The sequence below is a fragment of the Leptodactylus fuscus genome, chromosome 5 (assembly GCF_031893055.1).
Source record: "Leptodactylus fuscus isolate aLepFus1 chromosome 5, aLepFus1.hap2, whole genome shotgun sequence".
In the NCBI taxonomy this organism is placed as follows: domain Eukaryota; kingdom Metazoa; phylum Chordata; class Amphibia; order Anura; family Leptodactylidae; genus Leptodactylus; species Leptodactylus fuscus.
The window spans coordinates 80,940,063-81,084,241 of NC_134269.1; the positions used below are offsets into that span (position 1 = coordinate 80,940,063).

A 144,179-nucleotide genomic window follows, 5' to 3' on the forward strand; every position below is an offset into this window, starting at 1 on the left:
CCTTCTACTCAATGCACTCCTGACTTTGGCTCAAACAACTGCAGCAAAATCTGCAACAAAAAAAGCAGCTTTTTGTAATGTAGGGCCTTAGTTTAAAGAGGACCTTTCACCATATCTGGGCACATGCAGTGTTATATACTGCCGGAAAGCTGACAGTGCACTGAATTCAGCACACTGTCGGCTTTCCCGATCTGTGCCCGGTGTGAAGAGCTTACGGTCCGGTACCGTAGCTCTTCTATGGTCAGAAGGGTGTTTCTGACCATTAGCCAGAGACGTCCTTCTGCCTCGCGGCGCCTATCACGCTGTGCTGTGGAGCGGGGAGGAACGCCCCCTCCCTCTGCTCACAGCGCTCGTCCATAGACGAGCATTATCAGGAGCGGGAGGGGGCGTTCCTCCCCGCTCCACAGTACAAAGCTCAGACGTTTATTGTGTTGGGGGTCTCTCAATATCCATCCAAGCCAAGTGGTTCATTGTGAATGCAGTTGTACTGGGTCCTGCATCTCAGTCCCATTCATGGCTGGATCAACCCCACCGAACAAACATAGGCATCGGCCATTCTCGATATGCAGTGCTCTATCTCAGCCAGGGATTGGCTCTGTAGAATTTCCTGTATGTTTAGAGGAACCAGGAAGTAGAACATTGGAAGACCAGGGTAGCGAGAGAATGTGAGTGATAAAGTATTGATGTTTTTATGACATTCTGAGACATTTTAGAATTGAATGATTTTGTGGTGATCTAACTTAAGTGCTGGAAAACTGCAGAGAGTCTGATGTCATGGCTAAAAGGCAGATGTATTATGGCCTTTCCATTGAGATTCAGTTTCCATGAGATTTATCAGAAATACTGTTATTTGTGCACGGACCCATGAAGCCTAAAAGATGACAATGCGGAAATGTTTAAGGCGTTGTATATACAAAAGAAGAATTGGATTGAAAAGTAGGAATAGTACTTCCTCATTCTTTATCATTTTCCTCTCCTTAGGACACTCTTCTGCCTTTTGCTTAAAGAACTAGTAGTATTGATCACACTGCAGTATGTATAGCCAGTTTTTGCAGTGTTTTCACAAGGGAGTTCCTGCCCATTTTATCTTAAACATGAACGTGTTCATTGAAATTGTATGGTTGAATGTGACATTGTCTGCCTACTCACTGTTTTAGTTGTGGGGTTTTAAGAGTGTTAATTGGGGTCAGTTGTATTTTTTTATATAAATTATTTTTATACTTTGCAAAAATAACATAGGGATATGGATAAAAGTGGCCAAGATGGCAAATAAAATAAGGACAACAAGGAGAAATGGGGGGACATGGTGGAGGCTGAGAAAATAGAAAAAAATTGCTCATAAGTTCTCGGTAGTCCCAGGAGCTCTAAAACATTATCCAAGGAGTCCAGAAGGAGACAAAGGAGCTGTGTGTATTGCAGAGGGATGTCGTAAGATGGTAGACTTCCAAAAGGCAGGGTATAGGTTCTGGTAACATTTATAAAGTGTTTAAAGGGGTTATCCAGCTTCCAAAAAGGTATCTGCAAATACATCCACAGCAGTGCTAAGTCCTCACTGTTCCCTTGTGCACCCTTTGCTTGGCAAAATTTTATTTGTGTCTCCTTTTATGACTTTTATTTATATACAGTGAATCTACAGTCAAACTATAGTTCCCATGATTCATCTGCCTGCTTCCTCCCCATGTGCCTCAGCCAGTGTAATAGTCCAATGCAAGTGAGTTAAGATTGACCATCAGAGCTCATCCTTTTGATTGACCATCCGGCTGTCGAGTTATAAACATCAATGACACATCTTTAGGATATAAGATAGTACTGTATTTTTCGGACTATAAGACGCACTTTTTTTCCCCAAAATTTTTGGTGAAAAGAAGGGTGCGTCTTATAGTCTGAATGTGGCGCCTGGCATCCGCTGTAATAGAGAGGCGGAAGCCGGCAAGGGATAGACGCCGGGGCCTGAGACATCGCTGCGCTCCTCTGCCCTGCATGAAGCCAGCAGCGGCAGCGGCGATGCTATTCCACTCCTCCGTCTCCCCGCCGCTGGCTTCAGGCAGGGCAGAGGAGCGATGTCTCAGGCCCCGGCACCTGTGCTGGCGTCTATCCCTCGCCAGCATCCGCCTCTCTAGTACAGCGGATGCCGGGTCAGTATCGGTGGCCCCTTCTCCCCCGGGGCCGGTCCCCACCGGCCCCGTACCTGTGAAGTTGCAGGCCGGCTCCTGCGCGGCGATATCGCAGGAGCCGACCTGTTCGGGTGACAGCCGGGAGCCTAATGAGGCTCCCAGGCCTGTCACTGCTATATTAGTATTGCGGCTGGGTCTATGACCAGCCGTAATACTAATAGACAGAATGTCCCATAGACGGCAATACACTTGTATTGCCGTCTATGGGACTTGCAATCAAGTGACCGCAGGCTCAAGCCCCCGGGGGGGGAATAAAATAGTAAAAAAAAAAAAAAAAAAAAGCTTTAAAAATATATAATAAAAATATGAAATAAATAAAAGTTCTAAATCACCTCCTGTTTTTTTTTCAATACAAGGTGATCTAAGAAATAAGACATTCCCCAAAATGGTATAACTAAAAAGTACATCTGGCCCCGCAAAAAAAAAACACTCTATGCGTCCCCGTACAGCTGCAGGGTCACCTGTCAATGTGGCCTTGCAGCTGTTGCAAAACTACAACTCCCATATATTAAATATTTTACCATTTTTTGCTTCCAATTTTTTTTTTCCCTATTTTCCTCCTCTAAAACCTAGGTGCGTCTTATAGTCCGAAAAATACGGTATATTGGTTAGGATCTGACTATCAGTGCTGTCATGGATGCCAGAACTAACATTTGAATAAGTTGCAGATAACAGGCCTAGTAGCTACACAGAGAACAGAGATGTTTCAGCTAGGAGCGGTGATTGGTGGGTGCTGGTTGTTGCATTCCCACCAATCTGATTCAATGGAATACAGGTATAAGAAACAATATTACTGCCAAGACACCTACAGTCAGTGGCGTAACTATCGTAGAGGCAGCGGAGGCGGCTGCCACAGGGCCCGGGCCATTAGGGGGCCCGGTGACAGCCGCTACCGCTGCGTTTTTTTATTTTTTTTCAATAGGCCGTTATGGGCCCTATTCCCTTGCCGATCCTGGCTGGGCCGGGATCGGTAAGTGACACCGCGGGCCCCACAAACACTCTCATTATACTCGGGGGTCTCTGCAGACCCCCGAGTATAATGATCGGAGGCCCGGGAGAGGTAAGGGAACATAATAAACAGTGTTACTTACCTCTCCACGATCCTGTCAGGTCTCCGTCATTCGTGTCTGACGTCTCTTACGTCACATGACCCAGGCCTGCTTCCCGGGTCATGTGACGTCCGACGTCATTAACGCAGGACAAGAGCGGCGGCCGACAGGAACAGGTAAGCAACTGTTTCTGATGTTTTTATTCCCCCGGGTCTCCGATTATTATACTCTGGGGTCTTTTCAGACCCCAGAGTATAATTGTTTATAGGTGTCCACAGTGGGACATATGGGGACACTATGGGGGTTAATAGTGTGTGTGCAGGGGACACTATTGGGATAATACTGTGTGCATTGGACACTATAGGGGTTAATACTGTGTGTTCAGGGGACACTATTGGGGTTAATACTGTGTGCAGGGGACACTATTGGGGTTAATACTGTGTGTGCAGGGGACACTATTGGGGATAATACTGTGTGTGCAGGGGACACTATTGGGGATAATACTGTGTGTGCAGGGGACACTATTGGGGATAATACTGCGTGTGCAGGGGACACTATTGGGGATAATACTGTGTGCAGGGAACACTATTGGGGATAATACTGTGTGCAGGGGACACTATTGGGGATAATACTGTGTGTGCAGGGGCCACTATTGGGGATAATACTGTGTGTGCAGGGAACACTATTGGGGATAATACTGTGTGTGCAGGGAACACTATTGGGGATAATACTGTGTGTGCAGGGAACACTATTGGGGATAATACTGTGTGCAGGGGACACTATTAGGGATAATACTGTGTGTTCAGGGGACACTATTGGGGATAATACTGTGTGTGCAGGGAACACTATTGGGGATAATGCTGTGTGCAGGGGACACTATTGGGGATAATACTGTGTGTGCAGGGGACACTATGGGGGATAATACTGTGTGCAGGGGACACTATTGGGGATAACACTGTGTGCAAGGGACACTATTGGGGATAATACTGTGTGCAGGGGCCACTAATGGACATAATACTGTGTGCAGGGCTTACTAAGGGACATAATAGAATGCGGAGGAGGGGGTCGGTCGAGGTCTTCGGCATCGGTTTTGGGGGGGGGGGGGCCATGTCAAAAGTTCGCCACGGGGCCCCGCCATTCTTAGTTACGCCACTGCCTACAGTAAATATATAAAGTTGGGGGTCCAATGTTTTCATTCTGTATTCTCAAGTATAAGTTGTATACTGGTCTCCTAGATAGCCCTGGACTGTTTAAGGAAAGGGCTTTGGACTCATTGGCTGGATTCCTATTTCTATTTTGTAAATATTGGTGACGTTTTTGGTAATAGTCCATAAAAAGGGGGCACGTAGGCGGGTTACTCACCTTCTACCAGGACGTTTTGGTGAGAGGAACACCCGCCCACCCTGCCCTTCTGGTTTCTGGTGTATGTGGACTGGTTTTTTCTCTTTGTTGTTCGTCTTCTTTTCTTTCAGATTTCGTTGTCACAGCTGGCGGGGGTGTCCATGCCCAAGATTGAAGTAATATTAACCTACATGCTCGCTGGATCGCAGCGGAGCGTTCAGGAGGAGATGAGAAGAAAAGCCGGAGGCGGGGCATGGACGGTTTATCTATTTACATATTCCGTTTGTTTACCAGTTGTTATCAGTTTTCAAAATAAAGCTGTGGCCTACCCCACTTATACTACACTTGAGGTTTCTGCTAGTCTTTATTGATAGGCATATGCAGTTGAGTATAGTCACCAAGGGTATTGTATTTATATATATATATATATATATATATACATGGGTCCAATGAGTCTAAAGACATCCTTTGTGTCATTCTTCTCCTCCCTACAAGCAGTGATTGGCAGGACTTCCTGTATTGGAGTTGTATGCAGGAAGAGATGTCAGTCACTAGGTGGACAAGGGAAGTAGAACTCCAGCTTTCTCCTGTCCTGGCAGCATTTACTCAGCTTTTTGCATGAAAATACTGTAATATCATTGAAAACTATATTTTCCCAAGTTTAGTGTCTTCTACACTTTCCTATGTTACCCTCATATACTGTGCTATGTGGGACTGGATACCTGACGGATCTGATTTGATAAGTCTGACATTAATCCTGATATGATATCCCTAAAACAAACCTTCCTCTGTCCCCGCTCCCACATTTCCCCATATGATATGATGCCATTTCAGGCTAATTTTATATGTCCAGGCACTATCCACATGTTAAAGGACACGACTAGTGATGGCTCATAAAGATTTATGTTTGTGTAATGACAGTCACCTCTATTACAAAACTGTCTGACCACTGTATAAGCAATGCTACCTCCGATACTGCCCCTGCTGCCTCTTGTGTCACCCCCTCTACCTCATAGATTGTAAGCTCTTGTGATCAGGGCCCTCAGTCCCATTGTGTGAAGTGACTTTTCTTGGTAATGTATCTTTGTGTGTACTTGAATCATAGGAATTGTATTCTTCTTATTATATGGTTCCTGATATGCTTTTCCTCCTTTATGATCACTATTTGTAGGCTTTAATACTAACAATGGCAGTGACTATATGTGAATGATTTTTAGGACATAATCTGATCACAACGCTTTCTCCTTACACAAGGCTACACTAATCAGTATAGTCCTCCATGTATCGGTAAGGTTCTTTATCTTTACCTATAGCTGATGATTTCTATTAATAAATTGTGTGTGTATATATAATTTCTAGATGTGTCCGCACCCTCATGACACGCACTGTCACTGTCAGACAGTTGTGTACTGAGTCACAATAAACTGTCTGTTCTCTTCTCGAGGACATCTCAGACATGTAAACCATTACAACATAGTGCACTGGGTTCTGGCACATAAAGGGTTGAGCTTGGCCTGGCTGTGTCATCTATGGTGAACACTCCACCTCCTTGTGTGTGAGAGGAAGGTCTGGTAACAGGAGCTGCCTGCACTGTCAGCTGTCACTGTGGACTGTGTGTTTGTCCTTTAGTGCTGCCTGCATGCTCAGCATCCCCTGTCAACTTCTTAAAGGGTGTGGCTGTGTAACCTGAAGTGTATGAGGAAACCTGATGTGATGTTCTAAGTTCACCTGGGCGAACATCCTAAAAATAATGCTGAAAAGGTAAAACAAAAACAAGAAACTTTTAAGAGATACATTATCTGTTTTAATATATTTTTTTTTTTTATTTGAAACCAGTTTAAAACACAGCTGTCTCAGGATAGGTTCACACAAACACTTCAACTACGTTTGGGATTTTCGCAGTTAACCGCTTTTTAGGCAAAGGCCCCACGTGCCGCCCCACAGCAAAAAAAGAAAAAACTGCGGCTGCATTGCTTTTGACAGAAAGTTTCCTCTGAAGACTTTCCTCTTCCTCAGGAACTTTCCTCTGTAGACTTTCTGCTTTACATATAGAGAAACCGCTGATGTTTCTGTAGAATTCACATTCTGCGAGTTGCAAAAAACTGCAATGTTGTCGACACATGTCCGCTGAGCATATTTTGACTTAAAGTGGGGATGGGATCCATGTTGCGTGACTGTAAAACGCTGAATTTTTTTCCTGCGACGTTTCCGCCACGTGGGGCTGCGGCCTTTAATAGGTTAGCTTTTTGTTTATTGGGTTCTCAAGCGGACTCGAAGAATGGAAAGATGAAGGTTAGTGTGAACGTAGCGTCAGTATATAGATACATCCATGGTAATAGAGTAGAAACAAACATTTTAGAGATACGTGTTATTTGGCTTGTTTGCATCTTAAGGGTGCATTCACACGATGTAACGTGCAGCGTGATCTGGCACGTATACGGCGTGTCAGAGTTTGCATGCCGTAAAAGCTCCCACTCATTTCAATGGGAGTTAGGATCGTATACGTCGCGATATTTTGCGGCCGTGATTCCGCAAAATCACGGCCGCAAAATAACGCGGTGTATACAATCCTAACTCCCATTGAAATGAATGGGAGCTTTTACAGCGCGCAAACTCTGACACGCCGTATACATGCCAGATCACGCTGCACGTTACATCGTGTGAATGCACCCTAAGTGTGCAATGTTTCTGGTCAAGTGTAACAAAGAAATTGCACACTTACAGTATATGCAATTTTAATAAACGAAACGTATAATACCGCAAAAAGTGACAAAGTTAAATATAGTAAATCTGGGCGAAACTTTGGACAGTATTTGGCAGTGACAGTGTTAATAATTATGAAGGATTGACACGACAAGGCCCCACCCTCATTCGGGGAGGGTGTTGTCTCTGACTGCTACATGCGTATGTCCAGGTAAGCAGCTAATATGAATGCTGCCTGACAAGTCGAGTAGGAAACTACACGTGAGATGACCTGGAGAAAAAACAATCCGAGGGTGTTTCTTGGCAACATGACAATGGTCAGTGCAGGTGTACAGAGATCAGAGCACTAAGGCGCAGAGAAGTTGTCTGCTATGCTGGGTAAAGGGCAGACACTTGTAGGTTGAGGATTACTGGCCGCCGAGGATATCTGAAGCAGCAGGAAAGGGGTGGAGAGGAATTAACACGACTTCCACTCATCAACGTGAAAATCCTTTCTCAGACAGTCTCTGAAAGTCTTGGACATGGTTACAGATGTGAATTGTGGCTGAGCAGGCGCTGGAGTTTAACATAAGAATCAGACACTAGGGTTACTTTTTGGACTATCTGGATCTAAGCAAGATGATGCGATATAAAACCGTTTCCACTGTGACAACAGCAGAGACTCCTCAGAAATCAGTGAGTAGACATGAATACTTCTATTGAGATCCATGCTATTGACAGTCATTTCTCTGTTCTAACTTTCTATTCAAGAAACATTGTAACACTTTATCAGCAGTTACTGGTCAAGTTTTGTGTACAGAGTAGAAGTCTATATTTACTTACTGTATATAGCACCTACATATTCCACAACGCCTTGAAGATACTGTCTTATTTGCATTGATTCCTGTTTCCTATGGTTCTCTCAAACTCATTTTTCCATCTCAGACAAAAGCTAAGGCAAATTACATAGGAGGACAAATAACCAGTATGTCCTTAGAGTGTAGGAAGAAACCAGGAAACCTATAGGACATCCACAGACGCACAAACAAATGCAGATGTTGCCCTTTTAATTCATGACCTCAGCGGTACAAGGCAGCATTCCAACCACAGAGCCACAATGCTGTAGATATATATATATCTATATCTACTGTATGTACTTCCAACCATAGACACACAGAACGTACACAGCTCAGTCCACATAGTCCTGATCCCCAAGACCTCCTCAAGTATCTAGCTGTTGCAGAAGATAAAATACAAAGTTGATGCAAATTGTTGACTTGTTTCAATTAACTTTATTTGTGTAAATTGAGAGAACAAATGTAACTTTAAAGTCACATGAATGACAAAGAGGGGGTCAGCAGAGAGCCACTGGAAAGTGGGGCCCCAATAGTGGTGTATTCAATACTACCATGTATTATGTGGTCATGCATCAATGGCACTGGGTACTTGGATGTAACTATTTGGGTAGCAAGTATAGGGACTACTGAGGGGACAGAAACTAAAGGGGTTCATTTTCACTCAGATATAAGGTTAGTATTTACTTTGGAAGGGGGGGCGCTGGAAAACTGAAAGGCTCAATTCAACTTTTTTGTATTACTGAACCCAACAGTTAGCTCCGCATTGCACATTGTCACATAACTTTTTCATTACATCTGTTCTGTGACATTACATTATCCACATAAGTTGACATCGTGTATTATATATATCATTATATATAGATTTTTTCTGGTATCCTGTGAGGTTCCTGGTGAACTTGTTCCTGTGCTATGATTCCTGGTCTGCAATATCCATATACAGTGTTATATCACTGCTTGTATAATTCATGTACTGAGCAGATATTTCATGTGTATTGCATACGTTATTCTTATACTGTGACATCACTGCGTACATTATCCCTGCACGTTATTAAAGGGGTTGTTCAAGATTTGAACATCTTTGGTACATCAGTATCAGATCGCTGGAAGCCATGTACACTCACCGGCCACTTTATTAGGTACACCTGTCCAACTGCTCGTTAACACTTAATTTCTAATCAGCCAATCACATGGCGGCAACTCAGTGCATTTAGGCATGTAGACATGGTCAAGACAATCTCCTGCAGTTCAAACCGAGCATCAGTATGGGGAAGAAAGGTGATTTGAGTGCCTTTGAACGTGGCATGGTTGTTGGTGCCAGAAGGGCTGGTCTGAGTATTTCAGAAACTGCTGATCTACTGGGATTTTCACGCACAACCATCTCTAGGGTTTACAGAGAATGGTCCGAAAAAGAAAAAACATCCAGTGAGCGGCAGTTCTGTGGGCGGAAATGCGTTGTTGATGCCAGAGGTCAGAGGAGAATGGCCAGACTGGTTCGAGCTGATAGAAAGGCAACAGTGACTCAAATAGCCACCAGTTACAACCAAGGTAGCCAGAAGAGCATCTCTGAACGCACAGTACGTCGAACTTTGAGGCAGATGGGCTACAGCAGCAGAAGACCACACCGGGTGCCACTCCTTTTAGCTAAGAACAGGAAACTGAGGCTACAATTTGCACAAGCTCATCGAAATTGGACAATTGAAGATTGGAAAAACGTTGCCTGGTCTGATGAGTCTCGACTTCTGCTGCGACATTCGGATGGTAGGGTCAGAATTTGGCGTCAACAACATGAAAGCATGGATCCATCCTGCCTTGTATCAACGGTTCAGGCTGGTGGTGGTGGTGTCATGGTGTGGGGAATATTTTCTTGGCACTCTTTGGGCCCCTTGGTACCAATTGAGCATCGTTGCAACGCCAAAGCCTACCTGAGTATTGTTGCTGACCATGTCCATCCCTTTATGACCACAATGTACCCAACATCTGATGGCTACTTTCAGCAGGATAATGCGCCATGTCATAAAGCTGGAATCAGCTCAGACTGGTTTCTTGAACATGACAATGAGTTCACTGTACTCCAATGGCCTCCACAGTCACCAGATCTCAATCCAATAGAGCATCTTTGGGATGTGGTGGAACGGGAGATTCGCATCATGGATGTGCAGCCGACAAATCTGCGGCAACTGTGTGATGCCATCATGTCAATATGGACCAAAATTTCTGAGGAATGCTTCCAGCACCTTGTTGAATCTATGCCACGAAGAATTGAGGCAGTTCTGAAGGCAAAAGGGAGTCCAACCCGTTACTAGCATGGTGTACCTAATAAAGTGGCCGGTGAGTGTATATAAGTAGTAAATGGACGTCAATACTAAGTATTTGGGTAGAAGTAGCCCTGCTCCTATTAGAGTGAAGGGAAGTGGAAATGGAAGTGGGGCTGCAGATCCATGTGTCACTGCTACACTGTATGGACTAAAAGCTGTAAGGACTGATACTGATTTCCTATCCTGTGAATTGGTCATCAGTATCAAATAGCTTGAGATCCTGGACAACCCTTTCAAGGACCAAAATAATGTTATCGTGCTGTGAACTTGCTGGTCATTCCAGATTTTGTTATGAGGTCCCATGGGTACTTATTACCCCCATAAATAGGTGCCATGTTATACTACCTTTTCTTCTTTTGCAGCTACATTGAGCTTTTCCCTATGGTTACAGCTGATCACAGGAGGTTGAAGATGTTGGACTCAATATTATCAGATTAATTCTACAAATAGGTTGCCCAAATGTACTACAAACAGACTGTGTTGATATTTTGCTCATCAGTTTCATAATTTTGACATGAGATATTATATGATAATGATGGACCAGTCCAGCTATTATACAAGATAGATACTCTTAAAGATAACACATAATGTAATACTAGAGGCATAACATAAAGCTTCTAGCTCTCAAATGCAAAGTCTATTATAGGGTCCCCCATTTTCTATGTCAGCTACACTCCTCCAGTGGCACTGTCCTATTTGTAAAGTGTGTCTCTAACACATCCCTAAATGCCTTCATATTGGTTTGTGATGACTGTGCAGTCTTGAGAATGAAGCTTTTGTTTTCATTGTTACTATCATAGAATCAATGCTGTGATATGTTATTAAAATATAATAAACACAGATATAAGATTTTTATGTATCTCCCTAGAACCCTATAGTGAGCAGAGTTCAGTTCAATAGAAACGTATGTTGTAATTGTGTTTTGGTTCTTGTACGAAAGCTAAAACGCAGCTGCATTATGGTGGCCTCAAAATAAAGCATAAGTGTGAATCTAATATTTTAGAAATGTGCCCTAGTGTCAGCTCCAGAAGATCAGCTTTCTTAAAATAGCTTACAAAGATCCTGATAAACTCTTTGGCAGCATTGCCTCCACCTCTGCTATATCCTAGCACTCCATAATACCTGTCACACATACAGTACATTCATAATATAGGAATGCTGGACTGCTGCATCGCTCTCTGTATAGTCACACCAATGACACTAAAGCGTCCTCATTAGTAAATCGCACAACTGATACAATGAACTGAAATAACTAATGATAAACCATAAATCTACATGTAAATGACACACATATGTATATATTCTGTGATGTGTATGTAACAATATGTACATACGTACATTTATTATTACACATTCCAGCCAAGGCTTGCCCAGGTGTGTAATGAATTCATGTGAGATCTGTTAATTGTTCAATTATCTTTGATGGACCCAGTAGCCTGATCTGATTGGTCACCAAGATCATATCTGTGTAGATCCAACACCCAGCACCCCCATCAACCAGCTGTTTGGGGCACAGTGTACCGAACCAGCAGCAGACTAACCTTGTGCTGCACTACTGCGGCTCAACACCTATTCACCTGACAACACACCAATCTGACAATCCAAACTGATATGGCGCTCCAGGAAGTTATGTTTGAGGGAGCCACAAATGTAGAATAGGTTTTGGGCACGTTGTTTGTTTAATCTTCTACTTATTATATAAAAATAAGAATTAGATGTATTTTTTTGTCGAAGTTATTTGTATGCTTGTCTTCCCATTAAACAGTAAGATATTACATCAATCACCTATCATAATAGAAGGGCCCCAGGCTAATAAGTTTAAGAATCATTCACGGGAAGCATTACAAGGAGAATAAATATTGACCTGAAGCTTTCCAAAAGTTCAGCTTCATTGGCTTGTACTTTGTTACTTCTCTTCAGAATTCCATGGCAGTGAAATATACATTTATATTCTGCACAAGTCTACTGTATGCAAGTTTACTTTAACTTCTAAAACCCATATAGTGACTATTTTATTACTCCAGTATTAATTTTAGATCATTTCCTACCTAAAGAAAACTATTGCAGATTTTGAGCTATAGCCTTATAGAAGTTGTGTGAAAGTTTTTAGTTTTTTTTTAAATTCTAGCATGTATTGTACAGTATTTCACACCTTCTCTGTTTGCAGACACAACTCAAAGGGCCACCTTAAAGCATCACCCAAAATCGGGACAAATTCGTCACTGGACAGGCCTGAAATATCTAGTTTTCCTTAGACTCCACATGGCCACTTCATCTGTACTGTCCTTAGGATAGGTCATCAAAATCAGATTGGTGGGAATGCAACAACCAGCACCCACCGATCACCGCTCCTAGCTGAAACATCTCTGTTCTCTGTGTAGCTACTAGGCCTGTTATCTGCAACTTATTCAAATGTTAGTTCTGGCATCCATGAGAGCACTGATAGTCAGATCCTAACCAATATACCGTATTTTTCGGACTATAAGACGCACTGGACTATATATTTTTTTTATAAAAAAAAATTTTGAAGCAAAAACTGGTAAAATATTTAATATATGGGAGTTGTAGTTTTGCAACAGCTGCAAGGCCACATTGACAGGTGACCCTGCAGCTGTACGGGGACGCATAGAGTGTTTTTTTTTTTGCGGGGCCAGATGTACTTTTTAGTTATACCATTTTGGGGAATGTCTATTACTTAGATCACCTTGTATTGAAAAAAAACCAGGAGGTGATTTAGAACTTTTATTTATTTCATATTTTTATTATATATTTTTAAAGCTTTTTTTTTTTTTTTTTTTTTTTTACTATTTTATTCCCCCCCGGGGGCTTGAACCTGCGGTCACTTGATTGCAAGTCCCATAGACGGCAATACAAGTGTATTGCCGTCTATGGGACATTCTGTCTATTAGTATTACGGCTGGTCATAGACCCAGCCGCAATACTAATATAGCAGTGACAGGCCTGGGAGCCTCATTAAGCTCCCGGCTGTCACCCGAACAGGTCGGCTCCTGCGATATCGCCGCGCAGGAGCCGGCCTGCAACTTCACAGGAAGAAGGGGAGAAGGGGCCACCGATACTGACCCGGCATCCGCTGTACTAGAGAGGCGGATGCCGGCGAAGGATAGACGCCAGCACAGGTGCCGGGGCCTGAGACATCGCTCCTCTGCCCTGCCTGAAGCCAGCGGCGGGGGGACGGAGGAGTGGAATAGCATCGCCGCTGCCGCTGCTGGCTTCATGCAGGGCAGAGGAGCGCAGCAATGTCTCAGGCCCCGGCGTCTATCCCTTGCCGGCTTCCGCCTCTCTATTACAGCGGATGCCAGGCGCCACATTCAGACTATAAGACGCACCCTTCTTTTCCCCCCAAATTTTGGGGAAAAAAAGTGCGTCTTATAGTCTGAAAAATACGGTACTATCTTATATCCTAAAGATGTGTCATTGATGTTTATAACTCAGACAGCCGGATGGTCAATCAAAAGGATGAGCTCTGATGGTCAATCTTAACTCACTTGCATTGGACTATTACACTGGCTGAGGCACATGGGGAGGAAGCAGGCAGATGAATCATGGGAACTATAGTTTGACTGTAGATTCACTGTATGTAAATAAAAGTCATAAAAGGAGACACAAATAAAATTTTGCCAAGCAAAGGGTGCACAAGGGAACAGTGAGGACTTAGCACTGCTGTGGATGTATTTGCAGATACCTTTTTGGAAGCTGGATAACCCCTTTAAACACTTTATAAATGTTACCAGAACCTATACCCTGCCTTTTGGAAGTCTACCATCTTACGACATCCCTCTGGAATACACACAGCTCCTTTGTCTCCTTATGGACTCCTTGGATAATGTTTTAGAGCTCCTGGGACTACCGAGAACTTATGAGCAATTTTTTTCTATTTTCTCAGCCTCCACCATGTCCCCCCATTTCTCCTTGTTGTCCTTATTTTATTTGCCATCTTGGCCACTTTTATCCATATCCCTATGTTATTTTTGCAAAGTATAAAAATAATTTATATAAAAAAATACAACTGACCCCAATTAACACTCTTAAAACCCCACAACTAAAACAGTGAGTAGGCAGACAATGTCACATTCAACCATACAATTTCAATGAACACGTTCATGTTTAAGATAAAATGGGCAGGAACTCCCTTGTGAAAACACTGCAAAAACTGGCTATACATACTGCAGTGTGATCAATACTACTAGTTCTTTAAGCAAAAGGCAGAAGAGTGTCCTAAGGAGAGGAAAATGATAAAGAATGAGGAAGTACTATTCCTACTTTTCAATCCAATTCTTCTTTTGTATATACAACGCCTTAAACATTTCCGCATTGTCATCTTTTAGGCTTCATGGGTCCGTGCACAAATAACAGTATTTCTGATAAATCTCATGGAAACTGAATCTCAATGGAAAGGCCATAATACATCTGCCTTTTAGCCATGACATCAGACTCTCTGCAGTTTTCCAGCACTTAAGTTAGATCACCACAAAATCATTCAATTCTAAAATGTCTCAGAATGTCATAAAAACATCAATACTTTATCACTCACATTCTCTCGCTACCCTGGTCTTCCAATGTTCTACTTCCTGGTTCCTCTAAACATACAGGAAATTCTACAGAGCCAATCCCTGGCTGAGATGGAGCACTGCATATCGAGAATGGCCGCTGCCTATGTTTGTTCGGTGGGGTTGATCCAGCCATGAATGGGACTGAGATGCAGGACCCAGTACAACTACATTCACAATGAACCACTTGGCTTGGATGGATATTGAGAGACCCCCAACACAATAAACGTTTGAGCTTCTAGGGTTGGACCATCAATAATCAAACCTTGATGGCCTTCAATACGTCATAATATTGAGAGAGATATATTAAGGGACATGGGAGAAATGGTTAGACTTTACATACTGCTGTTTGAAATGAATGCATCTGAAAAGATCCAGAAAAGCAAAAATAAAATAAAAAGAAATGGGTTAGGGTCCATCCAAGTCATGTTTTGTACATCCGTTTTGTAATCTGTTCACATAGAAATCAAGGTAAGAAAAAGTCAGATCTGTTTCTGTCCATTTTTCCTTATCTCTGTGTTAACAGATGGCCATCCATTTACACTCATATTTTGCATCTGTTAAATGGATCTGCTAAATGGATGTAAAAAACATGATCTGAATGGAGTTTTAGGCTAAGGCCCCACTTTGCAGAAACGCAGCTTTTTCTGTTGCAGATTTTGTTGCTGTTTTTTAAGCCAAAGCTAAGAGTGGCTACAAAAGGAATGGGAACTATATAGGAAGTTCTTATACATCTAACTTCTGCTCAATCCACTCCTGGCTTTTGCTCAAAAAAACCGCAACAAACTCTGCAACAAAAAAAGCTGCATTTCCGCAGTTTGGGGCTTCAGCCTTATATTGTTATTGAAGACAACATTTTGAAAACCGTATCTGGGTCACATAGAAAGTTGTCAGTTCTCAGGACTTTCACTTCTTAGCATCTTTGTCCATGGCTGTAGCTAATAACTTTATTGGAAGCCATGTCTCTCAGTGGTTATCATACTTCAAAAGACGCAAATGACCAATAAACAATCCCTGTCAAATTATTTCCCCAATTACGTATGAGACATCAGAAATAAAACTTTCAGCGTTGAAATTTACAAACCATAACGGAAGATAAAAGGCGAATTGTGATTAATCCAATGATTGTACGCCAGTCAGCTGCTAGGATCATCTGCTCTCTGAAAACCCAATGTCTTGGGAGGACAGAAGCTCACTCAATGTCCTTATGACTGCTTCAATTCTCTACAATTTTTCTTGCTACTTAAGTAATGTGATTTTTGTCACAAGTTGGAGAAATCAGCATGTATTTCATGTGTCAATTAAAACAATGTAATATTAAGTTCAGCTTGCTGTGAATAACAGACCAGACTTTGAGAAAGGATACCATTATCCGAAACGCGTCAGTCTGGCGCAGTTTCTATATTTTTACATGCGTGTATTACAATTTTTCATGGATTAAATAAAGAAGAGTTTTACCTTTCCTAACGGGGCTACGCTGGTTCTATTTCTCGAACGATCTGCATGCTGTGAATAACGTCAAGATCAGATACAGGAAACATACATGCTGTACCGTGGTTTTAAGGGAGAAAATGTCAGACGACACCACAGTAAAGCTTTCACTTTTTTGTATATTTGACTGTATATTATGGGACCCCGGACGATTTTCAATGTGTCCATCTAAATATTAAAAATTGAAGATAGCAGCTGGACACAGCTAATGGGATTTCACTTCCGCTTCTATGGATAATCCTTTTGTGAAGCCATGCAGCAATTCTATTGTTTGCTTCATCCAAATAGCTGACAGTATGGCCATGTGGCCTATCAATATATCTGGATATCATAAAGTGGGTAGCATGTTCAGGACTTCTCTTTATGAGCTGAAATGGAGAGTAGCTGAAAACAGAGGAGCTATCTTTCTGGTCTTTCTGGACAATATGGATGGCCAACTGTGAGAGTATCTGTTCTGTAAGGGAGCGTTCACACTACCGTCGGTGTCCGACAGGTAGTGTCTGCTCAAAATCTGTCACGGACACTAGGAGCGGACACTAGATGTGTCCGTGACACCTGTCATTCACTTGAATGGGCATCGGGTGCGTTCTTTTGCACTCCGTGCCTGTCCTTTCCTGTCCGCAAGTGAAGATGTCCGACTTCTCAAGCGGACAGAGGAACCCTGCATGTCGGGTTTTTCTGTCCGCTTGAGAAGTCGGACATCTTCACTTGCGGACAGGAAAGGACGGTCACGGAGTGCAAAAGAACGCACCCGATGCCCATTGAAATAAATGACAGGTGTCACGGACACAGCTAGTGTCCGCTCCTAGTGTCCGTGACAGATTTTGAGCGGACACTAGGAGCGGACACTACCTGTCGGACACCGACGGTAGTGTGAACGCCCCCTAACACTACCTGCATTGGAACAGTATTGATTCATTGAGTTTCTGAAGCTAGAACTGTGGATTTAGCCAATTGCTGGCCAGCTTCAATAAAAGGATGTTGTCATATCCAGCAACAACTTTATCATACTAGATTGTGAGTCCACAAAAAGTGACATAAGGACGACATGTATGGCTATGAACATAGTAGGTAAAACTACAGTAGTTTGGTGAGCGCATAAGGCGAAGTTCAAGTTCCTAAGTTAAATCTATACATATCTGAAATGGTAACTGTGTTTTCATGACACGTCTGAAATGGTATGGCCGTATGGTGGAGTCCTGATATTCACTATATGAACCAGTTTCTAGGAGCGATATATTGAGTGGTCAGTAAGTGTCAGCTCTGCTAGAGTAATACCTTCAGGTCATATTCATTCTTGATGCAGTTTCTTCTGTCTGAACCAAACATTTTGAAGAAAGCCAAAAAAATGTTATCAAGACACCAAAAATGAGAAACATGCAAGACCATAATCCAAAAAAAAATAATTTTCTTTACTTTCCCAATAAATATATATTTTTTTAATTATATATGTGCTAAAATAAGAAAAAAATAAGACTGAATCCTCGCTTTAAATCTGAAACGAAAACATGCAGCTGAAGTCCCCACCTTTCTGGATAATAACTTTGCTACGTTTTGTGCCTATACAATGTATACATATGTATATGGTAATATCTGCAGCACTACAATTTTTTCCAGTTCTTTGCCACACTGTTATGTGTGACGATGAGTGAACAGCTTCAAGTCCAATCTTCAGAGTAAACCTTTGTCCAAATCTTAATTATTTTGGAAACTACAAAAGGTTTTCCTCTAGGATTTCTCCGTATTTTCTTGTATGTATTCTATCCTGTAGTTTCACAAGCCAAAGGATGGAATTCAGGGTCTGCTATGGAGGAGGAGGGTAAAGTCTAGTAATATATTTGACTCAATATCCCATGTCCCAAAATAAGCCTTTGGAACTTCGGGGTTTTCCATGATTTCCTTGCTAATAGTGGTTCTATGAGAAAAGTGCACTCTTATCCATGGGTTATGTCTTGTATTGAGATTCATTCTATAATGCTAAATACAGCCTGTGGACAAGGAAAAGCGGAACCATTTATTTATGATCACATATGACCATTGTAAAGGTGTCAAGAAATGGCTATATTGTAACATTAAAGAAAACATGAAAACATCTAATTTTTTCTTTATTCTCCACCTCCTACTTTGAGTCTCACTATGTGTCCCAAAAGATGAGCAATGCCCTCTCGTGTAGGCGCAAGTGAACTGGCTGAAGCAGGAGCCTACCCTTTTGTAACATGCAGAAAATTCCTTATACTAAGGCTAAGGCCCCACGTTGCGGAAACAGCTTTTTTTTGTTGCAAATTTTGTTGCATTTTTTTTTTTTACCTAAAGCCAAGAATGCCTACAAAAGTAATGGGAAACATATAGGAAATTCTTATACTTATTCTTATACCTTTTACTCAATCCACCCCTGGCTTTGGCTCAAGTAACCACAGCAAAATCTGCAACAAAAAAATGGGGCTTTAGCGTCAAGCTACATTCACACAATCGATTGACAAAACAACCATGAAAAGGTGTATTTTTCATGGACATTTTGTATCTGAGGCGCACCCATTTTCATAGATTCTTCATAGATCGGAGTCTTTTAGAAGGATCTGTGAAAATATCCTGAAATAGGACATGATCATTTTTTGATTGTCCTTCGAAACAGACCATATATAACTGTGATGCGAATAGCCCTATTTACATGTATTGAATTTAACGCAGCTGTGTGACAGATGTTAATATTGGTTGTGTGAATAGGTCTTAACTGTGTGACTGTTTACTTGTATTTCTGTGTTTAAAAACAAACAAACATCTATGTAGTATGTAGAAGGTATGGAGTCCTTAGAACTGTTCCAGATTGGAAGATTTTACAGCATGTCACTGCACTTGTCACTCCTGTGTATTCTATTTGTGGAAGTATGGAAGGGAAGTGGGCACGGGGATTTCCTGTATATAAACAGTCAGGATCAAAGTGTCTGATTTGTTCAGTCTGATAAAGAATACAGCTGTCCAGCTATGATAACCTGTGTTTGTTCCTATAAGAATATGTCTCAGTCAGAAAATGAAATCTGTGTTTTGTTCCACTATCAATAAATGAAATTATCATACAGAACTCCTCATGTCCTGATCCTATGCCAAGAAATAAAGATTCTGTAATTCATGTATGATGGGGCAGAGTACAGTAAGGTGATTTTAGTGCTGGTACAATCCTAATAATGTTTTAGTGCCATGTATGGTTTGATAGCTTACACGCTGCAGGGTTTCCACATTTAATGATTGCCGAGTGTTATTACAGGCACTGTAAAGAGTTAGCAAATGGCGTCCAGTAAACTGAGCTCTGGATTGTTAGAAACTTTGTAACTGTGCTTCAAATTGTAAACAATTCATATGTTCTGTTCTTTTAACTCTACTTGATCTAATTTGTATTAAAGGGGATTCGGGTTTGGGCTGAGGCAGAAATGTTTGTGGTTCATTATCCAAGAAACACTGTTATACTCTGGGGTCTCTTCAGACCCCAGAGTGTAATATGGAGGTGCAGGGGAAGTGAGTAAAATAAGTTTTATACTCCCCTTGCCTCACCTATCCTCCTTGCAGTGTCTGATGGTGTCTCAGTGTCCTCTTCTGGCCTCTGCTTTGACCCAGAGGATGGATAAGGACACCAGGGGACTGTCGGATGCTCTCCAGCCTACATTTATATTCTGTGGTCTGAGGAGGCTTCCAGTTCAGAGGGCCCGAGGGCTTAACCTTATGAATATTCGTTGATACAAAATTTGTGAGGTTCATCCATCTCTCTTCAGGAAGTAATCTGCTTCCAACTCTGTGCAGTATTGGGATTGGAAATATCCTGAAAAGCTGGTCTGTGTCGGTCCTGGCTATTGGCCCCTACTGATCAGATATTTGGCCTATTCCAAGGATAGGTTGTAAAAAGAAATCCAGTAAAACCACTTTAAGATGAATTGGTGCATCATCTCCCACTACACACACACAATGGTTAGTGACGTTACCTGCCCAGTCTTGGGCCCAGGGTTAAAGTGACCACTTCTGAATGGGATTTGTACATTCTCCTAACTGTCCCCAGTATAATATGAGATAAGGAAGTTAGATTTTCAGCTCCTAGAACATTTAACACTTGTCAAAGTTATTAAAGCTTCATGGAACAATTACATATGTAACCCATCATATTGGTAGACCGCATCACTGCCATGTAAATGCATTTCATATACAGAGGCTTTTGGGCCTTTTCTGGAATATATATTGACAGCTGCAGGTGCAGACGCGCATTGTCAGCATATTTAGGCTTTAACATATACTGTATAATCCTTAAGGCAAAATTGCAAACATTCATCAAAGCATTTCAGCAGAATTGTGTATGGAATCCACATAAATGTACAAGGTTACAAGTCAGACCCTTTGTAACTTTGGCCACATAAAGCTGTAAAGTTGGCCATACACTAGACATTTTGAGCGGTCAATAAATGCTATTCTAGGCTGGTGCTCCACGTGGAGTAAACGCCACAATTTGGCAATGGCAGAAACTCTGTGGCGTTTTTCAGTCCCTGCAGTGACTGGGATTATAGCAAATCCCATCCACACATTGCGTTAAAAATATATGCATCACGGTTTTAGAAATCACAACGTCAATTGTAATTATGGAAACGTTGGTGATCTCCCTATATGTATAGCTGAAAGTCTTTCTGTAAAGGCAGTTTTTGTTGTAGCGCTTTTTTGCTGCGGCCTACTACGTGGGGCCTTAGCATTAGAGCATCTTGTGTCACCTTTAGGCAGCTCTTTGTGAAATAACCTGGAATTACAGACACCGATAAACTGTAAATATCTGTGTAAAAGTAGATTGGCTGTAACATTTGTTTTTGGAGTGGGTGGAAAGCCAGTCATGTCAAATGTTATCCCATTAAAGAAAACTAGTCGGTTACAGATCAGACAAGGATTTATTGTTGACTTGACATTTTATCTATGGCATTTGGGTTTAAAATAGTAAATTTACCTATTAGTCATGAATGACAAGTGTCTGATATTACTAATGTATTGCTAAATTTAGAAATATTTAGTATAATAAGGTTCTATGCACAGGGAAAAAAATATATAAATGCAGGAAACTGAGATTTTATTGTCCATTTTCCATCAGTGTATTACTTATTTTTCATTGAGCATCTGGCAGTCTTTCCATTTGTAATGTTTACATTGGTTAGTCATCCATTATTACCTGTCAATTAAAAGACGCATGAACTTCATTGGTGTATTACTTGTTTGTTTGTTTTTTTCACCCGACCCGCTCATCCTTTTTTAACAGTTGTAAAATGAATGCAAACCCATTTTAATGGATATCTAATGGACTCCCATTGTTCTAAAAATAAACATTAAGTGTACATGGGTCTTAAGGGAATTCAATTGTGGCCCCCTTTGGGAAAGGGTCTGATGTGAGTTTCTAGATAGTGCTGTACAGTATATAATAGTATATAAGCACCGGTGAATAAAGCTTTGTGAATGAGATGGTTTTCATCTCGAATTTTCAATTTGATTTAAAAACCATGGCGTACAGTGTGCTGCAAATCAGAATGTGCCTTCTCTTCTACTGCTTGTACATGGTGCAGGCAAAACAAAATACCTTGCACACATACATTGAAAAAAATTGCCATATAATATGTGTAGACTGTGAGGGGGCATATGGTACTGACCATAGTAAGAGAGACCATTTCCCAAAAAGCAGGAGCATAACTGTAGATGGTTCCCTTGGATCTGAGGGTCTTCCTTTTGGGCTTTTGAACCTGAAGGGCCCCAAAGGTTGCTCTACCACAGAAACATACCACTATTCCATCTAAATGGAACTTGGTAGGTAGGGGCCCCATTGCAGATTTTTCATTACGGCTAGTGGTTCCAGTGGTGATTCCTAGAAACTTGAACTGTCATACCAAGTTGGCACATATCAACCATTTTTATTAATCATTTACCATTTACAAACAAAACAGTCAAGACATTTGATATGAATGTGACGAAACCAGAAGAAACTACACCCAATATTAAAATATGATATACATTAAACCTAAATAGGCTTAAAGTTCTTGTTACATACTTTTTTAATGGAGAACATAGAAAAATGTAAGTAACTATAAGTGCCTGCTTCTGAAGGTAAAATGACTGTGACCATTGAACTATGTGTCATCTCTGGGAGATTTGCAAGTCAAAGTGCAGGGCTGGGATCTATTTGTTACTGGAACATTACAAATATAGAAACCGTGTTCTGCTAACCATGCCTTAATGTGATAAAGACAAGTGTGTGCAAAGGAGTATTCCAGGAGTTTTCAATTTGGAATCTTCCTATAGGAGAAATACTCTCTTATTTCCTTCTGAGCATTACACATTACTTGACAAATCTTCCTTAAGCTCCTTAGTAATGTTTTTGGAGTGGCAGCCTGGGAATGAGCAGCCCTGGGTGTTTATTTCTATTGTTAAATAATTCTGAACTTTACTAACAGGAAATATATGGATTTTTATGGACTGAAAAATAATTATATTGCATAATTACAAAGAAATACCTCCGTATAAGGTTATTTGTATCACTTAGATTTTAAGGGAGCTTTCACACTGCACTTTTTGTTGCAGAAATTTCTGAAATTCAGAATCTGCTTTATTTATCTGAATGGGGTTGTTCTAGTAGAAGTCACGTGGATTTTACATCCTGCTTATAACACATTGCTCACTAAGTACTTAATTTTGTTAAGCGCACTTGATTAATACAAGAATATCATCTGCCAGTCCTACAGCGATGCAACTAAAAGCAAAAAAGCATAATAAGGGCTAGTTCACACGTAAAAACCTCCTGGCTTATTTTGGTCCTGAAAAAAACCGCTTCCTAATTAGGAAGCTTTTTTTTGACATTGCCAGGCTTTTTTTGGAGCTTTTTTTTGTAAAAACCGCTTCCAAAAAAAGCCAGGCTGTTTTCCCCTCCCATAGAAGTGAATGGGCTAAAAAAAAACGCTAGCGGTTTTTTCCGCGCGGTTTTTTGCAAAAAACAGCTAGCTTTTTTTTGCAAAAAACCGCGCTGAAAAAAACCTGCGTTGTTTTTGCCTCCCATTCACTTCTATTGCTTTCTTCAGGCGGAAAACGCCTGAAGAAAGGTCATGTCGCTTCTTTTTTCTGCTAGCTGAAAAATAACTAGCAGAAAAAAAAAGCTAGTGGAAAAAAAAGCTAGCGGAAAAAAAAAGCTAGCTGTTCACATAGGGCTCCATTGTAAAGGGGCTGATTTTGAAGCGAAATCCGCTGTCAAAAAACTCCCCTTTGCCCACGTGTGAACTAGCCCTAACACTTGGCCAAAAGCTATGGATCATGGATTGGCTGGATGCCACCTGACAGGCAGGGGGTAACTAGTAATAATGGGGCCTCATAGCAAAATAGCTAATGGGGTCTCACTCTATCATGACTACCAAATACGTCATGCACATGACCAAGTGTGCAGCCCGAGGGCGTTCAGATGCTAGCTTCCGATACTTTTTAGGACCTTGTCTATAAATATCAGAACACTATGAAGCATTAGGCTGAGGCCCCGTGTTGCATTAACACAACTTCTTTTGTTGCAGATTTTGTTGCAGTTTTTTGAACCAAAGCCAAGAATGGCTATAGAGGGAATGAGAAATACAGAGGAAGTTCACATATTTCTCCCTTCTGCTCAATGCATTCTTGGCTTTGTCAAAAAAAAAACTGCAACAAAATCTGCAACAAAAGAAGCTGCATTTATGCAATGTGGGGCCTCAGCCAATGGCCTCGTTCACATCTGCATCAGTAATCTGTTCGGGGAAACCCCCCCCAATAGACTACCGAATGCATTGGCAAGCAGTGTGCAGTGAAAGCACACGGACCCTATAGACTATAATGGGGTTGTGTGCTTTCCGCATGGTGTCCACACGAGTCATGCGGACAGGAAAGTAGATTGTGAACTACTTTTCTGTCCGCATGTTCCGTGTGGAGATTGTGCGGAAAGCACACAGACCCCATTATAGTCTATAGGGTCTGTGTGCTTTCACTGCACAGCGCTTTCCAATGTGTTCGGTAGTCTGTTCACGGGAGTAGGCCCCATGTGGATTCCCCGAACGGATTACTGACGCAGATGTGAACGAGGCCTAAAGCAGCAAGTTCAGAACCTGAAAAATGTCTAAAGTTATTTTAGTCCCCATTTACATAGACAGGAATAAAAGTAATTTTACAGTACCATGATAAAGCACACGTTGATGTCACTATACCGGGATGATAAATAGTGATATCACAGTACTAGGTTAATGCATCCATTGATAGGATCAGGATAAGACCACAAAGTATAATAGGTGGAAGCCCAGGGGAGGTGAAAAAAATTAAAAACATTCATACTCCCATGGGAATTATGTAGCCCAATGACCAGCATAGTAACAGATGTTAATCTAATAGAAAACATCGAGATATAATGAAATAACTGTATTTATAACTTTCCCTAGAGGAGCTTACGTAATGTAATATATGTGTTTTGGATTTAGTTCTTTGCGGTTTATTAAAGGTTGAGTAAAGTCCATCTTCTATTTGAGCATATCTGTATAGTTTTATACAATCTATTTTCTCCTGTCCTCAGTAAGTAGAAGAAAAGCTTAAGGGACTTTGGTTATGATCTCTGGGGCTGCACCATCCTGGAAAACAATTATATATTGTACTAATTATTGAATAATGTTATGGATTCTTTAAGCTTTATACCATAACAGTTCCCAAATCGAATAACCTTTTAGGCTAAATCCCCACATAGCGGGCCGCAGCCAAAAAGCGCTGCAGGAAAAACCGTGGCGTAAATGCACTGCGGTTTTATCAGCAGTGTTTTTCACAGCCCACAGTTTTCCTCTGTGGACTTCCTGCTTCAATGATACATATAGGGAAATTGCCAGTGTTTCCGTAGGTATAATTGACATGCTGCGATTTCAAAAAATGCAATATTTCTGCTGTGGGTATTTTTCTACAATGTGTGGATGGGATTCTCTAGAATCCCATCCACTTGGCATGGACTTTAAAACACTATGGCAAAACTGTGAGGCTTTAGTTTTAAAGTTCAAGGGAACTTATCAGAGATTTTTGGGACACTTAACCACTTAGAGGTCCATATGGAAATGAGGTTTTGTGTCCCGAATAGCCCCATAATAATGCTGTCCTTGACTGAAGTAAAAAAAAATAAATCTTTAACTTGCCTATGAACCCCTACAATTGTCATATCCAAAATCATATATAGGCCGGGGCCCCACATTGCAAATACACAGTATTTTGTCTGCAGCTGAAACATTGCGGCAAAAAATGCTGTGTATTACAGTATCTGCAAAGTTTATCAGATTCTGGCTAATCCCGTTCACACATTGCTGAAAAAATGCTGCGATTTAAAAAACCCTTGTATTTTTGTAAATTGCAGCTTATCAATTATAACTGTGGCATTTTCTAAATAGGTATAATAGAAGCAAAAAATCTGCAAAGGAAATCTCTGTGGAGTTTTTGTGAAAAATGCGGCGGAAAAAAAACGTGATACGTTTCCGTTAAAAACCCACAGTTTTGCATAAAATGGAGTCAACTAACCCTACATTCCCATGACTGAGTTTGAACCATGAAATTGGATCCATGTGTTGGCCAGATTTACCACCATGGGCTTGCCAATGGCTAACCCATTGCACTGTACAGTAGAAGAAAATCACATCCACACACTGCACAAAAAAATCTGAAGCACAAAGTGATCTGTGGTACAAGTCTCCGCATCAGTTTTTCACCACATCATAGCAATGTAAAGGATGAAAGCAACAACATTCCCACAAAGAGTAACCTTAGAATTGCTCTAAAAAAAAATAAAAAAATTTTGGACTGTTTTTTTAGGACACGATTCACATGAAAGTATCCGAAGGCTGAGGCCACACATTATAGAAAAGCTGTGTTTTGTTTTTTTGTTGAAGATTTTGCCACCCCACTTAAATCAAAGCCAAAAGTGGCTTCCAAACGAGTAAGAAATACAATACTTCTACCTTCTGCTAAATCCACTCCTGGCCTTAGCTCAAAAAAACAAAAAAACTCGCCAAAATCTCCAACAAACAATGCAGTTTTTCCACAACATGTGGCTTCAGCCCAAGGCTAAGATCCTACATAGAGCAATACAGATAAAAACACTGTGGGAAAAAAAAAAAAAAATCAACCAAAACTTTTTTTTTTTTGCTTTGTTTTTATTCGCAGTGGTTTCTTTTGAAATTTTGCTGCGATTTTCAAAAACACAAGTGTTTTTGAAATTGCAACATTTCCAATGAAGATTTTTTTTCTGCGATGTGTTGATGGGATTAACCATTAAAAACTTGTAGAATGATGTAAATGGAATTAACCAAAATTCTGTGGGTTACAACGTGAAATGCTTCCAGTATGTTGAATCTACGCTGTAATAATAAAGTGATGTTATACTGTGTCCAGATGAATATCCTTCAGCTTGCTTTTGACCGTTATATAGTATATCTATTTGTGCTTCAACAGTGCATTACAGTACAGTTAAGTGAATGCAAGTCTAAGCAGCTTTCTTCTGTGTGAACATGCCTTGTTTGTGATTAGACCAAAGTCTATGGTCCGGCAATGTCGCCGTTCTGCTTTAAGACACAGTGCACTGTTTTACTGAAACCCTGGTGCGAGACATGAATAAGAAGAGTGTCCGGCCATGATTCAATTGACTATTGAAGTACAAAGTCCTCCAGTCATCCATGTACAACCAAGTGCTTTTGATTTTCAGTGCTCACATTTACAACTACAACAGTAAATTCCAGTTTCAGATGAGAGATGGGGCAGTAAAATATTGTTGTTACCTAAAAATTGAAGTACTTGGTTCAGATATATATCAGAAGTGAAACAGAGTTGGAGTCCCTGTGCCGTAACACTCTAATCTTGAATTGGCACCATGGTGACTAGTAAAGGCAATTTACCGCCAACAAGAATGAGGAGAAGAGACACAATAATGGGATGTCCAGACTAGAGATGCTCTAACTGGATTCTCTGTATACAAATTCTGTTGGGTATCCAGACACCTTATTCTCCACACAAACAAATTTGGCCCTGGATATGATCTTAAAAAGGAAAATTTACTTCTGCACTCCCTTCCAACAATCCTATGATACTAGGCAACACAGGAGTGCAGCGGCCTTCAACAATCACACATCCACACAACTAGCTGCCATCACCTGCCACTTTAGGGTAAACGATACACCAATAAGCCCAAACCACTCACAATAATTGCAAACAAGAGGTTAACAAGCCTAAGCGATATTTACTTTCTTCAGCTATGGGGGATCTTTAAAGCAAGTACAACCTTATTACACTTTATATTTAATAAGCAAAAAAAAAATACAGTGCTTATCGAAAAAATGGAACAATATACATACAAATAATGTCAAACAAAAAAGGAATACATTATACAGGCCTGTTTGTAATCCTTGCTGGGAGTACGTCAGGAAGTAGCTGGGCAGATGTACAGTTGAGGCTGTAGCTCTAATATCTGACCGAGAGTTCATGGACCTCATCCCAATTTAAAAGGACTCCCAAGCAACCCACTTCTTGGACCCTCGTATCAGTGCCTGGATGAGCTTATGACATGCGCCATCTTTGGAGAGGTATGACATATTTTTGGAATATGCCTTGGCTCTCAGTGGGTACTACATAGGTATAATAAGCCAAACATTGCTACAAGTCCAGGTATATCAAACATGCAGATTGAATTATACTCCATTCCCCAGACACCCTACTTAACTAGGATCCCTGGCCATCTTTTGGTACATGGATCGACATAAAACATAAATGTGGCAGACATGTCTTTGATATCCTCCTTTTTTTTTCTTTGTTTAAAATCCAGTTTTTTGGGCTGCCATGCTTTTAGGTGGTGTGAGAAGGTGACAGGCAGACTGCTGGAGTCCAGTTATATCAGCCCCAGGTTTCTGACATCTGTGTGGTCCAGGGTGGATCTGGAGTAGGCCTCAGTGCAGGTGTAGATCCTTGTCTCTTTACTGGGCCAGAAAAGGCTGTAGATCAGGGGTAGGGAACGTACAGCTCTCCAGCTGTTGCAAAACTACAACTCCCAGCATGCATACTTGCTCTGCTTTTCTTGGAACTCCCATGGAAGTGAATGGAGCATGTTGGGAGTTGTAGTTTCACAGCAGCTGGAGAGCCAAAGGTTCCCTACCCCTGATGTAGATCCTACATTCCAGTGCAGTTCCATGAGGTGTAAGGAGGTGTATGGTTCTGTCCTGTAATTCTGAGTCCGGTGAAACAGTATTGCACTTGTTTTGTTCGTGTAGCTGGAAGTAAATCACATGTATAGTTAGGTTATCAGTTCTGTTTAGCTAGTGGCTCAGACGAGCAGGTATTTATTTTGTTTTTGCCTGAAGTTAAGGCTGTATTTTGTTTTATTTATTTTATGCCTGAAGTGAAGGTTTATTTATTTTCCCATTTTTTTCTAAATAAACCAGTTTGCTGCATATTTTGTGTCACTGTCTTGACTATTTGGTCCCGCACCACTGCTTCTACCGAGCTAACTTCCCTACAAAGGATACCTGGAGTCCTGACCTCTAGATAAAATCTACACTCAATGACATGCAGTTTAGTATCTGTCTGCTCTGATTTCACATCCTGAGACTTTGTTAACCATCTGTATCCTGGTTAAGGGGATATTGTCACTCCTTAGTGAGAGACCACCATATAGGTGTGTGGAAACTTATTAAGCCATTTGCGCTCCACTGTGAGGGATCATGGGAAGAATATACAAATCTGTCTCCCATGATGTTAATATAGGGAGACATTGGAGTGCAAATGGCTTAATAAGTCTCCACACACCTATATGATGGTCTCTCCCAAAGGAGTGACAATATCCCCTTAACCTGGTCTAGAAGCCCCTCACCTCTGCCAAGTTAGTTTTCTCTGCGCCAGTCTGAAGAGATCCAAACAGATCGAAACAGCTGTCCTCGGCTGAGAGACTGACTTGGTAAAATCCCACATCATTGCAGCAAAGGCCTCTGGGAAGGTCAGGCATGATGTTAAAGGGAGTGCCCCCTAGTGGGCTGCATGACCGAGGCACTGTCTCCCTATATTAACATCATGGGAGACAGATTTGCATATTCTTCCCATCTGTATCCTGGCTTGTGGATTTACAAATTACACAGGAGCCATACTGACACATTGAAGTGAAATCCTACTACAACTTTAGACTCAAAAGTTAAAAAATAACTAGACACATAACAAATGGACAATTCTTCACAGTGTTTAACCTACCTTGTGTTTTTGGTGGAATCATTGTATATTGCTATAATTATTATATCAGATTCTGTAGCTCTAAATAACTTTTTTCTTAAATATATACTGCAAATTCAGTGTGCAAACATGCACTGGATCTAAAACAAGCAAGGTTCTGAAACAGCAAAGCATGTCTATGCAGGTCAAGAAGACTGTGTCTTAACAGGTGGTGTCTATTGCTATAGGCATCTTGCATTAAACCTAAAATGGGACTGAGTCCAGAGGTATGAAGAGTGCAGCATAATCCAATAAAAGGACTACGAGAGACATAAAGGTCCTGATCTACATAGGGTTCCATGGATTAGAAATATTTTTTTTTTTACATTTGTGGTACTTTGTTAAAAAATAGCAGAGGGGCTGGTACAATATTGGCCTGTGTAGTCTACATTCCAGAATAACATAAGGCATAGGTAGGATTGGATCTATCACATTGATGCTGGAGGATAATGTATCGTAATATATATACCATAAGCTTGTTATGTTATTTAGAAAGAAATCGCACAGTTACTGAATCTTCAGATTCAATCTAGGTAAACACATTGCATAGTTGTGAGCTATTTCAGCAAATGCGATGTCTGCACAATTATTGCTGTGTTATACTTATGGGCGCCTCTGCCATGAGGGAAATTAGGGGCAGCACTTGTGCCTTCATCTTTCCTGGCAGTGCCAACAAGGATATACCCTGCATGAGGTTGCTTGGTGACAAAACGTAGTTAATTGATTTGAATAATGAGAGTGGGTCCCTATTACATAGGTGTGACCGTTTCAGATCACCACCTGCTGCCGTCCAAAACTTAAAGCTTGGATGGCAGAGTAGGGGAGCAGGATCTGAAGCTGCTGTTCCTGTGTGAGTGAATTGGCAGAGCGCCAATCCCCTGCTCTGCTGGCAAAATATAACAGGTTTGTAAAAGAAAATTGAAAACAAATTAATCTAAATATAATAAATAAAAATGTAATAGTAAAGGTCAGAAAACAATGACCCCAAGGAAATCATTTACTTTTGCAAATTGGTGTTTTATTTAGTAAAAGTGGTAAAACATAATACATTTGATATAAATATAATATTCTTGTAATCCTATGATCTGTCCATGTCACTTTTAATGCAGAGTGAAAAATATTACATAGTCTCTGAGCCCTTGTGAGCAGACTACACTGCATCCTTCAAGTGTTAAACAAGATCTTAACTACTTGTATTTGTAGCCCTAGTAAAAGAACCAGATACTTATCCTTCCATAATCACATCTCAGAGTTCATTTGCATTACACCGAGCTCATGAGAGTAGTGCTGTCCTCCAACTAGAACTTTGTATCAAGGGTGACGCTGCATTAGGTAACAGATTAAGAAAAGCGTCACTTTGGAGAAGTTATGACTTGCTGGTAATTAGCCATTGGGTGCATGTACTATGATATTAAGATTTGTCTTTGTATGATTTTCTTGCTATTTTCATATAAAAATTTTAAACAGAGTTATTAAATCTGTGCAATGGAATCTGTATTAAATCCGTACAGTGGAAGAATACTGTTTCCTATGACAACAAATCAGGGGGGATATTATCATTTTTAAAAAAATCATGGATTGAATAGTGGGTGCGTATGGTTGTTACTCTCTCCATTCACTACAGTATGAGTTATGGAAACAGTGTGTTATTCTAGAGATTGGTGTGGATCCCAGAGGTTGGACCAGAGGAGTAACTTGAGTCTCAATGCAAAATCTGTAATTTCGCCTCTACCTACCTTTTGCCATTTAGAATATTGGTATATTTTGTGTGGCAGAGGCACCTCAGCGTCCAGGATCCAGTAGAGACTGCTATTGTTACACACCCTATAGCTGTGCCCTGGGTGGGATACACATCCATCACACATTTATAACATATCCTATGGATATGTCATACATGTCTATGATGAGAATACCCCTTTAACACATTTGAGTAGTCAATAAGTCAGCATGTTGTAGTACTGATAATGTCACATTCCATTATGCATTTTATCTATTAAACTCACCTTGCCAGACCTGTCCTATGCTATAATAAACTTGTATGGCATGTGGCTCCTGGAACTCGGAGCACACCCTGGAATGTCCCTCTTACATAACTGTACTTGCAGCAGACTTTACCTTCCTTCTTTTGATAAATCCCTGCCGTATTTCAGCTTTGGGTCTTTGCAAACTGTACAATGTTGACAGAGGGGTCAGTGTAATTCACCCGCAGTAAGCTGGACAAGAAGATTATATTCTTAGAAACGATGTTTGCTTGAGGAGTTTCTGTAATAAGTTGTGCCCTGTCTCAAATGTGTATGTAAACTATGTATATGATTTTTTTTTTACACATAGGTAGGACATATAGCCAGTGCAAAAAATCTACTAGCAATACCATGAAAATGTCTTATATAATCTATTCATAGCAAATGTCACCAAATGTTAAATAACACATATCTTCATGCCATTTCTTCAGTGCTGGCTATTGTTCACTTCCAGTTACTGCAACAATACAAATCAAATAGTTTAATGTAAAAATTGTATTAAATTCACTAAATGTAATATAAGATTAGTCATGGTAAAGTATTCTCAAATCACCATGGAACTATTCATGATTTACTTGTGCAATCCAGCAAATAGTTGTCCTGGCCAAGTCCTGCTAAAGCGTACCTAGTTTATGACGTGAATAAATATAAAACCTTAATATCTCTTCTCCAGGAGGACTAGATTTTCTGCTTCTCACACACTCCTCTTCCTCCTCCTTACTTCCAATCCATAGACCTCTATGAACAGCACCTTCAGGGAGGACAGGACTGAGCAGTGCAGATTAGACTAGCAGGCAGGAAAGGTGATGCTAAGAGGAGAAAGGAGCATTTTTCTCTAATAAAAGTTTACAGTGATTTTTACATTCACATGAACTACTGATTTGAAAAAAAAAAATTATATTGAAACAACAGTTACTCTTTAAATATTTCTGTATGAAGCCTGTGCCTATCAGGATTAAAAAAAAAAAACAAACAAAAAAACAAAAACAAAACTTCATACTTGCCTAGAGATGAGTCCCATGGGTCTCATCGGATACACCTTAGCCTGTGCATGTGATGGATGTCTGAAGCATGTACAGTGAATCCAAGATGTGCTGACTTCATCCTGACTTCATTGTAGTGCTATACATGATTTCGGGATTGTATACATGCATTAGGTAAGTATAAAGGTTTTTTTTCCCTTGGCACAGATATGTATGATAAAGGGACACTGGAGACACTAAAACACTGAACTATTCTGATCTATAAGTAGATACCATAATAACCAATATATTGCTTATTCTATCATTTGTATTAAATACATGTACAGACTGCATAGGAAAGTAATGTAATAATTATGAATAACAATATGTGTGGCTATATAATGTATGTTATCATTCTGTAATCCACAGGGGAACATTTGCCGGTTACGTCTCACATTACCTGTCGATGCGTCTTCAAAAACAGAACAGAAAGATTTGAACAAGGAAAAACAATCACATGTAAGTAAATGGGCAGCATAGTGTTAATTATTAACTGTTTAATGCCCCTGGCAGATGTGTGCGACAGACCATATAATGTTACTAAATTAATTTTGAGCTTAAAGGGAGTTTATCACCAGTAAAATTGTCTCTAAACCATATGCTATTGTAGGGTCAGTTCGTGGCACAGTGAACATATCTTTCTTGTGTCAAAGGTCAACCTTGTACTGACCAAATCAATTTTTAGCTTTAGGCAAATGGGGTGTTTTGTGCACTTGATTGAGGCACCATCAACCTTATGCAACCCCATCTTCTTTTGTGATCACTGCAGATCTCTGACCACGGGGTATGTCACTCTTTCGGACATGGAGGAGATACTGGGTGGTGACCACAAAATAAAATGGGTGCACTAGCAGGTGTGGTACCTGCCTTGAATGTGCCAAACAGCTCATTGGCATATGACTATAAAAGCTGATTTTCTCAGAAGATTGCACTTTCTTACAAGAATATATCACTATATCACTAACTAGCCCTACAACGATATATACATGATTTAGAGGTGATTTTAGGGGTGGGGTATTTAAACATATTTATGTTTTTACTGCTACTAGAATAAAAAAAAAATTAGGGGAAAAATAACAATGTAAAGACTGAAGTAGCTAGATAATAGGTAAGTGAGAATTTTCAAACAGCCTTTGTAGGTAGAGAGCTGTTTGTTTGCTATTTGCATCTGCCATACTCCAGTGGTTTCAATCTATCCGATATTATATGTGAAAGGTTTATAAGGGACCGTGTCTCTATGGAGTGAACCCAGAAAAGAATCTTATCCAAAACAATTTGTTGATCATCTCGAGTCTCTAGATGTGGATCCTCCAGATCAAAGTGTTTGTATTTCCTTGAATCAGTGACAAACCACATCGACTAGCTCAGAGTCATTTGTGTCAACTCAACGTATAAAAAGTTTACAAGCCCAAAACACATTCCTGCGCTATGTTTGCTGCTCTTTAATCATTTGTGGTCGTCCAATGTTGTCTAATGAGTCATATTTACTAGTATTACTTGTTCTAAACAGAATATAAGTACTACAGTTCAATTCTCTTTACCCTACACTATACACCACAAGCTGAAAGCTATGATAGGCTGCTCCTGGGCACAGACTCCTCTATCTCATGTTCCAGGGTGTCCAACAGGCCCTGAGCCAATGGTACTCCCAGGAGAGGTGCAAAGATGTTTCTAGAGGTGACCATTCACTAAAGATTTGTCGAATTCACGACTTGAAATTTGTGGACATGTACTAAATACTATTAACGCTTTAACAGTTCCAGCAAATAGCATGCAAGCAACTCACAATGCATTGAAAGGTGCAGATATGGTCAGTTCTTGTTAATACCTAAAATCAGAGCATAGGAAGAAATGTGATGTCTGTGAATGGAGAATTGTTGTTTCTGACAGGCCAATTTTAGTATCTATTAAACTGTTGATGTTCTTGGATATTCATACACAATGGTAGAATTTACAGAGAATAAAAAATAACTGACCACTAAAAAAAGGAAACTGGGTCTTCAGTGGATATAGACTCGGCATATATGGACATTTGCCTTAAACCACATGAATTCTGATATACAGATATACACTCTCCCTTGTGGTATTGGTAATATTGGTAGTATAATGATGACGGAAATGTTTGATTGGAACTTTTTTGGCCCTTTATGGGGGTTGTCCCATAGTAGTACTCACATTATACAGTAATGCTCATATGATACATAGTGATAGCCATTGAGTTTATGCTTCTGCTCCTGCATGTGCACAGGATCCATTCAGATGTAAGTCACACAGCCATTGTACTTTGTGGTCCTTGCTCATGCAGCCATCACATGATTGCATTATCTGTGCATGGACACAAAGCATAAGAGCCACTAATGCCGTCAGGTTATTGGTTATCACATCATATGGCTGCATGGACATAAGGTGCCAAAGACCATATAGCTGAGGACATAGTAAGCTGTCACATAGGGGATTTATATTGCCTTCCTCATTTAAGAAGGACTTTGTACTTTTCTGACATTTATGTAGCTAATAATAGTTCATTGGGACCAAAAGGTCACCTATTTTTCCTGTGACTACTGGGCAATACCATCAGTGTTTCCACTTATTAATATTAGTTATTGTAACAGTTTACTCCATAAGGCAACTCCTGGACACAATAACATGTGGTATCTGGATTATCAGCATTGGCATTGTGTAACCTAGAACTTTGTTATGTATAGCACGACACATACAAGTAGCTCTTTGTTTCATTATTGGCAACCTGCTACTGTTTGCTTTTCTGCACAGTTTTCTTCCTGTATAATATTTATGTGTCCTTGCCATTCTCTTTGTTTTTTTTGGCATTTATACTCCACAACATACTACTACGAAGACAATAGGATAAAAGAAATTTCCCTAAACAAGTAGTAAGGCTTCATGCAGAGTACCAATGTTACTATTATTTTTTATATCTCACTGTAGTTGAACGTATAAATTACATGTTCATTCAAGTTCCCTCTCCACACCAATTTCCTAACACCATATAATGTATAATAAACAAATATGCACACTAGCCCTGTGAAGTGGATCCTACGAAAATCTCTGGAGGTAAGTCAGAGATATTGGTTATACCTTATGGATCATATGGGCGCTGACAATCCCTGATAGCATTATAACACTGGTCTGTATATAGGTACACAGTAGTCTGGGAGTTAAAGAAAAATTCTCAAAGTGCAAAACGTGCTAGAATCAAATAAAACCTGGAATCATCTCTTCAATCCCCCACAACCCTGCAGTGATGATGACACAGCCAATTGCTAGCTTCAGATCAGATATGTACTTTTTCTAAGTTTTTATTTCATCACCAGTCTTGCACTTTGACACATTTATAAATCCCAGAAAACACCTCTTAAATTTGGTAATAAGCAGTATACAGTTTGCTCCTGAGCTCCCTCTAGAGGTGGCTGCAGTGTTGCACTTCAAATCTAGATCTATGCATGAGATTTGACGCTCTGCATCACAACTGTGCTTTGATTAGTAAATAGATATATTAAGAAATTAAGCAGCATAAGTTTGGACCTTAAAGGGGTTGTCCCATCACAAGGATCCTATCTATACTGCTTGTTAATGTGGATGTAAGACTTTTCCTAAATACATTGCTTCAGCAAAACTGCTTTGTTTGTCCACTATCTTACTTTATTCAATTCTTTGTGGCCACAGCCCTGACTTATCTGCTCATGAGTCAAGTGACGTATCTGCTGCTCTCAGGGGGGAGGGGCTAAGTGCACGGGAGCGAGCCTTGTATCTAGCTATTCCTGTGTCTACACCATGTGACCTAGCTTCCTGCTATCAGATAGGGGAGAGGAGCTGCTTTCATTTCTTCTGCTCTCCCAGTTATCAGGCTAGCGAATTCATTTGTGTTCATTATGGCAGAGACAGGCAGTCTCTGTATGTAACACAGAATGGAGTTGCTGCTGCCTGTACTTCATAGTCCAATATGGGTGGGCGGAGCTACACACAAATTTAGGGGCGGAGCTAAACGGCAGGTTGCATGTGAAACCCCGCCCACCAAATGATGCAAGAAACCAGGAAGAAAGAAGATTTTACAGCAGTAAAGACTGATGAGTATGTGACGTGGGAATACCCCTTTAAGGCTAAGGCCCCACATTGCAGAAATACAGTGTTTTTTGGTGCAGATTTTGCTGCGTTTTTTTGAGACAAAGTTAAGAGTGGATTAAACAGAAATGAAATGTCTAAGAGCATCCTTTATATTTCCCATTCCTTTCAAGACACTCCTGAGTTTGGCTCAAAAAATGGAGCAAAATCTGCAATATAGAATGCAGTGTTTCATCATCATCATGGGGGGCCTTAGCTTAAATGGGTTTTCTGGCCCCAAGTGCATGTTTCATACTGAAAACCTATCCACAGGTCTCAGTAATTGGCCCAAGTGGTCAAGCGTTTAGTTGCCATGTAAACAGATGCTTAGGCCTAAACTGAGACTGGTGGGGACTGTGCAAGGGGCAGTACTGGCTTAAATGGTAGTAAGTATAGTGTTATTTTAATTACTCCCTTTATAAAGTAATAATATATTAAACAATCACTTTAAAGGGAACCTATCAGGTTGATTTTTTTTTTTACACTAAACTGTGTACAGGTCCTGATAGATCTGGGGTTTAGTCTTCTAAATTGTCCAGTTTTAAATTAAATCAATCCCTTCCCATTGGGTGTCATCGGACTTCTCTTTGGTGCTCCCAGCACCTGCGGGCTTGTTCAGTGAAGTCAATGACGCACACCCTGGCTTCACTGTGTAAGTGCCGAAGATATGGGACATGAGCACTAAAGCCAAGGCATACTCCACTGGCCACAGTCAAGAACTGCACTGGCGCAAGGATTACAGCGGCAAGGTAAGTATAAAACTTTTTTTATTTTATTGCAGGCACAGAAGGCTTTATAACAGGGCGATCTGAGACCCCAAACCATTGCTCCATACAGATCTATGGTCCCAATTAGTGTCCCAAATTACCCTGACAGATTCCCTTTAAGGCTACACAAACACATTAGACCAATGTGGGTAGATCTGATAGATTCCGCTAACCATATAAAGTGATGTTGGGTGAAATGACAATCAGGTATGTGGGATTTTAATGTACTTTTGTCATGGAAACAAACCTTGAACCTTAGCTTAGAAGGTGATATCAGAGAGGAAAAGAATGACAGTTCTATTACAACAGATAGCGAGAGAACACGAGCTAGGAAACATGAAAATGAAGGGGAGCTACTATGAATACAAGGATCCGATAATATTAAAGTCCAGTGAGAATCTGAACTTGTGCGACAAGAATGAGCTGAAGAATATACAGTCCTATGAAAAAGTTTGGGCACCCCTATTAATCTTAATCATTTTTAGTTCTAAATATTTTGGTGTTTATAACAGCCATTTCAGTTTGATATATCTAATAACTGATGGACACAGTAATATTTCAGGATTGAAATGAGGTTTATTGTACTAACAGAAAATGTGCAATATGCATTAAACCAAAATTTGACCGGTGCAAAAGTATGGGCACCTCAACAGAAAAGTGACATTAATATTTAGTAGATCCTCCTTTTGCAAAGATAACAGCCTCTAGTCGCTTCCTGTAGCTTTTAATCAGTTCCTGGATCCTGGATAAAGGTATTTTGGACAAACAATTCAAGTTCAGTTAAGTTAGATGGTCGCCGAGCATGGACAGCCCGCTTCAAATCATCCCACAGATGTTCAATGATATTCAGGTCTGGGGACTGGGATGGCCATTCCAGAACATTGTAATTGTTCCTCTGCATGAATGCCTGAGGATTTGGAGCGGTGTTTTGGATCATTGTCTTGCTGAAATATCCATCCCCGGCGTAACTTCAACTTCGTCACTGATTCTTGAACATTGTTCTCAAGAATCTGCTGATACTGAGTGGAATCCATGCGACTCTCAACTTTAACAAGATTCCCGATGCCGGCATTGGCCACACAGCCCCAAAGCATGATGGAACCTCCACCAAATTTTACAGTGGGTAGCATGTGTTTTTCTTGGAATGCTGTTTCTTTTTGGACGCCATGCATAACGCCTTTTTTTATAACCAAACAACTCAATTTTTGTTTCCAAAATGAAGCTGCCTTATCCAAATGTGCTTTTTCATACCTCAGGCAACTCTATTTGTGGCGTACGTGCAGAAACGGCTTCTTTCTCATCACTCTCCCATACAGCTTCTATTTGTGCAAAGTGCGCTGTATAGTTGACCGATGCACAGTGACACCATCTGCAGCAAGATGATGCTGTAGCTCTTTGGAGGTGGTCTGTGGATTGTCCTTGACTGTTCTCACCATTCTTCTTCTCTGCCTTTCTGATATTTTTCTTGGCCTGCCACTTCTGGGCTTAACAAGAACTGTCCCTGTAGTCTTCCATTTCCTTACTATGTTCCTCACAGCGGAAACTGACAGGTTAAATCTCTGAGACAACTTTTTGTATCCTTCCCCTGAACAACTATGTTGAACAATCTTTGTTTTCAGATCATTTGAGAGTTGTTTTGAGCAGCCCATGATGCCACTCTTCAGAGGAGATTCAAATAGGAGATCAACTTGCAATTGGCCACCTTAAATACCTTTTCTTATGATTGGATACATCTGGCTATGAAGTTCAAAGCTCACTGAGGTTACATAACCAATTTTGTGCTTCAGTAAGTCAGTAAAAAGTAGTTAGGGGAATTCAAATCAATAAAATGATAAGGGTGCCCATACTTTTGCACCGGTCAAATTTTGGTTTAATGCATATTGCACATTTTCTGTTAGTACAATAAACCTCATTTCAATCCTGAAATATTACTGTGTCCATCAGTTATTAGATATATCAAACTGAAATGGCTGTTGCAAACACCAAAATATTTAGAACAAAAAATGATTAAGATTAATAGGGGTGCCCAAACTTTTTCATAGGACTGTATATGTTACCTTTTCATAGTACATAGCATCACAAAATTGATGTCACTAAATGGCATTTAGTTACTTGTTTTGTATATATCGTTGTATCAGAGCTCATGTTCCCAGGGGAAGCAGGCAAAACACGTCACCAGAAACCTCTTATCAGCATAGCTGCCTCTAGCTGCTAGCTGAAGGCTAAATATATGGGAATTTATCAAATGTTTATCAGAAAGCTAAAGATCTTTTCAGTGTGGGAACCAAATCAAGCCATGACTTGGTGTGAATGGAAAATCTATACATGCAGAATGCTATTACTTCTGCAGATGCCACTTCCTCAGACCTGTAGTTTGTTACCAGCATTCACATAAACAGTATTATTCCAGGAAATGTCTCGGATATTTGTCTTCCAAGAGAGTGCAATACATAACTAAAGTGTAAAATCAGATCCACATCTTATACAATACTCATACATTGTGAAATATATTATGTGATTTATATAGAGATTTATAAATAGAGCTAAAACTCTAAATGTAGTAAATATAGCCAGTATCAAAAATACTGAATTTATTGTATTTTATTGGCAAAAAAATTCTTAGATCAGATTATTAGAGATGAGCGAGTACTGTTCGGATCAGCCGATCCGAACAGCACGCTCGCATAGAAATGAATGGACGTAGCCGGCACGCGGGGGGGGGGGGGGGGGGGTTAAGCGGCCAGCCGCCGTCAAAGCGGAAGTGCCAGGTGCATCCATTCATTTCTATGGAGCGTGCTGTTCAGATCGGCTGATCCGAACAGTACTCACTCATCTCTAGTAACAATACATGTACAATAAAAATCAGTTTGGTATTATTGTATTCTTTACTATGGAGAGATTCTTCCGCCATCATAATAGTTAGACCCTTACAGGACATTTGGGAGGTGAAGGCCCAGGGAGCGAGCACCACTTTAATGAAAAATAAAGCAACTACATATTTTTCGTGCAACAGGCTGACAATGTTCAACTGACTTCTAGTTAAGTAGGTTAGAAGTTATACATGAAGCAATGAGTGGAATGTTAAGTGATGCTGAGGTCTAGGCAAGGAATCTTACAAGTGGTTATCATACAGTCAAATAAGGAAGAGAGATGTATTCTAAGGACTAAAACACTCCAGCCCATGTGTAAGACAGATTGAAGCAGGTAAAATTTGCTTTCCTCTAGACCTTACAGCACTAAAAATACCTAGAACCTTTATTATGGATCTTCTGACGTGCTGAAAAATCAGGTCACCTTTTATAGCGAGTGACACAAGAGGAGGTACCCCTATGAAAATTGCTAAAACATAGCTTTTAATAGTCCAATTAAAATCTACAAAAGTCGTTCCCCCCACAAATAAAATAAAAGAAAAGACAATATAGAGGGTGGGGGTCGTGTGAACACACAACCTCCCAACCCTATGTTTAAGACAGGATAGCAACTGAGGGGAGGGTGAGAGTATCTCTAGTTCTTTCTGTGTTATTTGCCTGTAAATTCACACTGGCGATGTCCTAACATCAGAACTCATATGAGACCCCCACTCCGTTTCCCCTCTGACACTCAATACAGAAACTATGCAGTCATAGCCTGTATGGCAATGGTCGGTCAAGTGGGTCAGATACTTAATAGAGATGGCAGGGATACATTGTAATCCCAATCATAGTTAATGGGTAGTATCCAACAAGATAATGTGCCACCTCTAATCTTTTAAACCCCCACTGTGAGCTTCTATTGTAAACCCTTCAAACAATTTAAGGAAGCTCACTATTGCTGGGATGGTTATAATCAGGCTGCATAGATTCAGTAAAGCAAGCCCCGGCACTGCTCACAGCCAGGGCTTAACACTAGATTTTAGATATAACGGTCTATCCCTCGTTATAATCAGGCTGCATAGATTCAGTAAAGCAAGCCCCGGCACTGCTCACAGCCAGGGCTTAACACTAGATTTTAGATATAACGGTCTATCCCTCTACGCGTTTCATCTATGATTCCTCAGGAGAGTGATATTTATATTTCAATAGAGCGTCAAAAATAATAAATTGCGGTTAAAACCACAAAGACTGCAGCCCTGATGGTGGGCTGCAGCATGCAAGCGAGTCCGACGCTGACTGCTGTTTTAGCTGTGTTTATAAAGCCCACGATCCGGTTGTGGCTCCTCCCCCTCAGGACCCGCCCACCACAGGCCGACCATCAGGAATCATGCTGGTCGGGCAGCGTCATAGTGGGCGTGGTTCGGGCGGAGTCTCGTCATTCGCACAATCGCCGTACCAGTCTATGAAGAAAACCAGCATAGTAGATTGCTGAACAAGTCGGTGTAACAGAAGGTAAGTGTCTCCTCAATAAACTTTCCGGATATGTGAGACAACACTCAAGGGGACTTATATTTACAATTATAATGTATCCACATGCACCTGAATGGTCAATAAAGAGTACATAATTGGATGATCGTCCCGGACATGTGAAACAATATTGAAGGGGGCTTACATATACAATGTATCCACATGCATCTAGATGGTCAAGAAAGAGTAGATAATTGGATACATAGACAAAATCGTGTCCGTTTATATTGTATGGATCTAGACCCAATCACATTCCATATCTCTTCATGATACAGAGGTCATGGACATAACGGACCTGCCGTATCACAAAATGAGCGTGCTGTACAGCATCATTGCTACTTTACTCATGACCGCGGATAAGTATCCCTGCTACTAAGATGTAAGTACCAGATGTATTAGTCACTTCAGGTTCATTAGAACCTATTCATATTCATGCAGGGATATACCCCCATTCCAGATCTATTAACAGCACTGTCGGACCGTTTAGATCCGTTCCCATGTATCTGGGGCCCTATTCATGTCTGCAACCCATGGACTGTAACCCTTAGCAACGGTCAACTCTCAACAACCAGTAGCGATGTAGGTCAGTTGATAGTGTCGCCCTCAGACAGTAATCCAACTGCCCATAATGTATGCTGCATCCCTACATCCGGTAAATGTAATATATATTTATTACTCGCTCTACTATTGATGGTATAGATGCGCAAGCGGCATTCTGTCCCCCAGCACCATCACCCCAATGGGATCACATATAAGGTGACCGGTTTGGGTATCATTCCATACATTATTCCGTATGTATGGCAAATGGATGTACAGTTTCCTAACCGTTGGAAACAACAATCGGTTGCTGATATCGCCATCACACCCTTCTTACTGATGTCCATAGATCTCTCCATTATAGAATGATACATTGTACATGTTTTAAATTCCCCTATGTCTTCACTGATCCCTATCCATACTATGGGGTGAACTTTTGAGATAGTAATAGTCATACACATAGGGGCACATATAAGAGTCGAACATTAATATAATTGGGGGTGTATGTCTATTACTATCTCAAAAGTTCACCCCATAGTATGGATAGGGATCAGTGAAGACATAGGGGAATTTAAAACATGTACAATGTATCATTCTATAATGGAGAGATCTATGGACATCAGTAAGAAGGGTGTGATGGCGATATCAGCAACCGATTGTTGTTTCCAACGGTTAGGAAACTGTACATCCATTTGCCATACATACGGAATAATGTATGGAATGATACCCAAACCGGTCACCTTATATGTGATCCCATTGGGGTGATGGTGCTGGGGGACAGAATGCCGCTTGCGCATCTATACCATCAATAGTAGAGCGAGTAATAAATATATATTACATTTACCGGATGTAGGGATGCAGCATACATTATGGGCAGTTGGATTACTGTCTGAGGGCGACACTATCAACTGACCTACATCGCTACTGGTTGTTGAGAGTTGACCGTTGCTAAGGGTTACAGTCCATGGGTTGCAGACATGAATAGGGCCCCAGATACATGGGAACGGATCTAAACGGTCCGACAGTGCTGTTAATAGATCTGGAATGGGGGTATATCCCTGCATGAATATGAATAGGTTCTAATGAACCTGAAGTGACTAATACATCTGGTACTTACATCTTAGTAGCAGGGATACTTATCCGCGGTCATGAGTAAAGTAGCAATGATGCTGTACAGCACGCTCATTTTGTGATACGGCAGGTCCGTTATGTCCATGACCTCTGTATCATGAAGAGATATGGAATGTGATTGGGTCTAGATCCATACAATATAAACGGACACGATTTTGTCTATGTATCCAATTATCTACTCTTTCTTGACCATCTAGATGCATGTGGATACATTGTATATGTAAGCCCCCTTCAATATTGTTTCACATGTCCGGGACGATCATCCAATTATGTACTCTTTATTGACCATTCAGGTGCATGTGGATACATTATAATTGTAAATATAAGTCCCCTTGAGTGTTGTCTCACATATCCGGAAAGTTTATTGAGGAGACACTTACCTTCTGTTACACCGACTTGTTCAGCAATCTACTATGCTGGTTTTCTTCATAGACTGGTACGGCGATTGTGCGAATGACGAGACTCCGCCCGAACCACGCCCACTATGACGCTGCCCGACCAGCATGATTCCTGATGGTCGGCCTGTGGTGGGCGGGTCCTGAGGGGGAGGAGCCACAACCGGATCGTGGGCTTTATAAACACAGCTAAAACAGCAGTCAGCGTCGGACTCGCTTGCATGCTGCAGCCCACCATCAGGGCTGCAGTCTTTGTGGTTTTAACCGCAATTTATTATTTTTGACGCTCTATTGAAATATAAATATCACTCTCCTGAGGAATCATAGATGAAACGCGTAGAGGGATAGACCGTTATATCTAAAATCTAGTGTTAAGCCCTGGCTGTGAGCAGTGCCGGGGCTTGCTTTACTGAATCTATGCAGCCTGATTATAACGAGGGATAGACCGTTATATCTAAAATCTAGTGTTAAGCCCTGGCTGTGAGCAGTGCCGGGGCTTGCTTTACTGAATCTATGCAGCCTGATTATAACCATCCCAGCAATAGTGAGCTTCCTTAAATTGTTTGAAGGGTTTACAATAGAAGCTCACAGTGGGGGTTTAAAAGATTAGAGGTGGCACATTATCTTGTTGGATACTACCCATTAACTATGATTGGGATTACAATGTATCCCTGCCATCTCTATTAAGTATCTGACCCACTTGACCGACCATTGCCATACAGGCTATGACTGCATAGTTTCTGTATTGAGTGTCAGAGGGGAAACGGAGTGGGGGTCTCATATGAGTTCTGATGTTAGGACATCGCCAGTGTGAATTTACAGGCAAATAACACAGAAAGAACTAGAGATACTCTCACCCTCCCCTCAGTTGCTATCCTGTCTTAAACATAGGGTTGGGAGGTTGTGTGTTCACACGACCCCCACCCTCTATATTGTCTTTTCTTTTATTTTATTTGTGGGGGGAACGACTTTTGTAGATTTTAATTGGACTATTAAAAGCTATGTTTTAGCAATTTTCATAGGGGTACCTCCTCTTGTGTCACTAGTTAATTAGTTTGGTACTACCAACCCAGTGTGTGCACCTTTTATAGCGGCCAAATAATTATTTTTACCTTTTTTGTTGCACAGTAGGATCTCCAGTAAGAACCATCTCCACCTTGGGGAAAACATGTTTGACTTTTAATAATCACAAAAATTGTGACATGTCCATAGCTATCAATTATTATAGGGGTCCAGTAAGCATATTTGCCACTATATTTTACTAGTTGATGAAGGTTCTGCTAATCATACACATTATATAGCTATCCAGTGGCGTAACTAGGAATGGCTGGGCCCCATGGCAAACAATTGACATGGTCCCCCCCCCAACCAATGCCGAAGACCCCGACCGACCCCTTTCAACTCCCACTGTATTCTTGTGCTTTCTATTATGCCCCATAGTGGCCCCTGCAAACACTATTATGCCACGTGGTGGCCCCTGCACATATTATGCCCCATTGTGAACACCCATGAACAATTATTATACTCTGGGGTCTTTTCAGACTCCAGAGTATAATAATCAGAGACCGAGAGGGGATACCAACATAAAAAACACTGTTACTAACCTATCCCTGGCTCGGCTGCACTCCTTGGTGGTGTCAGGTATCTTCAATGATGTCCGGGACGTCACATGACCCAGGATGCAGGCCCCGGTCATGTGCCATCAGGGACGTCACAGAAGTAGGCCCGAAGCCTGTCTGGAATCCACAGAGGTAAGTAACACTTTTTTTTAATGTTCCCTTACCTCTCCCGGGCCTCCGATCATTATATTCGGTTGTCTGAAAAGACCCCCCCCCCGAGTATAATAATAGTGTTTGTGGGGCCCACGGAGTCACTTACTGATCCCGGCCCCTGCCAGGATCGGTAAGTAAATAGGGCCCGTTACCGGCTGGAGTGACTACAAACGGTAATGGCCTATTGAGAAAAAAAAACGCAGCAGTAGCAGATGTCGCTGGGCCCCTAATGTCCCGGGCTCGGTGGGAGCTGCTACCCCAGTAGTTACGCCACTGTATCTAGCCTTTAAATAAAAAAATATCTGCAAATTAGATAGAGAGACAGAGATAGTGAGTGAGTGAGGCCTGCTTCACATCTGTGTTCAGTATTGTCCAGTCTGCTTTCGGACTCCCCGAATGGAATATTGAACGCATTAAAAAGCAGTGAGAAATGAAACCACACGGACCCCGTAGACTATAATCGAGTCCATGTGTTTTCCGCACGGTGTCTGTACGAATCATGCAGAGAGAAAAATACTGCAAGCACCACGTGATCCACACAAATCATGTGGAGAGGAAAGTAGTTCATCAAGTACTTTTGTCTCTGCATGATTCGTAAAATACACGGACACCATTATAGTCTATGGGATCTGTGTGCTTTCATAAGCTCAACGCTTTTTAATCCGTTTGGTGAGTTCCCAAGCAAACTCCCTGAATGGAATACTGAACGCAGATGTGAACCAGGCCTTAGTGTGAAAGAGATGCAGTAAAAATAAATATTTTACCTAAATGTGGAATCATTAGTTATCTGTGTGCATATAAGGAGAACTTGACTGATATAGTTTGGTGATTGCAGCAGCATCAGCAGTGATTTGAATAGGAACTCTGTCAGAGAGAGTAAGGGGTAAGGAGTAAGGACTAGAGATGAGCGAACAGTGAAGTATTCGAGATTCGATATTCGTTTCGAGTAGAGCCTCAATATTCGGCTACTCGATCGAATATCGAGTCCCATTGTAGTCTATGGGGAAAAAAATGCTCATTTCAGGGGAAACCACTATTCGACTAAAGGAGAGTCACCAAGTCCACGAATAGCAGGAGGAGAGTGTTTAGGAGGAGTGCTGTACAGTTAAAGCGCACGGACCCCATTATAGTCTATGGGGTGCATGCGCTTTAACTGCACAGCGCTTGCAGTTGCGCTGATAAAAAGTAAGCTCCCTCGTAACAGCAACCTGCCAGCTCTCCCGGCTAGCAAAGATGAGCCTGCGGCAAATCAACGCTGGTTCTGCAGCAGGCTCGTCCTTGCTAGTCAGGAGAGCTGGCAGCTTGCTGTTACAAGGGAGCGGACTTTTTCTCATAGGAATGAATTGACCAGCGTTGATTGGCCAGTGTACAGCATTCAGCCATTCAACGCTGGTTCTGCTGGAGGCTCGTCTGTGAGGAGGTGGAGTCTAAAATCGGACCACAATGGAGACTGCTGTGGTCTGACCTTAGACTCTGCCTCCTCACAGACGAGCCTCCGGCAGAACCAGCGTTGATTGACTGAATGCTGTACACTGGCCAATCAACGCTAGTCAATTCATTCCTATGAGAAAAAGTAAGCTCCCTCGTAACAGCAAGCTGCCAACTCTCCTGACTAGCAAGGACGAGCCTGCTGCAGAACCAGCGTGATTTGCCGAATGCTATACACTGTATATTTACTGCGAATAGCTAGTAGTATTCGATCGAGTATGAATATTTTGAATACCGTAGTATTCGATCAAATACCTACTCGATCAAATACTACTCGCTCATCTCTAGTAAGGACACAAATAATGCTTGAAATCTACGCCAGCCATGAGCTGGCATAGCCTTTAGTGTAGGTGCACGGCCCAGCAGAGGGTGCGCCTGATTAATGATAAGATAAGCGCCCCTTCATAAATGAGGTGCATCCTCTGACAATGAAGTCTGGAGTTGAGAACACTATAAATCTGCCCCAGTGTGTCTGACATCCAGGAGATGCCTATCTGTGTGATGATGAGATTGCATTGTTTGGATGAGCACTGATGCCTCCTCATCGAAATCCATGCAGGGCACCTCACATTGTACAGTGACTGTGCTTAGTATTGCAGTTCAGCTCCTCTCACTTGAATGTGACTGAGCTGCAAACAATACAATCATTACACACATGCCTTTATTTTAGAACCCGCAGTAAAGATTAGTGTTATATGTATTGTAAGTGACAGATGAGTGACATGTACCATTATTAGGGGTGTTACTGTACTTTTGGTTAGATAGTATGTAACATACCAGACCAATGTAAAATAGCACAAGCATAAACAAATTCTAATCGGGTCAGTGCTCACTTTCACCAGTCCTATATTGTGTTTGCCAATGGCTGGTATGCTGTTTCATATCTTATCAATATGCAAGCAAAGAAGTTCCTTATATGGCAGAAGACAAGAGAAACTGCCCAGATCTTGGCAATGTAACAAGTCAGTATGATTTTACAGTTCCATTAATTTTTTATATCATTGGACAATGGGTGGTGTCTTGGAAAATAAAATGACAAAACTTACATGATCCATTTGTGTCTATATATTCATATTGATGGTAGAAGAAAAAAAAACCCTAAGACTCCATTTTATTTGAACTACCCATTACAGTCCTGCATACTTAGCTCTACATAATCTAGTTGTCATTTTACCTGTCAGATAGAATACGGTTGTCTTACCCTGCACAGAAGAGTTAGGCTGGGGACCCAACTTGCCGAAACACATTTTTTGTTGTTGCAGATTTTGCTGCTTTTTTTTTTCTAAGCCAAAGCCAGGAGTGGATTGGGCAGAAGGGAGAAGTATAAGGACTTCCTATATATTTCCCACTCCCTTTGTAGGCGTTCTTGGCTTTGGCTCAAAAAAACACAGTAAAAAAATGCAACAAAAAAACCTGCGTTTCCGCAAAGTGGGGCCTCAGCCTTATATGTCACTTTGAAGGGCAGTGTTTAAGAGGACAAATTCTACTCAAATATTTTGAACTCCTCATGAACTCCTTATCTATCTCATCTGTAATGTTTATTTTCTTAGCAAGATATATAAAGTAAGATGTTCAGGTGGCGGGATAGTAATCTGAAATATCTCACCATACTTGCTGTTTCTGTAGCCATGACCCCTTCCATCTCTATACTAGTTTTTGCCAGTTTACATTCAGGAGGTTACCAAGAAGTAGGGAACAGATGAGGACCGATCACAGTCTGTTTCCATGGAGATACATAGCTCCGAATAGCTGGGATATTTTTGCGAACATTATCTGCTGTGAATATGCTGTGTATATATATATATATAGGCTCAAGCCTTTTAGGAGGATCAGACTGGGGTTGAACAAAGATATTAAGACTTTTATGTGTTTTTGATATTCCAGAATGTTGAATATCTGCTGGGACACAAACTAGAGAGTTTAGACTGCCAATAGACCCATTTAGACCACTTTCTGCTTACTGTTGGCACCTTTCCATGACATAAGGTCACAGATTAATGGAAAATAAGAGTTTTTTTGTGTTCTTTTACTAAAAAGTTACTCATACTGAACAACAGACGTGTACTACAGGGCATGCTTAAATTGGGTGTATGATTGTGATATCATCCATAGAAGCTCAGGTCACTGAGATTGGTGACCTACCAGAGACTGACTTGTCAATTGACTGTGATTTATCAACTTTCCTCCAGTTCACATCTGCATTTAGGATTCCATTCAAGGAGTCCGCTTAGGGACCACCCCAAATGGAAACCTATACGCCTTAAAAAGCAGTTAGCTAAGAAACCACATGGACACCATAGACTATAATGGGGTTTGTGTGGTTTCTGCTCAGTGTCCACACGAATCATGTGGAGAGAAAAGTACAGCAAGCAGCACTTTTCTCTCCGCATGTTTAGTCTAGAAAATACACGGACCCCATTATAGTCTAGGCAGTCCGCATGGTTACTTAGTTAATTTCTTTTTAATGCATATAGGATTCTGTTTGGAGAGGTCCCCCAGTGGGCTCTCCAAACAGAATACCCATCGCAGATGTGAACTGGGCCTAAACCTATGGAAATTTATAACCGAACAACCATGAACTCGTGGTTCAGAAAGCAGTTGTATAAAATCTCCTGTGTATGGCCAGTGTAAGAAATGATGTAATAGAATGAACTATAGTCAAGCAGGTATTGTTCCTCTAAATTGGAGACAATATAGGGAGTATCATAAACTGCACCTCTGTCTGACACTCTATTACAAAGAGCACAGCAATGGTGGAGGATTATATAAGGATAACACACTGATCCCGTATACTTCCTCCCTCCTAATTATAGCAATGCTATCAGGACACAGGTTTAGCTTGTTTTCAGAATTAGATGCACTGAGAGGGAAATCTGGAATTATGTCTATAAATAGCGCATAGATGACTATAATCTCGCATTACATAATATCTTACATTAGGTTATGGTAATTTTGTTATTGTGTAGGCTGAACTATTTGCTTACATCATAGAGTTCCTGTTCATGGTATTTATATACTATGAGTCAAGAGCATTATGAGGATCGTTGCAGAGGAAACTGTAATAATTGTGGTTGCCATTTGTTCTGTACAATTATTTTTATTCCTAAATGATGGCTGCTTTGGTACACCTTGTAAAATTCCTTTTGTATGATAAACTGTATCTGACTGTCAGTTCAGAGTATTATCTGCATTATCATTGGCAGTGTATCATCACTGTATACTGTAATGGATGCAGTGTAGTGTGGCGTTACAACAAAGTGTGCATTGTTACATAGTAGAGAATTGCTAGGGATCACTGGAGATTTAAAGATCATGCCTCGAAGGACATCAGTCATAAAGCAGGAGGATATGAAGAGAAAACTCCACCAAACAGTAAGTTAGAAAAGGTTCACACGGTTTCTAAGATCAGAAAAAGCATTATCTCTTTCTCCAGAAACAGTGCCCCTATTATTCATGGACTGTGTCTGGTATTGCAGTTGATTCGATTTAATGGGGACTGTACTGCAATGTCAAACACAGTCTATGAACAAGAATCACATTGTTTCTGAGTGGTTGACTCAAAGAGGATTTCACTGGTTCACAGGTTCATCTAAGCTCTCACTTTGCCTGACTCCTGAGATGCTGCAAAGTAAACTATTATAAGGATATGTTTCTGGAGGCAAAAAAATTAAAATCTGCAAGGGTCAAATCAGCTTTGTATGTATGAAATCCGCAGCAGCAAAAACCTGCAAGAAATCCTCAGAATATACAGTAGTGCATTAAGTGAGCAACCCTAAAAGTCATGCAGATTTATTCTACCATTTGCATCCATTTTTGTAGATTTTCAGTGAAAATCCACAGCAAATCCACCAGATCTGGAAGGAGTCTAATTTAATGTTGTATTATTCTTAAACATTATAATGAAAATAACATAATATACTAAATGTAATGTGCGGACTACTGTATATTATAAGGGGATGGGAAGTCTCCAAGTATAGAGATATAAGGACTTATACTCATTCGGTATGATTTATTTCACTATACCGACTATATCAAAACCACCATCCTTCTTAGTTTGTAGCTCTAGCACACAAAGGTCTATCTTCTTGTATCCAAGCGAAGGTTTCAGTCTTGTGTCTCGCCATGAAATGTCTGCGGTATTAATTATTTGTATGTACATTGTTGTTCCATATTATGAAGGGATGCAGATTAAGTATTACCCTTTATATATTTTGAAAAATCAAAAATAGGATATGTACAAAAATACAAACATATTAATATAAGTCAATAATATATATAAAATAAGTCAATGATGCTACAGACACTATTTATTAATTTAGTATGTTATTCCATAATTAAATGGCAAAATTACACGTAAATGTGATACAAAAGTAAAAGCTTTGCTGGTCCAGAAAAAAATGTCTAAGCAGGACTATTATTGCTATTTAGATATCACAATAAATCAGGTAAAACTGTAATATGTGTCTTAGTAGATAACCAGTATAATATAGTGATTTGGTTACTATATTAGGTTTTGTACAATTTATTTCAGGAATTAAAGTCGATGGAATAGAGCAGGCACCTGATCCATGTCAGTATGTTGTGACCAGCAGGTGCACAGTCCTATCGGTTGCACTTAATGCAGAACGCTATGACACTTGATATGTTCAGTATTCAGAAGATACCTGTACATTGAAAGGCAATAGATGTGGATTGTTATAGTACAAGTAAAATACAAACTTAGCATTCAAAATAGCTTTGAAAGTTAAAGGACCAGGATTTTTTTTATTGCCTATCCTTAGGATAGACAGAAATATCTGATCGGGGAGGGAGGGGGTTGGATTTGGGGATTGTCAGCAATGTTTACATGCAAATCTAAAAAGTAATTGTACAGTATAATAAATAAAGTACAGCCTTGATGTATGTGCAATGTTCTATATTACCTCTGTTACATACTCTAGTAGATGCTAATAGAGGTGAATCATAGGAACTTAAAGGGGTATTCCCTTGTGTGTACGTTATCACCTAGCCATAGGATAGGGTACAAATTGCAGATGGTTTGGTGTTCGCCTCTGAGACCCCCTACCGATTAGGGGAAGGGGGTGTTTTGTCTTGTGTTCTTAATGGTGCAATGGCCAGCAGTGTATTACAGTACAATAGTTACAGTACGCGTACAATGCTCGCCTATCTTCGGCACTCCTATTGAAATGAATGAAGTGATGTGATTTGCTCGTTGCCCAACCACCGTTCTGTTCAGAATGGTGAACAAAATTCTGCCACTCTCCTGACCAGTAAGGGTCTCAGCAGTTAGGCCCCCACCAATCTGATGTTATTCCCCATCTTATGGACAGGGAATAACTTGGTCACATGGGAATGCTCCTTTACGTGGTCACCAACTAAAATGAGATTTATATAAATCAGATTGCATTATTCTTTTCCATAAAAAATTGGAAACCAGACTGTAAGTAAACTAGAAAGTCACTGTGTGTATCCATTAATAGGGCAACATTTTCTGCCTGTTTTTCTGATTCCCCAAAAGGTCGGAGCTACTGACTTTCATTAGTAGTGTGAACATAGCCTAATATGAGTCTTTTTCTGCCCCCCCCCCATACACTGATGTTTGTGCTTTAGTAAGATGGGACAGCAACTCATACTATAAGAGAGTGATAGCAGAGCGAGAGAAGACAGATGGACAGACAGGCTTCTTAAGCTAAATTTCTATTTCACTCCAAGTGCTTTATTCACACCTATACAGGCCAGCGCTTCTCTCTAATATCCTTTTTGATTCTACAGATACTCATGAGAATATTCTTCACTACTTTAGTATGAGGAAAATATTTGTTTTGGTACCGTGTTAGCCAGTGATTATGAAATATAAAAAAAAAAAAAAAAAACTTTGCAAGTCTTCAGTAGGTGATACCTTTTTTAATGGCTAACTCATAATGATGACAGAATATGACGTTTCGAAACGTCATATTCTGTCATCATTATGAGTTAGCCATTAAAAAAGGTATTACCTACTGAAGACTTGCAAAGTTTTTTAGTTTTTTTTTTTATACTTTAGTATGTGCAGTGTATGGGAGACGGCATAGCAGCTAGTGTCTACCCACCAGTTCAATGAACTGTAAAAATGCAAGATGTAGAGGGGAAAACTACTAAAAAAAAATGCATTTAATGGCTAGAAATAGGATTATTCCTCATGTACACATACTACACAATTGACTTATGCAAAGTGTGTTGAAAGGTTGGGTACATTGTAAGGACAATGTTTTTCCAGCCTTACAACCATGCTTCTGGACAATAAAAACCCAGCACATTATCCATTACACAATAAACTGTTTAGTAAATGTTAAAGATGATAACATGGCACTCCCTCACTTTTCACATCAATGTGTTGCACCTTTCACATGGCATCAGTCCTATCCTTCATATTAATATCATTCTTTGTTCTCTGTTCAGCTTTATTTTATGTCAACTTGGAGAGGTTTTCAGTTTTATTTTTATTTTTATTTAGTACTCTTTTCTTCTGACTTTTGAGGGGTTTATTCAGTTTTTAGTATTGATGGCCTATACCTAGGTGTTGGACCCCTGAAGATCTAATAATACTAGAAACTAGATAACACCTTTAAAATTGAGAATGCAAAGCAAAAAGGTTATTGGGGAAGATGGCCCAAGAAAGTAAGTCCTATAGTATAAGATCTTTGGTTCCAGATACCTTTATAAACAAAGGAGGACATTGTTATTCTTAGGATCCAGCTATGAGGTGTATTACATAATGTGCAGTGTGATATATCTTATAGAAAACCTGATGACATTGTATCCGTTTTCTCTATTGCATGGTCATTTATGCTAACTATTTTTATATAGGTCCTTGTGTATACAAAATATATGGAAGTTGCATATTGCTTTTATTGTATACATATTGCAAACATTTATACACAGTTCCTATAACATATGTAACTCAAATTGTAAGGCCAAGTGTTTCTGACATATTTATTGCAAAGTTCAGGGTCTGAACCAAAAATTAGCAACAAAGTATACTACAATGCATCTTAAGGCCATGGCCCCACGTTGAGAAAGCACAGCATTTTTGCCTGCTGCAGAAACACAGGAGAAAGCACTGCATTTTACAGTAAAGTGAATGAGCTTCTCATCCATACATTGCCGACAAAAAGAGCCACGGAAAAGCTGTGTTTTCAAAAACATGTTTTTGAGAAATGCAGCGTGTTAATTTTAGCTGCTGAATTTCTGTACATTCTATGTTGCAGAAATGCAGCTTTTTTGTTGCAGATTTTGCTGTGTTTTTTGCGCCAAGCCTAGGAGTGAACACAAACGGAATGGGAAGTATATAGGAAACCCCTATGCTTCTCCCTTCTGCTCAGTGCACTCCTGACTTTGGCAACAAAATCTGCAACAAAAAAAGCTGCGTTTCCACAGCGTGGGGCCTTAGCCTAAAAAATGCTGTGGAAAAAACTAAATTTGTTATTGCTGTATTTTTTATGCAGTTTTTTTTTTTGATAGGTAGGGCCTTAGTCTAAAGGATTTTTACAATATAAAAATATGAAATCCTATTTAAATCTCAAACCTAATAGTTCAATCTGGTTTGGTTGTAAAGACAAATGTATGTTACCTATAAAAATAAGTTGTACCACACTTACGGTATGTATTAATCGCATTTTATCTCATTTATTCAGCATACATATATAGCACAATACATAGGTAAAAGCAGACCAAGGCTAGGTTTATATCTACGATGCAGTCTGTAGGAGACACTGCTGCAAAAGTCCTGCTGGGAGGACTTTTCTCTACTGACAGAATCCCAACAGTCACACAGCGGACCCGTTTATGGTCTAGGGTCTGCAGGTAGCCAATGTCTATGGAAACAATGGCATCCATTTACGTCTGTTTTTTGCATTCATTTTTTGATCCGTTAATTGAATATAATAAACATGATCTGAATAGAAGCTATTTCAGATAAAAGCAGAAAGTAGAGCACAGTGGAGGGAATATGTAAAATATAATGGATGAAGCAAGTTCTAACCGGTTAATTAGATATCAATGCTTGAGCTAAGGCCTGGTTCACATCTGCATTCATTATTCCATTAGGAGAGTCCACTTGGGGACCCCTTGAACGTAACACCAAATGCATTGACAAGTGGTGAGCTTATGAAAGCACACGGACCCCATAGACTATAAGGGGGTCCGTGTGTTTTCCACACAAATCATGTGGAGAGGAAAGTAGTTCATGAAGTGCGGACACCGTGCAGAAAACACACGGACCTCATTAGTCTACGGGCTTCGTGTGTTTTCATAAGCTCACCACTTGTCAACGGGTTCGGTATTACGTTTGAGGGGTGCCCAAGTGGACTCTTCCAACAGAATACTGAACGAAGATGTGGACAATGCCTAAGAAGTACATAAAATGCAATTGGAATGCTTTTTTTTTTTCATTATTTTTGCTGTTTGTTACTTTCACAATTTTATTTTTGTTTACTTAAATTGGCTATTACTATTGTAATTTTTACAGGATGGGGATTTAGGCGCAGGATCCTCATTAGATTATTTAGATATGATATCTATTTCACTTGCATCTTCATGAACTTATTGGCTCAAGTATTGTTATTTTCCATCCATTATATTTGCCTTACTTGATATTCCTCAATTATGCTGCTATTATTAATGTAATTTAGAATTAAATTTAATATTTTGGTATAATACTATTGATTTCTGTGGGTAACATTCTTTTTATTTCTTGCATTTTATCTACTATTACTAGAAACAGCCCAAGATTAATCAAAACTAGTGCAAATAAAAGTATAGGAATTGCCCATGGCCACTGTAGGATTGATAGTTGCCCTCATTTTACCTTAACAAAATTAAGAGCTGGAATCTGATTGGTTGTCTGTGCGCTAATAGTAATACATCTTTTCCAGATATTGAAGGACCACTATAATAACTATTATATTTATGAAATCTAACACCAATAAAAGATTAGATCTACTTAGAATTGTTAAGGGTAGACTATCAGAACAAAGAGTCACAAGAGGATATTTATAATGATCCAATGGGAACCATGAACTATGTATTTATACCTCAGTTACACATTCCTGTATATATGTGATATAGTACGTTGTCCATTCCTAAACCGCCTTACATTGAACATATAACGTCTAATGTCAGTCATTAATTTGCTGTACCTTTAACAATCCCTCACTTTCTTTTTTAAGGCGGACTCCACACATACATCTGAGCGAAGAAAACGAAATGGCTTCATTTCTGAGAGGAATACATCAGAGCCGCCAACACTTGTGAGACATTTTCACTTCTATATTGGTGTTTTTGTGTAATGTACATGAAGTTCATTCTTGTAAGGAATAACCAGGAATGTTTCTGTATAAAACCTCTTCTATTGTGGTTTAATAAGTTAGTGAGCTACATAATGGATACTTCAGTGGTTGAAGTTACAAATATAAAAAAATATACAAAGCCATTATTATTATTTATTATTATTATTATTATTATTATTATTGTTTATTTATATAGCACCATTAATTCCATGGTGCTTTAAATTTGGGGGTTACATACAGTACACAAAATATACAGGTAGATATAATACTAACAATGACCGACTGGCACAGTGGGGTAGAGGGCCCTGCCCGCGAGGGCTTACAATCTATAATCTCACTATGATAACCAGAGGAAGGAACCATAAGGAAGGAACTTACCGTGTTCCGAAATGTGTAGCCCTACTATGCCGTTACATCTGTATCAACTCCCCCTGGTTACTATGTAACTAATTTATGGATAAAGAATAAAAATTATATTTTAATCTACACATCGCCTGGTTGACGCTGGATTCCTCCTTTCTTCGTTCCTAGAATATTATCATATCTTGAGGAACTATATATAGAGGCCTTTTGCTAGGAGGAGGCCTTGACTACAATCCCTACAGTAATCTTTTGACACAAGAACAACATAAAATACATTTTCATGTTTCTAAAGTATATAACCATGATCTTATATGTTATGAGAACAGCTTAGCAGAAAATAATGGAAATAATTTAAGGCCTACGTATATACACTAAGCCTGAGCTCTAGTGATTTGTTAAGGTCAGAGAAGTCCTTTGATGATAGTTGATATCTGTAATATGCCCACTCTTTGGGCACTGTCATTTATATGCGGGTTTTCAAGGCTCCATTTTATATTGGATAATGCTAGAACATTTTTTCTCTACTAAATCATCCCCAACACGGTATCAATAAAAATTCTTGCCACACAAAAAAAGTCACTTTACACACTTCCGTACACAGAAACTTAAAGAAGTTATGGATGTCACAATATGGCAACGCTAACAAATTTTTGTTCCTAAAAGTTCACTTTTTAAAAAATGCCGTAAAACATAAGAAAACTATATAAATTTGGCATGTACAGGATCATACTGACCAGCAGAAAATGGAGAATTGTGAACCTTTTACCGCACAGTGAACTTATAAACAAAACCCATAAGAAAATTTCACAATTGTAGGTTTTTTCCCAGTCCCCACAAAACATAGGCCTCATATGGCTCTGTAAATGGAAAAATAAAAAAAATGATGGCATATGAAAGGGAGAGATAAAATAAAAATTTTAAAAATGGCTACAGTGGGAAGGGGTTAACAATCTACTACATGGTCAACAATAAGGTAACACTGATATGTAGCAGACAGAGAGAGAAGATGCATCTAGTTACATGAGAATGCTGTAACACATGGCATGTATGACACATCATGATGGGAACTAAGGATTCGCTGTAATTCAATTAACTCAAGCAGTCCAAGTTTCAAGTAACATTTCAATCTACAACCGAATGTATCAAATCCATAAGACTAGGCCAGCAGCTGTCAAGAGGAAATAGAGAGTAGATCTATGAGAAAGATAAGATGATGGCTATTTAACATTCAATGTTTTTCATAAACATTTCGGTCTTGCAAAACAATTTTAACTGCTATAAATTTATATGCAAGGGGGCGTTCACACTACGGTTAGTGACCATCAGCAGTGTCCGTAGCTATTGTCCGTTACAAGATTTTAATAACATACACTAGCTGAACCATCAGAAATCTGTTAAAATTTCCATTAATTTCAAAGGGATTTTATATTGTGTCCATATACACACAATCCGTCAGAAGTCCGTTTTTTTCCAGCAGACAAAAAAATCCTACATGCAGGACTTTTGTGTCCATTAGAAAAAACAGACAGCAAGTGTCCATTATTTTTTTAACATTGAAATCTATGGGCAATGGACTTATAATGGACAGTAACTGATAGCCATGGTGGGACTGTTAAAGGATTATCTGATCTTATTTTTGAAGCCATTCTTACTAGAGATGAGCGAACAGTGTTCTATCGAACTCATGTTCGATCGGATATTAGGCTGTTCGGCATGTTCGAATCGAATCGAACACCGCGTGGTAAAGTGCGCCATTACTCGATTCCCCTCCCACCTTCCCTGGCGCCTTTTTTGCTCCAATAACAGCGCAGGGTAGGTGGGACAGGAACTACGACACCGGTGACGTTGAGAAAAGTAGGCAAAACCCATTGGCTGCCGAAAACATGTGACCTCTAATTTAAAAGAACAGCGCCGCCCAGGTTCGCGTCATTCTGAGCTTGCAATTCACCGAGGACGGAGGTTTCCGTCCAGCTAGCTAGGGCTTAGATTCTGGGTAGGCAGGGACAGGCTAGGATAGGAAGGAGAAGACAACCACAACAGCTCTTGTAAGAGCTAAATTCCAGGGAGAAGCTTGTCAGTGTAACGTGGCACTGACGGGCTCAATCGCCGCAACCCAGCTTTCCCAGGATCCTGAATGGAATACACTGTCAGTGTATTCCCGTATACCCGATATATACCCCCGATACCCGTTCCAACGGTGTGCCCCCCCACCTTCACCCCAGAAATACCCTGCAAGTCCCCTAGCAATAGAATTGGGGCTATATACACCCACAATTTTTACTACTGGTATACAGTGCCATTGTCTGACTGGGAATTCAAAGAATATATTGGGGTTATAAATACCCTCATTTCTTGCTACTGCCATATAGTGCCAGTTTCTGACTGGTAATTCAAAGAATATATTGGGGTTACGTGCACCCACAATTTTTACTACTGGTATACAATGCCATTGTCTGACTGGGAATTCAAAGAATATATTGGGAATACAAATACCCTCATTTCTTGCTACTGCCATATAGTGCCAGTTTCTGACTGGTAATTCAAAGAATATATTGGGGTTACGTGCACCCACAATTTTTACTACTGGTATACAGTGCCATTGTCTGACTGGGAATTCAAAGAATATATTGGGAATACAAATACCCTCATTTCTTGCTACTGCCATATAGTGCCAGTTTCTGACTGGTAATTCAAAGAATATATTGGGGTTACGTGCACCCACAATTTTTACTACTGGTATACAGTGCCATTGTCTGACTGGGAATTCAAAGAATATATTGGGGTTATAAATACCCTCATTTCTTGCTACTGCCATATAGTGCCAGTTTCTGACTGGTAATTCAAAGAATATATTGGGGTTACGTGCACCCACAATTTTTACTACTGGTATACAGTGCCATTGTCTGACTGGGAATTCAAAGAATATATTGGGAATACAAATACCCTCATTTCTTGCTACTGCCATATAGTGCCAGTTTCTGACTGGTAATTCAAAGAATATATTGGGGTTACGTGCACCCACAATTTTTACTACTGGTATACAATGCCATTGTCTGACTGGGAATTCAAAGAATATATTGGGGTTATAAATACCCTCATTTCTTGCTACTGCCATATAGTGCCAGTTTCTGACTGGTAATTCAAAGAATATATTGGGGTTACGTGCACCCACAATTTTTACTACTGGTATACAGTGCCATTGTCTGACTGGGAATTCAAAGAATATATTGGGAATACAAATACCCTCATTTCTTGCTACTGCCATATAGTGCCAGTTTCTGACTGGTAATTCAAAGAATATATTGGGGTTACGTGCACCCACAATTTTTACTACTGGTATACAGTGCCATTGTCTGACTGGGAATTCAAAGAATATATTGGGGTTATAAATACCCTCATTTCTTGCTACTGCCATATAGTGCCAGTTTCTGACTGGTAATTCAAAGAATATATTGGGGTTACGTGCACCCACAATTTTTACTACTGGTATACAGTGCCATTGTCTGACTGGGAATTCAAAGAATATATTGGGAATGCAAATACCCTCATTTCTTGCTACTGCCATATAGTGCCAGTTTCTGACTGGTAATTCAAAGAATATATTGGGGTTACGTGCACCCACAATTTTTACTACTGGTATACAGTGCCATTGTCTGACTGGGAATTCAAAGAATATATTGGGGTTATAAATACCCTCATTTCTTGCTACTGCCATATAGTGCCAGTTTCTGACTGGTAATTCAAAGAATATATTGGGGTTACGTGCACCCACAATTTTTACTACTGGTATACAGTGCCATTGTCTGACTGGGAATTCAAAGAATATATTGGGAATACAAATACCCTCATTTCTTGCTACTGCCATATAGTGCCAGTTTCTGACTGGTAATTCAAAGAATATATTGGGGTTACGTGCACCCACAATTTTTACTACTGGTATACAGTGCCATTGTCTGACTGGGAATTCAAAGAATATATTGGGGTTATAAATACCCTCATTTCTTGCTACTGCCATATAGTGCCAGTTTCTGACTGGTAATTCAAAGAATATATTGGGGTTACGTGCACCCACAATTTTTACTACTGGTATACAGTGCCATTGTCTGACTGGGAATTCAAAGAATATATTGGGAATGCAAATACCCTCATTTCTTGCTACTGCCATATAGTGCCAGTTTCTGACTGGTAATTCAAAGAATATATTGGGGTTACGTGCACCCACAATTTTTACTACTGGTATACAGTGCCATTGTCTGACTGGGAATTCAAAGAATATATTGGGGTTATAAATACCCTCATTTCTTGCTACTGCCATATAGTGCCAGTTTCTGACTGGTAATTCAAAGAATATATTGGGGTTACGTGCACCCACAATTTTTACTACTGGTATACAGTGCCATTGTCTGACTGGGAATTCAAAGAATATATTGGGAATACAAATACCCTCATTTCTTGCTACTGCCATATAGTGCCAGTTTCTGACTGGTAATTCAAAGAATATATTGGGGTTACGTGCACCCACAATTTTTACTACTGGTATACAGTGCCATTGTCTGACTGGGAATTCAAAGAATATATTGGGGTTATAAATACCCTCATTTCTTGCTACTGCCATATAGTGCCAGTTTCTGACTGGTAATTCAAAGAATATATTGGGGTTACGTGCACCCACAATTTTTACTACTGGTATACAGTGCCATTGTCTGACTGGGAATTCAAAGAATATATTGGGAATACAAATACCCTCATTTCTTGCTACTGCCATATAGTGCCAGTTTCTGACTGGTAATTCAAAGAATATATTGGGGTTACGTGCACCCACAATTTTTACTACTGGTATACAGTGCCATTGTCTGACTGGGAATTCAATGAATATATTGGGAATACAAATACCCTCATTTCTTGCTACTGCCATATAGTGCCAGTTTCTGACTGGTAATTCAAAGAATATATTGGGGTTACGTGCACCCACAATCTTTACTACTGGTATACAGTGCCATTGTCTGACTGGGAATTCAAAGAATATATTGGGAATACAAATACCCTCATTTCTTGCTACTGCCATATAGTGCCAGTTTCTGACTGGTAATTCAAAGAATATATTGGGGTTACGTGCACCCACAATTTTTACTACTGGTATACAGTGCCATTGTCTGACTGGGAATTCAAAGAATATATTGGGGTTATAAATACCCTCATTTCTTGCTACTGCCATATAGTGCCAGTTTCTGACTGGTAATTCAAAGAATATATTGGGGTTACGTGCACCCACAATTTTTACTACTGGTATACAGTGCCATTGTCTGACTGGGAATTCAAAGAATATATTGGGAATACAAATACCCTCATTTCTTGCTACTGCCATATAGTGCCAGTTTCTGACTGGTAATTCAAAGAATATATTGGGGTTACGTGCACCCACAATTTTTACTACTGGTATACAGTGCCATTGTCTGACTGGGAATTCAAAGAATATATTGGGGTTATAAATACCCTCATTTCTTGCTACTGCCATATAGTGCCAGTTTCTGACTGGTAATTCAAAGAATATATTGGGGTTACGTGCACCCACAATTTTTACTACTGGTATACAGTGCCATTGTCTGACTGGGAATTCAAAGAATATATTGGGAATGCAAATACCCTCATTTCTTGCTACTGCCATATAGTGCCAGTTTCTGACTGGTAATTCAAAGAATATATTGGGGTTACGTGCACCCACAATTTTTACTACTGGTATACAGTGCCATTGTCTGACTGGGAATTCAAAGAATATATTGGGGTTATAAATACCCTCATTTCTTGCTACTGCCATATAGTGCCAGTTTCTGACTGGTAATTCAAAGAATATATTGGGGTTACGTGCACCCACAATTTTTACTACTGGTATACAGTGCCATTGTCTGACTGGGAATTCAAAGAATATATTGGGAATACAAATACCCTCATTTCTTGCTACTGCCATATAGTGCCAGTTTCTGACTGGTAATTCAAAGAATATATTGGGGTTACGTGCACCCACAATTTTTACTACTGGTATACAGTGCCATTGTCTGACTGGGAATTCAAAGAATATATTGGGGTTATAAATACCCTCATTTCTTGCTACTGCCATATAGTGCCAGTTTCTGACTGGTAATTCAAAGAATATATTGGGGTTACGTGCACCCACAATTTTTACTACTGGTATACAGTGCCATTGTCTGACTGGGAATTCAAAGAATATATTGGGAATGCAAATACCCTCATTTCTTGCTACTGCCATATAGTGCCAGTGTCTGACTGGGAATTCAAAGAATATATTGGGGTTACGTGCACCCACAATTTTTACTACTGGTATACAGTGCCATTGTCTGACTGGGAATTCAAAGAATATATTGGGAATACAAATACCCTCATTTCTTGCTACTGCCATATAGTGCCAGTTTCTGACTGGTAATTCAAAGAATATATTGGGGTTACGTGCACCCACAATTTTTACTACTGGTATACAGTGCCATTGTCTGACTGGGAATTCAAAGAATATATTGGGGTTATAAATACCCTCATTTCTTGCTACTGCCATATAGTGCCAGTTTCTGACTGGTAATTCAAAGAATATATTGGGGTTACGTGCACCCACAATTTTTACTACTGGTATACAGTGCCATTGTCTGACTGGGAATTCAAAGAATATATTGGGAATGCAAATACCCTCATTTCTTGCTACTGCCATATAGTGCCAGTTTCTGACTGGTAATTCAAAGAATATATTGGGGTTACGTGCACCCACAATTTTTACTACTGGTATACAGTGCCATTGTCTGACTGGGAATTCAAAGAATATATTGGGGTTATAAATACCCTCATTTCTTGCTACTGCCATATAGTGCCAGTTTCTGACTGGTAATTCAAAGAATATATTGGGGTTACGTGCACCCACAATTTTTACTACTGGTATACAGTGCCATTGTCTGACTGGGAATTCAAAGAATATATTGGGAATACAAATACCCTCATTTCTTGCTACTGCCATATAGTGCCAGTTTCTGACTGGTAATTCAAAGAATATATTGGGGTTACGTGCACCCACAATTTTTACTACTGGTATACAGTGCCATTGTCTGACTGGGAATTCAAAGAATATATTGGGGTTATAAATACCCTCATTTCTTGCTACTGCCATATAGTGCCAGTTTCTGACTGGTAATTCAAAGAATATATTGGGGTTACGTGCACCCACAATTTTTACTACTGGTATACAGTGCCATTGTCTGACTGGGAATTCAAAGAATATATTGGGAATGCAAATACCCTCATTTCTTGCTACTGCCATATAGTGCCAGTTTCTGACTGGTAATTCAAAGAATATATTGGGGTTACGTGCACCCACAATTTTTACTACTGGTATACAGTGCCATTGTCTGACTGGGAATTCAAAGAATATATTGGGAATACAAATACCCTCATTTCTTGCTACTGCCATATAGTGCCAGTTTCTGACTGGTAATTCAAAGAATATATTGGGGTTACGTGCACCCACAATTTTTACTACTGGTATACAGTGCCATTGTCTGACTGGGAATTCAAAGAATATATTGGGAATACAAATACCCTCATTTCTTGCTACTGCCATATAGTGCCAGTTTCTGACTGGTAATTCAAAGAATATATTGGGGTTACGTGCACCCACAATTTTTACTACTGGTATACAGTGCCATTGTCTGACTGGGAATTCAAAGAATATATTGGGGTTATAAATACCCTCATTTCTTGCTACTGCCATATAGTGCCAGTTTCTGACTGGTAATTCAAAGAATATATTGGGGTTACGTGCACCCACAATTTTTACTACTGGTATACAGTGCCATTGTCTGACTGGGAATTCAAAGAATATATTGGGGTTATAAATACCCTCATTTCTTGCTACTGCCATATAGTGCCAGTTTCTGACTGGTAATTCAAAGAATATATTGGGGTTACGTGCACCCACAATTTTTACTACTGGTATACAGTGCCATTGTCTGACTGGGAATTCAAAGAATATATTGGGAATGCAAATACCCTCATTTCTTGCTACTGCCATATAGTGCCAGTTTCTGACTGGTAATTCAAAGAATATATTGGGGTTACGTGCACCCACAATTTTTACTACTGGTATACAGTGCCATTGTCTGACTGGGAATTCAAAGAATATATTGGGGTTATAAATACCCTCATTTCTTGCTACTGCCATATAGTGCCAGTTTCTGACTGGTAATTCAAAGAATATATTGGGGTTACGTGCACCCACAATTTTTACTACTGGTATACAGTGCCATTGTCTGACTGGGAATTCAAAGAATATATTGGGAATACAAATACCCTCATTTCTTGCTACTGCCATATAGTGCCAGTTTCTGACTGGTAATTCAAAGAATATATTGGGGTTACGTGCACCCACAATTTTTACTACTGGTATACAGTGCCATTGTCTGACTGGGAATTCAAAGAATATATTGGGGTTATAAATACCCTCATTTCTTGCTACTGCCATATAGTGGCAGTTTCTGACTGGTAATTCAAAGAATATATTGGGGTTACGTGCACCCACAATTTTTACTACTGGTATACAGTGCCATTGTCTGACTGGGAATTCAAAGAATATATTGGGAATGCAAATACCCTCATTTCTTGCTACTGCCATATAGTGCCAGTTTCTGACTGGTAATTCAAAGAATATATTGGGGTTACGTGCACCCACAATTTTTACTACTGGTATACAGTGCCATTGTCTGACTGGGAATTCAAAGAATATATTGGGAATACAAATACCCTCATTTCTTGCTACTGCCATATAGTGCCAGTTTCTGACTGGTAATTCAAAGAATATATTGGGGTTACGTGCACCCACAATTTTTACTACTGGTATACAGTGCCATTGTCTGACTGGGAATTCAAAGAATATATTGGGAATACAAATACCCTCATTTCTTGCTACTGCCATATAGTGCCAGTTTCTGACTGGTAATTCAAAGAATATATTGGGGTTACGTGCACCCACAATTTTTACTACTGGTATACAGTGCCATTGTCTGACTGGGAATTCAAAGAATATATTGGGGTTATAAATACCCTCATTTCTTGCTACTGCCATATAGTGCCAGTTTCTGACTGGTAATTCAAAGAATATATTGGGGTTACGTGCACCCACAATTTTTACTACTGGTATACAGTGCCATTGTCTGACTGGGAATTCAAAGAATATATTGGGGTTATAAATACCCTCATTTCTTGCTACTGCCATATAGTGCCAGTTTCTGACTGGTAATTCAAAGAATATATTGGGGTTACGTGCACCCACAATTTTTACTACTGGTATACAGTGCCATTGTCTGACTGGGAATTCAAAGAATATATTGGGAATGCAAATACCCTCATTTCTTGCTACTGCCATATAGTGCCAGTTTCTGACTGGTAATTCAAAGAATATATTGGGGTTACGTGCACCCACAATTTTTACTACTGGTATACAGTGCCATTGTCTGACTGGGAATTCAAAGAATATATTGGGAATACAAATACCCTCATTTCTTGCTACTGCCATATAGTGCCAGTTTCTGACTGGTAATTCAAAGAATATATTGGGGTTACGTGCACCCACAATTTTTACTACTGGTATACAGTGCCATTGTCTGACTGGGAATTCAAAGAATATATTGGGGTTATAAATACCCTCATTTCTTGCTACTGCCATATAGTGCCAGTTTCTGACTGGTAATTCAAAGAATATATTGGGGTTACGTGCACCCACAATTTTTACTACTGGTATACAGTGCCATTGTCTGACTGGGAATTCAAAGAATATATTGGGAATACAAATACCCTCATTTCTTGCTACTGCCATATAGTGCCAGTTTCTGACTGGTAATTCAAAGAATATATTGGGGTTACGTGCACCCACAATTTTTACTACTGGTATACAGTGCCATTGTCTGACTGGGAATTCAAAGAATATATTGGGGTTATAAATACCCTCATTTCTTGCTACTGCCATATAGTGCCAGTTTCTGACTGGTAATTCAAAGAATATATTGGGGTTACGTGCACCCACAATTTTTACTACTGGTATACAGTGCCATTGTCTGACTGGGAATTCAAAGAATATATTGGGAATACAAATACCCTCATTTCTTGCTACTGCCATATAGTGCCAGTTTCTGACTGGTAATTCAAAGAATATATTGGGGTTACGTGCACCCACAATTTTTACTACTGGTATACAGTGCCATTGTCTGACTGGGAATTCAAAGAATATATTGGGAATACAAATACCCTCATTTCTTGCTACTGCCATATAGTGCCAGTTTCTGACTGGTAATTCAAAGAATATATTGGGGTTACGTGCACCCACAATTTTTACTACTGGTATACAGTGCCATTGTCTGACTGGGAATTCAAAGAATATATTGGAGTTATAAATACCCTCATTTCTTGCTACTGCCATATAGTGCCAGTTTCTGACTGGTAATTCAAAGAATATATTGGGGTTACGTGCACCCACAATTTTTACTACTGGTATACAGTGCCATTGTCTGACTGGGAATTCAAAGAATATATTGGGGTTATAAATACCCTCATTTCTTGCTACTGCCATATAGTGCCAGTATCTGACTGGTAATTCAAAGAATATATTGGGGTTACGTGCACCCACAATTTTTACTACTGGTATACAGTGCCAATTTCTAACTAGGAATTCAAAATGCGCAAGGCTCCCGGAAAGGGACGTGGACGAGGCCGTGGGCGAGGTCGGGGGAATGGTTCTGGGGAGCAAGGTAGCAGTGAAGCCACAGGGCGTCCCGTGCCTACTCCTGTGGGGCAGCAAGCATTGCGCCACTCCACAGTGCCAGGGTTGCTTGCCACATTAACTAAACTGCAGGGTACAAACCTTAGTAGGCCCGAAAACCAGGAACAGGTCTTGCAATGGCTGTCAGAGAACGCTTACAGCACATTGTCCAGCAGCCAGTCAGACTCTGCCTCCTCTCCTCCTATTACCCAACAGTCTTGTCTTCCTTCCTCCCAAAATTCCGAAGCTTTACAGAACAATAACCCAAACTGTCCCTGCTCCCCAGAGCTGTTCTCCGCTCCTTTCATTGTCCCTCAACCTGCCTCTCCACGTCACGATTCCACGAACCTAACAGAGGAGCATCTGTGTCCAGATGCTCAAACACTAGAGTCTCCTCCATCTCCGTTCGATTTGGTGGTGGATGACCAGTAACCCACCCTCATCGACGATGATGTGACGCAGTTGCCGTCAGGGCATCCAGTTGACCGGCGCATTGTGCGGGAGGAGGAGATGAGACAGGAGTTGGAAGAGGAAGTGGTGGATGATGAGGACACTGACCCGACCTGGACAGGGGGGATGTCAAGCGGGGAAAGTAGTGTGGATGTTGAGGCAGGTGCAGCACCAAAAAGGGTAGCTAGAGGCAGAGGCAGAGGTCAGCAGCTTAGGCGAAGCCAGGCCACACCCGGAATCTCCCAAGATGTTCCAGTTCGTACCCAGCCCCGAAAAACTCCCACCTCGAGGGCACGTTTCTCGAAGGTGTGGAGTTTTTTCAAGGAATGCGCCGAGGACAGATATAGTGTTGTCTGCACAATTTGCCTCTCGAAATTGATTAGGGGCTCTGAGAAGAGCAACCTGTCCACCACTTCAATGCGCCGTCATTTGGAATCCAAGCACTGGAATCAGTGGCAGGCAGCAACGGCAGGACAAAGGCCGCCTGCCGTTCACGCCACTGCCACTGCCTCTGCCTCTGCCTCTGCCACTGCCACTGCCACTGCTGACTGTGCTGGCGATGCACTCCAGAGGACGAGCCAGGACACCACTTCATCTGCCTCCGCCACTTTGTTGACTTCTACCTCATCCTCCCTGGTCCTGTCTTATCTCCTTCTCCTGCACCATCAAAGGCACCATCAGGCGCTTCTTTACAACAACCCACCATCTCTCAGACATTGGAGCGGCGGCAGAAATACACTGCTAACCACCCACACGCGCAAGCCTTGAACGCCAACATCGCTAAACTGCTGGCCCAGGAGATGTTGGCGTTCCGGCTTGTTGAAACTCCCGCCTTCCTGGACCTGATGGCAACTGTGGCACCTCGCTATGCCGTCCCTAGCCGTCACTACTTCTCCCGGTGTGCCGTCCCCGCCTTGCACCAGCACGTGTCACTCAACATCAGGCGGGCCCTTAGTTCCGCGCTTTGCACAAAGGTCCACTTGACCACCGACGCGTGGACAAGTGCATGCGGACAGGGACACTACATTTCACTGACGGCACACTGGGTGAATGTAGTTGAGGCTGGGACTGCTTCCCAAACTGGCCCGGTGTACCTCGTCTCCCCGCCTAACATTCCTGGCAGGGACATGAGAAGAACACCCCCCTCCTCCTCCTCCTCTACCGCCTCCTCCTCCGCCACCGCCTCCTCCTCCGCCACCGCCTCCTCCTCCGCTGTTAGATTGACCCCAGCTACGAGTTGGAAACGTTGCAGCACTGGCGTTGGTAGACGTCAGCAGGCTGTGCTGAAGCTGATCAGCTTGGGGGACAGACAGCACACTGCCTCCGAGGTGAGGGATGCCCTCCTCGATGAGACGGCAATATGGTTTGAGCCGCTGCACCTGGGCCCAGGCATGGTCGTTTGTGATAACGGCCGGAACCTGGTAGCAGCTCTGGAGCTTGCCGGACTCCAACATGTTCCATGCCTGGCCCACGTCTTCAACCTAGTGGTGCAACGTTTCCTAAAGAGCTACCCCAATGTTCCAGAGCTACTGGTGAAAGTGCGGCGCATGTGCGCCCACTTTCGCAAGTCGACAGTAGCCGCTGCTAGCTTAAAATCTCTCCAGCAACGCCTGCATGTGCCACAACACCGGCTTTTGTGCGACGTCCCCACACGCTGGAACTCAACGTTTCAGATGTTGAATAGAGTGGTTGAGCAGCAGAGACCTTTGATGGAATACCAGCTACAAAACCCTAGGGTGCCACAAAGTCAGCTGCCTCAGTTTCACATCCATGAGTGGCCATGGATGAGAGACCTTTGTGACATCCTACGGGTCTTTGAGGAGTCCACAAGGAGGGTGAGCTCTGAGAATGCGATGGTGAGCCTTACAATCCCGCTCTTGTGTGTTCTGAGAGAATCCCTGATTGACATCAGGGATAACTCAGATCACACAGAGGAGTTAGGGATAGCATCCGATCCGTCACAGCTGGAGAGTAGGTCCACACATCTGTCCGCTTCACTGCGTTTAATGGAGGAGGAGGAGGAGGAGGAGGAGGAGGAAGAAGAGTTGTCCGATGATGTGATGGTGATACAGGAGGCTTCCGGGCAACTTCGAATCGTCCCATTGTTGCAGCGCGGATGGGTAGACATGGAGGATGAGGAGGAAATGGAGATTGAACTTTCCGGTGGGGCCAGAGGAGTCATGCCAACTAACACTGTGGCAGACATGGCTGAGTTCATGTTGGGGTGCTTTACAACCGACAAGCGTATTGTCAAAATCATGGAGGACAACCAGTACTGGATCATTGCTATCCTTGACCCCCGGTATAAAAACAACATCTCGTCTTTTATTCCGGTAGAGGGGAGGGCCAATCGCATCAATGCTTGCCACAGGCAATTGGTGCAGAATATGATGGAGATGTTTCCAGCATGTGACGTTGGCGGCAGGGAGGGCAGTTCCTCCAGTAGGCAACCAAGTTCTCACCGGTCCACACAAACGAGGGGCACACTGTCTAAGGTCTGGGACACCTTGATGGCACCCCCTCGCCAAAGTGCCGCCACGGAGGGTCCTAGTGTCACCAGGCGTGAGAAGTATAGGCGCATGTTGCGGGAATACCTTTCCGACCACAGCCCTGTCCTCTCCGACCCCTCTGCGCCCTACACGTATTGGGTGTCGAAGTTGGACCTGTGGCTTGAACTTGCCCTATATGCCTTGGAGGTGCTGTCCTGTCCTGCCGCCAGCGTCCTATCTGAGAGGGTGTTCAGTGCAGCCGGTGGCATCATCACTGACAAGCGCACCCGTCTGTCAGCTGAGAGTGCCGACCGGCTCACTTTGATAAAAATGAACCACCACTGGGTAGAGCCGTCATTTTTGTGCCCACCTGTGTAAAGCACCCCAACATGAAACTCCATGTCTGTACTCAACCTCTCCAATTCCTCCGCATCCTCATACTCATCCACCATAAGCGTTGCACAATTCTGCTAATACTAGGCTCCCTCCACCCTGATTTCCCCCAACTCTGCTGGTTAGAGGCTCCCTCCACCCTGATTTCCACCAACTCTGCTGGTTAGAGGCTCCCTCCACCATGAATTGGTCCAAACTGGGCTGTTTAGCGGCTCCCTCCACCATTAATTGGTCCAAACTGGGCTGGTTAGAGGCTCCCTCCACCATGAATTGGTCCAAACTGGGTTTTTTAGAGGCTCCCTCCACCATGAATTGGTCCAAACTGGGCTGGTTAGAGGCTCCCTCCACCATGAATTGGTCCAAACTGGGCTGGTTAGAGGCTCCCTCCACCATGAATTTCCCAAAACTTGGCTGTTTAGAGGCTCCCTCCACCATTAATTGGTCCAAACTGGGCTGGTTAGAGGCTCCCTCCACCATGAATTGGTCCAAACTGGGCTGGTTAGAGGCTCCCTCCACCATGAATTTCCCAAAACTTGGCTGTTTAGAGGCTCCCTCCACCATTAATTGGTCCAAACTGGGCTGGTTAGAGGCTCCCTCCACCATGAATTTGCCCAAACTGGGCTGTTTAGAGGCTCCCTCCACCATGAATTTGCCCAAACTGGGCTGGTTAGAGGCTCCCTCCACCATGAATTGGTCCAAACTGGGGTTTTTAGAGGCTCCCTCCACCATGAATTGGTCCAAACTTGGCTGTTTAGAGGCTCCCTCCACCATTAATTGGTCCAAACTGGGCTGGTTAGAGGCTCCCTCCACCATGAATTGGTCCAAACTGGGCTGGTTAGAGGCTCCCTCCACCATGAATTGGTCCAAACTGGGGTTTTTAGGGGCTCCCTCCACCATGAATTTCCCAAAACTTGGCTGTTTAGAGGCTCCCTCCACCATTAATTGGTCCAAACTGGGCTGGTTAGAGGCTCCCTCCACCATGAATTTGCCCAAACTGGGCTGTTTAGAGGCTCCCTCCACCATGAATTGGTCCAAACTGGGTTTTTTAGAGGCTCCCTCCACCATGAATTGGTCCAAACTTGGCTGTTTAGAGGCTCCCTCCACCATTAATTGGTCCAAACTGGGCTGGTTAGAGGCTCCCTCCACCATGAATTGGTCCAAACTGGGTTTTTTAGAGGCTCCCTCCACCATGAATTTGCCCAAACTGGGCTGTTTAGAGGCTCCCTCCACCATGAATTGGTCCAAACTGGGGTTTTTAGGGGCTCCCTCCACCATGAATTTCCCAAAACTTGGCTGTTTAGAGGCTCCCTCCACCATGAATTGGTCCAAACTGGGTTTTTTAGAGGCTCCCTCCACCATGAATTGGTCCAAACTGGGCTGTTTAGAGGCTCCCTCCACCATGAATTTGCCCAAACTGGGCTGTTTAGAGGCTCCCTCCACCATGAATTTGCCCAAACTGGGCTGGTTAGAGGCTCCCTCCACCATGAATTTGCCCAAACTGGGCTGTTTAGAGGCTCCCTCCACCATGAATTTGCCCAAACTGGGCTGGTTAGAGGCTCCCTCCACCATGAATTGGTCCAAGCTGGGTTTTTTAGAGGCTCCCTCCACCATGAATTTGCCCAAACTGGGCTGGTTAGAGGCTCCCTCCACCATTAATTGGTCCAAACTGGGCTGGTTAGAGGCTCCCTCCACCATGAATTGGTCCAAACTGGGTTTTTTAGAGGCTCCCTCCACCATGAATTGGTCCAAACTGGGCTGGTTAGAGGCTCCCTCCACCATGAATTGGTCCAAACTGGGCTGGTTAGAGGCTCCCTCCACCATGAATTGGTCCAAACTGGGCTGGTTAGAGGCTCCCTCCACCATGAATTTCCCAAAACTTGGCTGTTTAGAGGCTCCCTCCACCATGAATTTCCCAAAACTTGGCTGTTTAGAGGCTCCCTCCACCATTAATTGGTCCAAACTGGGCTGGTTAGAGGCTCCCTCCACCATGAATTGGTCCAAACTGGGTTTTTTAGAGGCTCCCTCCACCATTAATTGGTCCAAACTGGGCTGGTTAGAGGCTCCCTCCACCATGAATTGGTCCAAACTGGGTTTTTTAGAGGCTCCCTCCACCATGAATTTGCCCAAACTGGGCTGTTTAGAGGCTCCCTCCACCATGAATTGGTCCAAACTGGGGTTTTTAGGGGCTCCCTCCACCATGAATTTCCCAAAACTTGGCTGTTTAGAGGCTCCCTCCACCATGAATTGGTCCAAACTGGGTTTTTTAGAGGCTCCCTCCACCATGAATTGGTCCAAACTGGGCTGTTTAGAGGCTCCCTCCACCATGAATTTGCCCAAACTGGGCTGTTTAGAGGCTCCCTCCACCATGAATTTGCCCAAACTGGGCTGGTTAGAGGCTCCCTCCACCATGAATTTGCCCAAACTGGGCTGTTTAGAGGCTCCCTCCACCATGAATTTGCCCAAACTGGGCTGGTTAGAGGCTCCCTCCACCATGAATTGGTCCAAGCTGGGTTTTTTAGAGGCTCCCTCCACCATGAATTTGCCCAAACTGGGCTGGTTAGAGGCTCCCTCCACCATGAATTGGTCCAAACTGGGCTGGTTAGAGGCTCCCTCCACCATTAATTGGTCCAAACTGGGCTTTTTAGAGGCTCCCTCCACCATTAATTGGTCCAAACTGGGCTGGTTAGAGGCTCCCTCCACCATGAATTTGCCCAAACTGGGCTGTTTAGAGGCTCCCTCCACCATGAATTGGTCCAAACTGGGCTGGTTAGAGGCTCCCTCCACCATGAATTGGTCCAAACTTGGCTGTTTAGAGGCTCCCTCCACCATAAATTGGTCCAAACTGGGCTGGTTAGAGGCTCCCTCCACCATGAATTGGTCCAAACTGGGTTTTTTAGAGGCTCCCTCCACCATGAATTTGCCCAAACTGGGCTGTTTAGAGGCTCCCTCCACCATGAATTGGTCCAAACTGGGGTTTTTAGGGGCTCCCTCCACCATGAATTTCCCAAAACTTGGCTGTTTAGAGGCTCCCTCCACCATTTATTGGTCCAAACTGGGCTGGTTAGAGGCTCCCTCCACCATGAATTTGCCCAAACTGGGCTGTTTAGAGGCTCCCTCCACCATGAATTGGTCCAAACTGGGTTTTTTAGAGGCTCCCTCCACCATGAATTGGTCCAAACTGGGCTGTTTAGAGGCTCCCTCCACCATGAATTTGCCCAAACTGGGCTGTTTAGAGGCTCCCTCCACCATGAATTTGCCCAAACTGGGCTGGTTAGAGGCTCCCTCCACCATGAATTTGCCCAAACTGGGCTGGTTAGAGGCTCCCTCCACCATGAATTGGTCCAAACTGGGCTGGTTAGAGGCTCCCTCCACCATTAATTGGTCCAAACTGGGCTGGTTAGAGGCTCCCTCCACCATTAATTGGTCCAAACTGGGCTGGTTAGAGGCTCCCTCCACCATGAATTTGCCCAAACTGGGCTGTTTAGAGGCTCCCTCCACCATGAATTGGTCCAAACTGGGTTTTTTAGAGGCTCCCTCCACCATGAATTTGCCCAAACTGGGCTGGTTAGAGGCTCCCTCCACCATGAATTGGTCCAAACTGGGGTTTTTAGAGGCTCCCTCCACCATGAATTTGCCCAAACTGGGGTGTTTAGAGGCTCCCTCCACCATGAATTTGCCCAAACTCTGCTGGTTAGAGGCTCAATCCACCCTGATTTTCAAAACAAATGTTGGTGCCAACCTCAACTTACTACAAGGGCCAAATTCACTGCTGGTGACAAGCTCTCCTCACTGCAAGTGCCAAATACACATGTTTCAAGGTGTTTTCCTACTGTCAGAGAGGTGGTATTGAGTGTGTAAAGTGTGTAGTTGTTAGGCTGTGATGTTGGGGTAATAGAGGGTCTTTGGTGTGTTAGATGCCCCCAGACATGCTTCCACTGCTGTCCCAGTGTCATTCCAGAGGTGTTGGCATCATTTCCTGGGGTGTCATAGTGGACTTGGTGACCCTCCAGACACGGATTTGGGTTTCCCCCTTAACGAGTATCTGTTCCCCATAGACTATAATGGGGTTCGAAACCCATTCGAACACACGAACATTGAGCGGCTGTTCGAATCGAATTTCGAACCTCGAACATTTTAGTGTTCGCTCATCTCTAATTCTTACAAGCATTTTGTACAGTACTGTATATTACATAATAACAAGAATGAGATTTTATTAGTCAGTCATATTTTAATATGACAAATGATATATGAATCATAAATAATAATAATAATAATAATAATAATAATAATAATAATAATAATAATTTACACATAAACATTACTGTTTTATATCTGGGAAGACTACTACTACAACCTCTGAAACATTACTGACTCTTGTCAATCTAATTAGGTTACATGACTAATAAAGTTGCTTAGATTTGCCGTGTTTTACCCACACACATTGTAGTTATTTGGTTTGCCATTCTAATTTTTTTTTCCTGATTTCTTTCACAGCACCTCTATTCTGTACCTAAAGGCAATCCACCGCCTGGAACACCCTCTCATGGAGTTGTTTATGGGGTGGTACAAAGGACTGAAAACAACCATCAAAATGAGGTTGTTGTTTACGAATGGTCCTCCCATCAACTGAAAGAAGAAATGAATTATATTAAAGATGTAAGTATAGTATAGTTGTTAGGGTTGAGCCGATCTTGAAATTTCAGGATCATTTTTAAAATCCGATTTCCGATCATTTTCCATTCGAACCCAATCCCGATCCCAATTCCGATCCCAATGCAAATGGGATTTTTTAAATAATCGGAGATCGGATTTTGGACCCCACGCTGTGTAGTGATTAAAACATCGGGATTGGAATTCCGATCACGATCGTAAAATTTTCTCGATCGTCGATCGGAATCCGATCTTTTCCGATCCTGATCACTCAACCCTAATAGTTGTCCATGTCAGTATGCTGTATTCTATATCAGAATATTCCTTTTCTTATGGAACTGATACAAAATATATTGTCAGAAACAGACAAACGCAATAATACAGGAAGTCTGTGAAGATGAATATAGGAGATGTAATAATTAAGGTAGACAATGGTTCCAAACTATGACATTCCATCTGCTGTGCAAGTACAACTCCCAGCATATCCCATGGATGTCAGAAAATACTAAGATTTGACTACAACAGCTAGATAGCTACAGGTTGAAAACCACTGGGTTAATGCAATGGAAGCTAATTTGTAAACTATATGATGGATAAGAGATAGTAGGCAGTCTTTGTTCCTGAGCTTAGCTGACTCATTTTCCAGTTCTTTAAGTGCATAAAACCAATTTGCTTTTCTTGCCCTAATGCATATATAATCCTTATTGCACTGCAGGTAAGAGTGACCTTGGAAAAGATAAGAGAGAGAATGTTTGGAGAATATGATGATATGAAAGAGAAAATTAAACATCTAACTCAAGAAATGAAGGTAAATTCTAGAACTCCACATGGTACAATAAGAGTTTAGGGTTCTTAAAGGGGTTTCCAGTTTCCAGGCGAAAATAAATAAATAAATGATGACCTATCTTTAGGTCCTCAGGACAGGTCATCCTTCAATAGTTGTTGGTCAAATGCTTGTTCGGTCAGTTTTTATTTATGACTCCCCTATACACATACACACTTGGTTCGCCAAAGCACACATGCGTTTTCAATGTGGAAAATAGAGAAAACTGGTAGACATCTCAGGTTATGGTTTATCTACAGGGAGAACCAAAGGAGCAGGTGTTGAAATTTAACATGCCCAATCCATGTTTCTCTGAGCAATATCTGTTGGGGCACAACTAGAAGGTTAAGTACCAGCAGTAGGGAAAGGATTCCTATAAAACTTAATGTTTAATCTTAATTTATTTAAAAAAAACAACTAAAAATGCTCTTTAAAAATAAGTGTAATCCACAAACTAGCCAGCAAGACAATTCATTAATATTGAAAAAATAGAAATATTGTACCAGTATATATTGGGACAGTCAATATTTAAAAAATAGGGAACTGGGGTGTTTACCCGATAAGGTATATTAAGATAAGAATTGGAGACCACCCTTGTAAGGGTGGGAGATATACTTTAAGAGTGAACATTTTGAGTGGAGGACACCCATCATCTCCTGGAGAAACCATTCGGGAGCTGAAACCCATAGTTCCCTATTTCAGATATATTTATTGTCCCAATACATGCCAATAAGGTCTTTTCAGTATAATAATCGGAGACCCAGGGGGGGGGGGGGGGGACTTTGCATGACCCAGGACGCAGGGCCCGGTCATGTGACATCAGGAACGTCACACAACTAGGCCCGAAGCCTGCCCGGAGCGTGGAAAGGTAAGTAACACGTTTATTATGTTCCTTTATCTTTCCGGGGCCTTCGATCATTATACTCAGGGGTCTGAAAAGACCTCAGAGTATAATGATAGTGTTTTTGGGGCCCGCGATGTCACTTACCGATCCCAGCTACTGCCAGTATCGGTAAGTAAATAGGGTCCGTTACCGGCTGGCGTAAATCCAGCCGGTAACGGCCTATTAAAAAAAGAAAAAAAACGCAGGGGTAGCGGCTGTCGTCGGGCCCCTAATGTCCAGGGTCCTGTGGCAGCTGCTACCCCTGCTAACCCGGTAGTTACACCACTGACAAAGCCCTATTCAATGGTTATATATACAAAATCCCTATAGAATATACTTCTGTTTCAGGTCTCATCAGCACAGCAAGAACTATTGGAGAGCCACAACCAGGCACAAGCTTCTGCCATTGACAGTCTTGGAGACGTCAACAGTTCCTTGAATGCTTCATCAATAGACATACAGGTACTTTAAAGTGTAACTGTAATTTCATTTTTTGTTGCTGTTTTGTAGGGGGGGTTTTGTTGAACATTTTTCTTATATACGGTACGTTATTAACCTATTGTACTTTCTTCTGGCAGACACATACTTCTGGTGGTGTTTGTAAAATGAGTCAGTTACAACCCATATTGCGCTCTAGCTAGAAACAAAATATTAATAACCATTTAATAAATACCATAGGGGTGTCCTGAATTTCTTAATAGCCATGAAAAAAAACCTATGACTAATGTTAAAATACTATTACATGTCAGTTGTGCTGTAGCTCACACTCATTGTCTATTATGTAAAGATATATGTCTCCTATAAATTATACATAACTGAAATTCATCTAGCCAATCCTGGTGACACAGAATGTGGATTGTATCATCAGGCTTGTAAATTTCATTAAAGAAAGTAGGTTTTTCCATGACCATAATGATATTTAATTCAGAGAGTATTAAAAGTTTTGTAAATTTAAATAATTAAACATTTTGCAGAGTTTTAAATATTTCCTCTACTCATCTTATTGCTGACAGATCTGTTGTCTTGATGGATTGACAGCAGATATAAGCATGCATGCAGGAACTTTCCGTGGTCTTGGACTTGTCAAAAACCCAGCAATGATTTCTTTAATGTGGTCAGGTTATCTTCTCATGCGTGCACAGTCCCTCCCAAACAACGTGGCCATTATAGACAGATCAACAGATCATTGATAGTTCTTATATTCATGGTCCTAGCCACTGGCAACTGATCAGGACAATAGACTGTAAAATAGAGAAAATCTTTAAAACACTGTAAAGTTTTTCATTATTTTTATTTACAAAATTGTTTAACTTTTGTCTACAAATTTATATATAGTTATGTTCATGAAAGAAAAACTTCTTTCTTTTAAAGAAATTTACAAGCATGATGATACAATTGCTAGATGATTTTCAAGTATGTATAATTTATAGGAGACATATATCTTTACATAATAGACAATGCGTGTGAGCTACAGCACAACTGACATTTAATAGTATTTTAATACTAGTCCTAGTCATAGGATGCGTCACACTATCAAAGAGGTCGGGAACCAGCGCATGAGATTAATTGGTTTTCTCTCCTTTAAATGACACTTCCAGTTGCGTTATGGTTCATCTTCACCTTTGTTTCAGAAAACTCTTGTAGATATGACTCTGGAAAACTGCAACATTAAAGATGAAGTGAAGAATCTGAAACATTCTTACAATGAATCCTTAGATAAATTGAAAGAAAAACAGCGCTTGTTGGAAGCAGCACAAGCTGAAAACCAGTTGTTAAAAGTTAAGGTAAATACATTCCCTAACCACCGTCATACTGTGCATAGCTACTAATATGATTTAGGTTTGAGGAGTGCTAAACATAACATAGTATGAAACTCCTGATGTTTTCTACTTGGTTTGCTGAATGCGGTTTTCATTGCTATGCAGTTCTATGTAGATAACATGATGTGCACTAGTGATTTATTGGCCCAAAGGTGAACAGTACGTGACTTCAAGGAGGTAGCAATTTGTCATATATTTTGACAGCCCTTGCTATGAAGGAAATGTGTTCCCACAAAATGACCTTTTTTATTTATGGGAAGAATATGCAAATCTGTCTTCCATGATGTAATTAGGAAGTCAGGTGCCTCAGTATTGCAAACCAATAGAGGGCGCTCACTGGAATGTGCAAGCCTGTTAGGAAGACAGAATCTCAGTGATATGGCCCAATAAAGGCTGCTTGCAACACTGAGGCACCTGACTTCCTAATTACATCATGGAAGACAGATTTACATATTCTTCCCATGGTCCCTTGCAAAGTGGAGTGCTAAAGGCTTAATAAGTCTCCACACACCTATATGGTGGTCTCTCTCTAAGGAGTGGTGATATCCCTGTAACCCTTTTTTATTTATGTCAAACAAACTTTTTTAATTTTTGGTGTGTATAATTATATATGTATATACTGTATACATGTCACTATAATTTAAAGGGGCTCTATCAGCAAAATCATGCTGATCGAGGCTATTCAGGCACCTTAAATGTTATATTAAACTACCCCCCCCCCCCCCGTTTTAAAATAAAACCCTGAAAAAGAATGTGCTCTACTTACCGAACGTGCACCCTGGGCGGGCATTCAGGGTGCGCCGTCTTCTTCATCCACACCTCTTTTTCCTCCGATGTCCTCCGGTCCAGTCCTCCTCCGGCGCTTGCGAGCGGACACTGATGGAAAAAATGGCCTGGGCGCCTGCGCAGTAGCTGTAGTAGAAGCCGCATGCTACTGCGCATGCGCCCAGGCCATTTTTTTTTATATCAGTGTCCGCTTACGAGTGCTGGAGGAGGACGGGACCGGAGGACATCAGAGGAAGAAGAGGCGTGGATGAAGAAGAAGACACACCCTGAATGCCCACCCAATGTGTACGTTCGGTAAGTAGAGCACATTCTTTTTTAGGGTTTTATTTTAAAACGGGGGGGGGGGGGTAGTTTAATATAACATTTACGGTGCCTGAATAGCCTTTTTAAAGGCTATTCACGCATATGTGGGGCTCTATCAGCATGATTTTGCTGATAGAGCCCCTTTAAAAAAAAGAAACCAAAACAGAATACTGTAATTTTCACTCTGACCATTTCCGCTAAGGCTGATTGCAGATAACTATGGCCGAGATCAGTGTCCTATCTGTGTTTTTCCCGGATAGCACACTGACTCCTTCATTACCATGGGCCCGTACATATGACCATGTATTGCACAGTCGCGTGTGCGGTCTGACAGTCCAGGCCACAAAATATGGAACAGATCCTATTCCTGTCCAATTTTGTGTCCCTGCTTCCTTAACTCCTATTTATTTAATGAAAGAGGCTGCAGAAGCATGTCGGGAGCACGAGTGACATCCGAGTTGTCCCCCCTGCGCCTGTGTCTTTAATTCAAGGCCGGTCTGAAGCACATGGTCACCTGCAATCGGCCTTAATCCTACAATTTTCACCCTGACAATTCTGTAGGGGTTTACCTTGCAGCAATCACCTCATTTACACTCATTTACATCACAGACAGAATTACAATACAAGGTAACACCTCAATAGCTAAAAGCATGTATCTACTTCTGAGAATAGATGTCGCTTATCTATTTTCCCATAAACTGGACTGTTTTAGCTTCAGTATATTGCTGTCTATGGCCATGAAACTGCAATAGAGCATATCCCTAAATTGCTGTTAAAGCAGAGGAGCTCAGGCAAGCTCCTATAGTTGTGCAAAGAAAATACACTAAAAACTGATTAGAAACCGTGTATATTTCACTCATTTTAATCAATAAAAAAGGTGATACACTGCCCCTAAGAATTGTGTGATCCCAGCCAAAGTGATCTAAGTCTAATTAATAAGATCAGCAAAGTAGAAGGACTTACCTGGACCAGTGGTTGATATATAGTACTGTTCACATCTAGCTTTCTACTGGCTTGGAAAGATTGTTGTGCTTTGCTATGAGTACGGCTATACAATTAATCTTGCCCGGTAGGAGCTAATATGTGGTTAGCATATTCTGAGGCCAGTATTAAGGACAGAGTTACAAGACTGACCTTCTAAGCACTATTAAAAGTATTCTTTCTATTGCCTTTAGGACATGAACAGGAGTAATTTACAAGGGTGTGACAGAATTATTTAAAGGTCATGTTTATGTCTCACAACCAATATCATGCCACCCAGGGTATATGTAGATACTAGATCCAATTTAGGGAAGTAAGGGAACTCATTTTAGAGCAGTTAGGAATTTGTATTAAATGTGGTTTTCCCATGAATGGCATTTATACTGGATATGCCAAAAAATGGATGATAGATGAGGGTCCCACATCTGGACCCGCACCTATTCCTAAACTGAACCCCTCCGCCTCTGTGCTGCAATCTTGCTATGAAGACTGTCCTCTGGTCGGGCTTACACAATCAATGTAGTTCTCTCTGTTAGGCTCCACTAACAAAGGACAGTGTGTTAGGGGGTGTTCAGGGGTGTTTGGATTCCCATTCTCAGAAAGAAGTGGCAATAAGTTCCATGCCAACAACTTCTACCAAGAGAATGTTAAACTGGCCATAGACATTACATAGAACCTGACCAAAGACTAAGCTAATAATATAAAGTGTATGGGGCCTTTCCAGTTCTCCATCAGAGGCAAATGTCAGGGGCAAACAAGGATTTGGCTTCTTCCAACATACTCAAATCTTATTTTCTTTTGGAACATCTCCCTGTTGAAAAGACATGCAAGCTAGGCCAAACTGAGCAAGCATAAATATGGTAGAAGAATGAGAAATAGCTGTATGAGGAAAGCTATGATTATCTTGTATGTATGGCCATCAATACACAAACACAAAAGACAAAAAGGTGCTACATAATGAATGAATATGATAGAATGAATGAATAGAAAACAGTATATAAGTATCAAAAAAGCTCAATTTCCTTCTTTAAGGTTAATGCAGATTACTGTTTGGTCATATCTGTATATTGTGTATATTGTGTGTGGATCTAGACCTGCATTTGCATTAAAAATCCCCAACATAAATTTCACAAAAGTTTTTATTCTGCTGTACATCCTCAGTAGAAATTTGCCTTTAGTGTTCAGCTAGTGATTTCTGTATCTGGATGTTTTCCACTGTTCTCCTCCCCACTCCTAGTTACTCTCCCCAGTGATATATCAAAATATTATTCTACATTTAGTCTATTCACAAAGAGAACATTCCAGTATAAAACTAAAAAATTATACGAGAGTAAAACATTGCTCTCATTTGTGAATACTTTGTAACCTGTCTTCGGAATTTTACAGATATCAGATGGATGGTTCTTATTTTTGTCTTAAATATTTACCAAGATAACTCAAGTTCTGTAAGATCAGTTTTTTAACCCTTGTTTATATTCTTTGAAAACAGGTAGAATCCTCTCAAGAAGCTAATGCTAATGTCATGAGAGAGATGACACGAAAGCTATACAGCCAATATGAGCAGAAAATACGAGAGGAGGAAGCGAAGTATGCTGCAGATAAAGAAGCCATGATTGTATGTGTTTTAAGAATCCATTATGTGTTCCCATTTTTTTTTAAAATCTTATAAGGCTAGGTCCATATTAGCGCTATTATAGGATCAGAACAAAGGACCTAAAAATAATGATATAAGGGATGCAGATGCAGCGCACACTCTGTTTGCATCCATCAAATGGAGGAGATAGCATTTGTTCCAGTGGAAAAAACAGTGCTTTCCCTCTTAACTACATGGTAAGGTCTACGTCACAAGAATGTACAAACAAGACTCACAAGAGTATTTCATTAGTATTACAGATTCATAATATGGATGTAATACTGATGAGCTGTCTTCTGGGAAGGAAATGGATTTATGTATTGTCAAAATATTCTGCAGCTCTGCACTGGGGCTCACAATGTAAATTCCAAATCAGTATATGGAGCATTGGATTGGAATCCAGGGAGAACATGAACACTCTGTTCAGATGTTGCTCTTGGTTGGATTTGAAATCAAGACCCCAATGCTACAATATTCCTCAATATAATAAAATATACAGTATATGCATTGCACCTTAAGTTCCTAAAATACGCAGATGCATCCCATCCATATTTTGAATACTCTCCCTAGACTTTTTAATAGATGTTTTCATCATCATAATGCATAGAATTATGACATGCTGCATTTGAAAAATATTTGTATATTTTTTGGATATTTTTACGTCTATGTGAATAGACCCAAAACTTGCTTTGTTGCATTAGTACCATATTTTGGAAGTAAAAAATATAATAAGGAATGCACAGTTGCCCCAGAGCACCTTGCTACTGTATATTAAATTGCATATAAATAATATGTTGTTAGACACATAAGGGTGGTTCTCCATGATAAAATATGAAATAACAAGAGGACCATGTTTTTTTTTTCAGGTCCAAACAAAGCAGTACCTTAAGGCCATTGACGATGCTAGTGAAAAAGTTAAAGTAGCAGAAGCAAAGATTGAAGAGCGAGATGTGAAAATTGCAGAACTTGACAAACTAATTCAGAGAATGCATCAGGTAGCAGCATTGATATTCAGAAACCTTTTTCTGTGGTCTCATTCATGTCTACAGTATACTTCTTTTTTGTAGCATTTTGCTGTACTTTATCTTACCATGTCATTGTCTAGATGTCTGTAGATATATAAACAGCAAATGTTCTTCTTAGGAACGGGAACAACTTCAGGTACAGCTAACAAGGCATGAGGAAAGGATTCACAGACTTGATCAAAAGATGGAGATAACAACATCAGAAAGGGAAAGGTAAATACTTGTCATTCTAGTTTATTTTATATTGCCATACAGTTGTAACTGGCCCTTATTCCATCAAGCAGCTTTATTCATAGCTTCTCAAACATACATGAACACTAAACTGCATCAATGTTTTGATTGCATACTACAATATGGCTTCTCTGTGACAAGACCAGGGTGTAGTCTAAGGGATGCTCTGGTTTATAGCCACTGCAAAGAAGCAAGGTGTTTACTTCAGGAAGATTCCCAGGTCATAGTCCCCAGAACAGATATAAATTTGCAGCAATAACATTCATGCAACACTAAAAAGCCAGAGCAAAGGATCGTCAGAAACATGGCTGAGGTCAGGATCAGGAGTATTCCCTGGAATAAATGCAGTTAAAGAAGGATAGGGAAAAACAGGGCAGGAGAAATTGCAGGCAAGGTATGGCAATATGGCTCACTTTAAGCAGGCTGCCATTTCAGACATCATGTTTGGGGCTTAGCAACATTACACAACAGTGCCTTTAAAGCAGCAGAGCTGGGGTCCAACCCAGCACTAATATAGTGAACACTGGGAGCTGAAGCAGAGGTGAAAAAGTATCTAGTTGCCTGTCAACCAGATGGAGCCACTGGCAGGAGCCATGGCTGCCCAAGGGAACATTGGAGCTGGGTGAAATAAGTAGCAATAAGGAATGCTATGTGCCCAGACTAGTGAGAACACAAAGAGAACAACATTATATAATAACCCAATAGCAATACTGTGTTGGCCAAGGATTTCATCTATTTTTTTAATTGCGGTAACATGTCTTTGCACATTCACTTAATAACAGCAATCGCATATTAGGAATTTGCCAACTCAGCAAAAGAGGGCACATCCTATTTAAAGGGAATGTATCACCCTTTTAATTTATTAAGATATACATTTTTATAATCTATTTTTAATTTCTGATTTATTTTTATTCTGTTTTCTGTACATGATTATGAAGGCTGCCATCTTGCATGAGCTTCTCCTCTGCTTTGTTAGCAGCAATGTATTGATACACTTTACAGCAGTCTCAAGGTCAAAGGTAGAAATAGACTGGAACCAACTCATTAAAGTCTACAGGAGAGTTTTCTTGAGATGCTCTGTGCAGGCTGGGAAAGTAGATAATCTGTGGCATCATCTATTGTCAGTTATGGATGCCATGATGTGTCAGTGATGGGATCTCCTGTTGTAATTCTGCCTTGCTTTTAAATTAGGTGACTACTGCAAAGAATATGCAAATCTATTCTCCAGAATGTAATTAGGAGAACAGTGCCTCTGTATGCTGCCCTCTAGGGACAGCCCCCTTAACATCATGCATGACTCAGTTAAAAAGCCTACTGACATGATGCGGAGTTTATTGCCAAATTAGTATTTCTATTCCAAAAGGAACAGATTCCCAGCTATGGACAGCGCTGATTCGGTCTTTTGGACCTCCTCAGCATAACGCAGGGATACTGATTTGGCAGAGTGAGAGACTATAGACCAGGGTCAGGGGATAATCATACACACTAGGGACAATCCAACATGTAGGTTTTTGCTGTCCGATTGAAAAGTCGGACATCCTTGGGAACGGACAGTTAAGCACAGTCACGAACAGTAAAAGAACGCACCCGATGTCCATTTAAATGAATGCAAAATGTCACGGACACAGCTAGTGTCCGATGCGAATGTCTGCACGAGATTTTGAATGGACATTAGCAGCGGACACTAACTGTCAGACACCGACGGTAGTGTGAACGCTCCCTTACAGACCTGACAAGTGTCAGTAAATTATTAACCAAAGTGCAAATTGCAGAATTTAGTACCTTAGTACTCCTAGATGGTAAATGGAAAATTATGAAATAAATCAACAAAAATTCTTGTAAAAATTTTTTGACATAAAAAACCTAGTTTAAAATTTTTTCTGGTGTCACATTCTCTTTAACCTTGTCTTTGGAGAATATATTACTGTTTGAAGTCATGATGTGCTGTTAGAGGCATGATATAATCTAAAGATGATTTGTATATTTCTTAAGGCTGCATATTTAGGACAAATAAGTCAGTGGAACATCTTCTCATCTTCAGTCTGATCTTTGAACATGGATATAAATTTATTTCAGTCTTCACAAAAACTCTTTATCTTATCCTATAAGCCACAATTCTGTATATGGTCAGAGTTATACAAGTAGCCTTTATGCGGTAATATTGGTAATATTACTCTTGCACACACTTGACTTATTACACATGTTGTCATTATCAATGAACCTAAATACAGTACAAATAATAGACAAATATCCTGTTCAGGCAAACTGATTCTTTAGAATTTTACCATTTATTTAATAATTTTGTTTCTTCAGGACCCATAACTTAGAGGAAGCTGCAACCAGTTTACGGGAGCGCATTAAACACCTAGATGACATGGTTCACTGCCAACAGAAGAAAGTAAAGCATATGATTGAAGAGGTGAGGAATAGGAGGATATAAATACAGCTTGGCAAAGTTTGGAGAATATATACCTTTATTTTGGCAACAGTAATATTGAACTGGTGGTTTCCTGACTGCATATACTGTAGTACCAACCCGAATGGGTATGTGGTAAAGAAATAAGATCCAGGTATTGTGTAATGCCAAGCATAATAATACTGAAAGAATAAAAAATAGGAAAGGGATACATGGTACTAAAAGTGCTAAATGGTACGCATCATATTTATAAAACAGGTGAGACTTTTTGAAGACTTTTTCCATTTAGCTGTCATTAGTGGTGGAGGGAACTTGGCATAGGTCACTTAAAGACATTCGGCTTTAAAAATTCAACCTGAGGTATTTGGATGTACAGCATGGGCCTACAGAAATGACTGCAATTTAATACAATCATAAAAGACTTTCAATAAAAGTTTAGATTTTCTACTTAGTGTTCTTGTAATGGGTCAGATATCTAGTGTATATTCCATTTATAAGAAGGAGGTGTTTCATGTCTGCCCAAATTCTGCTGAATATCTTCTGTGAAAACCTTATTATTGAACCAAAATACAAACAAATCTTCTTTCACATAACCCTCCATGAATAGAGGTTAGTAATGACTAATAGAGGTCCCCAAAATTCATCAAATCATATTTTTCTTCTATTTCAGATTGAGCTTTTAAGGAAAAAAGTCCACTACAAGGATTTACTTATTCAACAGCTTTTAGAAAGAATAGCAATGTTGGAAGGAGAGGTAAGAACAAAATATTATTTGTACTACTACGTGAGGTGGTTCGGCCATAAATACACTTTTATTCTGAATTACACTCATATTTCAGGACCATCGATTTAATACCATATATATTATTATTCAGCACGATTTCTCCTGTATTCACTGCATTCTACCTGCTTAGTAATCCACACTGTATGACCTGCCAAGAGAGGTGAAGTGAAAAGAAATGACAATTGCTGTAAGCACATGCTTGGTTCACAATATAGAATATCATGTTACAAGCAGGTTCAGATATTAACATGATAAACTAAACACATGTTCACCTACTAACACCAACTGCTTTACTGTAACCTGACTGTTATGTGTGTGTGTGTGTGTGTGTGTGTGTGTGTGTGTAAAAGTAAAAACAGGCAATAACATTCTATAAATTTAACTTAAATTATCCTTTATTACCTATAAAGATCTTCTGACTATTGAAGTAGCCAGTTAGTGAGTCCATTGCTCTCATTGTTATCTTAAGGGGGCATTCACACAGAGTAAAGTGGCGCTGATTCTGTCACGATAATTTGCATAAAAATCAGCGCTGATAAAAAGACTCCCATTGACATCAATGGATTTCGTTTAACATGGGAGGCTTTTTAACCCATTTATTTCAATGTGTTACGCGTGTTAAACCAAACCCATCGAAGTCAATGGGAGTCTTTTTTTATCAGCGCTGATTCTACCGCGAGTTATCGTGCCAGAATCAGTGCCGCGTTACTCCATGTGAATGCCCCCTAACAGTAGGAAGAAAAAGTCTTGTATGCTGCGGTCATATTTTTTTTTTAACATTGGCGTGAATGCAGATGGTGGGGTTCCCTCGGTATCACTCATTCCATCCCAGCTGAAGTCCATTGTTCTCATTCTATGATGGATGAAAGCAATGGACATTATAATCAGAAATCTGAACTTGGACTAAAGGTCCATTAATTTTGCTCTTATCCCGACTGCCAACCTCTGATGGTCCTTCAGTCAAGTGAACGCCCTTCCTTATCCATAATGACATGACTTAGTATATGGAAGGGTTTGGCTCATCAACAGCATGTCAATCCAATGGCTTGTAAATGCAGGAGGGGGATCCAATGATGGATCATGAAGAATTTTGGTAGTTATTTGACCATCTTTTTGTCACTGGTGGTATATTAATCTGTATTTTGTAATAAATCTGTGCTTTCTGTCCAGCTCTTCATATACGGACTTCCTGCCTAGTATGATAACGTAGTATCCAATATGAAGAGGCAGCGATGCTAGGGAAAGATAGAGTAGAACACTTAACAGAGGGTGGATTCCAGACTACCTCAGACTGTCTATAAACAATATAACTAAAGTGTAGTCACAGATCATAGCTCTGTTCTATAGGAGCTGAGCTAAAATACAACTCAGGAGCAATACCTAAGGAAAAGAATAGCAGGTAATCCTCCTCTATTGTTGCCAACTTGCCTTTCATTTTTGAAGTCATCACTACTTGGTTCATCATTTTCAATAGACTTCATCCCCATTACACTGGATTCCCATTAGAATAGAGCCGTCCCTTGAATGGAATTATAAAGTTTTGCTGAAAAAGACTTTAACTGATCAATGAAACTTCTACACCTCTGTGACAGACTTTCATTAAAAATTCAGCCCCTGATCTGGTATCTCCGGGTCTGCAGCTAAGCAGACATGTCCTAAGATCTCTCATTAATCACTGTATGCCGCACCCTGAAACGGTAATAAATCTTATTCCTATCGTGGACAATGCTCTTCTAGTTTTACTAAGCCAAGTGTATAGTTATTGTATTAGTTCAATACTTTTATGTTAAAAATATATGTTCTTGTGAAGTTAATGTAGAATGATACAGAATATGATACCAATGACAATTATAATGTACACATGCACGTCCATACATCAGTTACTGCTTCCATGCAATGGCAAAACCCTCACTCCAGCTTCCTCAACCCTCATCCATGTTGGACTGGAGTTCCTTAAAAATGGCCTCTAAATAGTGTTCCCTACCATCTGTATCATTGTTACATAGCTCCACTTGTTCTAGATTTTTATATAGTATGAAGCACTGTTACGTCTCCACAAAATTCAGTCAGGCAGCACTAAGGTAATGGATCATGAAAGGGTGCACATTTTATGTGGTCCTGACCACCTCCCCACTTAATTTAGCACTATGAACACAGATGAACCACACGCATGTATATATTGAGCTTTTGATATTGCTACAGCCTGACGATAGGTGTCTAACGCAAAAAGCTGTAATTATTATAACCCAATTAAAACATTAAGAAGCATAGCCCTCTTTGGAGTGTGATTCAACGGTGTTCATAGTATGTAGCCCTGTTGACTGCGTTTAATCTCTCTTTGCTAAAATATATTGATAATGGCATGGAGGCATCATCCTTAATAACTTATTCTATATTACATATTCTATTTTAGAATAATGAATTACAAGACAAGATGGAATACCTGTTGGCAAACCAACCAAAGGAAGCCCCAGAAACCAAAGATGCTTCAACTTCTTGTGAAACTCTACAAACTCCACAAATGTAAGTTACATGCACAAAGAAATGACATTTAATTCAGAAAATAACTAATTGACTCCTATGGAAAGTGATATGAGGAAGTGACCTGTCGCCAGCTTCTGTTGTCAGTAGTGTTGTCCTCCATTTTCTCCCTCCATCTTTAGAATTGAGGTGTTCCCCTTTTACGGTATTGTAATTCTGCTTTGTGATAATGAGATTTGACCCTTTCCCAACATACACAGTATCAGCTATAAGTGACAGAGACTGCACAATGTGGCTCATGTCAAAACTACAATATTTCAGGATTTTTTAAATGCCTAGCTAAATAAAAACTGCAAAAACACATTTTCTTACACCTGATGTACAATGAGTTTTTATGTTTGGTTTTAAGAAGTCACCAAGGGAATTGGTCACTACAAAATGAGTACTTTTATTGCTGAGAAAGTGCTGCCGGTCAAACAAAAAGGAAACACATGAATTGTCCACACTTGGGGCCACAAAGGACTCAATGGTTTCTCACATCCTCTCCAAATTAATAACAAGAAGGAAGTACTTGTGGTTAGACATAGCAGATCTCTTCAGAATTTGGCTTTTCAGCTATTAAACCTACAACTCTTATCAACCTTGACAGTTAGAGAACTGCTGGTTGGAGACCTCTGAACACACTGATCGGCCTTAATGCTAAAGCCTAATATTTTGTTCCCCTTATGCCATCAAAAGAACTCTGACCCATCAAGACATGGCCTTTATAAGAAGTTTTTAGATGTCACCTGGCACTTCACACTAAGACATTTGTAACAGTTCCTTTAAGCACTGTAGTGCTCCTCATGTGCATTAGTGACCTTTCAGTACTCTAAGACTTGGTCACGGGTTCACCACTGTGTACAAGGAACACCCCACAAGGACTGCCTTTCTGACCCAGTCATCACAATTTGGACTTTGTCATAATTGATCATATCCTTATGTTTGTCAGTTTTTTTTCCCTGTGTTTAATATATCTGTTTGAAGAAAGAAACAATATATCTCACCCATTTAGTGGTTTTAATGTTATGACCGATCATTGTCTCTAAAGCATGACAAAACCTAGTGCTGGGTCATAACATTCACCTTAAGGCCTAATTCACACTGTAAATTTTGAAAAAACAACAGCTAGCACACGGACCCATTCATTTCCATGTTCGTATACACATGATGACCTTGATGTTTATGGATTCCTGTGAGGTGCATAGGGCTGGGCTGCACAAACACAGGACATTATGGTTTGTTTTTAAGTCCAGCCTCATTCATTAACATGTATAGATCTGCGAAAAGCATGGACAGGACACAGATCCCAAAGGGGCCACACGGTGGCTCAGTGGTTAGCACTGCAGCCTTGCAGTGCTGGAGTCCTGGTGTTCAAATCCTGCCAAGGGCAAAAAACCATCTGCAAGGAGTTTGTATGTTCTCCCTGTGTTTGCATGGATTTCCATCCCATATTCCAAAGACATACTGATAAGGAAAAATGTACATTGTGAGCTCTATGTGGGGTCCACAATCTACATAAAAAAAACAAAACAAAAAAACAACAGATCCCGGCCCTATACATGCACATGGTTCTGTACATTTAGCCTTAGGGTGGGTTCACACGAGCAATGGACATTAAGTGACTGATGCCTGTCTCCATTTACTGCCATGTATTTTTATTTTTTTTCCGACATGCAAAACTTTTTATTCTGTTACAAAATAAACAAGTCTGACTGAAGAAATCTTCCTGCATGTTTTTTATATTAACATCAATGGGAATGGATGCAGATGGAGACCCTTCAGACTGTGTTTAACACTGTACTACCTTAATGTCCATTTCTCTCATCCTATGATGGATGAGAGCAACGGAAATTTATATTAGTAGTACGAATGTCACCTTAGATGCAGTTTTAGCCTTTTTTTTTGTGTGTGTGTAGATGACATTTTTGCCAAAACATGACATGCAATATAAGAGCCGTAAAAGAAGAATGAGAACAGCAAGAGCATCATAAACTGGATGTACTGGCTTTTACCTAGAACTGTGAAATGTTTATTCTATTTTTATTGCATTCCTTCCCATAAACTTGTGTCTTGCTTATTACAATCAATATTATGCTAGTAAACATTTAGAGATGCCGCTCCTTGTTTCAGCATATATTTATGTTATCACCGCTTGTGGAACAGAACAGAATTGGGAAAGCATGCATAACAAAGATCTGACTTGTACCAATATCAAACCAGAGACTTGTAACAGCAGCATACCTACTGTATAGTTTGGGTATAGACCATGACTAAAACAGTACTGCTACTATTCTACCTGGTAACTCATAGCACTTCTTATAGGCTTTCTTAACAACTTTATTATATATACTTCTTGGGCATTTATCTTTTACCTGTCCCTGGAGCTCGATTTTACAAATGTTGCAACTGATCTGACCATCTTTCCCCTTGTTACTCAGGGAAAAAGTGCAGCCCCAACAACCACGGATAGTACTGGCAATAACCCAGTCCAGTAAGAAACTGTATAACTACGATCCAGAGGTAGGCAGGTAAGGACTACTAACCTAAAGCACGCTATACCAGGAAACCGTGAGCAAACATTTAAAGGGAACTTGTTACATGGGAAACGCGGTCTAATCTGCAGGTAGCATGTTATAGAACAAGAGGAGCTGAACAGATTTAGGTTTGTGAGAAAAGATTCAGTATAGCTTGTTTTTCATCCATTGAGATATCTGCTCTTTACAATAATGAAATGAAGGAAGTGGTCCTATCTGCGATTGGCAGCTATCTCTGTATGTACAGTCATAGAGGAGAGGGTGTCAGTCACTGATAGGACCGCAGTATATGTATCCCAATTTTCTCAGCTCCTCCTGGTCTAGAACATGTTGCCTGTAGATTAGTAGTGTCACGTTTTCCATAAGGTAGGTATCCAATTGTTATGGCTACATATATACTTCTAACTATCCTGTTAAAGGGTTTATGCAGGATTAAAAAAAAAAAAAAAAAAACGTGGCTGATTTCTCTATGCAACAGCACCATAAAGGGGCTCTATCATTGGAAAAGTCATTTCTAACTAAGCACATACTTGCATAGCCTTTAGAAAGGCTATTCTATACATATCTTTTGTGTGTAAGTTGCCTCAGTAGTTTTTGAATGAGCCCATTTTTATTCATATGCTAATTAGCCTCCAGTGAGCACCAGAAGTCTCAGTGAGCACTGTGTGGTGTGTGTGAGAGCAGGGAGATGAGTCATAATCATCATCATCATCAGCAGACTGTGCTGTACACACAGTAGAGAGGGTGCACGATGAGACTTCCAGTGCTCGCTGGAGGCTAATTAGCATATGAATATGAATATGCAAGCATGTGCTTAGGTAAAAATGACTTTTCCCATTGATAGAACCCCTTTAAAGTGTATTTCCATTGAAGTGAATGGGGATGATCTGCACTACCACACACAACCAGAGGTCAAGCGTGATGCTATTTTTAGAAGAAAGAAACCATGTTTCTCCAATTCTTCCGAACGCTCTTAACTTATAAAATGTCCAATGCTAGCTCAAAAATCTATATATTCTAATATGTGTTTGTACATTTTGTGTTCTTTACTACCATTCCTACAGTTTTTCTTGTGAGTAGCAGTACTGTTTCAGTTATAGTCAGATGCCATAGTATAATTCTACATGTCCATAAAAAGAGTGAATTGCATTGTGCTACACCTTTGTGCATTCCAGTTAAACTCTAGTGAGCATCTGGTAACCTTTTGTTCTAAGGACCCCTGGGTATTGTATAGTAAGAACAACATCCTGTTCTCTACACTGTAGTAAGCAACATTGAAAAAGTTCTCACTGGTCCCACCCAGAACTGCTTTACATGTGTTGCTTTACTCAGATTGACTGAGCCCAATGTTCTCGCAGTCCACAGTAATGGAAAAACAGCATGTGGAAAAATCAGATCATGTCATGTATTTTCTTTTTACAGTTTTCCATCAGATTCACCTGCAAGCATAAACACTACAGAGTAAGTTTCATCATTTGTAATGAAGATTATATGCAATATATCAGCACTGATGTACAATATTGTGGCCCCTTCTTGTGCTATCTACAGTAGTTAAAGATTTGTCCAGGGTGAAACATCCCACTATTATACAGTACAAGGGATAGAATTGGTCATTTCCTATAAAAGGCTAGGCATCTATTTATTTTCTATAGTCTATGACCAGCATGTCCACAATATGCCTTATGCGGCTTTGTAGGTTACTTTCATGAATAAATCAATAATAATTTATGCTATGACTGAGGCATATAAATTCTGGCTGGCCAAAAAACCCATGTCTTATATCAAGCTTTAGCCTCCAGGACATGGAAATTATTCCTTCTATATAGCTGTATGGGGAAGGGGCATAATTAGCAAAGGCTAGGCCCCATATCAAACTTTTGACTCAGGGGGAGGGGGGCTCCCCCCATGTCATAGTGCTTTTTTTGGAGGCTGATTTTGAGGCGGATTCAGTGTCAAAATCAGCACCAAAAAGCTATGTGCACTGATCCTTACTGATCCCTGTTCCTGCTCCCGGCCACCTCTGCTTTCCCTTCTTCCCTCCAAGGGACCCCAGCGACGTGCCCTTGGAGGGCAGAAGGCGAAGTGGAGGTGTCTGTGAGCAGGAACAAAGGGTGGATCGGTAGTAAATAGGTTACTCCAGGAGCTAATGGCTGATTTTAGAAAAAAAAAAACTATCAGGGGCCCGCTGGGTCCCCTAAGGTCCCTGGCCCTGTGGCAGCGACTGCGGCTGCTACCATGGTACTTACAGCACTGATATGGGGACTTGATTTTTGCAAGACAAGTTATATTTTTCAATGGTATCGTTTTGTGGTGCTTATAACTATAAGATCATTCATGAATTTACAGGCAAGCAAAATTGTGGTAGACTTATTTATTTTTCCATAAATCTATAGTGTAGATGAAGGGAAAATAACATTGAAATATACTTTGTTAATGAAGAGTGTTTGTGTGTTGAGGTATTGCTTCTGATTTTACTTCTTATGTGAGTGATTTGTCCCATACTCCGTACTAAGCAAATAAGTTTACCATTAAATCTATGGAGAGGGGAGAAGGGGGTAGGGCGAAGATAAAAAGATAGGCAGATATATGTGTCAGTCTACAGAATTAACAGAGTCATTTCTGTCAGAAGGAGGCATAGTAACCCAGCTGTCTTATGAAAGTAAACTTTTTCTCTACAATGCAAATGTCGGCCTGCTTTGAGAAGTTCTCTTCCTTCTCTCCTCTCCATAGACTTCTATTGTACATATTTTACCTGTGACAGAAATACGCAGATGAGTGAAGAAATGGGTGCTTTTATTTAATAAAATGTATCTTCATCTACATTATGGATTTCTGAAAAAAATAAGTGTAGTTACGCTTTAAAGATTATTTTGTGGTTTTTATACTCTATTATATTCTATAACAAGAGTTTCCCCCATCTTTTTAACAGGACTGATGATAGTCAAGCAAATGTCATAGAATCTATCTCCAAAGGACCGCGTCAAAGATCATACACCCCTTACATGAGGGTCCTAGAGTTAAGTATGAAGAATAAAGTGCCCTAAATTCAAGATCACTGAAGAAGTGAAAAAACATTCCATCAAAATTCTCTTTCCTCCGGCTTTCAGACCCAAGTGTTTTACTGCAAATAACTCAATATTGCACATGCAGGCAATTGGAAATAAGACCATTTTACAGTATCATAGGCTGCAAGATTTTGCATCAGGTGCCAAAATGATCTGAAAAACATCAACATGGGATTGGAAGGCTGCCTGTATTTTTAGATCCTAGCTGATGACTTTCCAAAGTATATATGGATCAGCAACAAGAAACAGCTTTTTGTAACACTCTACTTTGGGATCTAGAAGATATGCTTCAGTCAGCGCTATATTTATCTGTTATATAAATGAAATGCACTTCATTGTGAGAAGACATTCCCGTAAACACTCTCTATTGCTGCACTGTATACTTTTTACTTCACTTATCATATTATTCATGCTTTACAAATTCTCCTGATCAAAATTGGCAGAACGGCTCAACCCTTTAAGAAACAGGGAATTCTCAGCCTTGCTTTCCATGCAAAATTATTGGTAGAATGGATACACGAGATATGGCTGGAGCTCATTGCATCAATAAGGTACAGATCTAATTAAAGGGGTCTCATAAAGGCAACCCCTATTTTTCAACAGTAAAGCTTCCATGGACATGAGCGATTAGCTATGGGTCTGACTTCTGACCCAGATTAGATGTTATCCAAAGCATCATCACAGATATTAAAGGGATTTACATGAAAAAACACATTCCCTCTTCACAGGCTAGGGGATATGTGACTGATCACTGATGTCTCACCAGTTAGACCCTACGAAGAAGCATGACAATGGAACTAGCAAAGATAACACTTGGGGACCCTATTCTCAGGAGTGGGACCCCAGTCAGATGTTTTTTTCCCTATCTTGTGGATAAGATCTATCTATCTAGACCCCGGCCTAGATCTAGTATGTAGTATATAGCACCAAACAGTCTGTTGCAGCTACTTCCTTCATTCTCCTAGATATACGGCGAGCCCCTTACGCCAAAAATAATTGAATCTAACTTATTCTAGAACATAAGTGGCTAATTTATTTTTATGGGACTGAAGTGCCTTATTAACGCTAGGTTTACACTAGTGTTCGGGTTTCCATCCTTTGGGTCTGCTTGGGGACCTGAAAATTGGAAACCTTATCCATTTAAAAAGCAGTTACACACTACAGACTATAATGGGGTTTACCAGTATAAAATCGGCAGAGAGAAAACTCCTTGCAGGCCTAGTCTCTCAACCGATTTTAAGTGGAATTTCGGACAGAGGGCCCGAATGCAGCCTGAACGCTAGTGTGAACTTAGTGTAACACTGTATTATATGCAATTAAACTTCAGGTCAAAAGCTTTTCTAATAAGCCATATATACTGTATTTATGAATCACTGCCTGGGATCCTATAGATCAGAATAACATTGCTATATTGATGAACTATGCAGAGATTCAGGGTAGATTTGTCTTAAACCATGGAAATGAGAAGATCATGGACTCAGTTATCTCACAGCATGTAACATTCTCTATTATGGGTGGATTTACACATAACAGATTTGTCCCAGGGCTAGTTTCAGCAGAAGTCCTTGCCGCATGGCTTAAGGAAAGGACTTGGACCTCACAGGTGACATATGGAAGTGATGGCAGGGTACACCAGAGTGCCATGGACAGGTGAGTATGTTTGGATTTTGTTCTGCCTTTACCAGCCTTCAGGAAAAAAAACTGTATTTCCTAGACAACCCTTTTAGGCTGAGACTGCACATTGCATAAACGCAGCGTTTTATGTTGAAGATTTTGGCTACAAAAGGAATAGGAAATATATATAAATCACCTATACTTCTCTCTTCTTCTCAGTCCACTACAGGCTTTGGGTAAAAACACTGCTGCAAAATCTACAATAAAATTTTTTTTGTGTTTCTGCAACGAGGAGCCTCAGCCTTAATACCAAGGAATTGAAGATTATTGGTGTTCAGTTATGTTGCATTTAAGTATGACTTTTTGAATGGCGTTGGTATGTCCTTATTATGTTTGTGTGCTAGAAAGTAAAGATTAGATTGTGAGCTCCTTTAAGAGCAAGGGCACATTTTTTTTCTGTAAAAGCACTGCAAAATGTTGTATACTAAGATTCATAAGTAATGTAATAATACAATGTACAACTTCCGTTATTACCCCATATACTGTATGACCAACAATAGGAGAATCTCAACCAAATACTTAACACATACAATAGCAAATATTTATTCTCTTTGTTAAAGGGGATTGATGTTTAAGGGGTTCACCACTTTATAGAACAACATTTTGATAAGTTAATAATCTGTTAAGTCATGATGTTAAAAGCTATACTATCTGTATATCACCAATGTGTAAAGAAAGGGTCCAACATAACACACTTACAAGACATCCTATTCTATATTCATAGCCATTAAAACAATGCTTCTCCCTCCTTTGTGGCTAAAACAGTTTCCACCCTTTTGGGAAAGATTTCTACAAGATTTTGGAGTATATCTGTGGGAATTTTGGCCATTCATCCAGAAGAGCACTTGTGAGGCCAGACACTTACATTTGTTGTAGGTCATCCCAAAAGTATTCAGTTGGGGTTGAAATCTGTGCTCTGTGCGGGCCAGTCAAATTCTTTCACCCAAACATACCTTTTATGACCCTTGATTTGTGCAATGGGGCACCGTAGTCCTGGAACAGAAGATGGCCTTCCCCAAACTGTTAGGACAAAGTTGGAAGTATACTATTAGATTTCTCTTCACTGGAAATAAGAGACCTAGGTCAACCCCAACAATCTCACAGCATTATTTCTCCCTTTACACACAATGTTACACAGGTAACATGTTTCTGCCATTCGCCAAACCCACATTTGTCCATCAGACTGCCAGATAAAGAAATGTAATTGTTCACTGCACAGAACATGTTTCCACTACCCCAGAGTCCAATGGCGGTGGTTTTACATCACTCTATTCAATGCTTGGCATTGTACAGTACATTGTGATGGAAGGCTTGCATGCAACTGCTTGTAAAGCCATGCCATGAAGCTCCTGCACAGTTTTGTGTTCACGTTAATGCCAGAAGTGGTCTGGATCTCTGCAGACATCTGATGACTTTAATGCACTATGCACCTCAGCACCTTGCTCTGTAATGTTATGTGGCCTGTCATTTTATGGCTAAATTGCTATGGTTTCTAAAGACCTCCGCTATATAATACCAATCACAATTGATCATGTAATATCTTTTAGGGAAGAAATTGAATGAAGTAGCTTCCTATTACTTGTAGGGTATTATAATATAGCTTTTTTGGGAGGTCACCCAGGACTGGTCACCTGAGACTCTGCAGGGTTCATGGCCCCCCAAATCTCTCAACAACTTTCACAAGTATATGCCAGGCAGCAGTGGTGGTAGAATTTTTAATAGCCTATTCTAAGTACTGCTATTCACCACCAGAACACTGAGAACTGCCGTTTTTACTGCTTTTCATTCATCCTATTTACTAATGTGTCTCCTGATATACCCCTATATATTACCTGGGGTAAACACGTTGAGAACATCATTCTGAGAACTATATTCTAATCTGGTCACACCAGGCAATATTTATATAAGGAACCACTAATGTCTGTGTTGGGCTCAGTGGGTAAAATAACTATACTGCCATCCTTCCTCCATATAACCTATTGACCATATAAACCTGTGGGAGGCTCGGTCCTGGGGCGACTTGTATACATTCATATACATTGTAACTTTATTAAGTCGATTGTACTTTGAACATATGATTTTTTAGATTTCCCACTTTGCATTATTTTTTATCTTTTTAACTTTGATTATTATTCCACACTGGGAATACTGGCGGCCCTTTTTCATATTACTGTGTGGAAGCATTTGTAGAAACTATCTATTCTGCCTGTAGGGAATCATATATACAATACATACAGTCTCAGTATGGACATAAGATGGGCCAGACAGCTATTTTAGCTCATTAGTTCAATTTATAAAGTTACAAATGTCCACAAATATCATATACGAGTTTACAAACTAACAGAGTAGCAGGTAGCACAATAACACTGTTGGCAGCTGCAATTCACTGACTGTATTGTTGGTAATAATGCTTGGAAAAATGTGCAGAGACAATACAAACTATTAAAACCTATTATTAAATGAAGCTACTATGCATATATACTTAGGATCAGCATGTAGTTATCTTTGTCCGAGGTTGAATACCAGATTCAGCATTGTCATATCAGATACAAACAAAATCATGAATAGATTTGTCAGTCAAGAATGACTGGTATATTGAGCCTTTGCAATATGGAGCCATACATTCAGTGACTGGAGCTCAGTTCATGAGAGATGGTTTTATCAAGTGAATTCTTAATTTGAACATGTTTAATATGCTTATGAGGTATGGTAAAAGCACAATATAAGAAAGAACATTGGTCCCTACGTTGTTTGCTCATATACTGCCTACTATGTCACTTTGCAGCTTTCATTAAGGGAGTATTCCAAACTAAGATACTGATCACCTATTCTTAAGATATGTCATTAATATCAGATTGGTAGGGAGAAGGAGATACCCAGCACCCTACCAATTTAGATGTTGAACATTCACATGCATGAATGTGATGTCACAAGCCAATAAAGGGGAAGATCCGCTCACCGTGACTGCCAATGCTCCTTTGGTCACCTAATCTGTGGGGGTCCTGTTTATTGGACGCACACGGAGCCCCTATATACTACAGATCTTTGTGTGCTATGGTTCTTCGTGCTGCACTTTATTTAGATACATTTAATCATAGAAAAGTATGGCGAATACTAGAAATAGTAACTTTGTAGCACATACCATGAAAAACTTAAGCAATAAGGACCCATTTTACAGCTCTCAGGCTCTGTGCTACTTATATGGAATAGGAATACCAATATGTACCTTAGTTTTTTCTTTCCTAATACAATTTTTGACTGTGAAAAATACTTAAAGGAGTTTTCCCATCTTAGCAATACTGTGCAGCATGCAGAACCATAAGTTGGAGATCAGTGGGACCCCTACGGATCACAAGAATGGGGGTGTCTTGTGGTCTGCTCCATTCATTCCAATGAGAGAGATGTATTTCAGCTAACTATAGTAGACCCACTGCAATGAATGTAGTGCCTTTCTAACCATTGTTCCATTCAGTATCGGAAGTAAAACCCCCGACTTGAGATTGGCGAGGGCCCCAGCAGTCAGACCCACACTGATCTACAACTTTTTACCTATCATAAAGATTGGAGAGAAGTTATAAAAATGTGAAAACCCCTTTAAGAAAGCCTCTCTTGACAATAAATATAATCCGGAATATATTGGATTTTGTTTAGGTACATTATCTTGTGCGGTTTCTCAATTTATGTGTGTAATTATTAATATATATCTTCAACAGGTGTTAACAGATCTTTTATATTGGTCAGCTTGCAGTATATCAGATATTCCAATGTACAAGATTTATTTATAACCATATTATAACGAGCGTTTTCACAGCTAAATAAATAAATACTGCCATGTGCCTTAAATGAAACTTTCTTGGTATTTTCATGTTTTTATTTTGTATCTTTTGATGTTTTGCAGTGTTATATTACATTATATAAATTCCAAACCATAAATGTAACCTCAATTGAAACCTGCTGTATTTGTATAAAGTTCTTGCCTACATTAATTTGGCTTACAAACCTACTGCAAAAAATATTCAAGTAACTTGTAAATGAAATGGGGATTTTGTAAGAAATGACTGTATATAAAATACAATACATAAGATTTCAAAAGTATTTTTTGAACTTTTATTTAACAAAGTTTCCTGGATATTCCTATTCACTTGGCACAATATGATATAAAAGCATATGGCTTAATATGTCACAAGGTCTTTTTATGTGTTCATTCTCATAGAAACTGCTAATCCATTGTTTGTCTATAGAATCTCTACCACGTTGTAACGGAGAGACGATCATGGACCGTCTGTGCTCCAAACCAGTTTGGCTTGGAGTCACCTCTAAGGTGTATTGTCTAAGAAGACTCCCATTTTCATCCTTAAAACCCCATATGGGGATCTGGACTTTGCTGTGGAAAGACTGCCAAGTTCCCATCTCCGAAGGTGGTGTCAGTGTTTGCAGCAGCTGACCAAACAGGTCAAGATTATAGCGGCATGCACCACAGAATCAGGCAAAAAAAAAAGCATAGTGTGAATACAGGCTACAATCAGAACTAACAGAATATATGTCTGGAAACTAAAACTGGACATGTACTCAAGGCTGGTAAGAGAGGTACTAAATCACTAACTGGGAAGAACATCCAGAAAACAGAAACTGGGTCTAGGACAGGAATTAAGGCAGTAAAACAGGGGATATAGCAAACTTACAAATATAACAGAAGCCTGAAGAGCACAGATAGAGTTATAACAGATGTCTGAAGGTGGCATGTAGTAGAGGTATAACAAAAGTCCACAGCCACGAGTAGGAGAGGTACTGTATAACAGAAGTGTGAAGGCAGGGGCCACATGGTGGCTCAGTGGTTAGAACTGCAGCCTTGCAGTGCTGGAGTCTTGGTGTTCAAATCCCGCCAAGGGCAAAAAACCATCTGCAAGGAGTTTGTATGTTCTCCCTGTGTTTGCATGGATTTCCATCCCATATTCCAAAGACATACTGATAGGGAAAAAAATGTACATTGTGAGCTCTGTGTGGGGCTCACAATCTACATAAAAAAAAAAAAAGAAAAGTGTGAAGGCGACACGAGGTAGATGTATAACAGAAGCCCAAAGGTCACACATAGTAGAGGTATAACAGAAGCTTGAAGGCTACACAAAGCAGAAGAATAACAGAAGCCTGAATGCTACAGGTGGCAAAGGAATAACTGAAACCCAAAGACCACAGGTAGCAGAGATGCAAATAGGACAATACACAGAAATAATCAACAAGAGGACAATGTGTACATATGGTTATAGATATACAGGTATACATGACAGAAGTTCAAATGCCAATAATACAGAATGGAAGGACAGGCGTTCAACCAGGCATGGACTAGAACATGGGTCACACCAGATTGGATGACTAGCATTGAAAAAGGGCCGACAGAATGACTAGTATCTAAACATCCAAGACAATCTAGGACATAGTACAGAAATAGCAGATGGAAGGACAGTCCAAGCAGAGAACATTGTCCAAGCATAGCAGCCGGAAGGAGTAGCATCCCTTAAATCACAGGCACGGACACTCACATAACTCGGATATACAGCCAGAAGGATAGCATGCATGCATCCTACCAGATCAAGGACAGATAATTGGAATATTACAAAGCCTGGTGTGGCTAACAATACAGACTTTTATATATACAGGCAGATGGGGCTTGGCAGAAGGAAGTTTAGTAGGTGAACTAACTTATCCTTAAAGAAAAAGAAGCACTCTTACAGAAATAACCAGGTAGCACATTGACAAGTGCTTAACTCTGACACTACACACATATACTTAAGTGATGCATAAAATAACCTGCCTGGAAGCCTAGCCATAAGAATGATGGACTTGCTGAAAGATTTGGCTTCCTGTAGATGTCATTGGTTTATATTGGCTAGCTGAAACCCAACTGGAATAGAACATAGTTCCTGCTAGAAAAAAAATATTCTCTGTAATCCGGTATTGTTTGCTTACTACACATAATATTGCTTATGTCAAAAATGTAACATAATAGCAGAGAACCCAGTACAAGGCCTGCTTTTAGAAGAACAGCAGAACTGCGCAAGAAACTTGGTAACAGTCAGACTGTGAATGTACAAATGTAAATATTAAAAGCAGTACATCTCTGCGCAACAATCTGTCCCCAAGGCTTAGTTACTGACAAAGTGTGTTGTGCCACTAGGGAGACAGACATCTTTAAGGGCCCATTGATTATTCTATGAAGCTTGTCTACCAGGCAAGAGTCCCCCGAGGGCATTCTTACTAGTGGTGTTCACAGCGTTCCCCAAGATGGAGAATTAAGTTTTATAGTTTCTATAAAATTGGGAAACTGCTTCATAGCACTTGAAGCTGAGGCCAGATTATGTGACTCCCCAAGTGCCAATGTTGTGAATACTACAGTGACCCAGCATTAGCTGCCATTCACTTGAATGAGTGCTAACAATGTATAACTAGCTTATACTTCTGTCAGCAACTGTAGGAAGAATGAACTGTATAGCATTAGCGTTATAATGCTTGTGACTAAATAGTTATCACATAAATGTGCACAAAGCGTTTGCATGAAAAGAAAGAGACTAAGAGCAATGAAATTTCCATGCGTGCCTTAACTGGATAACAGAACAATAGTACATGCAGTCTTTATTTCTCTTTGTGTATTTTTCACTGTACATGACACCTTCCCATTGTATAGCATATGCTAAGTCACAAAAAAGCCCTTCAAATGTTTAACATAAAACTTGATTTTTTTTTTTTTTTTCAAATATCACATTCTCTTTAAGTTCATGCTGAGAATGCTATGGCAGTGCAATAGAACATAAAAAACTCCCTATAAAGTGAAATTCACCAAAATGAAAATTAACTGCCTCTTTTGCTCCCTACTACTACACCGACATTCACTCTAATATCTCTGTTCAATCCATCTTGGGAATCTATAGAGAGGGGAGGGGGAGGAGGTGGAGCTAAGAAAGAGACAAAGAAAGACACAAAAAAAGAGGCTGATACTGCTACGTAGTAAGTTTTCTATCTTAGGGGGCGTTCACACTACCGTCGGTGTCCAACAGGTAGTGTCCGCTCAAAATCTGTCACGGTCATTAGGAGCGGACACTAGCTGTGTCCGTGACATTTGTCATTTATTTCAATGGGCATCGGGTGCGTTCTTTTGCACTCAGTGCCCGTCCTTCCCTGTCCGCAAGTGAAGATGTCCGACTTCTCAAGCGGACAGAAAAACCCGACATGCAGGGTTCTTCTGTCTGCTTGAGAAGTCGGACATCTTCACTTGCGGACAGGGAAGGACGGGCACGGAGTGCAAAAGAACGCACCCGATGCCCATTGAAATAAATGACAAGTGTCACGGACACAGCTAGTGTCCGCTCCTAATGTCCGTAACAGATTTTGAGCGGACATTAGGAGCGGACACTACCTGTCGGACACCGACGGTAGTGTGAACGCTCCCTTACCCCAAGTGCTTTATTTGTATCAGTACTGTTTAGTACATCTCTGTTATGTCCTCCAAAATATTTCTGAGTGAGTGTGTGTGAGAGAGTGGAGTAAAAAGCAGATTTTCTTCTACTTTCTGTGTGCAGTATATGGAAGACATCATAGCAGTTAGTCTCCACCCTCTAACTCTGGGACACCAGACTAAAAACACAAGTCATATAATGAGCAAAAATAGAGTTAGTCATTGTCCACCCACATCAGCTTGTGCTAAAAAGTCATCTGAAAGGTTAAGTACGCCTTCCGTTACAAATATGATGTGTGAACATACAAATTAAAACTATTTTAAGTGTTTCCTGTACAGAGAGGGAAATAAAATTGAGATTTCCAATGTAGGTCACTTTATTAAAGTACAACATGATTCTAAAAGAGGATTATGAGAAATGTTCAACCTGTTTAAGAACTGGCCATTTCCTAGCTCATGACCAGATACATTATTGGGTTTTGAAAGCAATAACCTGTTTTTTGTCTACTTATTTTAATCAATTGCTGGCATGTGCCATAATATTGTGGTCATAAGAATATAACTACTGAGGACTGCCTGTAGCAAGTCTCAATAGATATAGAGCAATTTCCCCATAGACTGCAGTATAGCAGTATTGTAGTGTATGGCACAAGCAATCTCATAATGGCAGATTAAAGCACGTCTGGTGGAAGGGGTTAAAGATAAATATAAAAAAAGATTAACAATATTTTTTTAAAAAAATATAAAAATTAAATCACCCCCTATTCCTCAGATTCCAAATATAATTACACAAACATAAACAAATTGGGTATGTCTGAAAATGCCCAAACTACACATACCGTATAAAAATATTTTTCCCATACAACAAACGGAGTGGGGAAAAAGTGGCCGGGCAACCATGTTTTCACTTCTTTGGTACCCCTGAAAAAATTGAATAAGAAGTTACTAAAATGACAGACATTCCCCAAAATGGTTAATATAAAAAGTACATCTGGCCCTACAAAAAAGGCACCTTAAGCAGCTCTTTATGGAAATATATATTTAAAAAATTACATGTCAGGATATGATGAATCCAAAAATTTATTTATTTGGATTTTTGTTAAGGTGTTAAAACATAACAAAAACTATAAAACTTTGGTATTGTCATAATCATAAAGTGCCATTTTGGCTGCACATTCAAAACTAAGTCACAAAGAAAATGGCACAAATGCAGTTTTTTTCTTTAAATCTTCCCTCATTCTGATTTTTTTTTGCAGATTCCCAGTACATCGTAAAATGGTGACACAAGTTCAATTTGTCCCACAAAAATAAGATACATTTGATTTTTGATTATTTTTAGAGCTCTCAGCACAAATCTGGACACATGTGAGACTAAAGCTCCTACTGTAACTCATAGATTGTCATTTCTTAAAGGGATCGGTCAGTTTTTGGCACAAGAGAAGAAACTTCTTCTATAAGTATATTCTAGCAATGCGTGCATAAAACTTGTGCTTTGCTTTTTTTTATCATTATGAAGTTCTGACATGACAATGTAATTTTTATACAATTATTATGTACAGATGCATCATTGAAAGATTCCACTGATGTCTATTATATTTTTTATATAAATATATTCACACAATCTACATACCTAGCCATTACAGGCAGCTTATCATATTCTATGATGTAACAGCACCCCCTAGTGATATTTATAAGTAAGACACACTAACCTCTTACATTTATTTGGATTGGATTGAAGCTTTTTATGTACAGCATTGGATGTTGCCAGAGATTACAGTAGTTTATTTTTCCCTCTCAGCTGCATAAAATGCATTGGACAAGTCAAACAAATGTATATGAACAGGACTGGCATAGAGGGAATGGGGTAACGTGGACAATTGCTGTCCAGGACCCACATCCTACAAAAGGTTCCCTGCTTTAGAACTTCTGTTCAGCTGCCTGTCAGTCGAATTATTCTTTTTTTTTTCCTGGTTGGAATTTTGATATATATATATTATAATTTTTTTTGCTGTTGTTGGTTTTGGATGTTTTTTTTTATTTTGTCTGGTCTGGTGTCTGACTAGGTTGGTGCAATATTTCTGGATTTCTGGAACCCCGTTGCAGAAACGCCGCAGGAAAAACACTGTGATTTACAGTACTTGCAACGTGAATGAGATACTGGCTAATCCCATCCACATATTGCAGAATACAAATGCCACATTAAATCAGTGTTTTTAAAAATGCCTGCATTTTAGAAAATTGCAGCATATGATACCTGTTGTGGGGAACTGCTCAAGTAGATGCCTGGTAGCAGTGCAGGAAACAGGGACACAGACTGAGTTGCACACAAGTTCATCGTTTATTTCACTTGTAGTGCATTAACTGCCTTTGCAAAGGCACAAACAAACAAAACAAAAGCCTTCTCGGCTGAGAACTAACTATAACAGAAACTGTTCCCTGGCTATACAGGAGTCTGGCTGCCAGACTCTCGCTCTGGTAACATCAAACGGGTGGCACAGTACCTGGTTTGTAGGTTTTTTAGTTCACACAAGACCTCTCAGCTTTGTCAGTGTGGTGCCACACCTCCTAGTCCTTACACACAGTCTAATATCAGGCCTTGATTAGTCAGCTGACCTCCCTGGTGTGGGTCTTTACCAAACTCCCTTTAGCTGTCTGGCTGGGACATACCTGTCTTCCCACACCACACCCTTCACTTTCTCACACTGTGGAAACACTTGTATTTCCCCTATAGAATTAAGGCTAAGGCCAAACATAGCAGGCCGTAACAAAAAAAAAGCACTGTGCGACAAACCGCAGTGGTAACGCATCACGGTTTTTCCTACAGCACTTTTCACAGAGGACTTTCTGTTTCCATTATACCTAGCCGGAATCCACTGGCGAGTCCATAGGTATAATTGACATACTGCGATTTCCAAAACCTCAGTGATTTTGGAAATAGCAGTGTGTACACTGTGCGTATTTTTCTGCAATGTGTGGATGAGATTCACTAAATTTCTGCCTGAAACCAGTCTCCATTCATTTTAAAGGGATCCTATCATTAGAATCCATTATTTCACTACTAACACGTAGGAATAGCCTTTAAGAAGGCTATTCTTCTCCTACCTTTAGAAGTGTTCTCCACTTTGCCATTCCGTAGATATTCCCGGTTATCATCATTATGCTAAGAAGTTTTCTCGCAGCACTGGTAGCATCCCCAGTGCTGCTAGAAAACTCTCCACTGCCGACTCATCTTCTTCTGGAACACCTTTCCACCTTGTCCTCTGCAATTTTTTCTTCCGGCACTGGTCTCTTTGGGATATAAATCCCAGGCATGTACTGTCCGCTCTGCCATCAGGCTTTGAGCAGAGCTGACTGCACATGTCTGCAGCCATTTTCTTGTGGCCGCTTACATGAGCGTACTGTGCATGCAGTACGCTCGTGAAAGCGGCCACAAGAAAATGGCTGCACAGAAGCATGTGTCCTGGGTCAACAAAACATTCTAACTTACCCTGGTTAAAGGGATACGATAACAATTCGGCAGAAGTCCAGTACACAGGCCCCTGGTCGATCAACTGTGTGTAAAGGCTGAAGCATTCCTGTGAGTGCTGCACCTCTTCAGTACTTGTCAAGTACAGCGCTGTATATTTGTTCAGTAGCTGTGCTTCGTATTGCAGCTCAGCCTATTAACTTGAATGGGAATAAGCTGTACACAGGTCATGTGACTGATGAGTTTGATGTCATATGGCCTGTGAAGCAGAAGTCACACAAAATGTATGTTCGCACAGAGTTTTTTGGACCGGATTTTGACTCGGAATCCGCCTCAAAATCCAGCTCCAAAAACGGCTCCCATTGATTTCATTCTTCAGGCTTAATCCGGAGTGGAATGCCGTGACGGGATGCCGGTGCACTGCATCCATCACTGCTAGCCAAGTGGAAATGTTCACATGTGGAATGCAAATTCCACTGTGTGAACATACACTTAAAGGGATTCTACCATTAAAACTCTTTTTTTTTTCTAGGTTACACGTCGGAATAGCCTTTAGAAAGGCTATTCGTCTCCTACCTTTGGAAGTGATCTCTGCCGCGCCGTTTGTTCGAAATACCGGTTTATACCGGTATGCTAATTAGTTCTCTCGCAGCAATGGGGGCGTCCCCCAGCACAGGAGATGCGATGGGGGCGTCCCCATTGCTGCTTGAAAACCGACTCCAGCGCCGCCTCTGTCTTCTTCTGCATCCTCCCCTTCCTTCTTCGGCTTGAAGTTGGACGCCTGCGCAGTACGCTCTGTTCGGCGAACTTTGCCAAACATACTGCGCATGCCTGCGGCCATAGTGCCGACACCGCAAGTTCGCCGAACAGAGCGTACTGTGCAGGCGTCCGACGTCCGGCCGAAGAAGGAAGGGGAGGATGCAGAAGAAGACAGAGGCGCCCCCATCGCTGCGAGAGAACTAATTAGCATACCGGTACAAACCGGTATTTCGAACGAACGGCGCGGCGGAAAGGAGACGAATAGCCTTTCTAAAGGCTATTCCGACGTTTTACGTAGAAAAAAAAGAGTCTTAATGGTAGAATCCCTTTAAAGAGCATCATTGATGCTTGATATGGACGATCTACAGGGGTATTGGGTGTTCTATTGGGAGGCTTTTTTTGGAGGCTGATTTTGAGGTGGACTCAGCATCAAAATCAATGCCAAAAAACTCTGTGTGCACTGACCTTTAGTGGTCCAGCTCTTCATCATTTGGGTCTCCACGACAGACCGAAATGACGGAGACCACAACACTACTATGAACCTAGTGTAAACTGTGCTTTCCTAAAACTTCTAAGTCTTTTGCTATGTACCATATTGCTTTCAGTGTTTGGAACATGACTGACTATGAAGTGCATCATTGGTAGAAGGAATAAGTTTTTGCACTGTGATGTAAACATCTTGTACATGACATAATGATGCGTATAAATAATGATACATCGAAAAAACAATTTGATAGGTGAAATAAACTTTTGTCTTTTTCAGACTAGTTTTACTGTGGGGTATATTTATGATATAGACGCACCTCCTTGTTAAATGTTGGGGAAAAAACTATATAGATTTGGTATACCTACCCATAGAAAACAGGTGACATGTCATGGCTGGACAGTGAACGCTGTAAAAACAACGCCTGTAAGAAAGTCACCCAAATGCAGTTTTCCAATTCCTCCCCATTGTGAATTCTTTTCCAGCTTCACAGTACGTTGTACAGAATATAAATAGTACCAGTATAAAGTACAATCCATCCTGATACAGATATGTGAACTTAAAAATAAAAAAGTTATGGGGTTTGGCAGGTGGAGGAGGGTCCAACACGAAAGGGGTTAAAAAAACAACACACATGGGTTCCATATATAGGTGCTGTTGTTCTGATCCTCCAATAGAGATCACTCCAGGGTGAACCTAGTGTAACATGTCCAAATCTAAGGCATTGCCATCTACTGGAGCCACAGTATACTTGGGACAACCTACTTGTAACCCACTATTGAAGCATCAACCTAGACTTCACATAAGCACTAGGAGCATGGTACGTGTGCACGTTCATAATAATGCATTTATTTCATACATGCTAATAAAAACCAATCCCAATATATAGCGTGTAGCAGGTCAGAGGTAGTGATGAGGTCTCCACAAAGATGGCGTCACCGCTACTCATAGTTGCGGATAGTCACGTGACGGCGTGAAGTCAGAATCACGTGACTATGATGTCACCGAGGTCCTACTCCAGTATGGGAAGCTGTGTACCGGCGGTGAGAGCTACACCTCGGTGACTGGAGCACAGCATGTCTTCCCCGGTGGACAGGCAGAAGCAGGCGCCCGCGGGTGAGCTGTGCGGGAAAACATTAGGGGAGCTCACCGAGATCCTGGAGCGACAGGAGAAGCTGCTGAGTAATAAGTATGAGGTCTCCATAGCCGGCTGCTTGTACATGGCGGGCACAGTCACATTGTGGGCACAGTAATGTATAATGGCAGGATCATACATAATAGCGAGTCATAGGACGTGTGAGGCTGACCTGTCTAGTCACACTATAGGAGGTAATGCGGCAGTCTAGGCTGTACAGCTGACAGTATCACAATCTATAATGCTCCTAGTGCCTGAAACCTTAGGGGGCGCTGTCAGTGACCCCACTATTCACACTGCCACACTGCTGTATTTCATACATTTGAATTGATTTTTCAACCTGTTTTCATGGGTCACACAATAGACACACACACATATATCTATCTATCTATCTATCTATCTATCTATCTATCGGGAAACTCCTATAATTAGGCTGGGAGAGGTGACAAAAAAAAATAAAACCTGTTCTCCTGCCCCCAGTGTTTTGGTGTCTCCCTGTGCGGTTGGGTCCTGCTTCCCCAATGTTTTTGTCTGGTGGAAGTTCCTGTGACGTCTCCGGGTTTTTTCCTTAGGCGCTGAGGCCAATCAGCCACCTAAGGAAAGAGACCTGGAATGCCCTAGCCAACATGGACGTCCACCGCAAAAAACCCCACTGGAACAGCAGGATCATTCTGTGCAGGGAGGCTACGGGGACAGGTGAATGGTATTTTTTTTTTTTTTTTTTAATCTTCTCTGGCCAAATCAAAAATCATCCTGCGTAACCATGAGGAATCCGTGAGAACAGGTGCCCCGTGGATGCAACCTGTCTGTGAAAAATGTCCCCTCTCATGGCTGGTTTGTCCATTGGCCATCTGAATAGAGCTTTAGGCTACATTCTGAAATTTCCCCATTGTGGGACTATTAAAGGATTATCTTATCTTACATGCACACAACGACTTCAATGACGGATTCTGTTCCGATATCATGGAGCAAGATAGGACCTGCTCTATATTCATCAGAATGGAGCATAAGAACTTTGGCAAGCCCACTCTGTTTCAAAACTGCTAGTGCATACATTGACTCGCAGCAAAGGCATCCAGTAAAAAAAAAAGTATATTTACTTTATTTGTTTTTGTGGATCCCAGTAGGTGACTGATGCCACTGTTATGTGCTCAGGGGGAGGTGCAATGTCAGAGTTGTCCTAATATAACATCCATGATGGCCCTGTGCTATGCGGTGCTCCGAACACTGAGCTATAAGTGATATTATCACTTATAGGTTGGTGCGGTTAAATCGTGGAATACATCTGTTACGTTTTAACATCTGAAGACTCCCTGCTTCTACTACTTCACAAACCAGTGACGACATGTTACAAATCCTGGAAAACTACATTTAAATATAAGACATTCTGCGTTAGAACATGGTCTTATTGTAGGTGGGTTTTTTTTTTTTGTTTTTTTCCTCTGGCTTTTTTCCCCCACAGGATTTTCTATTGGACTTAAAATACATCAGATAAAGCACATTAAAATAAATGCATACATTGTGTTTTTTAAACTCCTTTAAAAAGGTTGTAAAAAATCTACATGTTGTAGCCCCGTTATTTTCACTTGACAGATAATCCTAGCTATAACGCAGAGGGCTAATGGAGAGTAGCCTAGAAAGGTGGGGAATATTTAGGCTCTAGTCTACAAATATTGGTATATGTTATGTACCTAATTATTATATAGTCATACACCGGATTGGTTATACAACTGTGTAAACTATTCCTTTTGTCTTTTCTGTTACTGTTGCAGCATTTGCTTTACTGTTCAGGAATAATGCAGGTGGGGCAGTGCAGCATGCAGGGCGGTATATATTTCACTGCAATATACTATACTAAAGGCAGTATAGATCAGTATTCAGTATACACTGCACTGAAATTCTCCATGGGCTATTTTCACACTCATATTGACAAACTTGCTTTAGTTATGGCCATGCACAGTTACTCATATAATTAGTAAAAATCTTTTTGCAGATGCCCTGTTTACAGCAGGTTTAATGGCAACTAAAAGATGTAAGCTAGCAGTCTGACCCACACTAGTGTTACATAATAGTCAGGGTTACACTCTGCATGGTGGCATAATATTGGCATGTGCAAAGAGCTGTATACATACAGTACGTGGGTGGAAGCAACTGGCTTACATGTTTCGACAAAACCTTAGTATAAACTTCAGCCAAAACACAGAAGCTAGCTGTTTTTCTCCGTGTATATGATCAGCACGTTTTAACATTTATCATACAGTTGACAGGACCCAGTGAGGTACCTGAAGGATAAGGTGTCTAATTTTTTTGTCCATACTTGATAGAAGGAGTCTATCCTCTTGCATATCCCTATTGAGATGGATGGAAAGCTTGACCTTAGAAAATCTTGGGATACTGGAGGACACAAGGCTCCACACTGGGACCTCCAACACAGTTTAGGGGCTCAATGTTATTTTACGGATTCCCCCTGGCAGGCATAGAACAGTGCTGATCTCAGCTGGCAGCATGGGGCACTTTCTACTGTGTCAGAGAGCAGCGGGTGTTTGAGAGAAGATTTGTTTCTTGATACAACAGATAGCCTGCACAGAAGCAGACATTTCTTTTGGAACATAGGAGAATCTTTCCCAAAGTGCATACAAAATGTAAACAAAAGCGTGATGCGAACAATCCTTAAGACTTTCTGGTATTAGTGGTACTGCATTACACTTGATTCCTTGGCCTTTTGGAGAAATGTTCTGGTTGTTTCAGGTAAAGATTCTGTCATGCTGCTTTCACATTTGTGTATGTTTTTACTCTTCTTTTATAGGAAATTTATTGCTAAGCTTCCAGACAGAGGTAACAAGATTTTGGATTACACTGAAAAAGTACGAGCAGCTATTGCCCAACATAATAGACAAAAGGAAACAACAGCTCTTCTTTCTGCATTCAAGTTACAATTTCAAGAACAGCGGCGTAATATAAAAGAGAATGCTGAAACCTCAGAAGTACTTGTAGATAAGGTGACACAAGTGTCCCTAAGTCTGACAGAGGGAAAAGCGAACTCTTCTGATCATGCTAGTGCCTACAACACACAGGCTTCACATAACCTGGATGCTGCTGGCTCCTCTGCCTCTGTGGAAATAAATGAAGAGCCCTGTAGACATGAGAATCCAGCCGATGCACTAGCCAATAGTCTGAAGATGATCAATATTAAAGAAAGTGGAGACGAGGCAAGCAAAGGCTCCTTAGAGTCTGGTCTGGGGACGAGTGGACTTAAGAAGCCACATTATATTGAGGTTATAGAGAGAAGGTCAATGAGCCCAGTCCGGAGGAAGGAAACCTTCAGAACTAACAGGTATTCAGATACTGGGGAAATGATGCTTTGCATTTCCGCACTTAAAGTGAATGGCCGTTCATGTAACACTTGGAAACACCGTTTATGCTCTTTTTGATCTCTGCATCACCTAATAGAACTAATGACCACATATGTTACTGTACATGTTCACACACATAGACATTCCAAATACATATTCCAAGGCATGCTCGCACAACAGTAGAGTATAGGACTGTTTTTGTGAATTACCAGAATATAATTTCCATATCATATCAGGTTAAATATTTTTTGTATGTCGTAGAGCAGTGTTCTGTATACTACTTGAAACCGTTGAGGCTTTAGTAACCAGTCCCAATTTATTTTCTTCTTTTAGATTGCCAGACTCGGACAGCTCAACTCCAGATCAGTCACCAGGAGATAAAGCGCTTCTCATGTCTGCAGAACAGAGAAAATTACATGACAGGAAACATCTGGATGACATCACCGCTGCGAGACTTCCACCACTTCATCACTCTCCAGCCCAATTACTACCTATAGAGGAATCTCTATCACTTCAGATGGCACAGAAGAAAATTTATGAGGTATTTTTATTTCCTTTTCATGATCATCTGAACGCCAAACTCAGCAAGCCTTCTATAAGTGGAGGAGATGATCACAGTATGTGGCCAACGTATTTGAGTGTAGGAAATCGTAAAGTAGAAATTGGCTTTTCTTTGCAGGGTGTCACATGCTGAAAACAGTGGGTCGTTTAGGCCTTCAATGTCACATCTAGTTCTAGGCCGTTTTTGTTCAGTAGCCCGACAAGGGCACATGGCTTAAAATTTTTAGCATAAAATTCTGGCACAAAGTAAACCAAGTATAAAATTAGACTCAACAGATTTAGATGCATCAGCCCTTGTGATAAATCTGGGGCATATTCGTAGCCAGTCTGTGTTATAATAGTAAGCAAATATGGCCCACCATGTTTTTAGTATGTACTGGAGTTTATTTTTTTAAATTTCCAAAATGTGGAAGAAGAGAGACTGGTTGTCATCGTTTCCACGTATTGACTGTTTGAGTCTTGTGAAGTTTTTCCTTGCAATATCTGACCAAATTAAGCCATGCATATACTGGCAGCTCAGTTTACAATTATGAGATCAAAACAGAGGGAACGGCTTCCCATTGCCATCATCCCCACTAACATTAATGACCTAAAGTTAAAGATTAGGCTTGTGTCTATTGTGTGATAAATCGGAGAGAACATTGTGGCTTCAAGAGGCACATGCGGTATAATACACCGTTACAAAGCCAACAGTGCGCTGAATTCAGCGCATTATCAGCTTTCCTGTTATGTTCCCCTGCTGAAGAGCTGTCAGTTACCATTGCTTTTCAGTGTCAGAAGGGCGTCTCTCTTGGCAGTACTCGTCCATAGACTACTATTGGGTAGGATGTTCCTCACCAATGACTACAGGCTCCTCATTCTGAAATAACTGGTTACATTGCTATTTTTTTTTTTTTTTTAATCCTTTTGGTGCTGATTTTATCAGTAGGAAAAGAAAAGAGATTACCTGCACTTCTACAGACTTAAAGTAGTTGTCCAGTGTAAGGCCTGTCCTTTATGCTCATTTTAATCTGTTGAATATATTAAGATAATGGATAATTTTTATCTGTGGAAGTGGTTGTCATCCCTCTTGTTGTTTTACTGATTTTACTTGTAGACTTAGAACTATGTTTTATTAGGGATATATAACGCATAGAACTTTGGTATATTATCACTGCCCTTTAAAGGGATCCTATCATTAAAACACAATTTTTTTGTGACTAACACGTAGGAATATCCTTAAGAAAGGCTATTCTTCTCCTACCTTTTAGATGTCTTCTCCGCGCCGCCGTTCAGTGTGAATCCCGGTTTTTGTAATTATGCAAATGAGTTCTTTCACAGCACTGGAGACAGGCCCCAGTGCTCAAACAGGAACAGCCTCTTCACGTGTCTTCTTCCGGCGGTGGGGATGAAACTTCTAGGCCTCAGGCAAAGTAGACTGCGCAGTATACAGTGGGCATGTGCAGTTCTCTCGCAGCATTGGGGACACCCCCAGTGCTACGAAATAACTCATTTGCATGCTGCCGAAAACCAGGATTTATACCGAACGGCGGCGCGGAGAAGACATCTAAAGGTAGCAGTAGAATAGCCTTTCATAAGGCTATTCCGACATGTTAGTCACAAAAAATTGTGTTTTAATGATAGGATCCCTTTAATACAAACTGAGACCGAATGACAGGTATGTGTTCTTTTCACAAATACTTGATGATATCTGATGTTTCTGGGTTTTTGAACAACAATTCTTCAACATGTCTTTCTTTTTATATGTATATTTCTATAGGAAAAAGAAGCTATGCTTTCAGCGCAAAAACTTTTTGAGAAGTTGAACATTAAAATGGGGCCTTTTAATCCTGAAGGAGATTCGTACATGAAATACAGAGATCACGAAGATGATGACAAATTTGGAGCTGATCAGTAAAGCAGCCGATAGATTTGTGGCGTGATAACCACAATGCAGACTTGGACTGTGTAGATTGTCACCCTGGCTGGCCTTCTCTATATAAAAATAACAGAAATGCAGTGTACAAAGAGTACAGTGTTTGAGTTATGACTAAGCAAATGGCATCTAATGCTTATTCATATAGATTTTCTTAATGTGTTACTCTGTTAGAGATTGCATCTTAAAGAAATCCATGGTGAAACCACTGTTTTACATAGGACATGGGTTTTTTGGGCAAAATGATCACTTCTCAACATCTGAACATGTCTGCCTTTTCCAGTATAACCATGTTACTCCTGACAATGCTGCATAACAGGTTTACATTCAGGTGTGCTTGCAGTCCATGCCAGTGTTATTTTGCAGTTATTGGGGTGCAGGCTGCTGAGCTGTAGGGAGCTGTTTACACTGATTTTATCTATCACTCTGCTTGGTTTCGATCACCAGATATCAGAGGATCCACCATTGACAATAGCAGACTAAGTATGATGTCTACACTCTGATTATGTACAGAAATAAAAAGAATGATCATTATCTGGTTTTAGTGAAAATGTGTTACTTTCCCTTTAAAGCAACTACCGTACACTAACAGTGTACATTTAACGGATATCTGTGGTCAGACCTGACTTCTTAGGTTGAAGGGAATGAGGTGTTAAATACATTTAATTATTTGCATATTTAATAAGTTATATGCTGTGCTGAAATATACTAGGGAAATATGGAAAAACTAAACTATTTAAATATATTATGGCAGCACTACAGTATATAGTGTTATTCTAGAAGTTTATGGGCTGGCCGATTTTAGACATTTCCTGAGTACTCATGGTGGCGCCTGGGACTGCGCAAGTGGCAAATGTTAAATGTGTAAAGTAGAGTGCTACCTAATGGAGAATAGGTGAAATAGCAACAATAGTATGAGAGGACAAGATAAGCTTCCTGAAAATTCACTGCTTCATGTCAGAAGCATGGTGTTTACTAGTGTTGAGCGAGTAGTATTCGATCGAAGACCTCACTCCCATAGGAATGTGTGTAAGCGGCCGAACACCAAGGGGTTAAGCGCATCAAATATTCACTGCACTTAACCCCTTGGTGTTCGACCGCTTACACGCATTCCTATGGGAGCAAGGTATTTGAATACGATTCGCTCATCTCTAGTGTTTACAAGTTGTACAACAAGATGGAAAAATCTGTGCAGGATCACATTGAATATTACAAATCAGTATTGTTCACCTTAAAATGAAAATCGTTTCGTCTAGCATTTCAGCCTCCTATATCATTCATATGTGGCTCAGTAATTGTTTACCTGCTGACAAAATGCAGATGAAGATGAATTTCTCATGAGCATAAAGAAATATTTCAGTAATACATGTACAGAATTGTTAACTTTCTGTGTGTAAAGGAAATCTACCACCTTCTACCTTTACAGTATTGAACATACCGCAGTTGTGTGTCACATTTGTTGTTTTTTTTCCCCAAATCTACATTGAAATCATTGCATTCAATTATGCCCTCATATGCACTTTCAGCTCTGAGAGCACTGCTCTTACTACTCAAGTAGGCTGGGTTATGTCTTAGCAGTGGGAATATCATCTGTAAGGTGGCACAGACAGGAGATGGTAATGGTCTGAGCGGTAAGAGCAGTGTTCCCAGGAGCTGAAGGCCTGCCCCAGTGCACCAACAGCCTCAATTGCATAAGAATTTTTTCCCCCCAAAATTCACAAAAGTGACATGCATAATAAATGTATGCTGTTTATCACTGTAATATGCTCAGTAACAAACTGGTCGCAGTTGGATATGGCTGGGGGGTGATAGACTAACTCTAATATCTCATATCTTGTAAGTTTCACATCTTACAATGAACTGCCTAAATATTGCAGTCAATGCCTTTTTGTACGTTTTGGTAATATATCACTATATACCATGTTACAAACATCACATGAGTTGCTCAGTAATTCTAGTTGCTCCAATTTTCATTCATTTGGAAAATATCTGCCCTTTTAGGTTTTTTTTTTCTATTTATTAAGATTTCTTGCAGAAAGTGCTAGATTTTTCTAATTGTTACTATTCACAAGATCCACTTTCATTATGCCTAGTATTTTGGATTTGCTTATTTTAACTTTGGGTTATAAAATATATATATTCAGATATAAAATATCTGAAAATAATTTTTACAGACTGTATATTTCAATAAAAATATTTTTCTACATTGTGTAAAGTTTCATTTTTTTTTCTCCTGTAAGAATGCATAGAAAAGATTTGTTTGCCTGTGGAGTTTAACTTTCTTGAAGTTAAAGTTGTCTAACATGGCTGCATGTGCTGGACTGGAGGGTGAACAGAGATGTGTGTACCATTTGCTTTTTGACTCGGCATCACTGGTCTGACTCATCTTATGGCATCACTAATTCTGAGGAGGGGTTTCGGCTTTACAGTAACGGCTGACTGGCTGCCTATCAATGCATATATCCAGTATTTAGTGATTTTACTAAACATGCCCGATTGGTAGTCGCTTCATGGCCAACTACCAGTTTTTTATAGAGTTCCTGTTAAAAGTTTCGTTTTGAGCTTCCAACGTTTGGCCTGGAATGAATTAATATAGTAACTTTGGGCCCGTTGTACTTGCATCTATTGCATTTTCTGTACTGCCATTTAAAGTTCAAAGACAAACTTAGTTGCCTACTAAATTCAGAAAAGTAGTGTAGGCCGGAACGGCAAATACAACTGGGCAACCATTTTGTTCCTTGCCATCAATAACTGTAATGTTGCTGTACATTTAGTTCATACTCGAACTGTTCTCCATTGTCCACTACACACAACTAACTACAACCTTACTCTTACTCAACCTTACAAACTTGACCACAACTGCATTCACGATAAACCTTTGTGCTAGTCAGGGCTGTAATAGTCGAGTTATATTTGGGAGCAGTTTGCAGTGGAGTTAGATTTGGAAAAATGTGACAGACTCCGGCTTCAAAGTAAAATGATTAATTTTATTTTATATAATTATTACCGTAATATTGTATAATTTTGATGCATAACTTGTTTCATATTTGCTTTCATAGGAATTCAATCACTAGTGTTTTTTTTTTGTTTTGTTTTTTTAATTTTATTATGGTTTAGAGGAGTTTTACTGCTGCTGGTCTTCAGCCATGTATGAAGGTGTTAGAGCAGAAGTCAGTCAGTGGTTTGGCCTACCGACTCCATAGCCCTAGTGCTGGCTCTGGTTGTCAAGTAACACATTTGTGTGTGCTGTACAGGAACTGTTTTTTTTATTAATTTAATTTTTTTTATTTGTGCATTTTATGTACAGTGAGCGCCTGTTAAAGGGGTTATCTATTTTCTTGCATTGATAGTCTATCCTTAAGATCGGCCATTAATATTAGACACTATTGGAGTCTGACACTCGGGACCTCTGCAGATCACCAGTAGCTCACTTGCTGTAGGAACTGCATTGCTGTCCCAGCAAAGTCTATATGAATACATTCCCAAGAGTAATACGGCTGATCAGTGGGGGATCTGGACACTAGACCCTTCATATATAATATACACTCACCGGCCACTTTATTAGGTACACCTGTCTAACTGCTCGTTAACTTAATTTCTAATCAGCCAATCACATGGCGGCAACTCAGTGCATTTAGACATGTAGACATGGTCAAGACAATCTCCTGCAGTTCAAACCGAGCATCAGTATGGGGAAGAAAGGTGATTTGAGTGCCTTTGAACGTGGCATGGTTGTTGGTGCCAGAAGGGCTGGTCTGAGTATTTCAGAAACTGCTGATCTACTGGGATTTTCACGCACAACCATCTCTAGGGTTTACAGAGAATGGTCCGAAAAAGAAAAAACATCCAGTGAGCGGCAGTTCTGTGGGCGGAAATGCGTTGTTGATGCCAGAGGTCAGAGGAGAATGGCCAGACTGGTTCGAGCTGATAGAAAGGCAACAGTGACTCAAATAGCCACCCGTTACAACCAAGGTAGCCAGAAGAGCATCTCTGAACGCACAGTACGTCAAACTTTGAGGCAGATGGGCTACAGCAGCAGAACACCACACCGGGTGCCACTCCTTTCAGCTAAGAACAGGAAACTGAGGCTACAATTTGCACAAGCTCATCGAAATTGGACAATTGAAGATTGGAAAAACGTTGCCTGGTCTGATGAGTCTCGATTTCTGCTGCGACATTCGGATGGTAGGGTCAGAATTTGGCGTTAACAACATGAAAGCATGGTTCCATCCTGCTTTGTATCAACGGTTCAGGCTGGTGGTGGTGGTGTCATGGTGTGGGGAATATTTTCTTGGCACTCTTTGGGCCCCTTGGTACCAATTGAGCATCGTTGCAACGCCAAAGCCTACCTGAGTATTGTTGCTGACCATGTCCATCCCTTTATGACCACAATGTACCCAACATCTGATGGCTACTTTCAGCAGGATAATGCGCCATGTCATAAAGCTGGAATCATCTCAGACTGGTTTCTTGAACATGACAATGAGTTCACTGTACTCCAATGGCCTCCACAGTCACCAGATCTCAATCCAATAGAGCATCTTTGGGATGTGGTGGAACGGGAGATTCGCATCATGGATGTGCAGCCGACAAATCTGCGGCAACTGTGTGATGCCATCATGTCAATATGGACCAAAATCTCTGAGGAATGCTTCCAGCACCTTGTTGAATCTATGCCACGAAGAATGGAGGCAGTTCTGAAGGCAAAAGGGGGTCCAACCCGTTACTAGCATGGTGTACCTAATAAAGTGGCCGGTGAGTGTAGATGGCCTATAATTGCTAGAAACTGGATAAACCCCTTTTAATCTGGAATCCAGTGGTCTGAAATTCGTTGTCTAGCTTCGGAGGAAGAAAAGCCCAAAACCTTAAAGTACTAGCATATCGTCTTACAGCCAAGCACTGGTTTTAGCTGGAGGGTTGGTGGGAAAGTTAGCGTTTCATATTTTCCTTAATCGTGCCATTTTATAAGTGACAGGTTAACCTTATTCTGTGAGCTGCTAAAATTGTGCTAAACCTAATGTTTATGACAGGCAGTCATCTCGAACAATAATCGGATGTTCTAAGAACCAATATATAAATGAATGGGTAGAGCCCAGTGCCTCATAAGTTTCTTAAACATACTTGGTTAAATTATATTATTTCGCTGTCAACCTAATACATTTCCCTTTTTTTACCATTCTAATTAGAAAATACCTTTCAGATTGCAATGTCACTTGTAAAAGCTACAACAGAAATCTCTTTTTGTCCCATGAGATACCTTTTCAGTTGTTTAGTTGACATATAATAATAAAGTTGCCGTCAGTTGCTTAACTACAACAATGTGTCCACTATCACGTGCGGGATCAAGTGGAGATAAGAAACTTCACTCTTTTGTATTTCTTTCTTTCTACCTGGGCATTGGTTTTACGAGGTCACTTATCCCATATTAAATTAGAAGAATAACTGACTTCTCAAATTAATGTAATATTTTTTTTGTACTATGGAAATAAAAATTGACGCTGCGGGCATTTTATCTGGTGTGTAAAAACAAGCCACAAAAACTGTACAGATTGTGGCTTGTTTTTACACATCATGCCCGCAACATGATGTGTAAAAACAACATCACAACATGCCCGCAGCGTCAATTTTTATTTCCATAGTACAAAAAAAATATTACATTAATGTTTCAGTTTCCAATATTTCAAGGGACCTGAGTTAAATTGTCCACTTCTTTTGATATTCAGACGTGATATCCTATATTTGTTGCAGAAAGCTATATTACACAGTATATTACGTATACTACAATATATACTACATGTGTATATTTTCGTTCAACTAGTAACTATTTGAAAGTTACTATTATACGTGTAGTATATATTGTAGTATACGTAATATTATTATTGAAGGAATTTTATAATTTTTGTTTCGAGTATGATATCCAAATACACGGTGGCGGAATGTATTAAAGTTTAGAGCATGATGATATGCAACAACTGTAAAAAATTTTGCCTTTTTATGCAAAAAATAGAAAGTGGTCAAGGCCATCACAACTTGGCATTTTTTTTTTTTTAATTTACAACTAAAAACTAATTTACACTTAAGTTCTGGCACACACACAGGCCTGCGCAAAGGCAACACAATTGTTAAGGGGCTCACATGTTCTCATGATCGGTGAGGCTTTGTGGTCGGTCAACCACAAATCGGACATTTATCAGCTATGGTTTAGAAAGGGTTTAAATTGCACCCCTTTAATCTGCACTGTATATTCAGTGGCATATCTTGGTTTCAGTTACCAACTGCTTCAGGTTCTACCTTCAAAGATTGGATGACAGGACTTCTGAAATGGTTGCAAACCTAGATCTCTCTGCCTTGAATTACAGTATATGTCTTCAAGAATATAGAGACAGCACAAAACAGGTTCATCTGCTTATTACGTAAGCTACAATGAGGTCAATGTTGACATGTGGGCAGATTGACCTATTTGTGGTAGGCTGTTATAAATGTGTTTCCTCTAATGCTATACTCGCTGCCACAAGATAATGCAGAAATTCAGATGACTACGTCCCTCAGCCAATGAGTGAATGTTGTAGATCAGGGGTAGGCAACCTTTTATGTACTGCGTATAAGTTATAATGGGACTTGTAGCTGTAATAGAGAGAGTGCCTAACTCCGTATTACAGGTATGTGAATCTATCTGAAGAAATGCTAACAAAATAGTGCAGCAGAATGCTCCTTATTGCCCTCTATGCACAGTGTAATGCTCCTTATTGCCCCCTATACACAGTGTAATGCTCCTTATTGCCCTCTATGCACAGTATAATGCTCCATATTGGTCTCCTACACACAGTATATACACATCAAATTGCTCCCCAGTGTAGGTTCCCCACACAGTATGTTGCCCATTTGTGTCCCCCGAGTATTAAGCCCGTTAGTGTCTCAACATAGTTTAGTGCCCTACAAGGTATTTCTTACCTACCTTGCGCTTTATTCCTGATGACCGCTCAGCATCTATTTTCTCAGCCTCCAGTAACTGCATGTGGCGATTCTGTTTTTATAGTTTGGCAGTGAGTAGAGGGCGATGTGACAGTACATGTCACTGATGTACATGAGATTAAATGCACCTTTTTTAAAAACTTGCAACAAATGTTGCAATCTCACTCGAGCATGAAAGGAAGTGGCAGAAAATCTCAGATTAGAATGGTTTGGCTTAAAGCGTGCCAAATTTCTCAAGCATTGTGCAGCATTACGTAAATCTTGTGCGAATTACACAATCCCCCCTCAATGCTTAAAAATGTATCCAATTCTCAATAAATTAATTCGCTGATACACTGTGAGACTAGAAGGACTTTTGTATATGGGGCAGAACTTTTAATTATATGGTAATTATGTTGCATCTAAATAAAAGCAGAAAACAGGTTAATTGATGTTTTTTTAAAGATTTTTTTATGTAGCAAGTTCAGATTCATCTTCATCCTATTAATATTATAAATGTGAAAGTTTGTGAGTTTGGATGTTTGTGTGTTTGGATGTTTGGATGTTTGTTCCTCAATCACGCAAAACCCGCTCGACCGATTTGGCTGAAAGTTTCCACAAACATAGTTAATACACCCGATTGCGCAATAGGCTACTTTTCATCACAATAGCGCACATACGTTTCTGGCAGGACCCCCACAAAACCCAAATTCACACCACCATCTCTGCAATCTCACACACTTTGGACCATAGCAAGTCACAAAATTCATATTGCCCTCTACAGCCTAGCCCCTAACCCCACACAATCACATATACATATACTTTACCACTTTGCCCCTCACCTTAACGATACTCCAGAAGGCTCTCTTTAACGCTCTGGAGCAGCCATGTTTGCCGACCCCCACCGCTCTGACAATCCGCGACACCGCCCACCCATGTCAATACCCCTAGGCGGTCTAATAAATGCAAAAAAAAAAAGTTTAAAAAAAAAGTAAAAAAAATATAAAAAAAAAAAAGGATAAAAATTCAAATCACCCCTCTTTCCCTAGAACACATATAAAAGTAGTTAAAAACTGTGAAATACATACATAATAGGTATCCCTGCGTCCGAAATCGCCCGCTCTACAAAGCTATACAAATATTTTTCCTGTTCGGTAAACGCCGTAGCGGGAAAAATGGTCAAAAGTGCCAAACCGCCGTTTTTTCACTGTTTTGATTCTGATAAAAATGTGAATAAAAAGTGATCAAAGCAATAACATTTCCCGAAAATGGTAGAACTACAAAGTACACCCGGTCCCGCAAAAAAAGACGCCCTATACATCCCCGTACACGCACGTATAAAACAGTTACGGCTGTTGGAATATGGCGACTTTTCAAAAAAAAATTTTTTAACACAGTTTGCCTTTTTTTAAGGGGTCAAAATGTAAATAAAACCATATAAATTTGGTATCCCCAGCATCGTAATGAAACACAGAATATAGGGGACATGTTATTTTGGTTGCACAGTGAACGCTGTAAAACCAAAGCCCGTAAGAAAGTCGCAGAACTGCATTTTTACTTCAAATCCACCCCATTCCGAATTTTTCCCCTGCTTCCCAGTACATTATATAGAATAAATAATGGCGGCATCATGAAGAAAAATTAGTCCCAGCAAAAATTAAGACCTCATATGACTCTGGGAGCAGAGAAACTTATACACACTACGAAAACCTTACCCACGCCTGTATATACCCAATTCTACAATCACCGCAGACGAAGTCGCGGGTACCAGCTAGTTGTAAATAAACGCGATTAGCTAAGATAAGAACTCTTCATTAGTATTTTCACAACACATTTCTATCAGCTGAAGACTAATATCTTGTGACTTTTAGCCTCCCAATTTAATGGGAAACATCTTCAAAGTTTCAGAACCAATCAGAATATTATCAGAGGATGATACACGGTGATGCTCCCTGATAACCTCTGTTAATTGACATTGGAACTATGTGGGGGCAATTTAAACAAACATCTGGACACTGAGTTTAGACATTCTCATTGAGAAACACCAGACAAATCTGCAGGACTTGCAATAATAAATATTTCAGCACAATCTAAATGAACTGATCTCCAATCCTGTTTTCAATTACTTGAGTTTTTAAGAATACATCACGGTTAATCATATGCGCCAAGAATTTCTTTTGAAGATATTTTGACTTTTGCTGCTTATTCCTGCTTTAAATGACTTCATTTTCTATATGTAATGAGGGAATCCTTTTGGCTGCAAGACCGAACAGGCTGGTGTAGAAATAGTATTTTTAAGCACAATTTGTTTTGATTTATTTCTCTACGTAATCATAACATTTTTCTAAAACTGATTATTTTTTTGATAAAGTAAGTTTTAATGTGACATGGGACATTTTTGTGCCAATCTGGACATGATGCAACTAAATTCCATATATGTTTATTTGATCAGGTTTCAATTACTGTGAGATTGTATAATATTTTACATTACTGTATACCAGTTATAACACAGAACTGTGCTTTCATATATTGGCGGGTATATTCACCACAGCATTAAAATGATTTTATCTGCTCTATTTTTATGAAAGTGTTTGTGTAGGTTTCCTCTGGGTACTCCGCTCTCCACCCACACTCCAAAGACATACTGATTGGGAATATAAAAAGCAATGTGAAATATTTTAGCCGTACAAGAGCAATAGATAAAAAAAATAATAATTATGAAAAAAAAGATGACTGCACTTTAGTCTGGCTATACACATAACACTATGTCAGTCAGGGACACTGACCGCTAAAACCATGGACCCCATTGACTATAATGACGTCTGTCAGGTGTCTGCTGTATTAAACTGAGACAACTGGAAGAAAAAGTTGGACTTTTTCGTCCAGCAATCTTTGGCTGTCACTGCGATTATGTTTCCAAATGGAGACTGTGACATAGATGTGATTCCAGCCATCTATCCACAAGATTTCTTTGGTACATGATGTCACATGTTAAATCATTCCCCTTTTCATATTAGTCAAAAAAGTGTCTAAGGTGGTGTTCACACCCGTTTCCACCCACCGGGTCTCCGTCCTATTTCCCAGAGAAACTGGATAGGAGACGGCTTCCTGGCGGTCAGTTTTAAAACCCATTCAATTGAATTTCAGACATGCAGGACTTTGTGTCTGGCCAAAAAACAAAACAAAAAATGTTTTCCCTGTGGAGAGGCTGCATACGGACACCAACGGTTACCTGAATGAATGGGTTTCAAACTGACCGCCAGGAAGCTGCAGTTTCTCTGGAGAATAGGACGGAGACCCGGTGGGCGGACCCGAGTGCAAGTGTGAAGACCCACTTAAAAGTATTTTAAGATGCTTCACAAATGTGGTGCACAGTATGTTAGACAGTTTTTAGTGGCGCAAATTGCACCTGAATTCTGACACATTGTGCTAAATCTTCAACAATTACTTTGTCAAACCAATGCTAACTACACAGTCCAGTCACATTAATGTAACCACCTGTCAAAATCCAGAATAACCATCTTTGGTAGAGCGGACCGCTGCGAGATGTGCAGGAAGAGAGGGGATGTTGTGATGTTATTCACTGGGATGTTGAGCCATGCCGACTCCAGTGCCGTGGCCAGCTGTGCTAGGTTAGGTAGTTGAGCATCCATGGCGCGAACAACCCGATCTAGGTGGTCCCACAGATTCTCGATTGGGTTCAAGTCTGGGGAATTTGCTGGCCAAGGAAGTACGGTAAACTCTTCCTGGTGCTCCTCGACCCACACACGTACACTGCGAGCTTTATGACACGTCGCATTGTCCTGCTGGTAGATGCCATCATCCTGAGGAATAACAATTCACATGTAGGGGTGAACATGGTCCACAAGGATAGATGCATACTTGTGTTGATCCATCGTGCCTTCCACAATGATGAGTGCACCCAGATGACTGATGACACGTGCCTTCTGCGATTGGTAACGTTGACGTCAAAAGTAGGCGGTGGTCACATTAATATGACTGGACTGTGTATATGCAGCTGTATAAGATTAATAGGTCTGAGGGTTATGAAGTAAGCTTTGCTGTCTGGGTGTAGGACTGATTTTCTCCTGAAGAAAAAAAAAGTTAGTTTTAGATGGCTGATGTGTGCGTATGAGTGTACAGTAGATAAGGTACAAGATTTTTAGTCATTGATTGATATTTACTCTTTGTTTGCCTGTTCCATAAAAATCAATTACAATAAATATTGATTTAAGTAAGAAAGCTGTTCTAGTTAACAGAACTAGAAGATAAAGACATCTGTGAGTGAGTATCTATCTATCTATCTATCTATCTATCTATCTATCTATCTATCTATCTATCTTCTATTGTCAGACTGACACACCAGGGTAGAAGAGGAGAGCTACAACTTTCCCCGCAAAATCAGAGGCTTTACACAACTCTGTGGACTGAGATATTAAAAAGTTCTAGGTGTCAAAATATGGTGATGTAAAGTTATAAAGTTTTTCATTTAAAACATAACATTATATAACATTCCTATGGCTGTAAATGTACTGGCTTGTAGAATAAAGTGTTATGTTTACCGTGTAGTGAATGACGTAAATGCAAAACTCCTAAGAAAATGAGAAACCTCTGTTGTTTTCCAGTACAGATATGATCCGTGTGCCACCCGTGCTTCCGCGGTCCCATTCATTCAATGAATAGGTAATTTACGGTCATTTGCGTGGGCCCACAAAAATGAATGGGTCAGTATTCTCTCTGGGATAAAACCTGGATAGCACACTGATCTAGCATACCATCATGTTCAAGGGGCTTAAGATAGCTGAGAACTGGCCACTATGGCATCCCATTGGCTCCGTAACAGGCGCCATGTTTAAAGTCCTGACATCCACAATAAAGGATTAAAGGGGTATTCCCACCTCACATACTCATCAGTCTTTACTGCTGTAAAATCTTCTTCCTTCCTGGTTTCTTGCATCATTTGGTGGGCGGGGTTTCACATGCAACCTGCCGTTTAGCTCCGCCCCCAAATTCATGTGTAGCTCCGCCCACCCATATTGGACTATGAAGTACAGGCAGCAGCAACTCCATTCTGTGTTACATACAGAGACTGCCTGTCTCTGCCATAATGAACACAATTGAATTAGCTAGCACAGAGAACAGAAGAAATGAAAGCAGCTCCTCTCCTCTATCTGATAGCAGGAAGCTAGGTCACGTGGTGTAGACACAGGAATAGCTAGATACACAGGCTGGCTCCCTGCACTTAGCCCCTCCTCCCTCCCCCCTGAGAGCAGCAGATACATCACTTGACTCATGAGCAGATAAGTCAGGGCTGTGGCCACAATGAATTGAATAAAGTAAGATAGTGGACAAACAAAGCAGTTTTGCTGAAGCAGTGTATTTAGGAAAAGTTTTACATCCACATTAACAAGCAGTATAAATAGGATCCTTGTGATGGGACAACAGCTTTAAGTATAGAAAATGATATAAAACATTTAACAGTTTTGGTTTCAGACCATTTTAATAAATATTCCTCGTTGGAACTCACTGACAAGACCTCCATGAATACCAATTATATGGCAATGCTGGTGCTGGACATCAATGGACCTGCTTGGGATTAGTGGGGCCAGTGCAGATACATTTTTTTATCAATTCTTTATTTATAACAGAGCAGTTACAGAATACAGTGACAATATGGAAAATGGAAAGAGTAATAAAATAACTGCAGGGATGAGGGTGTGTACCACATCCCATCACAAACATTTTACACATTTTTTATACATATAAACAAAATGGAGGGGAGGAGGAGAGGGGAGTGGGATAATACAGGAGTGTGTGTGTGTGTGTGTGTGTGGGGCATGTATACAATAGTAGCATAGTCTCAAGGACAGTGTATTTGTGGAATAAGGCAAGAGACTACTCTTCTAGTGAGTGCAGATACATGTATAACATGGCTAAATCACATCTAATAAAAGTCATTTTTCAGACGACTCAAATGATCAATTCATGGCAGTTGTAAAGCAATTACTGTGCTTCCTGGTGTCAGGACGGCACACTATCAAGATATGCTGTAGTAGTTGTGTACCCAGGAGGAAGTCCAATGTAGCATTCCTGCGACAGAGTGTCTTCAGTGTTTCTTCAGCACCAGTGCCATATGTCCGCAAAAACGGACAGAGTGCCATTAGTGTGACATCAGTGTGTGATCCTAGTTTGAGGATCCACAAAAAAAAACAAAAAAAAAAAACACAGGAGACATCTAATGATATCCTTAGCTTGTCTGCAAGAACGGATGGCACACTGATGACACACTGAGTATATCAGTGTACCGTAGTAAGTTTTCAGTCTCCCTTCGGCTTCTGTTTTCAAACATTAAACAGAATAGGACCTGGTCTACATTTTGTGGCATGGTCTGTTGGCCCGCACACTGATCAGTGGAAATCATGGTCGTGTGCGTGAGCTCATAGACATGTATAGGTCAGTGTGCTATCTGGGAAAATAATGGACAGCACACTGATCTTGCCCATGGTCTGCAAGAGGCCTAAGGTCGGTTGCATACGACCATGTGCTTCCGGCCGGCCGTGAATTAAAGGCACTGGCCAGTGCATGAGACATGCAGATATCACCTGTATCTTGCCATAGCACTGGCTGTGCATTCGTGGCCCCTCTCATTAAATTAATAGGAGCCAAGGAAGCGCGGGCCATGAAAATAGGAGAGGAATAGGACATGTTCTATATTTTTTGGCCTGCACTGTCGGCCCACGTACATGACCGTGTAATTCATGGTGCTGTGTACGGGCCCCTAGTAATGCATGGGTTAGTGTGCTCTCCATAAAATACACAGATAGCACATTGATCACGGCCATGGTCTTCTATAAGGGGCCTAAATCGTTAGGTATTAATGTTGAGTTGCTCCGCCTTTGAAGTTAATATAGTTTCCACTCTCTTAGGAAGGCTTTCTACAAGATTTTGGAGTTGCCTGTGGGAATTTTTGTTTATTCGTCTAAATGAGCATTTGTGAGATCAGACACCGATGTTAGACGAGAGGGTCTGGTAAACAATCTCCATTCTAGTCTACTGCTAAGGTGTTTGATTAGAGCTATATTCAGGTCTGTCAAGTTCTTTCATCTTAAAGGGGCTCTATCAGCAAAATTTTGTTGATAGAGCCCCACATATGCGTGAATAGCCTTTAAAAAGGCTATTCAGGCACCGCTAATCTTATTTTAAACCCTCGACCTGAACGCGCACGGTGGGTGGTGATTCACGATCTGACGTCATCTTCTGGCACGTCTACCTCTTCTTTCTTCTTGCAGCGACCTCCTCTGGTCCTGGCTCTTCCATGCCTTCAGAGTTCTCTTCTTACAGCGTGATGGCTTCAAATCTCGTGCCTGCGTAGCAGTGCTTCCCTATGGAGCACTACTGCACAGGCTTCGGTGCCATTTTTAGAAATGCACATACGCATGCACAGTACGCTCGTGAAGTTGTAAGGGGAACTGAGCATCTTGAGCGCTGAAGCCTGCGCATTAGCGCTCCGGAAGGAAGCGCTACTATGCAGGCGCGGGATTTGAAGCCATCACGCAGGAAGAAGAGGACGCTGAAGGCGCGGAAGAGCCAGGACCAGTGGGCGTCGCTGCAAGAAGAAAGAAGAGGTAGACGTGCCACCCCTCTCCACCAAACTACAGTTGGCACAATCCAATCATGCAGATTTTCACTTCTCCATTGGCTCATTGTGCTTTACACTGATCCAGCCGGCAGTTGCTAATGTTATAGCACTTGCCTACGGCTGCTCGGCCATGGAAGTCCAGCACATAGTTTTTGTACTGATAGGAATGACAGAATAGGTTTGGAACCTTGAGTCAGTTTTTAAGTCAGCAAAACAGTGGTGACTTTCATGCACCATTTGCCTCGGCACTCGGTAACCCTCTGTAACTTTACATGGTTTGCCACTTTGGGAATGAGTTGCTGTGATTCCTTAACACTTTCACTTGCCAATAATAACACTCTCAGTTGATCTTGGAATATCTTGATGGGGGATCCATTGCACCTCACAAGCTGGCTTTCAAAAGTATAAAAACAAAAGTAATTGTAAATGATCCATGCTTGCATAGGACATGTGGAAGAAAAAGAAAAGGTTAAAATGGCTATAAATTTGGCTTTTTTAAAATAACAGGTTTACAACAAGACATCTCTTTCCATTTGCGTCCTTGCTTTCTGTGTCTAAAGCTTTTGATAAATGCAGCATGCGATATTTAAGTCTACGACGTCAATCTAGAAAGTAGGCCCCATGATATAATGATGTTTTTTCCTCTCTCATCTCTTCACCTCATAAATTATCTGCAGGCAGAACAATTCATCATTTTAACGAAGCACGGCTGTGTCCTTCTTCAAATAATTTATTTGCTAGTTATAAACGTATAATTATTAACATATTTCTTTCTCCGTGTTTTTCTCTTCAGAAATTCACTTTATCATCTCTTAATGGTTGGCCACTCCTGTTACAGAGGAATTTGCTACAATGAAACAAAATATCGTGCTGTTGCCAATTAGGACTGTACACAGAACGATCCGATCTGAATGATTAACATCTTTATAGTGCTGTTCTAATTATAGAAGAGATTACTACACAAGCCATGGCAAGGTAATATTTTCAATATGCCAACAATGTGATAGACATTAGCCAAACAATCCGATTTTAGGAGGGCAGTGTAAAAATGTGCAGTGCACAGGAATGATAAATAGGTGCATTTATATGGAATGACATTTTCAGATGTAAAAAATGCCCATTTTATATTTAGATGCTGTACGTGTTGTAATATATTGTAGCACAGATATTGCACAAGTGATGGAACTCACACATAACCGAAATGAATAAAGGGTCACATTCATGTTCTGAGTGATTGGGATATGAGAGCTTAGACTATAATATTTTGTAAGGTTGGGTTTGGACTTCTGTGTTTGGTGGTGGTTTCACTTCCTGGACTGACCACTGCTCGGCTGGACTGCACTCACTTCTTCATAGTGATCTAAGATGCTGTAAGTTCCACCCTGAACGTGGGTCTTTTTTCCTCTACTCTTAGTATGATATCAATATGGGACAGTGAACCAATATTTGGGCTGGAACTCATAGCATCATAGATCATTACCAGCAGTACAGACCTGTTACTGTAATATGGTTCCCTCACATAGGGTGGCATATTAAGCTGACAAACTCCCATAAATACAGGCAACTCATGTCAATAAATACCTACGACTCTACCCTTTATAGGATTACTCAGCACCGCTGACTATAGAAGAGTCACTGACTAACCTGTCCCTCCTTAGGCACCAGGCACACATCATTTTCATATGACACCACCCCCCCATCACTGATCTGCTGCCTGCACCATTGGGATGGAGTTCAATTTATGGGTAGAAAAAATACTTCCTTTATATTCCTTTTAACAAATAATTGACATGGTACTGGAGCATCCAATAGTGTGATAGGTGTCTGGGTGCAGTGAGTGCTTGCATTTAGTTAATTGGTGTGGGAATGACAGGAATAGACTTTTGTTGTGTGACAAATGCCCTCTACAACCATTCATTTGGTAGGACATAAGGTAATTGATAAGAGCGGGTATTGGTAGAAATATACAGTGACCAACTGGCCTTGCATAAAGAATTGGGAAGGATTTGAGCAAAAAGAAATGGGGAATATCCATTATTAATAATAACAATAAGGATTGGACATTAAGGGAATTAGGTGTTATTTGTGAATGAATATCTATATGACAGCTATCATACTGAATCTTTAAAGGGGTATTCCCATGACGCTTTTTTACTAACCTGCAGGCTGTTGTGCTCTCTTCACTTCCTACTTTTCTTGGCACATAGGTGGGCGGGGTTTCACTTGCATGGGATTGGTTGTAAATGAATTACCACAGTGTGAAGCTGATGTAGCAGAGCTGCATTTGAGTCAGCTTGCATTACATACAGAGGTAACGGACTCCCTATCCCAGCCCTTATCAGCCAAATTCAATTAAACCAACTGATAAGAGCTCAGAAATCCTGGAGCTCTCTGAGAAGCTCTGCTACTTAAAAGACACAAACAGCTCAGAGCTGCTCCCAGCCCCTCCCTCCCCTCCTGGGAGCAGGCAGCTACATCACTTAACAAATGAGCAGATAATCCCAAGGGCCATAGAAACGTAGTGTAAACAATGAAATGAATAAATTAAGATAGCGGCCAAACAAAGCAGTTTTGATAAAACAATGCACATAGGAAAAGTCTTAAATCCACACAAATTAGCAGTATAGCTAGGGTCCTTGTGATTGGACAACCCCTTTAAGACTCAGGGTCGGTGTAGTCTGAAACCTTGGGTACTAAGTACTGTAAGAGTATCCCATCGCTTCTTCCACAAGATCCAGGCTGGGTTCACATATGCATAGGATTCTCCTTTCGGAGACTCAATCACAGTTTCTATCGAAAAACGGTGGAGTAAGAACTCCTGCAAGCCTGAATTTTTTAGTTTGATGGTTTCATTCTAAAAGACTGACACCTGACGGACCCCATTATAGTCAATGTGATCCCTCAGGCTCCATTGGTGTCCATCATAGAACAAATCCTACGGACCTGAAGAACAGAAACACATGCAGTAATAATATAATTGTCTTACGTGGAAAAAAATTAAATGATATTTATTCAGACAGATAACATACATGTTGTTCGGCATTCTGAAAGCAATGTAACATGTTCATAGATATATCTGCTAGCCAGCAAGGGGTCAAAAAATACCTGAATCTGTAAATTCCCCAAATGTAACCATTTGCTCTCTTTTGTAGGATCTAATAGGCTTTCCCTTTTAATGTTTTCCTTTCATTTGATCCTATGCTATCCAATATCACAATTAAAAAAACAATAACCACAATACATTAAGCTATGCCCCCTCCTCCTCATCACTGCCCTGTCACTGGTCATAAAACAATTGTTTGGAACTGGTCTCTCTCCATTTTCTGTCTTCATAGGACTAAAATATTTTTAAGAGGGTTGTTCCGGATTTTTAGAAACCATTGTGGAGGTGGGGGAAGTGTAAATAAATAAATAAATAAATAAATAAAGCATACTCACTTGTCCCCATCACTCTGTTCACCGATGGTTGGTGCCAGTGCATTGATTCCAGAATCTGTCAGTCTCAAGTGACCATTGAAACCAATCAACAGCCTCAGTAGTCACTGTGAAAGAACTGGTGACATCTGTGAGTGTCTCTGTTCAGCAACCACTGAGGCTGTCCACGGCGGTCACGTGATGCTGGACTTCCGGCCTGCACATGGGTCACTGCGGTTACTGGGCAACCCCTTTAAGTCCCATCTGTTGAAATGGAACAGATAAGCAGCAGTTTAACCCCTATATAGGATTTTTACAAGATCGTTTGTTTGAGGAGCATGCATAAAATGTCACAGACCAGCAGTGTAGGCATATTTATTTACTGATTAACTTTATCATTTGTTTCTAGGTTTAGAATTCCTTTAAGACTGAACAAATTATGGTATAGTTATATTATAATATACTATATTATTGTATAGTGTTCTTTCCTATATTAAAATGGTTTACTGTATATACTCATCCCCTGTCCACAGAATATAGGTGTCTGTTGGGTGTTCAACTGCTGTGACCCCCAGCGATCAGCAGTACATTGACCTGCAACTTCCCTTGAGTGCCGTATCACAATGGAGTAGTGGTGTGCATGTGTGTCCACTTCTGCATTCATTTCTTTGGGCTGCTGGAGATCGCACCACTAACAAATACATGGAGTACTCAGGTTAACTTTCAGGTGATCCACATTTTTATTCTTTATTATATTTTAAAAAATAAAACATACATAGTCCAGATATAAATAACAATTTTACATGCTAGAAAAACGAAAGAAGAAAAAAAACAACAAAAAACATATATTTTAATTATTAAGTTTTAACCACAATTTTGCAAATCCTTATTTCTGCCCTTCGATCAGGCTCCAATCTCTTCATAATATAGCCATTTGTCAATTACATTTCTCCATTCATGTTCCATTGGTGGTGTTAGATAACCAATATTACCATCAATATTTGAGCTAAAAATGGGCATGAAGTGTCGGATTAATATCTTATCTTGAATAATTCAAGTCTTTAATCTCCCCCAATAACCTGGGATAATACACATTTCCAGCATTAGAGATAACTTGTATAGTCATACAGACCTTCTCTCAATATCTAAATAACCCCTTTATTATTTCAGATGCGACTTATGATATGCACAGTGATCATGCTGAAGCTGTATAAGATAATGTATGTCCTCCACAATAGCACTTTAGTAATTTTGGATGGCAAAGGTTTTCCTACTAGTTGAATGAGACACATGCAGTATTTAATTGGATTCAAGTACTGCACTCAGACACTCATACTGTCCCAGCCAAGTTGGCTGTTATATAAGGCAATAAAATTGGATTCCTGTCAAGAGGTGAATTTCTAGTAGTTTTATTAAATACATTAAAATTGATTGGTATTGATTGCTGGCTGAGAAGGCCATTAAATCACTGTGAATGAGCTGCGGGAGTAATGTTTTATTTAAAGAAAATGAATAGGAGACAACATTCATTCAGTGTAATGAGCAAAATCAGAGGGTTCTAGTAAAAAGTCATTAGTATCATCTTTATGCTTACTAGAGTCTTTTCTATGTAAAAGTGATATTACACTTGTTTCCTTTTCCCTTACTGACACTATGGACTCATTTAGCACAAAGTCAATGTACAATAAAGCATAAGGTAAGAAGTGGAAGGAAAATATGACATTTCTAAATTCTTTTGTCATATAAATAATTTTGGTTACGTTAGAAATTTGTTGTGTGTATAAGCTTCTGTGTACACCGGAGGCACTGTTTACAGGTTTTAAAGAATGTATCATGATATATATTATGGATGTATTTTGTAATAAATCCTATTGAGTTACGTGGAGGTAGATGAAATACTTACTGTTTATAATAATATGATAAATAACGTTTTATGAATTACATTTGAACTCTGCTGGATATCCCTTTAACTTTGGATTGTTCATTGGAGTACCTTTGTTGTATTTGGCTGAAATTTGTTGACTGTGCATCCTCCTCTACAATCTTTCGTTGGCCAGTTGTTTATGTCTGTATGCTTTTGCTTGATGTAATGGGATTCTTCGATAACACAATTCTTGGTAGGATTTGCTATGGAGGCTATGACTGCTAATCATTCTGTAACTCTGGACAACAGAGTGGAATTGAAAACCATGGGATTCTATGAGTTGGCCAAGGCCGAGGGTGTGGATGGCGAACTGGAGGGTTCCCAGGACAAAGCTTTGGGGGACAACTAAAGAAAGAGGGCGAAGTGAGGAAGTGGTGGTGGTGTGTAAGTGGGAGAAACTGAATGGGCATGGGTATTTGTATTTCTATTAAAAATACATGCAGTTTTTCAGAAGATAAGGACAGTATAAAAGCAGCTGAAGGTTCAATTGCAAGATCCAGGGATTGGATGAATGAGCATGTGTAAGAACACTTATTGAGGCTGGGGGCCCCATTCGGCATAAACGTCATGGTTTGACTGTGGCAGAAACAGCATGGCAAAAACTACAGTGTTTTACAGTCTAGTGAATACCATCCACTTATTACTGAAAGATAAGAGTGGTAGAAACAAGATAAAAGTGGTGGAAAGGACGTATGCTATTCTGACCAACTTAAAATATTAGGCTAACCAGTACCAGGGTTTCAAAATCTGCCAACCTTGTGAGGTTTTCTTGAGCAACTGTGTTGATCTACCAAGAATGGTGTGATCGAAAAATAACAATCACAAAATTCGGACATAAACAACTTGCCATTGCCATCTAAATGGTTTAGAGGAGGATGCCAATAATTGTTCTAACAGGCGGGTGCACAGTTAGGCAAATACAGCTGCGGTACTCCAACTAACAATCAAAATGTGAAGACAAAGTAAGCGCTGTGTAAATGTCATCCAGAAAAGGTTAAACCAGCTTTATCATTATACTAACTTTTTCATCATACTAAAAATGGTAGATATGTTGTTCTCTTCCACTTACAAATTTCCAGCTGCTACACTAGGAGTATCAACTGGCAGCAGCGCAAAATATGTATGTGGAGGAGGATGCCCTACCTGCTGTTTTAGTAGGATGAATTATTTTTTTTTTTAACCCCTTTTTTAGATTATATTTGAACAGTGGTGGATCTCTCTAAACTTGGATTGTTCCTTCAACAGCCAGTCCTGCAGTTTCTGAGCACCACATGATTTATTCAACCTGCAAAGCATTTAACTATATGTGGACATGGAGTGATGAGCTGTTGCATTTTTTGCTGTTTCCATTTTCCATGAGGTCAAACATGTCCAGACATACAACTTGTCATTACTTAGCACATTGTCTTGTAAGCAAAACAGAAAGGCAAGAATCCAGTGTGAGAAGGAGTTAAAAACTGGATCTCTGAACAGTAGAAAAACAATGTCTGGTCAGAAGAATCCAGATTTCATGTTGCACCATGCTGATGGGAGGGTCAGAGCAGGAACCATTGAATGCTTACTGTCAGGTGTTATTATAAGAAAAGCAGCTACATGTGTTTCTCTGAAAATAAGACAAGGTCTTGTATTATTTCTTCTCCAAAAAAAAGGCTAGGGCTTATTTTCAGAGAAGGTCTTATTTTTCAGCCACTGATTTGCTCCAGGTGAATCTTGTAAAATGGTTAGAGTTAGTAACCCTTTCTCTAACTTAAATTCATGATATATTAAGGGTAAGTTCACACATAGTTTTTTGGATTGGAACCTGAGGTGGAATTGAATTAAATGGGAGCCGTCTTTTTGGTCAGGGATTTGAGGCGATTATGGCCTCAAAACCCTAACCAAAAAACTCCATGTGAACTTACCCTAATGGTGCTGTGTCAGTGGGACTTGAATAAACTTTCTGTCTGTCTTTCTAAACACTTAGAGCTCCTTCACATGGAGTTTACGCTCCGTGAATTCTGTCTACGTTCCAGTCATTTTGTTCATTTTACACATGTAAAAATACATGTGTAAAATGTAGTTAGCTATTGAGTTCAATGGCTTTTTCATATAACGCGCGTCTTTTTTGCGCAAAAAGACACGCGTTATACGAAAAAGCCATTGAACTCACTGGCTAACTACATTTTACATGTGTATTTTTACGCGTGTAAAATGAACAAAATGAGCAGAGCGTAGACAGAATACACGGAGCATAAACTCCATGAGAAAGGACCCTTATTGTGGCAGTAGCACATGCCCTCTCCTTCATGCTCCTCTCCTTCATGCTCCTCTCCTTCACGCTCTCCTTTATTCTAAGGTGGAGGTGCTGTAGTGTTGTGGTTGTGTCTGTGGAAGCAAGCAGGGGTGGCACTTGACATCTGATGACGTAGGTAGCCAAACCGACAGCATGGTAGTGGCCGAGCAGCATAACCCAAGAGGCGGCACCCGAAAGGCAGGGGGCGGGACTCAAAAACAGGAGGTACTGGGGCTCTTGTCCAGGATGTTTCAGAGCTACGGTTTACCTATTCTCCATCTCTGTGACATCACATGATGTAACCTAGTGCTGGAGGCACTGACTGTAACTAGGTCTTATTTTTGGAGGAGGACTTACAGTATATTTCAAGCCTACTCCAAAAACCCTGCAAAATCAAGCTAGGGCTTATTTTCAGGATAGGGCTCAGGATACTGAGGTTGCACAGAAAACTTCTTCACATTATAACAGAATGAACAAAATTTTGTAACAGTGGTTCATACATGGTAAACACATGGTGAAATAGGCAGCAGAGTCATACATATTAGATAGTTGAGTAAGCACTTGTCTAGTGGTGAAGGGTGATGTTCCATTATGAAAGATTGTTTGTGTAACGGACGAATTTACCACACACAGTCATAAATTTTATACAATCATCTTTTTCTTAGTCATGAATGATCTGTCATCAGATGGTTAGTACAATACCTTGCTAAGCTTTAACTAACTTCTGAACTTCTTGGTGGAATTCCTGCATTTGTATCAATTTTAGACAAATCCGAGTCACTTCCATCAGTGACTATAAGGGTGCATGCACACTACGTAACGCCGGGCGTGTATGAGAGCCGTACACGCCGGCATTACGGCAGACTGCCGAACACTTCCCATTCACTTCAATGGGAGCGCTCGTAACAGCGGCGTTTACGAGCGCTCCCATTGAAGTGAATGGGAAGTGTTCGGCAGCCCTGCTGTAACGCCGGCGTGTACGGCTCTCATACACGCCCGGCGTTACGTAGTGTGCATGCACCCTAAGTAAAACTACTTCATAAAGTAAGAATCTGACTTGTAGCCACATGGTGGCAGTGTTCACCTTTCTCTTACCTATGTACTACATCAGGGAGAATTAATGCCTCACAAATAGATTTAGTATAAATACATTTATATTGCTTTATGAACACAAAACTATTTTTATTAATACAGACATATGTATGAGCAATAATTTTACATCCTTAAGTCTGAATGAATGACTGAAATGTACAATTACATTTACAATTACAAATCTACCCAACTGCACTGAGCAAGCAGTTCAGTAATATCTGGTAAATGCAGTGGCTCTGTAGATAATGCTCTTACAGAAGTTGTTCTCTTCTGGAACTGAAGTTATTAGTAGTGTTTTTGGCTGTCAAAATCTCTTTTAGTAAAACATATGTTACTATAACATCTAATAGAAACAGCTATTGTTATACTGATAATAATCCAAAAAAATCACTAGATATGTATTTTGTTGTTCAAGAATATGAGAAACTTGGATGACAACTTCTGTTGTAGGTGTATTCGAAGCCATGTTGGTTGTCACCAATTTTCACAGACATATAACAACCAACAAAAACATTAAAGTTATTGACCTTTTGTTGACAATGGCGCCTGATATGTTAAATAGCAAGTGAACAGCCAGTTCTTGAAGTCGATCTGTTGAAAGCAGAAAAAAATGGACACGTGTGAAGTTCTGAAGCAAATTGTAATAGCCAGAAAACTGTGTAATACACAATGGCAGGGCTTGCAATGATGAGAAACATTTGTGATGCTGTTTATGAACACAAAGAACTCAAAGTGCAGGGAGACTTGTAGAACGGGGAAGTCAGTGACCGTCATATGAAGCTATTCATCCCCAAAACTCACAAGGGGTGTTTTTCATAGGAATTTACTAGAGATGAGCGAACACTGTTCGGATCAGCCGATCCGAACAGCACGCTCCCATAGAAATGAATGGAAGCACCTGGCACGCAGACTTTGCCGGCGGCCAGCTGCTTAACCCCCCGCGTGCCGGCCGCTTCCATTCATTTCTATGGGAGCGTGCTGTGAATGTGCTGTTCGGAACGGCTGTTCCAAACAGTGTTCGCTCATCTCTAGAATTTACCTATCAGAATATTTTTTACTTCTTAGAGGAAACCCACGCAAATATTGGGAGAATAAACAAAGTCCATGTAGATGGCACCCTTAGGCCCAGTTCACATCTGCATTCTGGTTTCCATTCAGGGAGTCCTCTTGGGGAACCACAGAATAGAAACCTATCTGCATAAAAAAGCAGTTACCTAAAGAAACCTGCGGACTCCATAGACTTTAATGGGGTCTGTGTGGTTTCTGCTCCTTTTTACGCATGTAAAATGTGGAGAAAAAAGTGTTTCTCTTTCCGCATATTTCATGCGGATAGGGGAACGGACTGGGCCAAAGTCATATGAAAACCATGGAATAATAATAATGTGAATATGGAACAGCAGAGCCATGATGATTCTGGGAGTCACAGTATCATAATACAATATGATGTGATGAGCTCAGAAAAGCCACAATTGGGCTGGAAAATGTATTCATCACATGGACTGTGTCCTGGCCCTAAGTTTTACATTGTCTACACAGCTAGGTGTCCTTTTATCACTTAACAAGGGAATAGACAACACCAGCATGCAGGATGGGAAGTAGTGTGATTCTCTGCTGGGGTCCTGGCATTCTTCTGGATGTTACTTTCACACATACCTCCTACCTAAACATTACCGCAGACTATGTAGCCCTTTGGAGCAACATATTGTCTAATAGTCTAGCCATTGCCTCTTTGAGCATATTAATGTACTACAAGTTTGGCAACATTTTCTAGGTATTGACTTGGTCTCCAAATTCCACAGATTTCAATCTAATTGAGTATCTGAAGGATGTGCTGGAAAGAAAAATCTGATCCATGGTAGTCAGTCCTACAATTTACAGGACTTAAAGGATCTGCTGTAAATGCCTTTGTGAAGTCAATGCCTTGAGGGGGTCAGAGCTGTTCTTTTGGTACAGAATATCAGGCAGATGATTTTAATGTCATGGCTTATTGTCATTTAATTCACAATAACAACTCAGGTATTATAATTATTGTCATTATTTGAAGTTTTTGATATAATAATCTTTAGTGTGAGAAAAGGAATGCAGTCTGTTTATATTCAGTTACTTAATGTTAAGGTTATGGAAACATTTTGGAAAACTCTACCGTTTCTATAGACTTATTACATATTTTGTAATTAAATATATCAATTTCTTCTACATTAAAAATAATAATCTACCTAACCATCAGATGCTGAAAGCATAGTGTATTAATGTCAAATAAAAAAGGGCCAGCACCTTGACTACCTACAAAAAGATAGTGTATCAAATACATAAAACAGATAGATCAAACTCACTAACAGTGAGATTGGGGCAATAGATGAGTTGAAAATATTGTCTAAGCAAATTCACCTCTGTAGCAGCCAGGCAATATTACTAGAGATGAGCGAACAGTGTTCTATCGAACACATGTTCGATCGGATATCAGGGTGTTCGCCATGTTCGAATCGAATCGAACACCACGTGGTAAAGTGCGCCAAAATTCGATTCCCCTCCCACCTTCCCTGGCGCCTTTTTTGCACCAATAACAGCGCAGGGGAGGTGGGACAGGAACTACGACACTGGGGGCATTGAAAAAAATTGGAAAAAGTCATTGGCTGCCGAAATCAGGTGACCTCCATTTTAGACGAATAGTGGATTTCAAATCCGGGTCATATGAGAATGTGAACTTTGTGACTATGAGACAGGGATAGCTGTACAGGCAGGGATAGCTAGGGATAACCTTTATTTAGGGGGGAATGTTATTAAAAATAACTTTTTGGGGCTCTATCGGGTGTGTAATTGTGATTTTTGTGAGATAAACTTTTTCCCATAGGGATGCATTGGCCAGCGCTGATTGGCCGAATTCCGTACTCTGGCCAATCAGTGCTGGCCAATGCATTCTATTAGCTTGATGAAGCAGAGTGTGCACAAGGGTTCAAGCGCACCCTCGGCTCTGATGTAGCAGAGCCGAGGCTGCACAAGGGTTCAAGCGCACCCTCGGCTCTGATGTAGGAGAGCCGAGGGTGCACTTGAACCCTTGTGCACCCTCAGCTCTGCTACATCAGAGCCGAGGGTGCGCTTGAACCCTTGTGCACACTCTGCTTCATCAAGCTAATAGAATGCATTGGCCAGCGCTGATTGGCCAATGTATTCTATTAGCCTGATGAAGTAGAGCTGAATGTGTGTGCTAAGCACACACATTCAGCTCTACTTCATCGGGCTAATAGAATGCATTGGCCAGCGCTGATTGGCCAGAGTACGGAACTCGACCAATCAGCGCTGGCTCTGCTGGAGGAGGCGGAGTCTAAGATCGCTCCACACCAGTCTCCATTCAGGTCCGACCTTAGACTCCGCCTCCTCCGGCAGAGCCAGCGCTGATTGGCCGAAGGCTGGCCAATGCATTCCTATGCGAATGCAGAGACTTAGCAGTGCTGAATCAGTTTTGCTCAACTACACATCTGATGCACACTCGGCACTGCTACATCAGATGTAGCAATCTGATGTAGCAGAGCCGAGGGTGCACTAGAACCCCTGTGCAAACTCAGTTCACGCTAATAGAATGCATTGGCCAGCGCTGATTGGCCAATGCATTCTATTAGCCCGATGAAGTAGAGCTGAATGTGTGTGCTAAGCACACACATTCAGCACTGCTTCATCACGCCAATACAATGCATTAGCCAGTGCTGATTGGCCAGAGTACGGAATTCGGCCAATCAGCGCTGGCTCTGCTGGAGGAGGCGGAGTCTAAGGTCGGACCTGAATGGAGACTGGTGTGGAGCGATCTTAGACTCCGCCTCCTCCAGCAGAGCCAGCGCTGATTGGTCGAGTTCCGTACTCTGGCCAATCAGCGCTGGCCAATGCATTCTATTAGCCCGATGAAGTAGAGCTGAATGTGTGTGCTTAGCACACACATTCAGCTCTACTTCATCAGGCTAATAGAATACATTGGCCAATCAGCGCTGGCCAATGCATTCTATTAGCTTGATGAAGCAGAGTGTGCACAAGGGTTCAAGCGCACCCTCGGCTCTGATGTAGCAGAGCCGAGGCTGCACAAGGGTTCAAGTGCACCCTCGGCTCTCCTACATCAGAGCCGAGGGTGCGCTTGAACCCTTGTGCAGCCTCGGCTCTGCTACATCAGAGCCGAGGGTGCGCTTGAACCCTTGTGCACACTCTGCTTCATCAAGCTAATAGAATGCATTGGCCAGCACTAATTGGCCAGAGTACGGAATTCGGCCAATCAGCGCTGGCCAATGCATTCTATTAGCCCGATGAAGTAGAGCTGAATGTGTGTGCTAAGCACACACATTCAGCACTGCTTCATCACGCCAATACAATGCATTAGCCAGTGCTGATTGGCCAGAGTACGGAATTCGGCCAATCAGCGCTGGCTCTGCTGGAGGAGGCGGA

The 144,179-nt window shown here is 40.6% G+C and overlaps 2 protein-coding genes across 5 annotated transcripts; both read left to right on the forward strand.

The window, feature by feature from the left end:
* The first annotated feature begins 7,452 nt into the window (after nucleotides 1–7,452).
* On the forward strand, nucleotides 7,453–101,456 carry MYZAP (myocardial zonula adherens protein). Of its 3 annotated transcripts, XM_075273524.1 has the most exons (16): nucleotides 7,453–7,942; nucleotides 33,168–33,257; nucleotides 56,593–56,673; nucleotides 75,706–75,867; nucleotides 76,577–76,669; nucleotides 77,916–78,029; nucleotides 79,199–79,351; nucleotides 82,947–83,072; nucleotides 83,957–84,085; nucleotides 84,234–84,328; nucleotides 86,660–86,765; nucleotides 87,433–87,516; nucleotides 89,960–90,069; nucleotides 92,508–92,597; nucleotides 94,026–94,064; nucleotides 95,533–101,456. In XM_075273524.1, the coding sequence occupies exons 1-16, from the start codon at nucleotides 7,886–7,888 to the stop codon at nucleotides 95,645–95,647; spliced, it is 1,644 nt and encodes a 547-aa protein (XP_075129625.1). In that variant the 5' UTR covers nucleotides 7,453–7,885; the 3' UTR covers nucleotides 95,648–101,456. The 3 variants fall into 3 exon arrangements, 2 of the variants coding, with proteins under 2 accessions (XP_075129625.1, XP_075129626.1); XR_012716100.1 differs by lacking the exon at nucleotides 95,533–101,456 and having other exon boundaries at nucleotides 89,960–90,073; nucleotides 92,521–92,597; nucleotides 94,026–94,045; XM_075273525.1 differs by lacking the exon at nucleotides 92,508–92,597.
* A 9,063-nt stretch (nucleotides 101,457–110,519) lies between these two features.
* Nucleotides 110,520–117,505, forward strand: POLR2M (RNA polymerase II subunit M). 2 transcript variants are annotated; one of them, XM_075273534.1, is made up of 4 exons: nucleotides 110,520–110,687; nucleotides 113,440–113,967; nucleotides 114,320–114,527; nucleotides 116,307–117,505. In XM_075273534.1, exons 1-4 carry the CDS (start codon nucleotides 110,575–110,577, stop codon nucleotides 116,442–116,444), a joined length of 987 nt encoding a protein of 328 aa, XP_075129635.1. In that variant the 5' UTR covers nucleotides 110,520–110,574; the 3' UTR covers nucleotides 116,445–117,505. The 2 variants fall into 2 exon arrangements, with proteins under 2 accessions (XP_075129635.1, XP_075129636.1); XM_075273535.1 differs by having other exon boundaries at nucleotides 110,633–110,694.
* Nucleotides 117,506–144,179: the final 26,674 nt, after the last annotated feature.

Excerpts from the sequence above, each read along its gene's own strand:
- MYZAP (XM_075273524.1), top strand. The coding sequence starts at position 7,886 with ATGATGCGATATAAAACCGTTTCCACTGTGACAACAGCAGAGACTCCT. Across the intron at positions 75,868-76,576 it reads AAATGAATTATATTAAAGAT|GTAAGAGTGACCTTGGAAAA; the intron begins GTAAGTATAGTA and ends ATTGCACTGCAG. Across the intron at positions 87,517-89,959 it reads TAGCAATGTTGGAAGGAGAG|AATAATGAATTACAAGACAA; the intron begins GTAAGAACAAAA and ends ATTCTATTTTAG.
- POLR2M (XM_075273534.1), top strand. The coding sequence starts at position 110,575 with ATGTCTTCCCCGGTGGACAGGCAGAAGCAGGCGCCCGCGGGTGAGCTG. Across the intron at positions 110,688-113,439 it reads GAGAAGCTGCTGAGTAATAA|GAAATTTATTGCTAAGCTTC; the intron begins GTATGAGGTCTC and ends CTTCTTTTATAG. Across the intron at positions 113,968-114,319 it reads GAAACCTTCAGAACTAACAG|ATTGCCAGACTCGGACAGCT; the intron begins GTATTCAGATAC and ends TTCTTCTTTTAG.